The 121,533-nt window shown below is 54.9% G+C and overlaps 30 protein-coding genes across 30 annotated transcripts; 15 read left to right on the plus strand and 15 right to left on the minus strand.

Moving 5' to 3' along the window:
- Nucleotides 1–6,329: 6,329 nt before the first annotated feature.
- On the minus strand, nt 6,330–7,598 carry hmp-0 (Flavohemoprotein; the record flags this gene model as incomplete). Its single annotated transcript, XM_037330088.1, has 1 exon — nt 6,330–7,598. One exon carries the CDS (start codon nt 7,596–7,598, stop codon nt 6,330–6,332), a length of 1,269 nt encoding a protein of 422 aa, XP_037171804.1.
- A 2,786-nt stretch (nt 7,599–10,384) lies between these two features.
- Nucleotides 10,385–12,088, minus strand: CGCA056_v014847 (Uncharacterized protein; the record flags this gene model as incomplete). Its single annotated transcript, XM_037330089.1, has 1 exon — nt 10,385–12,088. The coding sequence occupies one exon, from the start codon at nt 12,086–12,088 to the stop codon at nt 10,385–10,387; it is 1,704 nt and encodes a 567-aa protein (XP_037171594.1).
- Nucleotides 12,089–13,061: 973 nt separating this feature from the next.
- TREPH (Trehalose phosphorylase) lies at nt 13,062–15,594 on the minus strand (the record flags this gene model as incomplete). Its single annotated transcript, XM_037330090.1, has 5 exons — nt 13,062–14,225; nt 14,419–14,621; nt 14,693–14,973; nt 15,045–15,430; nt 15,478–15,594. 5 exons carry the CDS (start codon nt 15,592–15,594, stop codon nt 13,062–13,064), a joined length of 2,151 nt encoding a protein of 716 aa, XP_037171801.1.
- Nucleotides 15,595–18,675: 3,081 nt separating this feature from the next.
- Nucleotides 18,676–19,944, plus strand: CGCA056_v014849 (uncharacterized protein; the record flags this gene model as incomplete). Its single annotated transcript, XM_037330091.1, has 1 exon — nt 18,676–19,944. The coding sequence occupies one exon, from the start codon at nt 18,676–18,678 to the stop codon at nt 19,942–19,944; it is 1,269 nt and encodes a 422-aa protein (XP_037171591.1).
- A 1,030-nt stretch (nt 19,945–20,974) lies between these two features.
- laeA-3 (Secondary metabolism regulator laeA) lies at nt 20,975–22,165 on the plus strand (the record flags this gene model as incomplete). Its single annotated transcript, XM_037330092.1, has 3 exons — nt 20,975–21,374; nt 21,445–21,649; nt 21,712–22,165. 3 exons carry the CDS (start codon nt 20,975–20,977, stop codon nt 22,163–22,165), a joined length of 1,059 nt encoding a protein of 352 aa, XP_037172358.1.
- A 4,079-nt stretch (nt 22,166–26,244) lies between these two features.
- CGCA056_v014851 (uncharacterized protein) lies at nt 26,245–27,526 on the plus strand (the record flags this gene model as incomplete). Its single annotated transcript, XM_037330093.1, has 5 exons — nt 26,245–26,262; nt 26,317–26,353; nt 26,405–26,472; nt 26,513–27,000; nt 27,061–27,526. The coding sequence occupies 5 exons, from the start codon at nt 26,245–26,247 to the stop codon at nt 27,524–27,526; spliced, it is 1,077 nt and encodes a 358-aa protein (XP_037172357.1).
- A 134-nt stretch (nt 27,527–27,660) lies between these two features.
- On the minus strand, nt 27,661–28,960 carry mlcH-0 (Acyltransferase mlcH; the record flags this gene model as incomplete). Its single annotated transcript, XM_037330094.1, has 3 exons — nt 27,661–28,477; nt 28,537–28,801; nt 28,855–28,960. The coding sequence occupies 3 exons, from the start codon at nt 28,958–28,960 to the stop codon at nt 27,661–27,663; spliced, it is 1,188 nt and encodes a 395-aa protein (XP_037172360.1).
- Nucleotides 28,961–30,259: 1,299 nt separating this feature from the next.
- PUG1-1 (Protoporphyrin uptake protein 1) lies at nt 30,260–30,892 on the plus strand (the record flags this gene model as incomplete). Its single annotated transcript, XM_037330095.1, has 1 exon — nt 30,260–30,892. The coding sequence occupies one exon, from the start codon at nt 30,260–30,262 to the stop codon at nt 30,890–30,892; it is 633 nt and encodes a 210-aa protein (XP_037172359.1).
- Nucleotides 30,893–31,807: 915 nt separating this feature from the next.
- On the minus strand, nt 31,808–32,458 carry CGCA056_v014854 (uncharacterized protein; the record flags this gene model as incomplete). Its single annotated transcript, XM_037330096.1, has 1 exon — nt 31,808–32,458. The coding sequence occupies one exon, from the start codon at nt 32,456–32,458 to the stop codon at nt 31,808–31,810; it is 651 nt and encodes a 216-aa protein (XP_037172355.1).
- Nucleotides 32,459–35,005: 2,547 nt separating this feature from the next.
- On the plus strand, nt 35,006–36,835 carry CGCA056_v014855 (uncharacterized protein; the record flags this gene model as incomplete). The annotated part of the gene is made up of 2 exons (XM_037330097.1): nt 35,006–35,162; nt 35,226–36,835. The coding sequence occupies 2 exons, from the start codon at nt 35,006–35,008 to the stop codon at nt 36,833–36,835; spliced, it is 1,767 nt and encodes a 588-aa protein (XP_037172354.1).
- A 1,858-nt stretch (nt 36,836–38,693) lies between these two features.
- isp4-2 (Sexual differentiation process protein isp4) lies at nt 38,694–41,517 on the minus strand (the record flags this gene model as incomplete). Its single annotated transcript, XM_037330098.1, has 5 exons — nt 38,694–38,897; nt 38,956–40,174; nt 40,227–40,657; nt 40,722–41,375; nt 41,449–41,517. The coding sequence occupies 5 exons, from the start codon at nt 41,515–41,517 to the stop codon at nt 38,694–38,696; spliced, it is 2,577 nt and encodes an 858-aa protein (XP_037171463.1).
- Nucleotides 41,518–45,863: 4,346 nt separating this feature from the next.
- CGCA056_v014857 (uncharacterized protein) lies at nt 45,864–46,093 on the plus strand (the record flags this gene model as incomplete). The annotated part of the gene is made up of 2 exons (XM_037330099.1): nt 45,864–45,937; nt 45,988–46,093. 2 exons carry the CDS (start codon nt 45,864–45,866, stop codon nt 46,091–46,093), a joined length of 180 nt encoding a protein of 59 aa, XP_037172356.1.
- A 534-nt stretch (nt 46,094–46,627) lies between these two features.
- Nucleotides 46,628–47,508, minus strand: tropG-2 (Short-chain dehydrogenase/reductase tropG; the record flags this gene model as incomplete). The annotated part of the gene is made up of 2 exons (XM_037330100.1): nt 46,628–46,757; nt 46,808–47,508. 2 exons carry the CDS (start codon nt 47,506–47,508, stop codon nt 46,628–46,630), a joined length of 831 nt encoding a protein of 276 aa, XP_037172353.1.
- A 133-nt stretch (nt 47,509–47,641) lies between these two features.
- Nucleotides 47,642–49,301, plus strand: CGCA056_v014859 (uncharacterized protein; the record flags this gene model as incomplete). The annotated part of the gene is made up of 3 exons (XM_037330101.1): nt 47,642–47,978; nt 48,036–48,444; nt 48,494–49,301. The coding sequence occupies 3 exons, from the start codon at nt 47,642–47,644 to the stop codon at nt 49,299–49,301; spliced, it is 1,554 nt and encodes a 517-aa protein (XP_037172352.1).
- A 699-nt stretch (nt 49,302–50,000) lies between these two features.
- aurO-0 (FAD-linked oxidoreductase aurO) lies at nt 50,001–51,495 on the plus strand (the record flags this gene model as incomplete). Its single annotated transcript, XM_037330102.1, has 2 exons — nt 50,001–50,958; nt 51,008–51,495. 2 exons carry the CDS (start codon nt 50,001–50,003, stop codon nt 51,493–51,495), a joined length of 1,446 nt encoding a protein of 481 aa, XP_037171758.1.
- Nucleotides 51,496–54,770: 3,275 nt separating this feature from the next.
- atf1-1 (Transcription factor atf1) lies at nt 54,771–55,889 on the plus strand (the record flags this gene model as incomplete). The annotated part of the gene is made up of 1 exon (XM_037330103.1): nt 54,771–55,889. The coding sequence occupies one exon, from the start codon at nt 54,771–54,773 to the stop codon at nt 55,887–55,889; it is 1,119 nt and encodes a 372-aa protein (XP_037171759.1).
- Nucleotides 55,890–58,626: 2,737 nt separating this feature from the next.
- CGCA056_v014862 (uncharacterized protein) lies at nt 58,627–59,822 on the plus strand (the record flags this gene model as incomplete). Its single annotated transcript, XM_037330104.1, has 3 exons — nt 58,627–58,878; nt 58,934–59,421; nt 59,480–59,822. 3 exons carry the CDS (start codon nt 58,627–58,629, stop codon nt 59,820–59,822), a joined length of 1,083 nt encoding a protein of 360 aa, XP_037172462.1.
- Nucleotides 59,823–60,422: 600 nt separating this feature from the next.
- CGCA056_v014863 (uncharacterized protein) lies at nt 60,423–61,709 on the minus strand (the record flags this gene model as incomplete). The annotated part of the gene is made up of 3 exons (XM_037330105.1): nt 60,423–61,033; nt 61,088–61,365; nt 61,417–61,709. 3 exons carry the CDS (start codon nt 61,707–61,709, stop codon nt 60,423–60,425), a joined length of 1,182 nt encoding a protein of 393 aa, XP_037171605.1.
- Nucleotides 61,710–62,061: 352 nt separating this feature from the next.
- CGCA056_v014864 (uncharacterized protein) lies at nt 62,062–63,581 on the minus strand (the record flags this gene model as incomplete). Its single annotated transcript, XM_037330106.1, has 2 exons — nt 62,062–62,064; nt 62,160–63,581. The coding sequence occupies 2 exons, from the start codon at nt 63,579–63,581 to the stop codon at nt 62,062–62,064; spliced, it is 1,425 nt and encodes a 474-aa protein (XP_037171760.1).
- A 2,277-nt stretch (nt 63,582–65,858) lies between these two features.
- On the minus strand, nt 65,859–67,755 carry inda1-1 (Amino-acid permease inda1; the record flags this gene model as incomplete). The annotated part of the gene is made up of 4 exons (XM_037330107.1): nt 65,859–66,116; nt 66,170–67,290; nt 67,349–67,406; nt 67,462–67,755. The coding sequence occupies 4 exons, from the start codon at nt 67,753–67,755 to the stop codon at nt 65,859–65,861; spliced, it is 1,731 nt and encodes a 576-aa protein (XP_037172331.1).
- Nucleotides 67,756–68,224: 469 nt separating this feature from the next.
- Nucleotides 68,225–68,491, plus strand: CGCA056_v014866 (uncharacterized protein; the record flags this gene model as incomplete). The annotated part of the gene is made up of 2 exons (XM_037330108.1): nt 68,225–68,326; nt 68,381–68,491. 2 exons carry the CDS (start codon nt 68,225–68,227, stop codon nt 68,489–68,491), a joined length of 213 nt encoding a protein of 70 aa, XP_037171761.1.
- A 12,939-nt stretch (nt 68,492–81,430) lies between these two features.
- Nucleotides 81,431–81,799, plus strand: CGCA056_v014867 (uncharacterized protein; the record flags this gene model as incomplete). The annotated part of the gene is made up of 1 exon (XM_037330109.1): nt 81,431–81,799. One exon carries the CDS (start codon nt 81,431–81,433, stop codon nt 81,797–81,799), a length of 369 nt encoding a protein of 122 aa, XP_037171762.1.
- A 552-nt stretch (nt 81,800–82,351) lies between these two features.
- On the minus strand, nt 82,352–85,366 carry alp14 (Spindle pole body component alp14; the record flags this gene model as incomplete). The annotated part of the gene is made up of 4 exons (XM_037330110.1): nt 82,352–82,378; nt 82,428–82,807; nt 82,860–85,068; nt 85,130–85,366. The coding sequence occupies 4 exons, from the start codon at nt 85,364–85,366 to the stop codon at nt 82,352–82,354; spliced, it is 2,853 nt and encodes a 950-aa protein (XP_037171763.1).
- A 2,912-nt stretch (nt 85,367–88,278) lies between these two features.
- Nucleotides 88,279–89,774, plus strand: CGCA056_v014869 (Nuclear distribution protein; the record flags this gene model as incomplete). Its single annotated transcript, XM_037330111.1, has 3 exons — nt 88,279–88,316; nt 88,370–88,517; nt 88,593–89,774. The coding sequence occupies 3 exons, from the start codon at nt 88,279–88,281 to the stop codon at nt 89,772–89,774; spliced, it is 1,368 nt and encodes a 455-aa protein (XP_037171708.1).
- Nucleotides 89,775–90,602: 828 nt separating this feature from the next.
- CGCA056_v014870 (uncharacterized protein) lies at nt 90,603–91,251 on the minus strand (the record flags this gene model as incomplete). The annotated part of the gene is made up of 2 exons (XM_037330112.1): nt 90,603–90,677; nt 90,766–91,251. 2 exons carry the CDS (start codon nt 91,249–91,251, stop codon nt 90,603–90,605), a joined length of 561 nt encoding a protein of 186 aa, XP_037172311.1.
- A 1,441-nt stretch (nt 91,252–92,692) lies between these two features.
- On the minus strand, nt 92,693–97,641 carry cysJ (Sulfite reductase [NADPH] flavoprotein alpha-component; the record flags this gene model as incomplete). The annotated part of the gene is made up of 3 exons (XM_037330113.1): nt 92,693–96,585; nt 96,638–97,436; nt 97,489–97,641. The coding sequence occupies 3 exons, from the start codon at nt 97,639–97,641 to the stop codon at nt 92,693–92,695; spliced, it is 4,845 nt and encodes a 1,614-aa protein (XP_037172310.1).
- Nucleotides 97,642–99,753: 2,112 nt separating this feature from the next.
- Nucleotides 99,754–102,120, minus strand: CGCA056_v014872 (G-patch domain-containing protein; the record flags this gene model as incomplete). Its single annotated transcript, XM_037330114.1, has 1 exon — nt 99,754–102,120. One exon carries the CDS (start codon nt 102,118–102,120, stop codon nt 99,754–99,756), a length of 2,367 nt encoding a protein of 788 aa, XP_037172309.1.
- A 1,122-nt stretch (nt 102,121–103,242) lies between these two features.
- On the minus strand, nt 103,243–104,411 carry ALD2-2 (Aldehyde reductase 2; the record flags this gene model as incomplete). The annotated part of the gene is made up of 4 exons (XM_037330115.1): nt 103,243–103,641; nt 103,698–103,861; nt 103,915–104,095; nt 104,148–104,411. The coding sequence occupies 4 exons, from the start codon at nt 104,409–104,411 to the stop codon at nt 103,243–103,245; spliced, it is 1,008 nt and encodes a 335-aa protein (XP_037172308.1).
- A 4,372-nt stretch (nt 104,412–108,783) lies between these two features.
- Nucleotides 108,784–113,221, plus strand: ekc1 (Extragenic suppressor of kinetochore protein 1; the record flags this gene model as incomplete). The annotated part of the gene is made up of 4 exons (XM_037330116.1): nt 108,784–109,467; nt 109,524–111,116; nt 111,167–111,835; nt 112,466–113,221. 4 exons carry the CDS (start codon nt 108,784–108,786, stop codon nt 113,219–113,221), a joined length of 3,702 nt encoding a protein of 1,233 aa, XP_037172315.1.
- A 1,669-nt stretch (nt 113,222–114,890) lies between these two features.
- On the plus strand, nt 114,891–116,152 carry cinB (Vegetative-specific protein H5; the record flags this gene model as incomplete). The annotated part of the gene is made up of 2 exons (XM_037330117.1): nt 114,891–115,144; nt 115,207–116,152. 2 exons carry the CDS (start codon nt 114,891–114,893, stop codon nt 116,150–116,152), a joined length of 1,200 nt encoding a protein of 399 aa, XP_037172314.1.
- Nucleotides 116,153–121,533: the final 5,381 nt, after the last annotated feature.

Raw genomic sequence — 121,533 nt, forward strand, 5'->3', positions numbered from 1 at the left:
TGAGCTAACCTCCCCGGGACCATGGACTGGTCTGTGAACGGGGTGTACTGCAAAGGGGGGGTCATCAAGTACGCTTGCTCTTGACGGACGGCCAATGGGCACCTCCCCGGAGGCCCAGCACACTGGTACAGGCCTTCGTGACTTTCTCCGATCGAACCCCATTGCCATGGGATGAAGGACGATGCCTGAAAGAAGAAAAAAACCACTAGCTCAGGAATACGTCGCGCTGCCCCCGAGTCTGTGCTTCAAGCATGCCCTGGGGTCTGAACTGAGAAGTTCAAGGGTAAGTTGCAAGGGGCCGGGAGATCCACCAGGGTCCTGGATGTGGAGCAGATGAAACCTCGAAAAACGAAGTTTGAACAGAGAGATTGGACTGCTGAGGCACAGCAAACGACAAAGAAAGGACGTCAGAAGAGAGAAAAGATGTGAAAGGCTTCTTCATCATGACGGCTCACATCCGCGAGGCGTGGCGTCTGTTTGACCCTCTAACCAACCCACTGCTTGGGGCCCCCCAAGCTCTTCCCCACCACCGTGCGGTATGGCCCTGGGGGGCAGTGGTCGACAGGGGGCCATCGGGTATGCAGAAGTGGCTGCAGAGAGCAGCAGCCACGGGTAAGGATTGAATGCCAAGACCCGGCTGGTAAAGCCAGGTTTGGTGATCATGCACGACGGCTTCTCGCTGGCCTCCGCGTCTACCGCTTGTCGTGGAGAAACGGTGCGATTTCGATGCCGTGCGACCCCGTCGATTCAAAGACTCAGCAACTAGCCTCGCGACCGAGGTATGAGAGGGACGTCTCGCGTCAGCGGACCCGGGATGGCAGAGATAACGGTGAAGGCCGGCCGCCTCTCCCACTGCCATTGAGCCATCCGCTGTCCTCCTAAGCAAAGTCTTTGGGACGTTGACCAGCCTGCCGTAGGGCCCCCAGATGGACCCTCTTAGTCCCCGCGGCCGCCGCTGGACTCGAATTGGAGCCAATAGAGATACAGTACCTGGAAGTAGAACAGTCCAGACTCGACAATATCTAGAAGTGATGATTCTAAGCTTGATGATGGGCCGGGCAAGCCTAACGGCGAAGGAGCCATGGATGTGGTCAACATTAGGTCGGATAATACGTGGTTGCGGACCTCACCCGTCCGCACAGCCACTTTTCAGGTTCGTGATGTTTGCTTGCCAGATTGCGAATGTGGGAGGCGGGAGACGTTGAAGGTGTTTGCTGGATGCTTCCTGGCGTTGTTTGCACAAATCTCTCCCGGGCCATGTTGGAACCGACAGGCCGGTCCTGCCAGGGTACCCTTACCCAGTATCATCTGCCCCAAGATGCGACAGTGATAAAATGTGATAAGTCTCGCTCTTCGATCCCTCCTGGGTTGGATAGATGGTCACATCTTGGAATGATCCCAAGTGAGACCCGCCTAAGGCGAGTGAGGGTGAGGAGGTTCCGACGAGGCGAATCTGCCTGCCCTGACCAGATCACCCGGCGAAGTCGGGAATAGCACGAGCAGAGCCGTCCCCGACGATGGCAAATCAGAGGCCTGGTGACAGCATCTTCATCGGAGGAAAAGCAATGCCGTGCACAATTAGGCGGTCATAGTGCTAGGTGGCCTTGAGCTAGGAGGGAACCATGCACCGAATGGCCGTTGGATAGGGCCCGTTGTGGGTTCGAGTAGGTTAGATCGATAAGGATACGGCCGAGAGTATGGCAGGAAGGCGCCGTCTCTTTGTCGCGCGGGAAGACCAAGCAAGCGCATCTGGCGAGCATTGGCGGGCGTGAAGGAGTGTCAAGAGGTGAGAGAAGTCGGTGATGGCTGCGCGAGAAAAGAGTCGGTTGAAACGCCGTCGAGATGAGTAACGTGCATTTCATTGACGTGATGCCGGATTGGGAAGCCTGCAGATCTAGCGCCATGTCTCGAGAAGCTGAGGACGCGATGTGGCTAAGAGCTAACAGGGGGGATTCACGCCGCTACCCCTCAAGGCAGACCCTGGCGGCCTGGCACCCGCGGGACCATCTTCAAATCCGGACGTCAGAGGGCTGCACGACCAGATGGCTTGAATAGCATGACGACAGGCTGAAGAGGTTGATGGCTAGGCTGTAGCAGGATTCGGTGTGTGTCGTTGAATCCTTGCAAGTTGGCTCGATGGGGGTAGGCAGACGATTCGGCGATGCTGGCTCTGGGAGTCGTCGTTTGACATTGGCTCTTACGGCTCCTGATGGAGAGACATTTTTGCGTGCGGTCTTTACTCGAAGGACTACCGAGAAAAGGTACGAGGACCTAGTCGCGTTGCACAAGATGGGACTGGCGGAAGTGTCCGCGTCGCCCAGACCCGGACTCGTGGCAGCCCCTGAAGGCCGTGCCGGAAGCTGGTCTCTGCACCGACCGACGCCGACCGCATCGCAGCGGGACCTCTTCATGTTCGGCGTCGTGTAACACCGGGTGACGTTGAGCTGGTGTGCCCATCTGGGGCATGACGCCTTTGATCGGTGCATCTCGTTCGACATCTCTTTGAACGAGGCAGAGCCTTTGTTTTGCGAGTCCCGAATTGCGAGCGACGATATGAAGAAGCGGCCGTATGCTAATGATGGGCCTGGCTGACCTGGGAATTCGGGAGCTGCACAATTGCTGCATAGATTATTGAAGGACCATAACAGAGCAGCGTCGCAGCCAAGCAGGGCGCAAATGCGGGCCGTCCCACGGAATGGCCACAGAGAGGCAACGGAATGAGCATCAGATCATGCGACCGGGTGCCGCTCAAACGCGACTCAGGGAAAATTAACATTTGACAGGTCCAGCTGGGCACCGCAGGATGATGTGCATGTGTGTGGCAATCCATCTAAGTGACAGTACAGTGACAGGAGGCAAGGTGGGCTGCGTGCGTGAGGTTGTGTTGCGTTGCAGTCGTGACAGCAGCCCTCCCTTTCGGACTTGGCTTTTGTCTATCGATTTTGCGACTCTTGATCCACGGCTCGATTCTTCAACCCCGGTACAGGCGGGAACTGCTGAAGTACTGCACTGCGATATGGAGGGAACTATATTGACGGCGACGGGCAATATCGACGGGGGATGCACCCAAACGAGCATCGCGGGCGGCGACTGACAGCGGCTCGGTGCATGCTAGCAACCAGTAGCCGGGATTGACAGGTGAATGGCTGCGTCCGTGGGGGAAGCTGGCGACTGTGCTGGGCTGGGCTGGGCTGGGCTGGACAGTCTCCAGCGTCGGGCTCGACGGCGGTTCGGCGATGTTGGGCAACGCCAGCCGCAAGAAGAGGAGAACGCGCCCGCCGGCCGGCCACGAAGCCGTGATTCCAGATATGACGAAAAACGCGAGGGGTCGGTTGGGAAGCCGGTCATGAGAGGGCATTCCCGGATCCACCATTCATCCACCAACCCTCCGACTGGCGTGTGAATATCAGCGCAGCACGATCCAGACCAATCCCAGTCTGGGTCGGTCGGCGAATTCCCCCCCGTGATGGAGGGTGATTAGATGATGGGCGGATAGAGTTTGAGTACCGGCATTCCATGATTGCCATTCAGAGCAGGTTGACAGGGGACGGCAGATGAGGGAGGGTACCGAGGAATGCTGGTGACTCTTCCAGAACTCTGGCCGTCTCGTCTATCTCTTGTGATTTCTGTCGTTTTCCTAGCCCCTGGAATGATGGTGATGGGCGAGGATCGTGGCCGAGCAAGACATGGCCGAGCACGAGCAGGGACTCAGTGTATTCCGGAGGTGTTCCGGCGACGCAGTGTCATTGCGTGGGTAATGCCTGGACGATGCTTGGACGAAGGTCCTCGGGGCAATCGACGGTTGGGGGGAGGATGGGAGATGTCAGATATGACGAAGCAGAAGGGCGGCGATGCCGTTGAGGCCGTAGCGTGCAAATCTCTGCGAGATGTGCGAGGGAGAAGGATGCAGGCGGCCAGGACTGCCATGTCGCGAAATGGGCCTTGACTGGATCGAAAGAGGAGTGTGAGGCCGACGAAGAAGCAAAGCATCGAGAAGAAAGTTTGGTGGTTCCAGATCGATGGGACTCGCAGCGCCCGGGTCGAAGGTCCCCTGTTCCGCAAGCCCTGCGGCCCTTGTTGCTGCAGCTGCTGGTACTGACGCTGGGTGCTGATGCTGGTCGAGCAGCTGCATGCATGTCGAGGCGACCCCTGTTTGCTGCAAGGAAAGAAAGCCCAAAGCGACCGGGATATGGGCGATGAAGAAACAACGGGAGGAATCGCTCGGTACCAAACAAACAAAAGAAGTGGAAAATATGACAAAGGGAGAGTACGAAGTATGTGGAGGAGACGATGCGACGACGACGAGGCAGGGCAGTTGAGCAGGAAGGAAGCAAGCAAACACGATTCATCAATGCGACAGACCGGGGAAGGAAGGGGAAGGGGAAGGAGCGGGCGGAACGGGATCGCGGATCCCCGCCTGCCTCACATCTCAGTGTTCACTTCGGCCGGGAAGGAAGGAAAGCGGGACACTGCACCGTACCTAGGTACCTGACCTTACCTTACCTTAGGTACCTGCCCAAGAAAATCAAGCAATTACTCACTCGCACCTGCCTCCCTGTGATGTGCTCCTTCTATTTGCGCGGGAGTGCACCTGCCCGGTGCTCCGTGCTCGCTCCTGCCTCCCCCCCGTCCGATCAACTTGATCCCGTCCCGGAAGGCGGTACGGTGGCGGCCTGGGATCCCATCGCCCTTTCCTCTTTCCGGGTAGCGCGAGGCCGGCACATCGGCGCTCCGGGTCCCCGGGCACGTGGTCTCACCAATCACGGCCGAAGCAGACCTCCTCGCATCAGACTGAATACCTAAGACAGGCAGGCACCTATGCCCACCCGTGACCTCCTTCGTGCCTTCCCGCCTGCCTCGGGCACATGATGAGCAGCAGCACAGGTGAACCCCTGAGCCGATCGAAGCAATTTATTGACCCAACAAACTCCCAAATTCCCGACTTCAACACCATCACCTCGGCCTTGGGTCCATCACAACTCACAACTCACCTCACGCCCTTGCCCTGCGACTGCCCTGGCTTTCGTCGCATCTCACATCTGACGGTCCAGCTCGATTGAGATGGCCTCTTTCCCGGAATCGCGGACGCCGCCCAACCGGATGGGGGGACCTGAATCTTGCATCCGCATCCGCATCTGCATCTGCATCTGCTTCTGCACCCTAAGGTACGCGTCGATGACGATCGAGCATCTGATCTGGAGCAGCCTCATCCTCCACGCCCTCCCTGCTTCTCCCTCCTCTGCCCTGCCGGAAACCCAACCGGATCCCCCGTCCGCCGGGGAAAGAGGCAACCTGAAGCCGTCCGCCGTACCTGATCGCCCGGTCCCAGAATCGTCGTCACAAAATACACGATTCGCTCTTCCCAAGCCAAGTCTCTCTCTGGCCGTTGGCTACTTTCGCCTAGCTCTGCGAATAAGCAACGTTCTTTTTGACGGGTGATACGATTTCTCCCCCTCGTGTCACCTTACCCAGTTTATTTTTGGCCACACTCCCGCCCTCGTTCCGTCTTCCTGAGCCAGCGCCCACCCCCATTCCTTTGCCTCGTCCTCCTCACCCGCCCTCGAGCGGCTGATACCCCGAGGCAGCCGTCCAACGGCCAGCTAACTGCCAAACACCATTAAGTGGCCGTTATTAAGACAGTTGGCACGAACGAGTATCTTGGCCGTCTTATACTGAGCCATACTAATTCTCAAGGATGGACGTTGCTCTCCATGTGGCGCCGTTTGATGAGACGAACGAAGAGCGTTGAGCCCGCCCGTCTTACGGTCTCGTCTCATCCCGCGCTCCCACTCGAACTTCAACTTCATTCTTCAGCCATCTCATCTACACGCAACACCACAAGGTTCGATCTCGCATCTAGAAGCCTCCGAGTCAAGCCTGAGCGCTCGATCGTGAAAATTTTTCCAACTTGAAAGAAATTTTTCAGCGCCCAAAGAACTCATCGCCCCGAAACAGCCAGGCTGGGGAAAAAGCAAACATCAACTCCAACACCGCGCTCAACCGAGGGAGAGCCAGGCACCCAAACCAAAACGACCACCACAAGACAAAAAAGTAACCAATGGTCGGTCAACCCTTTTCTTTCGTCACTTATACGACATCTCCAACAAGGGAAGCTCTCTAAAACCTGTCAACAATTAAAGTTCCAAAATTTGAGAGAGGTATCTGTCTATCTGTACATACATCCAAAGCAAGGCGCGCGCCAACATGGGAAAAACAAACAATGTTCGAACAAGACCACCGCCCCGCTAACGCTTCATCCCTCGCAAGATCCCCGTCGCGGAACTTTTCATCCTGTCTGACTCAATACTCAAATCATCGCAGCCTCAACTTCAGGCGACGTCACCGGTCGCAAACAGCTCCAGCTTGACTCTCTCCCTCTCGACACCCATGCCCTCGAGCGCATCTCTCACCTTGAGCATCCATTCCTTCGGCCCGCAGACAAAGTACTCGGTCCTCTTGTCCGCCAGGCCGAGCTCTGCGGTAGGCAGCTTTGCCAGATCGAGGTGCTCGTGGAAGTCGTAATGGTGACCCTTCCGATCCCCCTCCTTGACTTCGTTCAGGAAGATGTGAGCGCTGACATTCTCCCTTTGACGGGTCAGGTCCCTGACATGCTTTGCAAAGACCAAGCTGGAGCTGTTGCGCGCCGTGTGCACCCACTTGACGGGCCTGTTTGGCGTCTTGCTCTCCGGGCTGAGCACGGTGTCCATGATGGCCATCAGCGGGGTGGCGCCGACGCCGGCGGACAGGAGGACCAGCGGCACGTCTGCCTTGTCGGCCTGTGTCACGTCGAGGAAGAACTCACCCTGGGGATGCGACAGCTCAACCTCGTCGCCGACTTGGTACTCCTTGTGCAGGATGTTCGAGATCAAGCCCGTGACCAGACCCTTGCCCTTGTCCTCCGCGCTGCCGTCCAGAACCGTCGCCTCGCGCTTGACGCTGATGCGGTAGTAGTCGCCCGTATGCGCGTCGCTGAGTGAGTACTGCCGGGGCTGAGTAATACCTCCCAGCTCGGGCACGGGGACCTGGAGAGAGATGTACTGGCCAGGCTTGAATTTGGGCAGCGGCAGCTTGCCGTCGACGGGTGCAAGATAGAAGCTGGTGACAACGTCGGATTCGTCGATGCGCCGGATGATCTTGAACTTGCGCCAGCTTGTCCACGAGCCCGCCTCGCTGTACATCTCGGCCTCGCGACCGATGAAGACCTGCGCAAGCTGCGCATACGCCGCCGTCCACGCGTCGGCGATCTCTGGCGTGAGCGCATCCCCTAGTACCTCCCCGATTGCCTTCATCAAGTGGGTTCCGACGATGTCGTACTGCTCAGGGCGGATGTAAAGCGAGGCGTGCTTGTGGGCGATGCGCTCGACGGCGCCCTTGAGCTTCGGCAGGTCGTCAATGTACGTGGCGTAGGCCAGGACCGAATTCGCGAGGGCGCGCGGCTGCTCGCCGTTGGCCTGGTTGCGTAGGCTGAAGACGTTCTTGAGCTCTGGGTGGGTATCGATCATGTCCTTGTAGAACAGGGTCGTGATGGTCTCGCCGTGCACCTTGAGGACGGGTGCCGTCGACTTGACAATGTCGATTTGTTGTTGCGTGAGGCCCATCCTGGCAGACGAGGTTGCAAAGCTTCGATTGATGAATCGCTGGTGGCGGACCAGACGTGGCAGGAGACGAGATGTCTTGGAAAAGGCAGACATGTACCAGATGTGCGTTGTGAGGTAAGTGATGTATGATGATGAAGCCAGTGCTTCGGTCTGATGTTTCTTATCGTCCGTGTGTATGGAAGACGGCTGTCTGGATTCTGATGAGTGGTGGTAACACACTTTCCTTCCGTTTCATCGTTTCAAGCCGGGACACTGGCTTTATATCATGAGGCGGAAATCCCATCGGCTTGCACGACTCATCACCATCCATCTTACGCATCTTACGATGGTACCCCCGTGGCCCCGAATTGACAAATATCAGAGCGCTCAGTGGTCCCGATGGAAAGCTCCACCTGCCCGCTCCGGAGACTAAACCGCGGAGGGTAGAATGGGCCAAGGTGCCGCGAGGAAACAGGGACCAGAAAACTGGATATTCCGTAACATCCTCTTGCCGTGGCCTGACATCGGACCGTCGTAGAGTTTGTGCATCTCCGCGGCGGTCGGGGCCGGGCCCACCCTTGTTCAGGCACGCCTCGTGGCTGGTTGACTCTGCGGAACGGCCGCCTGGCGGGACGCTTAGTGGGCTTCCGCTGGTGGGACGGGTGGCCGTTGCATTCTAGAATTGGTGCCGTTGTTTGGTACTTTCATGAAGCGGTGATTTGTTCTGTACAGCGATGTTTATGCGCGGCAGTCTTGCAGACTTTGAGGTCTTGATGATCTGCTGTGGGGATTCTGCGACTTCACAAGCCATTCTGCAACGCTGCAATTCGTCATGCAAGATCTGACAGAACCCACGGCCTCTGCAGTCTGAGGTAAGAGCGCATGCACGATGAGAGACTAAACGTCAGCAGCCAAAAAGGTTTCACGGGAGAAATGGCGCCAGAATAATTTGAAGGAGTGGCGGCCACGGTCGTTGGAAGCTCTCACCAAAAGCTGCTGCATTGGCTAGCAGTCGATCTCGAGCGTTCTGTTACTCAAGGGGCGCGCGCCGGTGCGACGAAACCACCACATGGCACCCAGACACCCACGCGACCGAAGGATCACCAAGCTTCAGCTCCCTATTCAGCCCCAGCTTTCGCCTCCAAGACGTTGAACGAAATTGCCTTGTCTCTGACTCTCCCACAGTTTGTTTCAAAGTTCTAAAACAATACACAATTGTCGCACCGCCACTCCCGCCAGACACTTTCGAACAAGCCACCTTGTTGTGTATGTTCTCCCCTCATTATGTGTGCATGTGTGTCCATACCTACGTACGTGTGTGTTCCTGCAACGCCTGAAGGCAAAGACATTGATCACCCCCAATAAATTGAAACGGAATTTTCAAATGAAAACATCCGCCTCTTGTTCACCTGTGTGCCTGCCCCCAGGCTGTTGGGCCGCCATCCTCTCGCACGTAAAAAGGTTCCGTGTTACCGAGGCGGACGTGATATTCCCGCACAAAAAACAACAAACGAGGGCTGAACTGGAACAGCATGAAAAAGCCCTCCCCAAGGCAAAAAGGCACATGGCATCATTGCACATGTTCAACCATGGACAAGGTTCCCGGAGAAGCTTCATTCGTTTTCCTTCGGGAGTAAAAATGCGTCATTCCAAATCATCTTCATCATAGGACAATCCAAAAAGACGTGAAAACCTTTTGCAAGCAAGATGATTGAGATCTGGACCCGTCAGCCGGTGGGATAGGACGACATTCCGCGCGCGCCCATCGATGAGGTGCTTAATGACAGCACAGCACAGCGGCCAGTCCCGCGCCGTCAGCCCTGGAAGCCGATCGCTGGGTCCCGTCCCACGCCGCAGCAGCGCTGTTCCTGGATCGCCTCGGGAACCAAAACCCGTTTTCCGACCCCGCCTGCCACGCGCCCAACTGCGCCATTAACACGCACTGCTGCCGCTGACATAATGTCTCCGGCGGAAACGAGGAACTTTTCGGAACCAGCGTGAGCCACAGCGGTGCTCATCCGTAGAGGCTTACCTCACACAAACATGCAGTGTGGTCACGTTCCCCAGTTGAGAAAATGTCATCGCCCGGCCCGCCCCGGCTGGGAGACGTTCTCCGCGGAGGGAGGAATAGAAGGGAATCACGAGGCCTTTGATGGATTATGTGCGCATGTCATTAGTTGCGTGAGCCGCAATTGGACCCTGCGAGTTGTGAGAGGATGCAGTATGTACGCCGAGCTTTTGATGCACTCTGGTTAGTGTAGAGCGAAGCCAACCCGTCGACATGGACGTGCTCCGGAGGGCGCGGCGTTCGAGATCAAGACGTGGATCAGTAAACTTAACGCAAAAGAAGAATTTCCTATAGATATTTCTGATTATTAGAGATCTTACGGTTTGACATCCTCAGCTCCTTCACGCCCTCCGGCGTATCCGGGTGAGGATTGTGCGACCAACATGCAGAGAGTGCTCGGATTTTGCACTTGTTTCCTGGAGTACCTATTTGATATTGGATCGCATCAGCATTTTCCATAATATTAGGATACACGCGGAACCATTATTTTATTACAACTACGCTTCGTTTGGTTTGGATATGAGGGTCGCAATGTTGTTTCCACGACCATCAAGTAATTAAAATATCTTCCTCTTATTCAAAAGCCAAATCAAGCCTCTACGAAAATCTCCATGCAATTCAAAGCAGAAGCTGAGCTGAGTTCAAAAACGGCATCATCATATATTCCGCGAAGAAGTCCTGCAAACTCTATGGAAACAAACACACCACCCCATCCATCATCCAAACCCCCCCCAAACTCTCACGGCCTCGGCTCCCAATCCCAATACCCCTCCTCATCGCGCCCGGGCGCCCCCCTCCCGCGTCCCTCCATCGTCGTCCGATTCTGACAGCTCGGGCTGTAGTGATCCCCCCTCATACCAAATGGCCACATCGCAACGAAGCAGACCTCGTCCACCGCACAGCCAGGCCTGCACTTCTTCCACCCGCTCCAGTTGAGATACGCCTTCAGCCCCTTCATCACCCCACGCGCTCTCCCGACCGCCTCCCGGAGCTCGCCCCCGGTCCCATCGACGGCTTCGCTCATGGCCTCCGCCGAGAACGCAGCCGCAAGCTTCGGTGCAGCGTCAACTAACAACCTCCGAGCAGAGTAGAGATCTCCGCATATCCTCTCGAGAATAGTCTCGACAGCCGCGTGGATGAGGCCATCCTCAACCGTCCACTCGTCCCTCACAACCTCCGCGGGCGCGAGATACTGCCTCACGCACCTTTCCTTCGCGTCCCCAACCATCCCCTTCACGTCCACATCGTACTCATCTCTCGGGTACATCAGCCAGCTGTTCGTTACAACCAACACCTGGCTCACGAACCCCTCCTCATCAGCCCCATGCTCCCCCTCCTCCGCCAATGCCCCGATCCGGTCCGCGAATCTGCTCACCACCATATCAATCACACCCTGCCACTCAACCACTCCCCCCTCATCCCGCATCACATTCTGCCTCACCCGCTCCATCATCGCCTCCCTCACGCCCTCCTCCAACCTCCCCAACCGCGGCATATCCTCTCTTGCCGGATTGCTCACATTCACAGGATACCACAACCCGCTCACCATGCCCCCGAACCCCACCTTCACCCGCCCGCCCCCGATGCCATCATACCTCTGCCCGACCGCCCTCGCCCACTCAAACATCGGCATGCCCCCCGCGCTCACCCAGTCATCGCTCCACGGCCGCCGCAGCACGCTCACCAGGTCCAGCCCGTCGGTAAAGTCGCAGTAGATGCTCTCGAACCCAATCTCCATCCGTATCACCCCGTCCAGCCCCCACGACTTCACGAGCGCGCATATGTCCCCCGCGCGCTCAAACTCGCCAAACTTGGGCTGGTCCACCACCCCGCGCAGCAAAAAGTCCTGCGTGTCGAGCGTGCCCATGTCCGTCTTGCCCGCCGCCATCCCGTCGATGTACAGCAGCTTCAAATCCCGGTTCGCGCGGTAGGTGTGGAAGTACCCCCTCATATTCTCCATCGGCGGCGGCGGCGGTCTCTCCGGTTTCTCCCCATCCCCATCCCGCAACCTCCTCTGCCCCTCCCCTTCAACCCCCAAAAGCGTCGGCGGCTTCCCATTCCCAGGCTTCGAAGGCGGCCGTGGCGCAGGCCTCCCCCCGCCCCTCCAACTCCTCGCAAATCCCTCCGAATGCTCCATCTCGAAAGCAAGCCACTCAAACCCCTCGGGCGTCGAGTTCCCCCTCGCCCCGTGGAACAGCATCGTGCCCCGCGGCACCGTCGCGGGAATCACCGCCAGCCCATTATGATGGATCGAGCTGCCCCACTGCCTCATCGCAGAATGCACCGCGTTGAAGATATGCGCCGCGTTCTCGCGTGCGTGGTGCGCGCTCGGGCCAAACTCTGACGGCGCCGGAGGTTGCGCTGGTGCCGGCGCCGAGGCCGATGCCGATGTCACCGGCGATAGGGTGAGTGCCAGGATGGCAGTTGATGAAAGCCGCACCATCTTCGATGTCTTGTATCGCGCGATATGGTAATGAAGCGACGTTCGATAAACCTGTGCAATCGAAAGAACCAAAAGAAAAAGAGAGAGAGAGATAGGCAGTCGACAAACGTCAGATTACGTCCCTGGGCTTATCTATAACTCCGGGGGATCAGCCTAGCAAAAGACCCTGGACGCGTGGCGTCCCACGAGTGACTGATTCGCGGTGAGACTCGAGATGTTGCGCAATCCGAGGGCCGACCGGGGGCGCGAGTGGACTCGTCGGAAACCGGCCGGCGGGCTGTCACCTGCTGCAGCCTGGGATCACCCCGGCTGGATCCTGCAGACGGCCAGACCCTTTGTTTGCTCCTGCGAAGGTTCAGAACTTGTGGGAAATCATCGCTGGGAAGGATTAGCCGCAGCCTGAATAGGTACAGCCCAGCTTCCTGAACGGGCGCGGTGAGATTTGCGGCATGGTCAGCTTCAATCGGCCACTAGTCTTGTGCCGTTCAACGGCCAGAGCCACGCCATTACCAGCACCAACGTGACTCGAAACACCAACAAGTGATAGATAAAACAAAGTGGGGAAATCGATTGAGACTGCCTATTTTCCCTGTGCTAGAATGATTATGTTTACTGAGTTACTTGACCGAGGAGGGTGATAGAAGGAATGACAGGAATAGAGGTAACGCCGATGACGGACGACAATGATAGATGAGGATGATAATAGATAAGGATGATGGTAGATGAGGATGATGGATGAGAACGGTGGAAAGTGGACAAGGGTGATGGACGACGACAATGGACGACGATGGCGGACGACAGCAACGACGACAACGACTGCAATCAGGACGACGATAACGAATTGTTTCGGCACAGACAATGAAGCTACTCTAGAATCATCTCGCAGTCTAACACGTCCCAAACACTTTTTCCTTGACAAAACTCATCAACCGTTAAGCATTGCTTCGTCACACATGTTCCTAAAATACCCGCTTCACTGGCCGTTCTGACCGTTCTGACCATTCTGACCATTCTGGCCGTTCTCGCCGTTGCTCTTGCCAGAAACAACCGGGACGTCCTTCTTCTGCGTAAAGTGACGCGGCAGACGGTTCTCTCCCTCCCTGTAGGGCTTGCCGGCCTCCTCTCTGGCCATGTCGTTGACCCATTTCTCGCCGCCGCGCAGGCCGGGCTTAACACCGACCTCGGCCCACTTCGCAGCCAGGTAGAACCAACCCAAGGCATTGCCGACCGTGCCAACCTCGTCGCTGACACCGTTTTCGGCCTCGTAGCTCATCTTTCTGTGCAGCTCATCGTCTGTGAAGAGGTCCACGAGGTGGCCGGCGACTGCCTTGTAGTCACCAGGCTCGACCAGGTAGCCGTTGACCTTGTCCTTGACCTGCAGGGGAATGCCGCCAGCCAAAGTCGCAATGACGGGACGGCCCGCGTGAAGGGCCTCCGAGACCTTGACCTCGAAGCCCTCGCGGGTGGATAGCTGGAGAACAACGTGGGCATTAGCAAGAACTGTGTTGATCAGCTGGTCATTGGGTTCAAGACGCATGATGCTGCAGTCCTTGATGAGATGGGGGTAGTGCTTCTCGAGCTGAGCCATGGTCTGGTCGTAGATCAAGCTGGCATCGGGGTCATCAACTGAACCGTTGCCGCAGACAACGAGCTGAGGGACGTCAGTGACGCCCTTCTGCTCCATGATACGACGGAACTCGGCATAAGAGTCAATGACGGTAGGAATGCCCTTGGACGGGTCGAAGCGAGCAACCTGAACGATGTACTTGCGGGCAGGCCACTCGAGCTCTGTCATGCGCTGGTTGCGGCAGGCATTGTTGTAGATGTGGCCGTAGTAGCCAGTATCCCATTTATTGAGAGGCTTGTTCAGACCATCAAGCCAATCCGTGGTGGCTGGGAAGTAGACTACCTTCTCCCGCGGTACGTTGTGCGGGACGAAGATGGGAATCGGATGGCTGATGAACATGTCGGCATACTGGATGTTGCTCCACAAGAAGTTCCAGATGTCCTCCTGAGGTGAGCCAGCCTTGGAAGTCAGGTCGCTGCGGATCTGGATGTGGGATCGGTAGAGAACGGGTCGGTCTGGGGTAATCTTCTTGATAAGAGGAATCAAGCCGGGCATTTGCGGGTCATCAATCTGTTCGAGAACAGCAGTCAGTCAAGGTTCAGACCCGAAGCTTCGGTGCACTGTCAAGTCGCGGGGCAAACACCAACGCAAAGCTCCTGTGGGGATGATCCCACTTCCAATGCACCATGGAGGGGTAGCTCAGGGAGTGGGGGGCATGGAATTGGAGATGGGCGCGGGGGAGGGTATGATTTGGAGAACTCACCATGACAACGTCGGCACCGCCCTCTTCAGGAGGACGTAGGGGACCGCCCTCGGACAGCCAGTAGCGGTTGGCATTGTCCGTGATCCAGTCAATGATGGACTGCTTCTCTTCGTCCGAGATGCGCTGATCAGGATGGCTGACACCTTGGAGGATGTTGTGGATGTTCTTGGTGACCCTGAATACGCCGGGCCTCGGCTTGGGGACTGGGTATGATGTCAGTTTCATACGATTTTTGACAGCTCAACGGACTTGTCTCAAGACGGAAAAAACATACCATACCAAGTCAGGTCAACGCCAATGAGACGCGCAAACCGAACGAGGGCGTGCCGCATCAAGGCCACGCCACCTCCCTGGGGAGTGCTGCTGAAGAAGGCAACCTTGATCTTGTTCTCGCGAAGCTTCTTGGCATAGTGCATGGTGGCATCCCAGGTCGCCGGCCCGCACGTGTCCTTGTGGTTCTGGATGGTGTTGAGCTGGACGCGGAAGCCCGCATCAGTCTGGACGATACCCCGGAAGCCGACCTGGAGAAGGGGGACGAGAGAGGGGCCAAAGTTCCTGGGGGTGGGCTGTTAGTGACGGGATCCACTGGATGTGCGACCGGGGTAGATGCAGGATGGGCGACTTACATGATGCACTTGCGGGCCATGGAATCAGCCTGCTCATCGACTCGCTTGATGTCCCAGAAGCTCTGCTCTTTGTGTTCCTCGTCGGGGCGGAGGACAACGGGGACAATGTCGAGGTCGAGCCAAAGGCGGGAGCATAGGGTAGGGCTCATGTACTTGAGGGTGGTGGGTAGACCTGCACCGATGAACTTGGAGAAGTTCTCGTGCTCATAGCCCTCGAGGGTGTTGATCACGTAGTCGGCAATGGCATCGTTGCCCGTCTGGGTCTGGTCATCGAGGTTGATGTGCTTGACAGTGAAGTCAATGAGGTAGACGGTATCGTGGATGGCCAGAGCCACGACGGCCGTGTGAGAGTCGGAGAAGACGGCCGAGATACCACAGTAGAGGGTCTAGATCTGTCAGTGACATATTATGAGGTTGATTCATGGATTATTACCGTCAAAGCTGGGCCAAAGGCATTGCCCTGCTCGTGCATGGTGCTCATCTGCCTCTTGCGGTGGGCCGAGGTGCCCAGCGAGAACTGGCGACCCGGCTGCTTGTGGTCGGTTGGCATGATGGCGACGGTTGTATTGCTCTTTGTGTATTCAAATGAGGCCAATTGAAGTGGTGAGGAGGTGGATATATCAGCAGTGGCGTCTATAAAAGCCTCGTAGAGCTGATAGCAGTGGTGATGGAGAGAGAATGGAAGCAAGCTGGAGACCTGGAAGAGGAGCAAGCTGCATTTTGTGTTCGCAATGGGCTGCCACGTCAAGGACGACAGGACCAAGGACGACAGGGGAAGAGGAGACAGGGAAGCAGGAAGGCGAATACGGATGCCGATGTGAGGTCAGGAACATGCGAGGCCGCAGAGGAGGTGAGTGGCTGGCTGCCTCAGGAAGTGACGATGCATGGTAAGGAACGGGAAACCACCATGAGTCGATCCTGCCGTGTCTACGCCGCCGGAACAGAACCATAGCAGAAGAAAGTACCAGGCCAGGACATGATTATAGGGGAGGAGCTCCTCGCCCGGCCGGTGATGTAGCTACTACCGGGCAAGATACGTACCGGGGTACCGCCACGGACGGGTACCGGTAAAAGAGGGGCCGGCCGTGAACGGCGGGGTGGCATGGAAAGCCCCCCACTTCAGCTTAAACAGAATTGATACTGAACACCAAGCGAGGTCACACTGAGGTCAGACTACTTCCTACCAACGATATTTGGTCAATTCCTTGAGCTGGGAAACGATACGAGAAGGTAATACAGGCAGGCGGGAAGGACTAGAGCAATGGAGGAAAGTCCATCCATCCTGCCATCATGCCGTTGGGCTCTAAGCCCGAAGCCACGGTTGCACAGCGTGGCCCCTGGCCTAACGGTTCCCCAAACTACAGCCGTTAGTGTCTTGCCGTTTGGGGCTGCTCAAGATACATGCATCGTTAACATACCCAGCTCCTTCCAGATGTGCCAGGCTAAGCATGGTTTTGAAGGTTGGAACTCCCATTGGGGAACTTCAAACCGTTTCTTCGCCGTTCTCAGCTCTACTATGAGACATGGAAGCTGCCTCCCCCTCTCTTCCCCTCCATTAGATGCGTCGGTGTCACCACTTGCAACGGCCCCGCCAGCTTGCCTTAGTGCCCGCCACAGCGTAGCGTACCCTTCACTGTGCATCTGGGTGTTTCCCATCCTGCCTCATGCCAAATTCTTCTCCATCCGTCGTGAGCTTCAACTCCAGCCACGAACACCTTGAAATTTCTCAAGCATCATGTCCTACCAAGCGAGCATTACTCGATTCCAAATCTCCCCGCTTGTCTCACGACCTTGCATTCAACATGCGGTGTATCGGATACCCAACCTTACATCCGACGCACCCTGCCGGACTCGTTCCCCCAATGGCATCACTGCCCTAATATTGTCACCATGCCAGTCAAAGCACCACCCTTTCTTTATTTCAACATGAACGCCCTCGGTCACCCACAATGGAATTGTCGGTGAGCATGCAGTCTCTTTTGGATGCAATGCTACTCGATCCTTACAGCCGCGGGGGATGGTGGAAACGTCCTGGAAGCAGTCCCTACTGGCCCGTCTTTCATCGTCCACCCACCATCTCGAGGATGCGACTCTATGAGAACCAGGCGGTCGGTGACTACTGCTCGGATCCTTCACACCCATCTCAATCTGTGCCATGCTCAATCTAACCTGGACGGCGCAATGCGGCTGCTGGCAGCACTCTCGAGCCCACCATCTCTTATCCAGACCAGATTGATGACCACCACACGAGTATGTCAGGGCATGCGTGGCGGCACCGGCATCGGATGCTCCTCGAGCATACGATATCGCAAAATACGACAAGCAGCATCATGACTCCGGCCCCGCGCCTGATCTGCGGGTCGTCCGAGAGAGCTTCTTACCGACCGGGCAGGCCAACTACCAGTCAAGACTGTCCCAAGTTCTCTGGACACGCCGAGGTGGAGAATGAATTGACGTGCATGTCATGTTAAGGTCATACCGGAGCTGTACCCCAGGTCTAGCTTTGGTGCCTAGCCTCGCCAGCATCCATCTTCGTTCAAATTCCCCTGTGACGACACCAGCAGCTCTCGGGCTGCTGTGCAACGTGGTTCTCGGAAGCAGGCACTTGACTGTGGGGGGCCTGGGCTTACAGGGCCATGCAGGGCAAAACCTTGCTTGCTTCTGTTGGTCGCCCATCAACCTGCAAACATGATTACACGCAAGCTGCTGGGCATCTCGAGTGGCTGATCAACTGACATTAGCCCACTCGCCTAGTTGTCTCCCGCCTCTTGAATGAAGGATAGTTTCTCATGCCCACTTCCACCTTCCAGGCTCCTGAGCAGCTTTTTCTCTCCATCCCCAATTCTACCCCAATCTGTGGGTTCGTGCTACGGCTAACAGTGGACTTTGCAGTAAGAACCCCGCTGTAAGATTTGAACACAATCAACCCCGCAATGCTGCTACGATACCTGGTATTATGAACCACTGCGGCCCTCTTGCGGCGATGAGAGGCCTGATATGAGCATCTGCAATCAGCGATGGAACAATGCCTGACAGAGAATTCGCGAGAGTCGCCCGGAAAACCTCGACAAGAGGGCCGTTTTGAAAAGAGGATATGCCACTGTCAGCGCGGGACCTTCGTCACAGCATCATACGATGCCCGCGCATCAACACGACCGGTCACCTTTTTGCATGACCTTCCCCGGTTTTCTCGGATCATTTCGTACAACCGTATAATTCTTGGCTCCGTTCATCGGCTTTTGCTTCTTCAGTCCCATTGGCTCGTTAGGATACTGGCGTTGTCCAAACCGTCTCGCCGCAGTGTGGCGCATGCTGGTTGAAATGTAACGATGCGTCGTCTGTGAGATTGGGTTTTCGGTGTTTACGAAAATAGATGGTCTCTCAGTCAGGACAACGCAGCCCGCACCTTTCCATCTCACTCGGAAGAACAATGAGGCGCAACATTGATGCCTTGCACCGTGATGGAGTAGGAGCCACAAGAAAAAATAGAAGAAGAAAAAACGAAAATCCAGTGCTCTCATACATGAAAAGTTTATCTTCTGGCTGAACTTAGTCGAGGAACAGGTATATGAGGCGGATACAACCCGAGACCACGGACCGGACTTTGGAACTCACCTTCATCCACCGCCAAATGGTTCCTCGAGACGACCGACGTCCTAAACCTTCACACGCGTTCATCAAAGTCGGCATGATGAATTCGCTCCAACATGCCGTCATTCCAGACGGCAACGAGCGACCAAGTGTCGCTCCTGCACGCAAGACCCTTTTCACGCCCTTGCCTTCGGAAGTTCTTTTCGAAATGATCGATGCGATATTCAAATGCAACAGTCCCCTCTCCTGGAAGGATATCCTAGCATTCGTGACGTCGACACCGGAAATACAGCTCGTCTTTCGCGAATACCGAGCTATGTTCCTCCGCCGTCACCTTTCGGGAACACCCAAAACTCTCGGTAGTCTGTCCGACTTCGTCGCGCGCTATACGGATGGACGCGACACATTTCAATACTCCAAGGATCACGGGAGATGGTTTTGGAACATTTGCAAACCGTTGTCCCAAGTCTATGCTCTTCTTGATCTCCCAGGAGATATCAAAATTCTCCTGGGATTGGAAGATTGGCACTGCAGTCCCAGGAACAAAGATGACTTTGTCGCGTTATTTTCCACTACGCCCTCGTGGGACCCGAAGGCGCTCATTGACTACGACCACCACGCCGCCTTGTGGCGAAATCGTCCAGTCCCCTCCAGAAAGAATGCCGACGAAATTCCGTTTCTCAGGAGACTCACACTGCCAGAGCTCGAAGCACTGGAAGATGTTTGGCACTGGCTTGGGTTCTTCTACGTCCGCATCGTAGTAGACGAGGGCTTACACCATTTAGCAAGAGGCCATGACGGAACCTACACCGCTAAAGTTGTGAACTTCTATTTTGTCATTCACTGGCTGTGTGAGCGGGGACTAGAACTTTTGTGCAGAGTCATCGGCGCCTCGCCTGAGGGCCGGAGGGAGGCTTTGCGAGACGCCATAAACATGGCCAACCAGATGAAGTACGACTGGGGCTACCCATTCTATCGAAACTTCGTTTTGAACGAAGGAATATGGTCAGAGATATTTCATCGAATGCGTTTTACGGCAGGTGCAGAGGCTGAGGAAGAGTTGAAGGAACACAAAAGGTACCTCGAGCTTTGGCATCAGCAATGGCGTGCTGCTTACGAGACGGGCGAGCAGAGCCGTCATCTGAATGTGGCTCAGGCGCAAAGGTTGCTTGTTAGCCATGGTGTAAATGCAGCCCAGCTGAGTGAGGCTGAGCCGAGTGCGTTCCAGCTCAACCCGGCTGCGGCTGGGAGACAAAGGTCCATTGCCACTTACGCCAGTTGTAACGCGACAGCGGAAGAGGAGTCTTGAATTTATTCAACATGCTACTGACCATTACTTCCATGGGTAGGATAATATCTCTAGCCAGGCACTGTATCATGGATGGCGTGCCTCTCTTGTCTGTATTCCTTCTCTTCAGGCTGCCTTACCCTCTGCAGCCCGCCTACACCTAATGTGACTCGGCAGGAAGTGCGGAATCTCACGGCCATCTCAGTTGCCGGCGGCGGCACGGATCCAACGCGGACGGGCCCCACTTGTGCGGGGCTGTAGCTGGGGCCAGGCGCCGAAGCAACCGGGCTTACTCGGATTGAATGGTACGTAAAACAATGACAGCAGAATAAATCAAACTTCACAGTTTCTGGAGATTGAATAGAGATCTTGTCACAAGTTCCGTGGAGAAGCGGTCTCAATCCCCGCTTGACCACCCATGGTGGTCGAATGCTTGGGTGACAGAAGTGACAAAACGTTGGCCATGGAATTATCTATGTAGCCGAGCATTTGAGAGTGAGCCTCATATTAACTACGGCAAGTGAGCCGATTCAATTGCAGAGACGGCCTGCATCTCGATTTCTCAGCAGTGCATCTGACCTCGCTACAGATGCCGGGTTAGGTCTCCTGCAGCGGGATCGCAGCATCCGATGCCTGGGATGCCGACACATGCTCACTACCGACTTCTCGGGCCCAGATCCATCTTCATCGCTCACAATTTTCATTTGACAAATTTCTAGCCGTTGACCACAGCATTCGACTGAATCTCACAGCGACAGTCTCGTACCTAACCCATACATTTAGATGCACCTGACGGCTTACAGTCACATCTCACCCAAGCACTCAACACCAAGAGCGCCCGGGCGTCATCCCATGCTACCTCGACACCCCTGCGATAGCCAGGGTCCCGTCCCATGTGCCGCGGGTGGACAATGAAATACCGACGCCTTCCCACTCCCCACTTCCCACATCACCGACGTCAACCGGCTTCACACCGCCGCCATTCTCATTTTGACCACCCGCCACGGCGCGCGCAACTATTCATGCCCACGCGCAAGATCCGGCTTTTGCAATGGCGGCGCACCAGCACACCGCACCTGCCCCCGCATCCCCCGCACCCTCAAACTCAACCCATCAAGCCCCCATAACCTTCGACGATGAGACGATCGACGCATTCGAGATGGACGCCGACGACGGCTACGCCTCCGCGTCGCCGGCGCCGTCCCTCCACGCCGGGACGATGTCGCTTTCGCCGTCCGTCCGCGACTACGCGTTTGAAAACAACCGGCGGTATCATCGCTACCGCGAGGGGCGGTATCATTTTCCGAATGACGATAGTGAGCAGCAGAGGGAGTTTATGAAGCACCTTGTGATGGTGCACATGATGAGCGGCAAGTTGCATGAGGCGCCTTTGAGGAATCCGCAGAAGGTGCTGGATATTGGGACCGGGACGGGGGTCTGGGCTATTGATGGTGCGTGGCGTTGTTTCTCTTCCTCCAGGCCTGCAGTGAAGAGCTGAGTGAGTGAGCTGACGATGGGCAGTGGGCGATGAGTACCCCGAAGCAGCAGTTACAGGGATCGATCTGTCACCAATATGGCCAGACTGGGTTCCCCCGAACGTCAAGTTCGTAGTAGACGACGCCGAGGCAGAGTGGTTCCACGAGCCCGACTCGTTTGACTTCATCCGGCTGGGAAACATGGCGCCTTCAATACAAGAGTGGCCGAAGCTCTTCGAGTCAGCGTACAAGTAACCGTCTCCTCCGTCTCACTAATCACACACGCGAGTTCGTCAGCTGACGTACGCTCTAGAACGCTCAAACCGGGAGGCTGGATCGAGCTACAGGAAATGCGCTGGGTCTACGGCTGCGACGACGGGACCATGCCGGATGACTTTGCGCCCATTCAGATGGTGAATCTCATCAGCCAGGGCCTGGCGCGGTTCGGGGTTGATATGCACGCCGCGGAACGCAACCCGGCGCGTCTTGCGGCTGCGGGGTTCACGAACATCAGACACCAAATGCGTAAGGTGCCTGTAGGCGGGTGGACGAGGAGTAAGTCTCTGAGAACAGTGGGGTTGTATAATCTGAGCGTCATCTACGACGGACTACATGCTGTGACTATTGGGCCTCTGACGAGAGGGCTGGGGTGGACGGCGGATGAGGTTGAGAAATTGCTGGGGAGGGTGAGGACGGAATTGGTCGATCCCGGGGTTCATTCTTATGTGTATTTTCACGCGCTTAGTGGACAAAAACCATTACCATGACGGGTTGCGGTGTGAGTGCGACTGGTGTTGGAACGGCATGCGAGCGGTATTCGGGCTTCCCTGGTCATCAACTAAATAATACGGAGTATGGTAAGTACAGCGAGCTGAAGGTAGGGTAAGGATAAGTTCCCCATTGTCAAGAGAGAGACGAAAATCAATTAGTATCTGGACCTCCTAATAACTACAGACTTTTGCTATTTAGCTGGATACTACTAGCTGTACAGGCGGATAGTGCTAAGGGGACACAAGTAGTAGCAAGCACAATAATAGGGAAGCTAAAATGATAAGAGCAACAACAATAACAATAGAGCAGCAATGTTAACAAAGATAATAACAACAACAATAATATAACAGAACAGACGACGACGGACGATGATAATGAAGGATGACGACGGACGATGATAATGAAGGATGACGACGGACGATGATGATGAAGGACGACGACGACTAACGACGACGATGGATGACGACGATGGACGACGACGATAGATAATGATAACGGACGATGATGACGGATGATAATAACAACGGCAACAAGGATAACAACAACGATAAAGATAGTAATAGTAATAATAGAAATTATCTCTTAGTGAAGCTATTAGTATTTGTCTGCCCTGTTAGCTAGAAGTATTTGCCTAGATAGTAGAACTCTAACTATATAATAGTTGGAAGCTCTTCTCTTAAGTCTTTTCCTATGCAGATAGACCTCTAGCGTTCGTCTCCGCCAGTCTAGCTAGCAATACTTCCTAAGCCAAGTCTTTTTTAAGCTTAAAGATGAGGATATCCTAGAGAAATCCCTAGAAGAAGATACATAATAGGCCGAGTGATATCCGTCGATTTGCCTCTAAACGAAGTTCATTCCTAATAAGCAAGACATTAACAGGGGAGACTTTTGACAATATGTCGCCGTTGACTTCCCATTATACACGACCCCTGCTCATCGCCGTAGACGGCGTCGCGCATGGAGACAACGTTAAATGCCTCCTACCGGCTTCTGCGCCCGTAATTGAGAAGCAACACACAGCGTGGTCCGGGTCCAACATAAACAAGCTGAATCCACCTCTATCTTCGCCATAAAAGCCAGGCATTATAATGTCCGCTGAAGGAGGCTGATCTGACCACTTCTTCAGTCTCATCTCAGCTGAAAACGTGATACCCATCAAGGTGACCCATTCTCTTAGCCGGTTAAGGTCACGTCATTAAGAACATAGCGGTTTTCAGACCCGGAAAGTAAACGTCATCATGGGAAGGCGCCTCGGAAAAGCTAGAGATTGGACGATAGTCGTCTAGCGTGTACTTGTCCTACAAATGTACTTCAAACCGTTAGGAAAGATCTTGAATGATATTGTCTTTGTGGAAGGGAAGAATAGAGCCCCCCGTGAATAATTCTAGGGGTTGAGCCTTAACCAGCTGGAGATGGGTATGATGACCTGTCGGGGACCTTACATCTTGTTATCTGCATTGCGAGATGGCCGACAGGCGAATCACGGATAGGGACACTCTGACGTAAAGGACAAACCTCCAACTACACGCATGTCATGAGATATTTGAAATCTGATCCCTAAGGTTTAGAAGACTAACATGGCTCGGGACTAAAGAAAGAGGTGCATCATATCGCAAGTCAGCAGCGCAGCGATATTTGTAAAATACACACAAATAAGACTGTCAAGATCTTAGGTGTGACAAAAAGTACAGGGGTGATAATAGGGCTAGATCAATGAGGCGTTCTTTTGTCAATCTATCGGAGGTTTTCACAAGATCAACCAGATTCCCATGTCAAGTTCAAACCGTGCGTCTATAGCATTTCATCGGCAAAGCTTCGACCCCGGCGGCTTCTCTTGCGCCGCTTAATCAGCAACTAGGAGGGCAGATGAAGCATTCAAAAGCTTTCACGTATGCACAAGTCCACGAAACAAGTCACGGCAGAGCATGACTAATGAGACCCCTATTTTACGACGTCTTGGACCACATCTGCCTGGCACGAGGCAAGTCATACATGTCCGGATGGGGATCACCGGCTGAGATTTGAGTCATTTCTTTCAAAAGCACGCGGGTCTTGCGCATTGGCTTGATAGAAATGACTAGATGAAGGTCAGATGAGATCGTCTTGCACCAAATTCAGCTGTCTGAGACAGAACTAGCCTATTTTTCGTCTTCTCAAAGACTGTCATGATGATGGGGAAACGCTGCGTGACGCCTGGGCCTTTCCCAAAGAAATGTTCAAAACACTTGAAGGAGGCAGCGCAGGGCCAGCTTCTCATATCTGCCGATGATGGTTTTGTAACGAAGAACACCTGCCTCAGGTCCAAAGTCTCACCTTAGATCGGCAGTCGAGCCGGCCGGTGGGAGAATCACGGAGAAGGACGTTTGGCGCAAGACAAACCTCAACTGCGCAGATGTCATAACCAGAAGGACGGGCCGTTCTAGATAAACTCTCCACAGGCTACTGGGTTTTACCTGAACCAAGTTGACGAGAGCTAAGAAAGGATTCACTATAACTGGGAGTTACCGTGAGCTTCTCACGTTTTGCCGCATCCTGTCCGAAGGAAATGACCGAGAATATTACCGTAAATATCCCATTTCGACCGCCAAGCAACTACCTCGGTCTCGCGACCTCGCATTAGCCCCTATCAACGACTAATCTTACCTTGCCACGGCAATTTGGTCATAGCTTCCACAGTTTCAGCCTAATCTTTCCGATGGAACATTCTTCTTCGAATTATTCTAGAAGAACTCCAAGACAACGGCGTTGCCATTGGTTCGGCACATGGCACAGTAGCTCTTCACCACGAGGACCGCAAACGGCAGTTCCATCCCGATTTGAAGCTTCTACAGTGGGCATGTTTTGGCAACCGGTGAATCAGATTTCACCCTTGGTCTGCCCAGGCTGAATCAAGCAACCTCAAAGCTTCGGGAAACATGGCCACGAGTAGGCAATATGCTGTGCGTTGCAACCCCGCATCCAATCCCCATCGTCCGGCCGCTCGGTATGACTTTCCCCTCGCGACGAGTCAGAGTCGATACTCCAGACCACAAATGTCCTCAGTCGGAGTCTGATCCGGCACATGCCAACTCGAACCTCTAGACCGGTCTTTGATCAGCGCAGACCACCCATCCGAAAGAGCTCCTGCAACGAAATGAGTCGCGGACAGGCCACCCAACTACCCAACTGAGATATCAGGCTCGAACGCTCTCTGGGAAAGGGCATCTTTGCAGACTAGCTCTTGGGGTCCTGACTTGTGGTAAGCAAAATTCGCTTCTTAGACCACGCCAAAGTAATCTTCCATCTGCGCCTGAAACCCATGGTTGCGGTGCTTATTCCCGGTATCAAAACCCATCATTGCCATGACAATAGCCGATCTCCATCATCCCTTGTCATTGCTACAGATCCTGCCTTTCCCACGCGGGGCCCTCCAAGCTGAGTGAAGTACCCTGCCACGATCCGGGCGTCGACGACGGGCGTCGCCCCCGCTCAGAAAGCTTGTCCCGAAGCCGGCCGCATCCCCCGTGATTAGCGTTTTAAGTTGTCTTTAAGGTTTATTATCACTAGCTGACTTCTAAATGGCTGCTCGCTCATATCTCCCAGTCCAAGGTTTAGTTGGGGCCTCCCTCCAACTCGTTCCAGGTTGTCTAAATAAATGCGACGCCCACACCTTCATACTGCTGTCAACACGACGTCCACAACCCGATTTCGACCGCGAAGCTCAATTTCTCGACCGTACTCGGTGGCTCGACAGCAAAATCCCAACTGATTCACATTCGCTTTTGCTAGCATGCCTTGCTCCGTCATACCTCCTCGACCCCGACGAGTTCCAGTCACGCCCATACCCGATGCGCAATGTCTAGCCAAGTGGGGGCGGCCCCCCCGCCGGAAGGCGTAGTGCCCAACTTCGAAAACCCAACGGATGTCTTGCACACCATCAATCTCGTGTCACAGATACTGTCTATCATATCTGTCAGCCTTTTTATGATGATTCGCTGCTATGTGAAATGGGCCTTGACACCGCCATTTCAGATTGACGACTGCAAGTAGACCCTAGCACTTCTTGAGTTTTGGCTGGCGCTGACATGTTCCAGGGATGGCCCTCGTGGCGTGGGTATGAAGCTCCCTATCAAGCATGTTTGAAGACACATCACCTGATTTTGAACAGGTTCTATCCATCGCCTACAGTGCCACAGCCCTCGTGAGTGAGTACTACCAAATGGTCAACATCGAGTATCTCACTGACAAGACAACAGTGCAACACTTTGGTGGAGGATATCACGTTTACGAAATATCGAAGGAGAACCTCGTCGGATTCAAGAAGGTAATCATGAATCGAACCCCCTCAGGTCTGATCGTAGTAGCTGAACTCCTCTCTGGGGCTGTACGCCGACACCCTCGTGTACGGCCCAAACTCCTTCTTCACCAAGCTCACCCTACTTCTCATCGTTACGAGGGTTTTCAGAACCTACAAGAAGACTGTGATAGCTACCTACGCCGTCATCGTATTCATGATTGGATATTACGCGCCTGTCCTCGTAATAAAGACACTAATCTGCCGTCCCATCGCCGGCTTCTGGGATCCGGACTTACCGGCGGACTGCTTCAACCAGCGTGCCGTATTCGTCGCGGATACGGCCGTCAGCGCCGTGACCGACCTCGCAGTTCTGACTATCCCGATACCCGTAGCCGTAACGCTCAGAATGTCCTGGTCGAAGAGACTGAAGGTACTCGCCATGCTTAGTGCGGGAGGGTTAGCCACGGCGGCGAGCATTGTCCGCATGATTCTCGTGGTACAGCTGCAAAAGTCGAACGATGAGCCGGTGGATTTCATCCGTTTCAATCTTCTCGGGTTAGTTACCCTAAATACTAGCTCGGATTCCTCTGGAGATCCAGCTAACCGTAATATCAGAACAGCCGAAGTAAGTATCGGCATGATCTGCGCGTGCCTCCCAGCTGTCAACATTCTGGTAATGCGCCGGTGCGACTTTACACCGAACTCAAGCCGGGCCACGAGAAATTTCTTTGCGCCCATTGAGTTGAAGTTTTTGAAAGGAAGCAAGCTTCAAACGCAGCACCTGACAGGCGTCTTGAGGACTAGTGAGCTGGGCATGGAGTCTTCGTCGGTGAACCCCTCCGAGCAGGTTTCACAAGGAACACAGGTGATGCATGAGCCGAGAGACTTCGTCTTTCCGTTTGAAAGGCTGAGCCGGATTGAGTCGATACCACTGCGAAACCCAGAATCGGGGAGACCTGATAGTTGGTACACCAAGGTTACTTCGCCGACGTTTTCGGGTCCTTCGTCACCGGAATGGGCTCGGAAGGGTGCTGATGAGAACATACGGCAATTAGAGTCAGGTGATAGACGGGACACTTAGCATAGCATTATGATAATGGACGACGAGCTTAATGAGATACCCTACTTGAATACAGCGCAGGTTCTGGTAGGGTCGATGTAGGAAACATTTCAGGATCTAAAAGAGAATGGCAACGTCGCCAACTCAACTCCAAGCTAAGCCGTTGCAAGCAAATCACTGTAGACTGCTCGCTCCAGCTCATCGAATAATCTGACGAAGGTTGGATCACCAAACGGCATGAGCTGTACGACCAGTACCGCTGCGATACCCGACTCCCTGTCCATCCACCAATGGCTATTGCACATGCCGCTCCACGCCATGCTGCCTTTCTTGCGCTTTCCTTCGGCATCTTCCATGTTGATGAATCCACTAAGGCCGTAGTTGAGCTTGAGTTCAGGGTCAAACTCTACCGCGGTCAACCACTTATTCGCAAATTCCCGCGAATCTCGCGCAGTTTTCTCGTTTAGCTGCGGACGGAACATCTCATCCATTGTCTCCTTCTTCACAATCTGGTTTGTCAACAGCGCGTGGAGGAACTTGCTGTAGTCCTGAGCGGTGGTCAGGAGACCTGCGCCGCCGCTCTCGACCGGGTGTTCCTTGGCATACATCTGCGGACCGGGGGCGATACTGGATCCATCCTCGCCTCGGTAGGACCATGTGGCGGTCCGGTCGGCGGTGTGGGGCAACTTCTCCGGCCAGAAGCCCGTGTCTTTCATGCCGAGCGGGTCGAATATGTTCTCGGACATGTACTCGCCGAGCGTTTTGCCGGTAATTTTCTCCAACGCTTGACCAGCCCAGTCAATCGCTGTTCCATAGTAAAAGCTTTCGCCAGGCTTAAAAAGCACAGGCGTATGGAAGCCATCCAGGCTCCAGTCCAGATTTGTCGCCTTGCGGCCCACAGCATTGTGCCATCTCATCAGGTCTGGCTCGATAACGTCATAGCTCAAACCAATGGTGTGAGTGAGGAGCATTCTGTCATATGTCTTAGGTTATCATTCAGGATGTAGGATAGAAGAGATGCTGCTGAATACCTCAGAGTGATTGGTACGTCGTGATCTTCGAGGATAGGCTTCTCATCTTCGGTGAAGCCTCTCAAGATGGGCATTTGTCCCAATCGCGGAACGAGTTCCCTCATGTCGGCGTCGAGATCTACTAAGCCACGTTCCACGAGCTGCATAATGCTAGTAGCGGTGATAATCTTCGTCAAAGATGCCACGTGGGTAAAAGTGTCGGCGCTCCACGGGCGAGACCCAAGGGCAGGGTCGATGCGACCCGCTGAACCATTGTAAAGGACGCCTAGACTTTGGGTCAGGAACGGCATATGAATCAAAGGTAGGTGAAATGGATACCATCTTTGTTCACGACGATAAATGCGGCACCGGGAACCTTTCCATCTGCATCTTGATCGGGAGCAGGCGTGTTCCTCGCAAGGATTGCGTCGAGAGAGGCGGCCATGTTGAGTAAGCTGTAGAAGTCTGAACCGAGGAAGGGTGGGATGATGGTGTATTGATAACTACGCGACGGCACGATTTTATAAGTTTCTGAGGGATATCGTAGACTCCGGGCGCGGAGGACACGGTGGCGGACACGGCGACAGGCCACATTGCTCCGGGAGGTTGGTGAACGGGATGAAGTTGATTGGCGGTCCGGGTGGAGAATGACGATTATGCCTGCCCGCTCCAACTCCGGCGGCTGCCTGAAGACGCGGAACTTCGCTTACGCCGAGTAGAAAGAGAACCCCGCACCTGCTGTGAATTGTGTGATGTTTTATGTCTGGTCGATTAGCAACACAGAAGGGGCGCCCGCTAGCTAAGGTACTAGGTAATGTCAGCATCGGAAATGGCCCAATTGAACGCCACAGGAGTCCGAGAGGTGCACCTATTCAGGCAAGTTTACTCGTCGCGTCAACACAATCCGAATACGCCAGTGTCTGTCCCAGGATTATTCGCATGAACGTAGTGAGCTCACCCGGAATCCAGGATCACCCAACTATTCCGTTGAGGTTAGCATTTGCTAGTTGAATTATCACCGTGTGACAACTTTGGGATGACTAGACAGAACGCACAAAGTCTGTCATCCTCGTCGTCCTGTCATTTCTTTGTAATTTATGCTCGATGTCTAAAGCACATGGGCCAGCTCAATTGTCAAGATTGTGTTGGCGTGTAAAGTCTACCTGATCTATATAACAAATGCATCGTTGGCGCATCCCGACTCCATAATTAAGAACTTTTCTCTGTCTAAAATCATTCTAAAGGTCTACGTCCTCCGGCCACGAGAGCCATGGTTGCCACGCTTGTCCCAAATGGTTATTAATTGAACGAAGGAGGTATGATCCAGCGTCCCCGATCTGCCAAAAGTTCTGCCCGAAATGCAAAAAGATCGCATAACGAGCCAATACAACCAAAGCCTCTGGAGCCTGTCGTTCAAGCAAACGAACGTAATGATCTGAGAGCATAATGGACCAAGTGAACATCATCCGCCGACCATAATCAACCCTGTCTGGATGCCAACATGATGCTGTTTTAGACTTTAGGCTGAGTTGGCTATGGCGGAAAGGAGTGCATTTGAGTCCACCATTGATTATTGAAGCCGGCGATGTCTGGACATTATCTGTGGTGCATGTGGTAAGAAATATTTCTATTGTAAAAGACTAGTGAGATAAAAAACCTAAGACGCAACATTTTTAGCTTGTTGGATCAATCACCAGAAACAAACTTGTATACCTCATTCACACTCTGGTTCGATTGAACTACCATGGCATCAACACTTCACCGACGCGACAGCGAGGTTATGGCATCTCTCTATCTATACGGCCCATCGATGGCTGCAGCCTGCGTTTTCATCGTCCTATTCTCTTTCACCCTCGCCGCGCACATGATCTTATGTTACAAGAAACAAACTCGTTACTTCGTCCCATTCATAGTCGGCATCGTCTGCGAGATCCTGGGTTATGTGCCTCTTGCTATATCGGTAGCCCAAACACCAAACTGGCAGGTTACGCCTTACGCGCTGCAGTCCTTGATGCTACTCATCGCCCCTTCGCTGTTGGCAGCATCCATCTACGGTATGCTAGGTCGGCTGACCATCCTAGCAAATGGACGCGACTATAGTCCCGTTAGGCCTGAGATTCTTACAAAGGTGTTCATCACGAGCGATATTTTGTCATTCTTGGTGCAAAGCGGAGGTGGAGGTATTCTCACAAATGCCAAGTCGCCGAGCAAGATTCAACTGGGCGAAAATGTCATCATCGTTGGCCTTTTCATTCAGCTCATTGGTTTTGCTCTTTTCATCGCCGTCACTGGAGTCTTTCACCGGCGCATTTCTCAAGAGTCTAGAATCCGAGGGCAACGTCTGAGACACGCCGTCTCTTGGGACAAGTTGTTTTAGATCTTGTACGGCGTCAGCGTACTAGTCCTTGTTCGTTCGCTATTTCGCGTCATTGAGTATATCCAAGGTTATGATGGATATTGAGTTTCTTCTAGCTCGGACTTGTCATTTTCGATTACTGATAGTGTCTTACCTTATTTTGCAAACAACTGAGGTGTTTCTCTACATCTTTGATGCTACTCTCATCTTCCTGGTTACATTCATCCTAGCCGCGTTTCACCCTAGCAAGGTTATGACCGTGGACGACGACGGCAACATTGTCTCCCCCGATGGCTCACATGAATTGAGGAGCTTTATATCGTTGGGAACTTACAGCGCCCAAGACCTGAGTGTCAGCCTGGCCCCGAAGGACAATGCCTGAGGAGGCTATGGGCACTGACTCGAGACACGGTTCTTCTATTCTTGAGGATACGGCATCATAGTTGACAACAATGGGGAGGCTTTTTTGTCTTCTCTAAAACCTAATTATGACTTTGGCTATCCTCCCGGAAGGGGCCGGTAGACAACAAGAGGGACGGCCACAGAGATCAGAGATGGACGAGGACGAACAGGGACGGTAGCAGGGACGGCAACAGGGACGACTGCGGGGACGACGACGGGGACGACGACGGGGACGACGACGGGGACGAGAAAGAGGATAACGTCAAGGATAAAAGGGATGATGGCGGGTGATAATAATTTTGAATTACGTACACGGCCCGGATAGCAAAGCTACTGTTTGTTCATGTCCCATATCCATGATGGAGTTCAGATACGTTGAACCCAAAGTCTCATTATAATTCACATTCGCTCACTTCATAAGCTCTGTTATGCGAGCCTGTAATTCTACCATGGTAGAAGAATTTGCCAAAGCATCACGTCAACCCCACCATACCTCTGTGTGATCGCTATCGTCCTCGTCGTCGCTATGCTTCCTCAAGGTATGGGTATGAAGCCCATATCCGTCCACGAACTGCCATCAAAGCGGACATGTTTCAACTTGCGTCCGGATTGAAAGAAGCAATGGCTCAAATCGTGTGCCGCCTCCAATGGGACCTCGGGGATCGTGGATGATGCAGCCGTGATGCATGCGAGGTGGGTTGGGCTATCAGCTCCTTCGAATACCGGATCCGTTTCTGGGCCTTTCCACCCCTCAGAGTCTTTCTCATAAACGTATGAGATCTTTCCAGTTTTGGAATCCTGATACAAGATCCATGTGTTGACGGCCGTTGACTTCTGCCCGCCTACTTCGCCCCTCGCGACTGCGAAGGCAGCCATCGTAAAGTTTGAATCGACCGTAACGGGAATCTCGCCCGAAGACGTGAGAGACTGGCCGCCTGAGGATCGGTCAAAGTTCTTCAGGCGTCCAGTGGTATCGCGGTAGACAATACGCGCACTAGACGCTGCGGTTTGATCGCCAGCGGAGTGGGTAGTTTCTCGGGGTAGAATGGCCAGCGCGGAGCCAGGGGAAGCTGTGATACCGACTCTCTTGGGCTCTTGAAATCCGGGTGACTTGTAGTTGAAAAAGACTTCCATAACATCCCCGTTTGAAGCTTGAAGAATGGTCGAGGGCCAGTAAGCAGCCATCTGGGTACCGGTGTTGCCGACTGTCCATCCTCCATTGTTGACGCTGTCACTTAGGCCTCCACGTGTGAACCCCTCTCGCCAGTTCACGCCCAATATCTTTTCCCCTGATCCAACGTAAAACAGCTCGGCTTGGGGGATGACCGGAAGTTGCTTCGTTGATTAGCACCTATAACTTGGCGTGACGTGAAGAGGCACATACTTCATCTGGCTTCGTCCAGAACTGACTAGCCCCAAAGGGCGAGCCCACCTTGGGCGCTGCGTCGACTTCCAATGGTGCAGTCCAGTTTTGGTAGATGCTTATATACTACAACCGTCTCAACAAAGAGTCCGGTCCTTGAAACCAGACGTATAGGGTGATATCAGTTCCATAACGATAACCAACAGCTGCAAGCCCTGAATTCAGTACTATCTTGGTTGCGCTCGTTGATGGCGTGCTATCGTCAGAGCCTGGGAAAGTTAGGGCTGGCTCTTAGTTCTGGTTGGATGTGATCTTCCAGCCTGCTATACCGCCTACAACACCTGCAAGAACGAACGTCACCACTCCGCCGAGTACGATGAGCAGCCAAGGCCTTCTGCGCTTTACCTTATCTTAAGCTGTGCTTCCTGCTTCGTTCTGGTAGTATGCGCCCGCATATCCGTTGCTGTGTGCCGTTGACTCGTACCCATAACCCACTAGTATCTTTTGCTCGTGAGATGTGTCGTGACTTGGAGCCGAACCGTTCTGTGATGGTGATGTCCAGTGGTGGGCCTCGAGAGTTACTGGAGTGGTGTCATAGTGTGACGTGACCTCGAGTCCTGGTTGGGCAGACTGTCGTGGTTGATCCATGGCAAATCCTTCTGACTATGCGACGGGTGGGAATGGGCAAGAAACCAGAATCCGAAAGACCGTATGTGACATCGACAAACTTGAAGTCAGAAATTTACCTTTCAAGCCCCTGGGGGTAAGAGATGAATAGGTCTCCATACCTTAAGTGTCGGCTGCATCTCTCCGGCTCCCACTCGCTAGGTTCAGTACGGAGCACCACGCCGTCTGGCTTATTTGATGGATGGTCGTGCAAGGAGACATCGCATGTCTTGGCAATCCAGCATGAAGATCCTTTTTACTCTTGCAAAACGATCGAATCCCTAAAAATTCCGCCGACACGGCAACGATGACAGGAGCTAAACAACCCTTCCGGTTGCTCAAGACCAAGGAAATTGGTAACTGTGCCGCAGGAACACGGTATTTAAGAACGTGGGGTCCAGAAAGCCCTTGCAACGGGCGCTAGATCAGGCTAGATGCATCCATGGTTTAATTAAAGCTTGTTTGCGCCCACCAGTCGTAAGTCTCGGCGCTCATGATGTCGACTCCAGTGTATTGGTAAGACGTGAGGTTATGGCAAGGCTCCGGGGTATGAGACAAGTTAATTGGTACATGACCACCCAGGGGGCGATAGTGGTACTTGGCCTTCGAGAATGTACAAGAACGTTCAATATGAAGAGCAGACTGAATTCAGGAGACGTAGCCGCCATAACCCATGGCTGTGTGTGCACTGCCAAATGACACGTTGAGAAACCAAAGTCCCTTTCCTCTAGTTCGCCTACTGTCTGTCAGCATTTAGGCATGATGGCACCAGCGATCAACCCTGCACTGCCCAATTGCAGGCAGCAAAACGGCAACCTGGCGCACAGGGTGTCTTCAGCTCTTTCCTTGGCGCGCAAATAAGCGGCCGCCTGGCTGCCTTTCTGCCTGTTCTGTCGGTGTCTGGCTTTTTCCCCGTCCATCCTGGTATTTTCAAGTTCCGGTTTCTCGGTAGAGTCTTGCCGTTCGGACGGAGAGTTGCAAGGACGACTCGGAAACAGGGACAACAGAGTTGGCGGAGACGAGAGAAATGATAACAAACATCATAATTCAACTTGTTTAGCGATGCGCTCTCGGCATAGTGTCTCTTCATAGCCAGCGCAGTAAAGGGGAGCACACATAAGTAGGTATGCGAAGAAGAATGGTCTTCCACACTTTTGCGTCGATCTTTGGAGGTTGAAGCCGCCGAGGCAGATATGCAGGCAGCAGGCGTAGCCTGTAAGCATCCACGGCGCCCTCACGTTAGCCAAGTGAATAGTGGACACTGCTGACGGCACGAGACAGGAATGATCCGCGTGTCTATCGCCACTAGAGCTGGACAACTAGATGCTATTTCAACTGTAGTAGTTCCGTGATCTAAATACTCTTATTTGTGTCTTCTCTCGACTTTGATTCCATCTCACATCGTTCGCAGGGTTTTAAGCATCATGATTCTCTGCAGCCTCTGCCAGTCTCTTCCATTGGAAGATCTGCCCCCCTTCCCTGACGACAAGACCACGAGAACTCTAAGCGGGAAACCAAGATTCCACCACATTGTTTTGGACGATCATGAGAAAGGTAAACCGATTCCGTGTTTGGGCGTTCCATACCACCCCGATCTTGCTTCGCTTCGTCAAGCAGCCAGCAATGGATGCGTGCTTTGTCAAGCAATTGAGAAGGAGGCAGATGCGCTGTTGGAGGAGATTAAGACACTAGAATATCCAAACATGGGGATGTACAAGCAGCTCCCTGACTGGAACATGTGGTTGACTCAACGTGGCGAGTCCGGCGGCGATGGATTCTGGGTTGTTTGCGGCAGCGTTGGAGACCAGGATCGCCATTACTTGGTGCCTGTGGCATCAATTGGCTTTGCTTCTGATGAAGGTGAGTATCTGGACTCCCAGGACGCTCTGGTCGCGTCTCGTGACTAACAGAAGTAACTGATAGATGATCCTCACTCCGTCGGCTCTAGCGATCGTGTTTTGGCAGAGGTTCCAAACCAAACTACATTGAATCTCATTCACAAGTGGCTCAAAGCCTGCGATGAGCACCCGCACTGCAAAGCGCAGCACGCTCCAATGCCAACTCGCCTGTTAGATGTCGGCACATCGGACTCTGGGTCAATTATTAAACTAGTTCAGCCGGACCCTAACCTCTGTGACCGCTATGTTACCCTCAGTTACTGTTGGGGAAAAGGGGAGAAACACTTTGTTACTACCAGTGAGACCATTCAGGCTCGAAGAAACGGCATTGAAATCGATCAACTCCCGCAAACTCTCCGAGACGCTGTAACTCTGACTCGGATGGTCGGAGTGAGGTACCTTTGGATCGACAGTCTGTGTATCTGCCAGGATGACCTGAATGATTGGGAACGGGAGTCGGCGCAAATGGCCGCCGTTTACTCGAACTCTTATCTCACCCTTGCTGCTGTAAAGTCTCCCGATACGAACGGAGGTTTGCTGTCGGCGCGGACGCCGCGAGAATATTTCAAACTTCTACGGAAAGGTTCTTCTCCGGATCACTATATCTTGGCAACGGCGTTGGCCCTCGATCTGGACACTATCCACTATTTTCACCTCCGGATGAGAAAGGAGCCTCTCATGAAGAGAGCTTGGGGGTTTCAGGAACGCATCCTGGCCCGCAGAATCTTGCACTTCGCAAGCGAGCAGATGTATTGGGAATGTCTTGAAGGGTTTGAAGCAGAGCAAGGACTGAAGCTGAAATACCGTTTACCCTTCGTCAGCGATAACACTCAGCTTGTGGAGTACCGAGACCAGCGTCACAAAATGGCCCAACCCATAAAGCCTAAATATGAAGGGTACGAACAAAACTCCAAACTGATAGGAAATTGGCACGAACTCCTCCGCGAGTACGGTCCGAGAGAGTTGACAAATCCTTTGGACAAGCTTCCAGCATTCTCTGGCATTGCCAAGTCCTTAAGCAAGAGCTTCAAGGATGAATACTTGGCTGGACTTTGGCGTGGGTCCTTGATCGAATGCTTATGCTGGCAGGCTCTGCGTTGCAAGCCAGTCGGTCAATACCGTGCACCCTCATGGTCCTGGGCCGCAGTCGACGGAATACCGGCGACCGGCTTACTTGGAGTGACGGAGGAAGTAGCAAACATTCTGGAAGTCAAGGTTGAAATCGACGGGGACAACCCCTTTGGCCGTGTAAAGGACGGCTGGATCACGCTCGAGGCGCCCCTGGTCAAAATGTCACTCTCCGAGGCCAAGGGGCCCACAGGTCACATGCTGTTCCGAAGCGAGAAGGGAGGCGATGATTGCTTCGGCATGCTTGATACCATCGACCGAAACTATGAGGCCAGCGCAGATCTCATCAGATCAATGGAAGTTTACGCATTGATATTAGCTTACGCGTATGGCGTACCGGGAGACCCGGATCCTGAGCGGAAGAACCCCTGCGCTCACGGGATTTATGTCACTCCAGCAATGGACCGGCCAGGCTGTATGAGAAGAATCGGCGCAATCATTCAGGACGTGAAGGAGTTTGGCGCTGATGAGCTTGCATCTTCCAGAACTACCGTAACAATAGTTTGAGCCAGTACGAATGTACCTTCCAGCTAAATTTGGTTCTTTACATCATTGCAGACCAACTCAGGCTTCTTAGAGGTACTGTAAAATACAAGGAGCGGAGTACCTTGCTAAGCTGCAGGTTCTTGTGATGTTTCCTGGGCTGTGGGCCTGCTGGTCTAACTACGCTGCGTCGCGCGGCCTAGGTTCTTCTCGACGGCTTTTGCTTGAAAGCTTCCTGGTAATGGCCTTTCAGGCTCTCTCATTACAGGTGATGGGCGTTTGTCTCTTTTACTGGCGTAAATTCCAAGGTTTCTACAGCTCCCCAAGCAGCGATAGCCCGCTATGTGGCACATTGAAAATGCCACTTAAAGCAAGAGACGGAAGACGAGAAACTTTTCATCTTGAGCATAATCTCAAGAAGACCACCTGAATTATAGGCGTCATAGCTGAAGCTCACGACTGGCTGGTCGAGGTGGCCACAGTGCGTTAGTTGCAGGCTATGCTACCCAACATTTTCTAATCAGACCCCGTACTTTGCTTATGTTGAAACGACTACTTTTTTTATGTGCGCGCCATTATTCTTGCCGTTGTAGTCATCGTCTATTATTATCGTCCTCGTCCATATAAAAGTCACGAAGTCCACAGGTAATGTAGCCGCCCAGACACAAGAAAATTAGGCGGTCTCTTTCTAATCAGGGAGAAAAAGGATGGATGTTAATAAAGACAGTCTAGTCTGGCGAGCATTTGTTTCTCAAACGGGAAATGTTCCTAGCCAAGAAATGGTTTTGTTTCGGTGACTGGCAGGCAGATTCGAGTACGCTTTCCGTGCCGTAAGCCGGGCGAACTTCAGACCTGTCAGCTGTGCCGTCAGAGCCGGTCGAAATTGCGGTATTGATAAGACTAGACTGTTCTGGAAATATTACTTGATCGAGGAAAAACTTTGTTTCTATATTCATCTTACCGCCGGGTCTCTATAACTCGGAGGCTGCCATCTTGAAAGGCTGCTCCGCACATCTCACGTTACACAAGCGTTGGCTCCATCGGTGGTCACCACACCACAGCCCGCTCAGCAACTTCATTTCCCGACTCAAACACAACCTATCCTCACGCCTGCTGGCGCCAAGGTGGACTTGTCTGAAAAGGCGAGGATTCCCCCAAAACGATGTTCAGGTATCTTGAATACTCCACAACCTAATCTCTAGGCCTCTCTTGCAGCCAGTCACCAACCACCCGTACTACCCCCAGTATGCATGGCTCATACCAGATCGCCGAGCTATCAGGCACAGCCACGCCGGTGCGGCACCGAGCCGGCAACCGTTGCGGGGACGATGTTGGTTCGAAGATGATATTAATACACACCGCCAACCTTCAGCTTCGTGACGGCATGGCTAGGTTTTACTGCTTTCCGCCTTAAGAAGTCCGACAATCAAAGAAATCAGCCCGGCCTGTAAACGAGATCTCAATCCTGACAGGGTTTGCGGGAACCAACTTGCCCAATCGCGCCCTTCAGATCACGACGAGACAAGCAACGTCGCCATGCCAGGCGTCGCTTCCATGAAAGTCACTGGTCACGATCAAAGCACGGTCACCTCACATCATACCTAGCCGAATGATCAGTCGCACCTTTGATTTCAAAAGAGAGTTATGAGGTTCAGATCGGAAGAGAAAAATTACTCTTTGAAATCTTCCGGTAGATGCAAAAGAGTGTTTAGGGGGTATTCATCTTCATACTTTGTCTCATTACATTCACCAAATTACGCCAATCCCACCACGCTCCTTCTGGTCTTCAAAGTCTTTGTCATCACATCTTACATGCGCTGAAAACACACGAAAAGCACAACCGCGACGGCCAGGCCGCGAGATTCGCAAACGACGGGGTTCCTTAGTGGAAGTCGCCGATGCGAGGGCCGAAGTACTCGCCGTCCGCGAGGGTCTTGAGACGGCAAGCCAGGCCTTCGCAGCCTTCTGACACAACGCTGTTACCCCACCAGTCAACCTCAATATCTTGCCACTGAAGGCCGAAGAACATGATGATGCCGGAGATGGCAATGCCGCAAGAGAAGGCAGCGGAGAGAACGAAGTTGTACTGTGGAGAGGGTCAGTGACTGCAAGCGTGATACTTAAGAGGGGGTAAGGAAACTCACCTTGGACCAGAACCCAAGGAAGCGGCTCTTGAGGTACACCCAAGAGAAGTACGCAATGGGCACGGAGGGCCAGACAAAGGACATGTTGTAGGGAGCCCAGACGAGGGCACCGTACATCATGGCGACGGGGTGAATCTGGCGGATCCACTTCCAGCGGGGGAAGGCCTTGCCAAGACCCCAGAAGATGAGGACGACGGCGACACCGAGAGGGAATCCGAGGAGGGTCTCGGTGTACTGGCCACCGGCACCCCAAATCTTCTTGGGACCGACAGTACCCCAAAGGACAGAGGCGGTAAAGAAGGTGTTGATGCCAGGGCAGGTCATCTTGAACTTGGCATCGGCAGTGCAGATTCCCGGAATGCTAGTCATCTGGAACTTCAAGACGCCGAGACACACGAGGGTAGACACGAGCGTCGCGACCATCTGAGCCCAGAAAGTATGACGAGGGGGAATCTTCACGTAGTGCGCAAGCTTAAGGTCGTTGGAGAACCAAACAGCGTGGGCGCAGGTGACGTATCCGAAGGACTTGAAGTAGTTCATGGCCAGGGCGTTGCCCTCAACCCAGGAACCACCGATGAACTCAGCAAGCACGTTGAGGGTGACCTCGATACCAGTCATGGCCTTGATGATACCGACAGGGACGACGAAAATCAAGCAGAGAATGATACCGTAGAAGACGACACCGACAGTGGTGTACGTGGGCCAGGCAGCAATACCGGCGCAGCCGAGAGCAATGGCGACGATGAGGGTGAGGAGGTACCACCACTCAGGGACCTCGGGGTAGACCTTCATGAGACGGTTGTGGACGTCGAGGACCTGGTCCTTCTCGATGTCGCTGTTCTTGCGGAAGCTGCCGATCAGAGCCTTGAAGCCGAGGGCGATCTCATGTCGGTGGTAGAGGATGGCGTAGGTAATGGTGGCGGTGTAGATGGCGAAGAAGAACATGTAGATCATAGTGTTGGCGGCGCCCAGGAACGGGGGAGAGTAGGCCTCGTAGGCCTCCTTGTCGAAGAGGCCGTGCTCGTTAACAGCGCGCGACACGTTGTACAGCTTGCCGAAGTGGTCGTAGACCTTGTTGGAGTTGATGGGGAGGTATCCGGTGTTGTAGGTGTTGGTGTACCAGACGGCGATGATGACGAAGCCGGAAATGAGAGTTCCGAGGAACTTGTTGAAGGTGGAAAAGAAGGGAACCATCAAGGGGTCCGTGTTGTCGAAGAGACTGCGCCCGTTAGTAAGTGTTCTCGTGAATCAATCCCAATGGCAGTACTCACAGGATGTTCCAGTCGAAAGTGGGCCAGGGGTTGAATCCAAGACCGCTATTGAAGCCGGTGATGGTGGCCAGGTTGCGGTTATTGGGCGCGATCCAGGTCATCCAGCTGAAGGTGCTGAGAGCCGTGAAGATGTAGTTGGGGAACCAGAACCACACAAACATAGCAGCGAAAGCGATGTAAAAGAACTTCTGTCTGCTAAGGTTCCAGACACTGCGGAAAGGACCGTCGACGGTGCTGTTCTTGTCGCTGTGGAAGGCGGCGTTCAGGGCGATGGTCACCAGAGACGCGGGCCAGACACAGTACGAAGGGTACACGAGGAAACGACGGCAGAGACCGGCCAGACCGTAGCCGATGAAGTTGGTCGACAGCGAGATGAGGAGCTGGTAGCCGAAGTTGGCGGCGTACGGCATGTTGAAGAACTGGGGGAGCCACTGGAGAGTGCTGTTAGTTGAGGTTCATCGTCAAGGTGCAAAGTTGCACTGGGGAGAAGCCTACCTGAGTCCAGATGATGTAGTTGGTGTACGGGATGTTGTACGCAACGTTGGCCATGATTGTGATGAGCATGTGCTCCTTGCGGTTGAACGGGCCAGGGTTGAGCGAGATGCGGGAGCCAAAGACAGTGAAGCCGACGTCGGGAAGAGCCTTCTCCCACAACTTGCCCAAGGGGTAAGCGAGCAGCTGGGCAACGTTGGCCAAAATCGTGATGGATGGGTAGCGGACGGAGAAGAGCTGGTTCACGAAGGCGAGCAGGGCGGAGAAGAGCAGACCGATAACCCACGCACGAATGGTCGATGAAGGCATGGTGGGGTCGTCGTGGTTGTCGACGACGGCGCGCACCTCAGAGTAGGGCGAGTTGCCCGTGATGAGGGCGGCCTCAAGCTTCATCTCCTGGATCAGAGTCTCGTGCTTCTCGGGGTTCTCGAAGACGTCGTCGTTCTGGAGGAAAGCCTCAATCTTCTCGATAATGACGAGCGGGAAGTTGGGGTCCTTCTCGTGGATCTTGTGGACGTTGAACATCATGTCGCGAACCTCCTCCAGAGACAACTGCGAAGCGAGCTCCTTGGCCTCAAGCAGATCGTCCTCGGTGACGTTGAGCTCCTTCTCGACGTGCTCGTTGTAGTCGGTGCCCTCGGGATGAGCGTCGACGAACTAGGTCAAGCGACTTAGTACACCGTCCTGTGAGTTGAGGCTCAAGTGAGCCTCCTAGAGACATTGTACTTACGGGCTCGGCCTTCTCGTTGGAGACCACGCCGCCCTGGGCGGCGGGCCGTTGTTCACGGATTTCGGACATGGTTGCGCTGGGTCAGGACTCTTCACCTTGAGTAAGGTACGGAGGGGCTGATCTGCAGGACCCGTTGACTTCTGGGCTGGAAATATGCCAGTGACCGAGAAACGAGAAGAAACGGGGATAGAGGGGACGAGGACATCAAGACCTTTTAATATCCAGTGCCACGAGGGCGACCGACCCAAGCTCGCCATCCATATGCTTATCGACAAGTGGGACCCGGGGGTTCCAACCGCCTGGCAACGAACGGGCAGGACGATGGTGACAGTCGGGGTTGCCACAAGACGATCCTCAGGAAAGGACCCCTTGCCCCCCAAGATGGGACTCGACGCTGCGACGGCATAGGCTGGGATGGACAGAGCTTCCTCTTTAGAAGGCAGGGGTGATGTGGCATGGGTGATCATGTTCAGGGCTGGACTTCCAGCCGCCCCCCTCGTCTGGACGTGCAGCCGGAGGGTGCAGTGCAACCCTGGCGGCAGACATCTCTACCTTCTGCATTCGACATGGCCGATATCAAAGGTTCCCAGGCGTTGAGGGATCGATGTGCGTCTTTACTTGCCAGCATTGGGTGGCTTACCCAGCCGAACGTGAGACAGGAAGGATGAGAGACATGATGACGAAGAGCAGAATGAACAAGAAGGAACATGAGAAGGATCGAGGCAAGATACCCCGGCCACATCAGTACAGAGAATGTTCGGATACATGAGCTTTCCATGAACAAACATGGACGGCAAGATGCCTATCTGCGGCCCTCTTGTGGTTCATCCTCACTTCTTTTCCTGTATTGGGGGGAACGGACGGAAACGAATGCCACCTCCACCTCCCGGCTACCCACCGGGATCAGTCCCAGTCACTGCGAACCTGCAGACGGGGCATCAAGTTCAACGCAGAGGGATCCCTGGTGCATTGCATGGGTGGTACGGAACCTTTTCTCAAGGCGCAAGAGCTTCCGCCATTGTCGCCGTTGGCATCTTTCAAGCCTGAGATGGCGCATATCTCTTTCCTTAGATTCGCGGGTCTCCGCCGGCCTTCAGTCATCCCATGCAGTCGGGACCTCGGACGACCTTGATCTGGTAAGGCAAAGTAAGACAGCTCTCGGCCGAGGAACTTTTGAGAGCAACTACTGTACGACGAGTACAGGCAACCTATCCTCCCAATCAAACCAGGCCGTTGGTTCTTGGGACTGGGCGCAACTCAAGTCGCAATCACGATGGCTTCATCGTGGTGCGACGTTTTCGCCCGCAGACAAGGTGCAGCCCTGTCTCATTCAGTGTCGATCGGGCTGAAGACAGGTTGTCGGTCGGCGAACCAACTCTTCTATTCGTAAATCCTGCCTTCTCATCAACCGGCATGGGGATGATTTGCTGCTACGGCTCCCACACCTTCTGCAATCTCCCCCGGCAAAAGCAGTGGCGGGGGGATGCTGGTGGCAAGGTGGCTATCCGTCGTTGCGTGCCATCTGTGCTCATCTCGGGGTCTCTTTCCGCACTGACCGTAACGGCGCTGCTTGTGTGCGTTGTGTCGCGCGTGGGCTTGCGGGTGCACGCAGTACCGTACTGTACACTCAACGCCCTGCGTCTGGCAAGTCGTAACTCTTGTGGGACTGACGCGGTGATTGTTCAGTGTAAGGGAACCTCCGCGGAAGAAGTCCTGAAGTCCGTTTCTTTCTGCAAGTCAAGTCCCAGCTTGGGGGCCGGCGGGGAGCGCGCGATAAGATGGGGGGATGGTGAGGTGAACCCTTGTTGGGTCGCGGAGCGGACTGGGAGGGCGCCCGGGCGCGGTGCTCTGAGCCCTTGAACGCATTCCTAAGACCCTACTCGTTGAAGATCTGCGAGTCTTATTCGCTGTGCCGCTTCGCTTCTACACGTACAACATGAAGAGACTTGACTAGACCGAAAAGCGCTGGTTCAGCTCTTGACACACCACGTTGCAATGCAACATTCTAGACATCGTGGCCGCCGAGAGACATGACCGGGAGGCACTGTCAGGCTGACATCGAAGAAGCATAGAAGGATACTGGAAAACGGTTCTTCATCCTCTTGGTGTGGTGGCTGGATCCAACGCATGGCTGAGCCCTACCAACGAATCAAACGTCGGCATCTGTTTTCCGTCTTCAGGGTTGTGCACTAGTCGACGGCATAGGCGACTAACATCTTGGCAAATTTGGCCAGAACACCAAGACGGATATGATCAAAGATGGGCGTTGAACCCGCTGAACCCTGCGAGGGAGAGGGAGTGGCGCCGTCCCCGAAGCCTCCCAAGCCTCCCAAGACAGACCAAGACTCACAAGCTTTCCAAGGCGATTTCCAAGAGCTCCAAGACCATCGCGATATGCTTCCAAGATGCCCAAGACTTGCCATCCGTGCAGTGTCAAGAGATCTTGCCCGAAAAAAGCTTGTCCGCCATGTGTTCCCGCTGCACACCATCGCCGCCTCACCAGGCCTGAGACGAACAGCTGAAAAGCCGAGTCGTTACGTTCGTGGGACGGAAAGCACGTTCATCCAGAGACAACGGCCAGCCCCGGCTGTCTTTCCTTTCCCCTCTCACAAGCACCAGCTCCGTCTCCCCGTCTCTTATCGGCCAGACTCCGGGAATTCGCATGCCCCATTGGCCATTCACATGCGTCAGGCCTCCTCCAGTGGTATCATCCGGCCAGACAGAAGGTGGCAAGTTGATTAACCTGTGCTCGTCTGCCGCAGGAGAGTTCTTCTGGAGGAACTTTTTGACGGTCGGCGAGGGGCCACCAATGTCGACCCTGGCTAGCCCCCTCACGAGCTCCTAGTATCGGCAGCTTATTAGATGGGTCGACAACGCGTCCTATCAATCGCCCCGGCTGATTTTCTGTCCCGACATTGGCTGGATTTTCTCATTGCTTTGGCAAGAATCCTACTCTCTCAAAACCGAGCACCTCGGTTTCCCCCACGCTAACAATGATCCCTAAAGCATCCTCTCCTTACCAAAGGAAATCATGTTCTCACGTTCATCAAGCAACGCGGGGTTCGTATTCTCTAGGCGGGATTTCCTCTGAGACATCTGCCAGCAGGGAGAAGAAAAGGGACTCATTCCATGTTCACGACGTACACCAGCCATTTGCAACGAGTTCCCTGCGACGGCTGGCCAGTCGTACGAGCAGACTTTCGCTTCGTCTAAACCATACTGGGTGGTTGCTTCTCCAGATTTCTTCTTTGGGCAGGTCGATTCCGTCCCCAACACCAACTGGAGGCACGCGTCCCTCAATCTTATCCCCTCCCCTCCCCGGTCCGTCGTCGCATGGCGTAATCCTCTCCACCGTTATCGCAACCGCAACAGCGCGCGTGATCGTTATCTCTCCGCGCAATTTGCTCGACAAAGTGCTTAAAGTCAGGCCCATCCGCCAAGACCTTTCTCTCGCGCCAAGCTATCGTCAGGAACGTTTGTGCGGCGCGACTCAATCGATGCCTTCGGTAGGGCGCTCGTGGTGCAGCTGCCGCGCCGCAGGTTTGGCCGTGAAAGGCAGGCTCGTAACCATGGATCCTCTCATTCGACACTTTTCTACTGTCCCGAACACCGAACCAACTGGTAGGAACCTTCAGTCATGTGGCTATTCCGGCCAAAGGAAGCTTCCGTATTCGAACCGATTCACCGCGGTGGCGCGCTTGGCAGCGAGATACACTGACTCGCCCGGGGCATACTTTCAGCACTTCTCCGGCTCTGTAGAAGGGGCCTTCTTCATTCGGAGCTTGTGATGGGAACTTTCTACAGCATCTCAGTTTTCTGGATTCAAAGTACCATCAAAGACTCTATTGAGTCGTAGTTCAGACCCAGGGTCGCGCACAACATTTCAGACGCCGCCTCGGTTGGCGGCTTCTAGGTCTTGACTTGGCGATGCCAATGCTCCGTCTGGGCACATGTTGCCGTCTTGGAAGTCTTGGTAGTCTGTCTTTTCCAAGAAACCTCAGCTCCCCAGCTGAGTCCACCATGTTCCTCAAATGCCTCTGAGCAGAATTGCTATCGCAGCTTAAATGATTGGTCGGGGACTGCCCCCTTCATTATCCCTGACTGATAATGATTCTTGGCATGCATTGACAGGCTGTTGGGAGTCTGGAGTGCACCCGACCGCTTGGCATCGGTTGCATGGCTGGAATCGGCCATCGTACCGGGTCGTCAGTTTGCGGAAGGTCCTTGAGAGACTAATGGAGCGAGTGCGAGACTTTTGTTGGTTGATTGTCTCCCTCCGCGATGTCATTGCTATTTCCAGATCTTCGGGTAGTATCGTGAAGTTGCGAGCTGAGAGGGAACTCTGCGTGTGGAATTCGAGCCGGTGATAGCCTATCGGGTGCCCTCCAAATTGCTTCAAGGTCTCAATCAGCTGCATGAGTGCATTCAGGCCCCTGTTATCACAAACTGGTCGTATGGCCACCAGGTCGATTAGCGTCAAGATCACCATGTAAGCCAACTCGGTGCGGACTTGATGCGTCTCGCCTAGAACATTGCCAGAACCTCGGAGACAGCGAACAGACGCCGTGCTGATCTGTTCCTCGGAGATGTAAATTGCTTGTTGGTCCCACTGTTTATGGCTGAGAACATCCCCCAACATTCGTAGCCTGTGTGATCATCTCATCCGGACTCTGGCCAAGAGCTGTGAAGACGAACCGAAAACACTCCACGCCTGCCATCTGGGAGGTTGGCCCAGGACTATCAGGCTAGCGCAGTGATTCCGTAGTATACAACCGCCAACAACTGTGTTGTTTGAGACTTCCCATTCTTCTTTCAAGTGAGAAGGATCAAGAACTTTTGACGCCGCCAAGGAAGACCTTTCGAAGAACTTTCGTCGGACTCGCAGGGTATGATGGAGGCATGCATGGAATGGTTCGAGAGAGAATATCATTTCTATTCTGGAAGCGAAGCTAGCGACGAAGCTAGCGACGAAGTACCAACGAGATCTATTTGCTCACATGCCCGAACATGAGAGGACCGTCTATTCCCATTCTCTCCAAACCCGTGGCCAACATCCAACAGAGCTATCGCCTCGATACGATCGATCAACGCCCAAACGCCATGCATACCACCCAACTGCAGCATCCCAAAGAGCGATCCAGACTGGCGGGTCAAAAGTTCCCTGAGAATCGCCCGGTTCTTATCGCGAACTTGCCTGCATGGACCGAAGGATCGAACGGACCCCGGCAAACTCGAGCTCTTCCATGGTCTCCTCCCAAAGGCGCTCAGTGGCTGCCTTTCCCTTTGTTTCGTAAAGCATGGAGGCGAATCTTGACAGTCATGTTAGCTAAGTTCTTACTTACTTGAATGGTAAACTTACGGAGAGATCTCCCAGTCCATGAGAAAGCTGCCATGCGTCTCTTCCCCTCTCACCACAGCGGCATTGACATAGGTCGATGCGGCTTGCTCGAGTGATCTTCCGGTGAGGACCTTGGCCGCTCCCATGAAAGCCTTCAATATGCCGCTCAGGTTGGTGTGCAGATTTGTTCCCTTAGTCAAGCCTGGATCGACGAGATTGACGACGACGTCCTCTTTTCTTACGTACTCGGCGAGCTTGATAATGAAGCAATGGCCCAGAATTTTCGAGTTTGGATACCGCTCGAGGTTATTGAAAGTCTTCTCGTCGTCAAAGGCAGGCAGAAGAGGTGCTTTGTCGGCTTCCTTGAAGTTGGCCATCAAGGATGTACCCGAGTTGACGATGGACAGAGTCCGGGCCTTGCCATCAACCTTCTTTGCTTTCAGGACTGGAAGCAAAAGAATAGCTAGGAGTGCTGTTGACAGGTAGTTGACCTGAACTGACTCCTCATGCCCGTATTGCGACAGCTGGAAATGCTCTTTCACGATACCGGCGTTGAGGATGACGAAGTCGATGCGTGGAAGCGCGGAGCACCGGTCGACGAATTGTTGGATGGAATCGTACGATATCATGTCCAGAGGCCAAACTTCAGTTTTGGCAGATGGATGCGCCTGGCGCAACTTTGAGGCGGCTTCCTCTCCCTTCTTCTGAGATCGAACGGCCATGATGAGGTGGGTCAGTTTATGATCCAGCAACATCTCCGCGCAAGTCAACCCGATCCCGACGTTGGAGCCTGTGATAATTGCAGTCTGTCCGGAGAGCGAGAGGTCCTTCGGAGGCATTTGAGGTTTGGCGCACATGGCCTTCATTGTTAAACCCACTGTGCCAAACTCGGGTGACCGCAAGTTGATCCGGAGCCATGTCATGCGAGGAAAGAACACTCGCCCAACGCGGACGCGGGTCGTGCCGAACCGTCACAGCCCCCCCACAACGACAGACAGTGTGCAGACGTCAGATCCCGCGCCAACGGTGCCTCAATCGACATGGAGCCCCCTGATGATAGAAGACCCTGCCTGGTCGAGTGGTGAAGACGAGCCAGAGGGTCTTCTGAGGCTGTTGCGTACCCCCTTCGACGTCTTTGCGTGCCCATTTGCAGATGAGATTGACTCGAGCTCGAGAGAGATGTTGTTTGAATGTAGGTTGCCTTCCACCATCTCGCAAATCGAGTCCGTTTATCCTCATTTTGCACTAGTCTATGCCGTTATCAAGGAAGCCATGTACCCTGTTGAGTGGTGCGTTCGATTCGACGCAAGCAAGACCCCGTGGTTCCATTGGCTGCTGGTGGATCCAGCCTATCTACACTCCGTCCTCTTCACTGTCGCGATGTTGCATGACTGGCTTCTGGGAAGTAAGCGAAGCAAGAAAACCAACTACCATATCTGCAAGTCATTGAACTATTTGAACGAGAACATCGCATCCAAAGAAATGGCAATCGCCGACTCAACAGTAGCCACAATCGTGACGATGAGCATGGTGGCGGAGATGTTCGGAGATCATGCGGCATCAGCTGCGCATGTTGCTGGTCTCCGGCAAATAGTCAAGCTAAGAGGCGGGATTGAGAGCTTTAGGCATAACTTACAGCTCTTTGCAAAGATATGTCGGTGAGTCTACCGTGGCGATGTCTCTATTCAGAAAGCTTACCCAGATCAGCGTTGATATCGGCTGGTCGCTCATCACAGGAGAGAGACCGGTGTACTTTAGCGATAACCTTTCCTACGAGCCGGCATTCGCCTCTACTCTAGGTCCTTCACCCGGGGGAGTTACACCCTCACAAGGGTCCTCTCCTATACGAAACTTTGTTGAGTCTCTTGATCTCCGACTGGGTTACATATTCCAAGACCTACAAGACTTTTCTGCCATGGTGAAAATCTTGTTCCGAACACAGAAGATAGACCCTATCAAGTTTCAACAACTGATGACTTCTATCCAGTATCGGCTGCTCTACCTAGAGCTGGATGACGATACCGTGGCGGAATCTTTGCGTCTGGCCATGCTCGGCTTCATTGCGACACTCTATCTCCACATTCTAGGTGCCAGATTGCGGTTCGTCTGGTTGTCAAACAGGCTTCGGGAGACGCTACAGGCAGTCGACCTGTCGCGAGCGGAAACACCTTCATCGGGACTCCTACTAGTTTGGATACTAGTCATCGGGTCTACGGCCGTGTTCGATGACAACGACGATGTATGGCTGTTACCAAAGCTGGCTTCACTGCGCAATTCACTCGGAAAAACCTGGCCAAAAGCAAAGGAGAATCTCGCAAAAGTCCTGTGGATTGATAAAATCCACGACGCGAAGGGTGTGAAAGTCTTCGAAAAGTTGGTGCTGCACGTGGCTCAGATCTCTTCTGCCAATGAGGGAGCCGAGTCGGAAGACGTCGACGTTCTTTTCGAACTTTCCGATCAATCCTATCAAGTCCTCCATCGCATGACTGGCGAAAAAGAACGCGTGTTAACATGATGGGTCGTACATCGGCGGTGCAGGTACGGCGCGCCACATTCGGAGACCCTGCAGCATTTCTGCAGCTTGCCGTTGCAATATCGACTCTTCAGCGGCACTGATAGCCCACTTGAGAAAAGACCTCACAGAATGGGTACCATTTGACTACCAAAGTCCCTTTTCAGAGTGCATCTCCGGCATGATATGTTGGACCAACGGGAGAGCGGGGCTGCATGGCGGGTAAACTGGTGTCTGGTTAGAACGGGCTTTTGCTTTCAACTGAGATGCTTTTTTCTTTCGGTCGCAAACACATCGAGCGTTTAGAATATGCCTGATAAAGCCTAGTCCAATATAATACACTGAGTTCCAATAACTCGCGGCATCTAGCGCCTTGTCAATGGAATCTCTCAACTCGAGCAACATCCGAAGCTGACGTGAGCGGCATTAGCCCCTCGGCAACCTGCAAGTGTCGCGATCCACTTCTCAACGACAGCGATTGGGCGTCTCGGTTCTTCAAGAGGAGCATCCGTCACACTTTACATTCAAGGGTCCGGAAGACCCCTGTTCCAACACGTCGTGATCTGGGCCGACCTGCGTTGGAGTGAGGGGTCTGTTGGATTGATTAAGAGTGCAGGCTGTAAATAAAAGCAGGCTACCCTCTCGTTGAAGGAATCTGCAACAGAAACTTGGCGCACACAGATACCGACGAGACCAATCACGATGGCATCACTTGAAGCAACCGGCGAATTCCGCATCTCCAACCCCGAGGGGTCAACACCAGAACAGATCGTCAAAGATGCGCCCCAGCTTCAAGGCTTCGCCGAGAAACATCCCGATTTGCCCATATACACACCCTCGTCAGAATCCTACGTGATCGTGAGACCGTTTTACAACGGTGCAGCGACAAAGCAGCCTCTGGCGATCCTCAGACCAAGAACAGACGCCGAGGTCGCTGCCGTGGTTCAAGAAGCAAAGGCGCAGAACCTGCCCTTCGGTATCAGAGCTGGTGGACACGACCTAAGCTTCACCCAAAACCAAGGGAAAGATGGCATCATGATCGATCTCCGCGCCCTTGACAGCGCTGTCGTCGCTGAGGACAGGAAGTCGGTCCATGTCGGCGGCGGTATCATAGGCCTCGCCCTGTCAAAATTCCTTCATGAACACAAACTCCTGACGCCTCACGGGTGGTGCTCGGGCGTTGGAATCGCGGGCTGGGCTACGGGTGGAGGTTACGGGTACTCCAGCGCCTTCTATGGCCTCGGTGTAGACCAGATCCTGGGAGCCCGATTGGTGCTCGCGAGCGGCGAAGTGGTCGACACTGACCAGCACCCTGACGGAAAGGAGTTGCTTTGGGCGCTTCGCGGTGCCGGCAATGGCAACTTCGGTATCGTGGTCGAGCTTCGACTCAAGGTGTATCCTGAGACGGCCTGCTTGGGTGGTCTCGTAGGATTCCCGAACTCTGAGACCGGCCAGGTCTTGAACAAATTTAGCGAGATGGAGAAAGATTTGCCTATCAATACCGCGGCAGAGATCACTCACATGGCGATGCCTGGCGTCGGGCCCGTCCTGAGTTTCTTCCTCGTATGGACGCCTACTGATGGTAACCTGGACGAGGGCTGGGAGTTTCATCGTAAGATCAAGTCTCTCGGAACGGTACTCTTAGACACCGTAGCAGAAAGTAGGTTGCATCCTGGCCTGTCGTATACAACAAGCGCTGACACCCACAGCTACCGATTACGGATTCTTCAGCTCCTTTCCCAACCCGTCAGGCACTCATTATTACCCTCGAGTGTGTACTATTGAGTACATGACACCAGAAATCAACAACATCATCGCCGCCAACCCTCCTCCCGGTCCGTGGTGTGCGAACGTCATTCACAGCGCTCACGGCAGGGTCCTAGAGCCGAACCCGGAGGCGTGCTACCCGCTGCGGAAGCGCCACCGTATCTTCAACCCGAATGCCGGCGTTCAGGATGCTCAGGGTGAAACCACGGAATTCGAAGGCTACAAAGAGTGGAATGACGGTCTTATAGCCAAGTTGAAGGAGAAGGGTCTGACCCTGCCCTACGGCTACCGCAACTTGTCTCCTGAATCGGATATAGATTGGGTGGCTACTTACGGAGAGGAGACGCTGGAGAGGTTGAAGGGGGTTAAGAACAAGTTCGACCCTGAGAACGTCTTCAGGACGGGATATCCGCGGTTGGACCTGTTGTGATATCGGGCGTTCAGCCGCCGACGGGACGACTGCTTTGAGGCCTCCTCGGGCCGGGGAATGGCTTGAAAATGGTTCCGATCAAGACATTTACATTCCACTCGTGATAACAAACTTCTAGCTCACCAAGATTCGATCGACGCTATTGGCAGTTGATGGGAAGATCATCTGACGAACTGACGCGATGCCACATCTTATCTGTCTTCAATGCTGCGTTCGACGTGAGCCAAGTTTCAAAGACCATTGATTCAACACCCCTGCAAGGTTGTTGGGTGCATCTCAAAGGCATAAATACCCAACCCGGCAACCCTGGTGAGTGGAATGTCCCTGGATGTCTCGGAAGGAGATCTGGTTGATCTGGGCCGAGACCGCGTTCGGCAGTCGTCTGAACGTTGTCCTGCAGTGATGAGCTTGTAACTCTATGATGAGTTGGCGTTCAACGAGTAATTGGGGGCCGGAAAGGGACTCTCAGGAGCCGCAAACGGCCAACAACCGTTGTGGTCCGCTCCTCCTATAACTCTGATTGGTTTCAGGGATTTTCTCCGTGAAGCCTCACCTTGCGGGGAAATCTCGAATGTTTTACACGCGCCCGTCGACGACCCCCTGAATCTAGCACGAAGTGGCCTCCCGTGAAAGCATTGTGAAGACTCGTGCCGATTTGTTGCCCCAGATTCTCAGCCGAACTACTACGTCCTAGACATGCTCTGGGAGCGGTGATTGGGTTCGACTGGCCTGAGAAGAGCTGCAATCTGGGCAACCTGGCGATCGTCATGGATCTCAAGGTCAACCCGCACGCTGCCACTCCCGCCAGCAAGCTGCACGGCTTCACAAGTGTTCTTTCCGATAAGCTTCATCTGTTAGAAGCCCGGATGATAGTGTGTGCTTGGGTCGAGGGCCGAAGAGTGCGGAGCTTTCGGGCCCGCAATTGGGCTTGCATCGATGCACCGTCCCGGCACACAAACGGCGCAAAGAACGGCAGCCGGACCGATTTCTGGCAATCGACCCGGAGAGCATCCATCGACGGGTTTGGGCGCGCAAGGTCGGCAAGTGGGACACAAGGTTCAAGACCACGATGCAGCATAAGCAACAAGCGCCTCTCGGTTTCCTCTTCCAGCCTGTCTCTGGTAAGTCTCAGCTTAGTTGGAAAAATGGTCTCAACGCCGGCGACGGGAGATGCGGCCGGCCTAGGTTGAATCTGGCATTGGCATGCTCGCGATTGACGATTTGGGCAGGTGAGTTGGTGCGCTAGACAAGAATTCACCGCCCGTTCGAGCCCAGACCGTCAATTGAAGCTTCAAATGCCGACAGACCGATCGCGTCGGACCCTTCGGTCGCGTGTTGAATGACGTTGTTGGCCCTTTGCATTGGGCCGACCGATTCAGTGACCACCAGCACTAGGCGGTGGGTGAGTTGAAAACAACAAATGTTGGTCTTCATCACGATCTTCAATCGTGGAAGCCGAAAGAAAACGCGCTCAGACCCGAAATGTCGGCATTGATTGTTTCCAATATGTTCCGGTAGACGGAACACGATTGAAGGGTGGGGGGCAAGGGAGAATAGAAAACAAGAAAGCTCTGGAAACCAACATTCAAGTCAGTTGCGGCAGGCAATTGCAGGAATTTTCAGGAGGTTCTTCTCCGGACAACCTGACGATCCCCGCGGCATGATACACCGGGTGGATAGCATGGGATTTCTTCAGATCGAGATTTGAAAAGTCCATCGGAGTTTGCCCCGCCCACTAAGAGAACCCCGAAGGTTGTGCGCGGCCTAGCACTAGTAAACCAAGATGATAGGTTGCGATAGTGCGGCTCCCGACGGGGTCGAGGAGATAGTTCCGTCGCCCAATGATGGCGCGTGTGACGTTGTGCTGGAAGATCTTCACGGGGGCGATAAAGCTCATGTGCTTGTTTGTTGAGTTTTCGAGACAGTACGTGTGCGATGGAAAGCTCTCCGAGAGACCTTCATTGGCAGGATATGTGGCTCGGGGGTGCTGGATGTGCCACATAGACCAGGGTATTCGCCACTCAAAGCCACAATTCTTGACTAACAGGGTGGAAAGCTCCAATCATTTGGCACGTTCGGGAACTCGGGAAACGTGGACAGTCGCTTTCTGTGGAGGGTGGCAGAAAACAGGCGAGTTGCACAACTTGCGTGGGATGATGGGAGCAAGAGGTGGGGATGCCACGGGAATGGGAAACACCTCGTGGAGCGGTGTCTTGTGAGGGGTGTCTAATGTGCCTGGGAACACTGGAAACACCGGGAATACTAGGAAGACTGGGCACACGATTCCATTCTAGTGGCATGTTAGTGTGTGAACTGGTGCCGCCAGAGCTGGGCCATTAAGAAGTTCCCGGCCGATCAACCACGGGCTCCCCATTCCATCCATTGCTTGGTCAATGTCCAACAATGTGTGGGGAAGAGACTGACCGTTGAGAGAGGCCGACGGTCCAGATGGATTTCCGGGCGGTGGCGGCCCAATGAGTTGCGTCATGTTGTCCGGAGGTTGTCTCCGGGGCCCCTCCCTTGGCACGACGAAAGCAGGACGTCGAGATGGCGTTGGAGGGACATCAGTCGTCATTGTACAGTGTTAGCTGACAAGCTGCTGCCCCTCTTTCAATTTCTGCCTCTGGAACTGTTCCATGTGCTTTTGGACCGTCCTAGTGGCCTGGAAGTGGCTTGGTCCTGCACGGGTACGCGGTCTTTTCAAGCGCGACACGGCATGTCTAGTATCTCGATGAGGGATGCCCATCCACAAGCCCCCTCGGCATTGTGGCTGCTCATGCTCCTCGACCTTGTTGAGATTCAATTGTGCTACCTGATTGGTCCCATCCCTTGTACAGTATCACTCCTCAAGCCCAGATTCGATCTAGTTGGCAAAGGCCTGCCTGTCCACCACCTGTTGAGCTACTGTCCTGCCTGTTCTTGTTTGTCGCTTTCGTCCCAGGCAAAAGACCGGACTTGGAGTCCGGATCCTGCTCCCCGCGAAAGATTTGTATAAAGTACCCAGGACCTCCTCTTCTCGCCCCCTTCGCAATGCCATATACATATGTTCGCCAATCTACAGACACACTAGCCTCGGGATTGAATACTGTTTGATTTACATTTACAATTCCTCAGTACTCCGTTCCATATCCTTGGCAAGAAATAGAGCACGGTCACACTGAGAGCGACGCTATTCCGAGCCCCGAACCTAGCCAACCATATCCTGACAGGCCAAGATACCCTGGTAAACCTTGTCTGCCCCGGCGCAACATCACAAGCCACAGAGCTCAGCAACCATGAATTCAAGCTCAGCAGGTGTGAGTGTACTTCAAAGTGGGTTGTCGAGCAGCGCACTTGACGATCTACTCTCTGACTGTTTCGCCATCCCGACAGACGAATATACCACGCAACAACAAATACGACAACATCAACCGGACCAGCAACAAGCGGATTGTTACTTCCAGCGACAATTGAATATCAAGAGAGAGAATGAGGCTGCCAACACTGCACCTCAGTTCTTCGTCGCGCCCTTGGCCCTGACTTCAGCACCCGACGCGGCGTCAATCATTTCCGACAGCACATCGTCCCCCTCAACACGGAGCTCTCATGTGTGGCAGGACTCGTCCGCGACAAACTCTTTGTTGTCTCCAGTGAGCTCCGTACTATCGCCGCCGAATTCGAACATCAAGTCTCCTCCAGTCGACCCCTTGATCATAAGCCCCGAGCACGAGACGAAACCCTTGCCGGGAGAAGCACTCGATTCGCCAAAGAGGCGGCGCGGCAGACCTCGTCTCGCAGAGCCCAAGACACGAGCGGCAGACGCGCCAGCGACGGCCACATCATCGACGGTAGCGAAGGTGCAGAAGAAGTCCGCAGCCGCGCGACGCGCTTCGACGGCATCCGCGAGCGGCGCCGACGATGCCAAGGCTCCAAAAACCACCGAAGACAAAAAGAATCGCATCCGCGCCCGCAACAGAGAGGCTGCGTACAAGTGCCGGCAAAAGAAGCAGAAGGGGATCGATGAGCTGCAGTCGCAGGAGGTGGTTGTGGAAAATGTCAACAAGAGCCTACACGCTGAGGCGTCTCTGCTGCGGAGCGAGATCTTGATGCTGAAGAATATGGTTCTTCAGCATGGTGGATGCGGATTTTCTTTCATCGAAGAATACATCTCGGGCGCTGCGCAGAACTTGGTCTCGTCAAGCATGGCGGCGAATGCGACAACGGCCAATGCGGGAGCAGCGATGAGCAACACAGCAGTCGGAGGAGACTCATCAATGGACTGGGACATGTTCGACAATGATAAGCGCAAATCCGAAATATCAGCACTAGGTTCCGACGATGGGTTCTCGATGCTCGACGATGCCTCCATCGCTCATGGCGGCAGAGCTCAATCGCAGGAGTTCATGATGGCTTAGGATGACGAACGGAGGAGAGGTATTATCGACCTGCGCCAGCTTATCTCATTAGCTTGGCAGGTCTTCTGGGATTCTTGAGGACAAAAAGCAGCGAAGTCCGGAAGGCCGGCAAGAAAAGTTTGCTACCAAAATTATATCTGTAGCTAGGGCGTTTGGAATTGCGACATTCAGCGTGGGCGTCTTGGAGAGGATTATTTCTACACAGGTCCAGGGCCTCATGGCTTAGCACTGGGATATGAATTAATGAGATCAATGACTTGAATTCTGCGACCTTCCATCAATTTTGCTTAGCTGGCAATCGACCAGTTGGTGTTAACTATCTTCAAATCTTCGGCGGTGCTTGCGGCCGCCGCACCGGACGACGGACCATGGAGACCCGATCGACTCAATTGACAACAACCGTGAACGACGGCTAAGCGGCGCAGACGCTATGGATACACTCAACGAGCAAGGTGTGTCCTGGGACCGCATCCATCTCTGTCAGCCAAGTGCAGACGCGCTACGCGAATCATTCGAGAGTTTTCGATGGCAGGTCGCCGCGGGGAGTGGGATAACGAATACTGCCTCATCTCTCGTGCGGCACTTGGGGCGCGCGGGGCGCGCGGAGGTATAGGATAGACCCGACAGGTTTCTGTTTCGGATAGGTTCCCATCGCGAACACCATTTCGCAATAGCCCTATGAAGACGCACGTGCTGAGTCGTCGTTCACGAAAGGGCGTTCGATCGTGTCAGTTGGACTGGTGTGTCTTGAGGGACTTGAAACCTCGAGTAGCTCCGATGCCCGAGCAGATAACACCGAGGCCTCGCTCATACGAAGGGCTACTGAGTTCATCGTCAAGGGTTTTTTTTTTTGGTTTCTGTCTAGACGTGATTTCTTCGCTGTTCACGACTATTTCAAAGCATACTATTCGGTCCAAACCGGGCATCTCGCTCGGAAGTAGGTCGAGTACGGCTTTCATTGCCGCCACACCAGTAAAATAGACTCAAATGTTTGTTTTCTTATCCAACCTATGTTCTTTCCTGTTCGTTCGGACAGCGGAATCATAGTCCGATGTCCAGCCGGCTGTTTGACGGGATGCGAGCTTTTCTGAGTCGACGGGTCGGCATCGTCGTTCTTTGGGCCGGCATTTGTGTGTTCTTTCAGATGGCCCAGGCGATCAGACGAAGCCGTGAAAATGCGGAACAGGCACGACTCGCGATCCAATTACATGCTGTTCACTTGGCATCAAGGTGTTGCCAGTGGGATACATCCAATGAAAGGGCGTCTGAGCCCGTGTTCCAACCCGCCCAGGAGCTCGGCCTTCTGATGTGTGCCTTTCAGACGTGCGCGTAGTCGAAACCCGGCCACTACCCGGGCCAACAGTTAGGTAATGGATGCAGAACCAACAGGTTTTCGAGTGTTAGAGATGGAGGCAGCCATCAGAATTACGAGTTGGTGTGATAATACGAAGTACACTAACACCATGACTCCGCCAAGAGCTTGCTAAGCATGTCAACACAGATCATCTCATAATCGCACATGTTGTCGTTAACATTACGGCCACCGGTCGTCTCAGTCGCATACAGGAGGGTCCATCTCCACATTTCACCTGCAGCATCTCAGCATGTGTTCGACAAAATGGTGGTTCCATCCTACATCTAGACCCCGCCCCGAAGGTCTTTGGATTCGCCACCATGGCGTCCCCCTAGACCAACAATCCCACGTTTTGAGTGGGTACCGAGTAGCACATCATTCTGCAAGGACCTTTCCATGTCAGTTCTTTGAGCAGCGGGAGGAGTAGGGTCGCTTTAAGCTTTTTGGAAACTCGCAAGTGCCGCGCCACGAAACTCTGACAGCTGGATATGGAATCGTAAGGTGAGACGCGGGCTACCGCTCAGCGGCAGCTTAAAGTTCACGAAGCTGTCATTGGTTGCTTTATTGTTTGCTCTAGTACGATGGAAGTATGCTGCCGTTAGTGGAACTTCTATCCGCCCTCAGTCGGTATACAGTGGTGTAGTTGATGGAGGGCATCCATCCTCACATGTTCGGCGAATCATCCCATCTGACTGTGCCATGTGCCCTCCCATCATCTTAGGGCCGCTAAGCGGCATCGATATGCTATGGGACTATGCGACCAAAAGCCTCGCTGGACCTAGGTGTTTATGAACAGTTGGCTTTTCCAATTCCATGCAACAGATTTGCTGACTTTTGATAAGCGCTCTGTGATACATCCCTATCCTATGCAAGACACATGGCATCGTCTACTACATATTTCCGGACGTTGATCATTCCCGTATTCTCCGCTCAATCCGAGCTTCTCGGAAGGTACATCCCAGCACCCGAAGAGCAACCTCTAGCGAGACAGCCCGGCAAACTGTGCCATACCTGCGGCCAAAGGTTTTGAAGGTTTCTATGTGCGTGCCAGAGGCAAGGAGTGGCCGAGGCGGACAGCTCCTCATCAGGCAACATCCTTCACCAGGCGTAGTTTGTGTCCGCCCCATGGAGCTCCGTCTGTTTCTCCCCTCCCAGTCGCTAAAGTCTAAGCTCGAGGCATCATGGACGGCTCTCAGAGGGAATAGACGCGCCTAGTGGATCCAACCTGTTCATGATTAAGGTGCAGTTGCAAGGTTTGGGTGGCCTATAAGCCTGTGATCAGCCGCTTTCTCACTAGTCTTGCAGTTCCCAATGCCACCCATTCCGCTCCGCGTACGCCATGCGCCAGCCCGGCAGCCACGCAGTAGTTCCATCGGCGGCATCATGTCGACGCCAATACTACCAGTCTACTTCGAGTTGAGCTGGTCGATTCTCAGCACCATCGGCGCTGCGAACGTCTTCTTTGGACTCCTCATCGTCGGGATCACGACTTTTTCTCAGATCACTGTGGTACCGATCATCTCATCGGCGGCGGGAGCCATCGCAAACGGTCTCTGCTACTACGCATATTATGACGAAGGGTACGGGTTGAAGAACAAGGCCGCCGCTTCAGCGTTCGGGGATCTCTTCTGGCTGGTTCGTCTGCGGAGAAACTGAGCAGCACCGGGGACCAGACTGACAAACGCGGCAGATACAGGAGGTCGGGCTATCGTTTTATAGCTACGTGCTCCTGCGCAGGATACTGAAGGATCGGGGATGGAGGATCTTCAACAGCCTGTTTTGGATCATTGTCGCTGCCCTCGTCGCGCTTCGGATCATGATCGCCACCTCGCGCGTCAAGTTTATTCTGCGTGGAAACACGAATCTGCAGAGCACGGTAAACAATCTTCACATCGCCTACTTCGTGCTCATCGCAGCGCTGGAATGCGTAAGCGCGTTCTTTCTACTGAAGACATTTGCCGAGGTCAAATCTACGTCGATCCGAGCGGCATTGAAAGGTGGTCTATTCAAGTACCTCATGAGGAGTACGGAGGTCCGGCTTGCGACGCTTGCTATCCTTGGAACGATGAGGGCCATCACGTACTCATTTCAGACGACGGCTCAGAGCGCAACAAATGCCGCGAGCCAATTGGATAGGTTTGCGTACACATTGGAGTGTCTTTTCCCCGTCGTTATGTTGTAAGTCAAATGCATCTCTACCATGCGTGAGACATGTCCACTAATGAGAGGCATCCAGCATCGACGTACTGGCATCCAAGTTGGTCTTCACAACTCAGGTGTACGATCCGACTTGTCCAAGCCGCCCGGTTTTCCGAGGGTTCACCACGGGCAGGAAGCCAGACGACTGGGATCCGGCGACGCAGCAAAGCGAGAGAGTGGTGGAGGTCCGAGGCGGCAAGCGGACGAGTTCGCAGGTGAACATCCTCAGCAGCAGTGGACATTCGAGATCCGACGTCGATCTTGAGCGGATCGAAACACCAAAACCTCTGGGAGGAATCAGCAAGACGGTCGAGTTTAGTGTATGGCGCTCTGATCCGGTAAATCAGCAACGGCCGATTCATATTATGACATCGCCATGACAGGAGTCTAGGGTTTTAGGAGCAGTTCAATGATACCACGAGTCTAATGAGAAAACTCTTCATACGACTGCAGTGACCCTCGTAGCCCGTCGTGCTGAATCTAAAGCAGGTTTTGACGTCGCACTCTGCAGTCTGATGCGAACACTCGGCTGTAATAATACCAGCTGAATGGTACGCGCTAGGAAGCGCCCGAAGGGCCAAATCAGACGACATGTAGACCATTCGGTTGGTGCTGGCATCTAGAAGGGATCCATTCAGCCAAGACTAGCGGGAGAAAGATCTGGCTTCTTCAGCGGAAGATGGCCGTAGGAATGAGTGAAGGGTGTTTGGAAACGGCGCCAGCTGTGCCAAGCGCTACAATTGTTTCACGAGGTCGAACGGGCCTGTTCCGGGGCAGAATAATACATCAGACTGCACACCCTACCGGGTTTAAGAGGTTTGGCTAGAACCAACAGCCCGGTTCCCGTCAGCAGCCCGCATCCGACGGGTGTTCAAGCACTTGGCATCGTATTGGTAATTGAAACAAAAACCCGCTATGGGAATCTCGTGCTGATATTGAAGGGTATCTCAAAATACTAGTCATTACTCATTGCCTGAATCTCAGGGCGCATAGCTGAGCACACTCATGTCTCGGACTGTGCCCTGCCTTTCATCGTAGCCCTCCACATCGTAATATGGCATACCGAACTGCTGACCTCCGAACATCTCCATGCCCGGTTGAATCGTGGGTGGTCCCGACGTAGCATATGGGTCTATCCCAAACGCCGGATCAGACGATTTCTCGTGCCCTTGTGACTGAGCAGACGGATCCTGGGATAAGAAATCAAAGTTGAAATCCGGGATCGCGGGGTCACCGCCGAAAATCTCCAACGGGTCTGGCATCTCCGGTGTCGTGCCGGCAGTGGTCATCGTCGACGGCGACGTATCCGTCGCAGTGAACGAGACGAAGTCAGAACTCGAAATGTAGCCGGCGCTCGGTGGGGGCCCTTCGGTGTCTCTCTCTTGAGTCTCAATCTGCTGGTAGCTCTTGAACAGTGAGAGTTGCAAGTTGCGCGCGATCTCAATGACCTTTTGCTTCATCCCTTCCTCGACGAAGCTTAGCTGCTGCTCGACTTCCTTCTCGAGCTGTCGGCGGACCTGAGTGGGGAGTTCGCGACGGAGGTAGTCCTCATATCCGCCTGGATTCGTCTGGGCGTCCTCTGTGTTGTAGTCTGAAGCTCGTCAGTTGGTGCGTTCCGTCGGTAAGGAGGAGATATTTGACTTACATGGGGACGGAATCTCTCGCTCTCTGACGTCTGGGAAGAGAATGCCGTAGACCTGAGTCCACTTCTCGGCTTCGGTGAGCTCTTTACCGCTGGTCTTCTTCCGCGACCGAAGCTTCTTTTCTTGGTCTTGGGTGATGCCGTCCAAAACCTCCGGTTCCTTGACTTGGCATGGAGTAGGCAAGCGAGCGTGGGCTTGCAGGTCTGCTTGAGTCTCAAAGGGTTGAGAGCAACGGGGGCAGGAGAACTTGGGAAGTGAGTGCTTGCGGTATATGTGCTCCCTGTACCGTGTATTAGCATCCCGTCTGAATGTTGCGATGGCGACGACTTACTTGATGCGATGAACGTGATCCCACCCCGGGCCACAGCAGGGACGCTGGTTCTTATACTTGCGCGGATTGTGCTTGAAGAAAGGACAAGCCAGCTTCGCACCGCTGACTTCGTCCTCCTGAACCTTGGGAAGCTTGGCGCGAGGCGGACGATTCCCATCTCCATCCCCATCCTTTCCTTCTTCGTCTTCGTTTCCGATGTCCTTGTCATCCAATCTGCTGCGCTTTGATGCCAAAGGTCTCCTCTTGCGACTCTTTGGATCTTGTGTCTGGCTGGTCGCAGCTGCCCCCAACATTGCGGGCAATCTTCTTCTTGCTGAATGATCCACCGCGCACGAGCGACTGTAGTGGCGACCGGGAGATGGTCTTTGTGCTACATTGCCATCGACTGGAATGTTTTCGGTCAACTGATGAAATACCGCATCGTCCTCGGATTGCATGTCACTATAAGGCATGGCTAATGGATGGTGCATTTGTGCCGATGCTCGTAGTGCAGCTCCACCTGGAGGCTCTTGGGCCGATGATTCCCTCCTCCTCGATGAAGCCCCAGATCTTCTCCCTGAACCCGGCGACGATGCCGAACCTCCGCGCTCGAACCTTGTACGTAACCGCTCACGTATCCGCTCATCCTCTTCTTCGGCTGCCACCTTACTGGCTGGCGCCGGTGAGTCGACATCAGAGACCAGCGAGGGCAATTTGAGCCGTCTCTCATTCCTGAGCCTCGCAGAGCTTCTCCTATGATGTACTGGTGCCTTTGGGGACTTATTTGAAGTAGGTAGATCCTCTTCTGCTACCTCGTAGCTTGTTGAAGCAGCAGGCATGGGGGGTGGCCCCCCTGCAGACGGCGGACTTTCACTGGGTTCAAAGTCGAGGTCCAATACCGTCGGCGGGTATGTCATGAGCTCTTCCACGGCTTCACCCCCTCGGCTAGTTGCCGCCTCGGATGCGGCGGCTTCTCCAGACAGGACCTCCTCATCGTCGTCGTCCTCGTCTTCCTCTTCCGCTTTTTCGAGACCTGATCCTCTCTTCTCTTCCTCACTTTCTTCCATACCCTTCTTCTTCTTGCTTCTCTTCAACAAATTTGAGAACGAGAAAGACTTCGCCTTGGGAGCGGGTGGTGGAGGGGGCGATGCCAGCATTGGCATCGTGCTGTCCCGCTCATCTTCAGCAGGCTCCTCCGACAAAGAAAGGGTTCTCAGTGCAGACTGTGTGTCCACTGGTCTTGACGAACGTCTGAGTCTCCTGGGCTCGTCCCGGGATGAAGCTGAGTTCGATGCTGCAGTCGACGAGGTACCGACCAGAGACTGGACGAGAGACTCTTTGTGGGTTTCTCTGTCACTTCTCAGGCCTTCTCTGGTCGCTCTGAGCCCTCCCAGCTTCGCTCTTTTCCTCTCGACGTCTTCTGCTCTTTCTTCCTTTTTCGAAAGCCCCGGACGTTCAATACTGCTTTGCTTCTCATGTATGATAGTGTAGCTTTCTGCTGCCTTATCCGTGCCTGAAGTTTGACCAGAGCCAAAGGCACCAGTCAAGGGTTTTAATGGAGCGAATCCCGTTGGGACTGGCATTGGAGCTGTGAATCGAGGACTTAGGGTTGGTTTCAGGCCCTCGGTCATGGGTTGAGGTGCCCCCAGTAAAGGAAGACTCGAAAGATTTTTCTTCTCCTCCTCTCCTTTCACCTTCAGCTTGACATCAAGCCAGTCCATGAAGGAAGTCATGACACTGTCGACCATCATTCGCTGTACAGTCTTTGGAGGGTCTTTGTTTCCGTCAGGGTCTTCATCGTGAGTGCTGGATGAGCCCTCTTCATTGGAAGAATCCTCGTCCTTGACGGCTGTTTCACTAGGTGTGCTGGCATTGGATGCTTGAGATGTGGCTATAGTTCCGTTGTCGGAACAGTGAGGAACAATGTCCTCAAAGCGTGGTCTTCGATATTGCTCTTCGAGTTTTGTCTTCGGACTTTGGGCCGACTCGGATGGGTCAATTTCCGGATGCTGTGGTTCAACGCTCACGAATTCTGGGTCGAAAACAGAGAGGTCCGGGCCAGCATCTTCAGCTTCAGGGCTGATATCTGTCGCATCGGGTGAGCCATTGCGGTCACTTTCGTCGTTGCCTTTCGATTGTTCGTCGTGAGGGACCTGGGCCTTGCCCTCTTCTGGCGGGGGGCTCATGATTGTCGTTGCGTCCCTGGAACGGGGTCAATGGCGGGGTAAGCAAGCAAAAGTGGCGCCAAGTATGACGGCTGTGAGCCCAGTATGAGCATCTAGTATCGGAAACCAAACGATGCTACGCTTCGGTTCGTGAAAGGTTGTTAACAGCTGGGGTGCAGATGTGAGTGAAGAGAGGTTGACAATGTCAGGGGCAAGCGGCTTATGAGTGAGGATTGAGCGGCGCGAGTTTTACGCCGCTGCGCAAAACTCGGGGGCGCATTGCGGCTGAGGGGACCCACTTGGCCGAGTGCGGTGCCTCCACTTAATTTCCACGCCGTTGCCCGGCCGTGCGGTGCAGCTCGTTGGTCCGAAGGGATGGCACCGGTCCGTCTCGGTGAGATTGCTTGCGCTGTTTCGCAAAACATGGAGACATGAGGTTTCTGAAATATTGTGAGAGTTCAACGAATGTTTCAACATCCGAGGCCTGTATAATTAGCTCGCTTCAAGGCCCTTATGAAGCTTCTCGGCTCATCCCAAATCACTCGTTCACCATCATGGCCAGCAACACAAGCACTGCGTCATCGTCATCCACTCTTGAAGGCTACGAGTAGGTAGCTTCTCTGACGCTTCATGATTTTCCGAGGCCTGAACTGACTGTAGCAAGCGGCCGAGTTCTCAGCGACGCAGAGCATTCCATCAGAATAAACATGTTCCTGGACGAATCAGATGATGGAAGCCTCGGAGTGTTGAAGATGTCTTGTCCAATAAAGCCGGATGAAGCACCAACGCCCAATCCGGAACCATGCCATCGCTTGACGCAGCATTTGAATGGCTGGGAAGAAAGATGGAGAGACGCAATATCTCAATAGTTAATAAGAGGAAAATGCGAGGTTTTGATGGCGAATACGCGGATGATTTACATACCTATGTCACAAGAAGCAGAACCTAAGCTTCCCCGAGGGTCGAAAGGGGAAATTTTACAGAGGGACCGGTGGGGTTCAGCCTTGACGTTAGCGGGTCGTTGTGGAGGACATGTCCCCAAAGGGCGCCATAATGACAGCAAGTTATGGGGCAATTTGACTCTGGGGACGCTGAAGGGCGTCCCCTCTAAGGCGTCTTTGACACCCTGCGGCGCTAGCAGGAAACGCCTTTTAAGCTGGAGGGAGCCACCGACCACGCGACGGCTGGGAACAGAAGGAACAAACGGGAGGTGATGCTCTTTCCTCGACACAAAGCGCAGTTGCTACTTTTCATTCGCACTTTCCAACAATGAAATTTATTTAGATAGACCCGGAAGAACTTGATCCGATTCCAGTCGTTCGAATGGTCGGGGACGTCCAAGAAGCACCTCCATCTTGGAAGAAACAACACCTCACCGACTTCGGCCTCCCACGTACACCGCGACACAACACCAAATCGCTATCGTCGGAACCTCACCCGTCATTTCGGCCTTGACAGCCGATATCTTCGTCACGCCCGACACGCCAGACACTACCCCCGCGATCAAGCAGACGAGCGGCATTGATATGGCTCTACAGCTATCTCGACCCCTTGGCCCTGCACCTTCGAAGAGGAGGAGGCACTGGATCCGGCTAGAACCTCCAGCAAGCTCCCCCGAAGGCTTCGCCAACGAGTCCTCGACAGCAGATATCGATTGAACCGGCCCGACCAACACTGGCGACAACCCCCGAAGATACCCTGCGACCTGCTCTTCTGGGTGGTCTGGCGTTATCTCCTTGCCAATGACCCAAGACGAACCCCCAAACACCCCAAGACCTCCCCGCGCCATCTCATTCGACAGGGCCCTTGTCTCCCAAGATTGATTGCCATTTAGCCTATCCGGCCACTGCTTCTGGAGTGGGAGATGGCTGAGCTGGCACCTTCCAAAGAGATAAGACACCACCACCGCTTGGCTGTCTTGGCCCTTCCGTCGCGGTATATAAGAACTCCAAGCCACCACATCAGCCCCCACGAAGACGCCAGCGGCTTCTTTCATCGCCCTCGAATGTTTCTTCCAGGTGCAACCAACGGCATCTTCTGCAATCCAGCTGGAGACATTCACAACATCATAGAGACGGGCCAACTAGCATGAGGTAGGTGAAAACACTCGTGGTATCTTGATTTTGCTAAGAAATGACTAGACGGGAACGTGTATGTTCCAGCAGGTACCCCTCTAATCGATGGTGGGCGGTCCTGCATTACAATGTACATGGAATGGCAAGTTGCCATGGCCCCGGACACTGAGCTAGTGCAACCCGGGAGCCGTTCTTTTTCTCGTTCAAACAATCATTCTCCCGTTTACCAAACGTGGTTGATAGCACGTCTCCATGCAGGCATCGCAGCAATCTTGGCACGGTACGCGTGGATCTCGTCCCAGTCAAGCTCACGACGGCCAGTGTCGACGTCCATCTGGGAGGTGCGTAGCCAACCGGTACGCTTCCAGGCGAAGCCACCAACCCAGAAAAGGATAACGACAGGGAGAGCGAGGTATGACTTGAAGAAGCCTTCGACGCCGTTGAGCTCGCTCGTGCCGGGAGGGGCGATGGCAGTGTAGAACTGTTCCTCGGTTAGCATTTTGCATTCATTAACAATAGTCGATAACACCATACCTGAGCAGCAAGCACAACGAAGCAGAGGAAGAGACCGATCCAGGAGCCGGTGACACCACCAATAGCTCTGAAAGGGATCTCGTCAACGGTGTGGCCGTGGTAGGCCCACGCCTTGCGGAAACGGATGTGAGCGAGGCAAATGGAGCCCCAGGTGAAGACGGCGGCGAGACCCGAGAGCGCCAACAGCCAATCAAACACGACGGGGCCGGAAGCGTTGAGGTTGACGTAAGCCAGCGGGCCAAAGATGAGGATAGCGATAACAGAGGGCATAGGCCGGCCAGACTTGTCGATGTAGGTGAAAATCTTGGGCGCATAGCCTTGCTGAGCCAAGGCAGTGAGGGTACGCGATCCACCGTAAACACCAGACACACCAATCGACAGAACAGACACAAGGATGACAACGTTCATGAAGTGATCGAAGCCCACAAGGCCAGCGTACTTGCCGACAAGCACGAAAGGAGACGCCTTGACATCAGAGTACGAGGACTCGGACAGCAGGGAAGGGTCGTCAGAGGGAATCAGCAGACCGACGAAGAAGAGGCCAAGAATGTAGAAGACGGTAATACGCCAGAAGACCTGCTTGATAGCACCGGGCAGCGACTTGACGGGATTCTTAGCCTCAGCAGCGGCGAGACCAACCAATTCGGTTCCGGAGAAGGAGAAGGCGGCAGTGACGAAGACGGAGCAGAAGCCCTTGAAACCGTTGCGGAAGGCACCGGGGTCATACCACAGCTTCGCGCCTTGGTAGGTGTTGTAACGACCGCTGCTGGGGCCACCGCCGAGGACGAGGACGAAGCAGATGATCATGAAGATGACGGTGGCACCCAGCTTAATGCAAGCTGACCAGAATTCCTCCTCAGCATATCCGAGAGAACCGAAGACGTTGATGATGATGATGGCGACCAAGAAGACAGTGATCCAGACGGCGACGCTGGTTTCGCTATCCCAATATCCGATGACGAGACCGCAAACTGTCAATTCGAGAGGAAGAACGGCAGCCCACTGGAAGACGTAGTTCCAGCCCATGGCGAAACCCCAGGAAGGATCAATGAAGCGAGTCGAGTACGTGTAGAAACCACCAGAGACAGGGTACATGACGGCGAGTTCACCGAGGGCGTACACTGTTGCGGCGCGTTAGCTTTCGTTGCGCGATGCGAAAGGTCCTTCTCCAACACTTACCGACGTTGAACATCATGATACCAACAAGCAAGAAATCAATGAAGAGAGAACCAGGACCCTAGAAAGTTCGTCAGCGAAAGAGCGCAATATCATCTGTCACAACAAATACTCACGCCCTTGCTCAGAGCGCCACCGGAACCGACGAAGAAACCAGCACCGATGGATCCACCGATGGCAATCATGTGCAGATGGCGAGTGCTCATGGCACGGTCGAGCTCGACGACACCGCGGCCATATTCCTTCTTCTTGAAGGACTCGGCGTTCAGGCCGTTACGGGTGGCCCAGCTCTCCTCGTGGATGTCGCCGCGGATGGCGTTTCCGCTGCCACTGTCGTATCCGGGAAGGCTGCCAGAGGCCTTCTCATCGGCCTCGAGCACCTTGGTGGGGGTGACCCCGTCTGAGGACATGGTGATGATGTGTCGACAAGGCTTGTATCACTCAAGGCTTGTGAGGGGTGAACAGACTCGGTTGTCTGTTGCAAAAACAAAGATTACGGGAGCGAGACCCGAGGGGGATGAGAAAAGGAAGGAGAGGGATACCGCACGATCTCAGGGAAGATGGGACGGGGGAGGCCAGGTCCTTTTGAAGGAAAACAGAACGAGACAACCACCGGCGCGCAACGACTAAGGGTTCTTGTCAAGGGCGGCAAGCGGATCAGTCATGCATAGAAGGCCGCTAGGTTGTGGTCCGTTGACGATGGAGAATTACACATGGGACAGAAGAGGCGAGGGTCTGGGGCCGGTCTTCTGATGAGGCCTGTGTCTTGCCGGGCCTGCCCCCTCTCTCTTTCGACGGGCGAGAGACGCAGATCTTGGCGTGGACGGGCATATGGCAGGCCATCCTAGACAACGACCCCGTTACTTGTCGCATAGTATCATGTGGGATGGGGGCGATTTGGCTTTCGGACGTGCTCAGGATACGTACCCCGCGCTGCGGGAACCAGCGAAAGCTACACCGGGTGTCGAATCTAGAGCTGAGGTGAGTTAGGCGGACAACTATCCGAGGTGCATGGCGCGCTAACGAGGGATCCAGGCGCGGGTACGAAGCTCTTTTCGGCTGCCAGGAGAGGTACCAGAAGCCCTGCCTACGCGACAGCCACAGTCAAAGTCGCAGCAGATAGGGGGGGGGGGAGGGGGGGGTTGAGACGACGAGACAGTCAGACAGACAGACGCACGCCTCCGGGTGACAGGAGGGGGAACATGAACGAGGGACTCGGGAGAATGAGGACCATGCAACTGGATTGGCAATCTGCTCTCCAGACTCTCTCCACCGGCAGCGCCCCATCCGGGCGATTGAATATTTGGAGCGTGCAGATAGCGCTGGCGGTGCTGGTTGGCCAATGGGCAGGGCGTCACTTGAAGCCGTTAGCAAATGGCTCCGAAAAAGTGGCCGCCCCTCCCTTCACCCACTGGCGCTGCCTCCTCAACGTTATCTGAGGATCCAGTCGGCCCTCATTCCCTCGAACTTGGATGTGGAAATGGAGCAAGAGGAGAAGCGAGCACGAGTCTCTGGGACTGTCCGACTGGGTTTGGGCAGCGAGAGGGGGCCAGCCAGAGGTCCAGGTCCAAGAAGTCTAGGTCCGGGTCCAGCACGCTGGGGACGAATCTGAACCGCTACCCTCTGGCTGGGATGGAATTTGCTGATTTGTCGACCGTCATGCGCAACATCGCTGGACAACACAGACGTCGAGAAGGAGGAGGCTCACTAGGCGGAAATCTCTGTCGACAAGCCACAAGCTTCTGTGCGGCTGTTATCCAAGGTTGCAGCGGCTCTTCGGAGCTGGGCACGGCACCTATGGATAATGGCAACTCCCTCTCGCGACCTTGCATCGCCAAGCACAGCTGGCTTGTTGGCTCAACCTGCTGCAGACAGCTGGCTGGCCCGGGTATGCATCGATGCATGCGTGGGTGGGCCATGGCCGATCTTGGCCGCCCCAGGTTTCCCTCACCCTTGCATCACCCCCGACGTCGTGCAGGAGACGGAGAACAGGGTCAACATCGAGGTCGTGGAAGTGCTAGCGTCGGCTTGACGCTAGCTGTCACGACCACTCACGCTCGCGCTCACAGCCATTTGTGCCATTGCCTAGCTCTCCCGCGCAGCGTCATTCTTGTTGATCCTGGCCGGCGCGGTTCCGTGTCTTTTCCAATTCACACGGCAGGTCAGGCGACGGCCACAAGGTCTTTTTACACTAGGTGGTGCAGTGCGTTTCGTTTCGAAGACGGTGCACTCTTCGAAGCCTGGCGTCTGGGAAGCAAGTTCTGCAGTAAAATGCAAGGGAGGGTGGGAGATTGGGTCCCACCCCCTAGTTGATGTCTCTCAGTTGCAACGCGGTGTACACGACAGCACCACGTCTTCGCCGGTGTATGCCCTATCGCAGCTATATCTGTCGCATTCATCACCAATTGCTGACCATTTGACATCAAAGATCCATTCCGGTAGTGATCTTACCAGTTCGTCGGGTACCGCGGCGTGGGATGCAATTTTCTGGCTGACTGGTCGTACGGGCACCTCTCCATCGCGATAGGGCAATGACAGAATTTCGGTATGACGTCTGGCGATGAGCTGATGCTTTCCGATAGGACAGAGACACAGCCGGAACCATCGTGGACCGACCTGACAGGTGGCAATGCGATTTGGGATTGGTGGTGTTGGTACGACCCGGCTCATCCCATTTGCAGACTTGTTTCGAACATGCCATCAATGCGGCTGCTCAGCGTTCTCGGTGTGGCAGACACATGAGCCATGGTGGGTTGGGGGATTGTCTGCCCCCTCATTCTCGGCGCCACCAACCTGCTGTTCGTTTGCTCACCACACCAACCACACCACATTATGGCGCTATTCTTGGTTTAGCGGCAGGTATCTAGGTGCCGTCGCGAGCTAACAGATGGATGGCACGCAAATCCCAGCCATCATTGCTTCATGGGCAGATTAGAGCGTTCGATTCAAGCTTCTAGCGCTCTTCTATCGGCCCTGTGTCCAATCTCGTGTCGCTGCATCTCGATTCGTTAATCTGAGGGTGATCAGAGCTGCCCTGAGACTCCCACGAGTCGCACCCTTCAAGGTATATGTGTGAAGTCATCCAGCAGCTTGCAGCTGCAGCTTGTTGGTCTTATCTATGGTTCCGATATCAAACAAACGGAAGTTCGAGACGGAAACGCTTATCTGCGCCGGAGACCCAGGGACCAGAACCACTGAACCACAATTCATGCGGAGCCGTCTCGACTTTGGGCTGCCAGACGAGACCCCAGTCCGATGCCCACCGTTCTGGAGTGCTCCCTGGAAGAAGTCCACAATAATTGGGGCGAACTCGGGGAAACCCCCCCAAGAGTGTTAGGCGCCAGGCAGTTCTTGGACATGTCGGTCAGCCTGGTCAGGGGAGACTTTCCGAGGATGAGGCCGCGAGCGGGCAACTCAATGGCTATGGCCAGTGAGGAGCTGTACATTTGGTGCGCAGCGCGTCACACGACTCAGTTGCCACGGAGCGCGATGCCAATGAACAGGGGCGTCGGACGGACTGGAAGCTCCTGGGAAGCACTCAGTGGAAGCCGGCGTCGATGATTTTGGCTCATTCAAGCTTCGCGGGACAGCCACGTTTTCGCTGATGACCGTGTCTCGTCTTGATATCTCTCGGGTTTCCAACTGAAAAGGCGGTGTTTCCGACTTACTTTGTGTCGAAACGCAAAAGCTACCAACAATGGTCCATGTGAAAGGGGATTGAGGCGTTCTGAGCTCAACGCCGGGCTGCAGCGCCAACGCAGCTAGATTGTCGCCGTGCCGGCAGGCAGTCGGACCAACCCACACTGGCGCGGCGGCAGTCCTGCGAGACCCGTATTCAAGATTGGCTCGACCAAAAGACACTCGAAACGGCAGTGAGCTCCTTGATGGCATCTTGGCCACAAACGCGCACGACTCTGTCGTCAGTCATGCGAAATCAGCGACGACAGGGCCGACGTAGCATCACAACGGCATCTACCCAGCGGAAGGATTCGCATCCCGTCAACGTGAAGAGGCTGAGGAATGGGCGCTATTGCGACCCCTACATACGCGCAAGTTGAGTTGCACGCCAGAGCCCCGAAAATCGCGAGTTGCTCGTCAAAAACCCCTCATCGCATGTGAAGAACGAAGCTATCCCGCGCCGCCGTGTCATGATTCGCGTTAGCGGCGCATGCCTCTCAAACGAACAGGTAGCGGACACTTTTCCCCTCACATTGCTCCAATCCACGGTGGTGGATTAGCATCCTCTGGGGAAGCGTCGCGAGGTGCTCATTCGTGCGCAAAGAATTTCTCGTACGTAACAGCTTGCGTTAGGCGTTGGCCTCTGCTTCCTCGGCTCTTATCTCCCCAAACTGTGGACACCTGGGATGGGACGAGGGTCGCTTGCGTTCGGACTGACCGAAGTAAGTGACAGGACCCGCTAAGATGTGTCTGCAATCTTATGTCGACCGCGCGACCCCTGGGGTCCATGATGCTGATATCGGAGGTTTCTGGTGAAGCAGGCGCTTTCGACCACTGCATCCTATCATGAGGTGATCTACATCCGATTCCGAAGACATCGCGAGGATGACGGCTAAGGCGTAGAAGACGTTTTCAACGGGGGCCAATGAATCGCCTGGCTGGACGATTTAAGTTTGACGCGGCCGCTGATATCTCGGCCGCGCCGTCATGAATCTCTTCAATTGTTTTGGATATACAGAACAGAAGACATGTCGTTAACATGCGCCGCCTCCAGAATCTCCAGCTGAGAGATAGGCGCCGCCGTAGGGCTGCCCAGAACTTCCATGCGTCGAGAAAGAACATTCCGACATCTTGGCCCTGCAGTCGAAGCTGAAATGCGAGGCGACCGTGGTCCTTGACCATGACGCCGCTCTGCTTTACCCTATCACCCTGCCTTGCCGCCGCCGCTAGACTCTAGGCAGAGGAATGCACACCCAGTCTGCCGAGGGCTTGGGGCCGTCGATGATCACCCGCCACGCAGCGCCTGGCATGGCCAAGGGCTGCTGCGCTGATAAGGCACGATCGGGGGTTCGGGAGGTTTTTTCTTTGGCGTCTTCGCCCTCAAACTCCAGGGCTGAACGCCCGCAAGACAGGCGGCAAGGCCGTCTCGGGAATCGGACAGGACGGCTTGGCCGTTGGCTCCTGGCCCCTGGGTTGGCTTCGACGCGATGATACAGCGGCTTCTTATCTCTGGATGGGCGGCCCGCGGAGTGCCTACATTCCAAGCTTGGCTCCTATCGGCGGCGGCGTCGGTTTGCCGTGCTCAAAGACAGCTTAGTCACCCGCCGAGACTGGGAAAAGTTGACCTGTTGCCGCACATTGGTCAGTCGCCAGCTCTGAGATGGGAAGATTGTGTTGTCTTGCGAGTGACTGTGCCGCAAGATACCTGCGCGCAACTTGGTCACTGGCGAACGAGAGGCCTCTGTGGCAGCAACCGTCAAAGGGTCGCGTGAATCTGCGAGCAGTCGTCAGCCAATCTGCCAGCGTTCGATATCACGCCAATGACATTCCACACGTGTGCAGAAAAGGCGTTTGGCTGCAAGCCACTTACCTGAGAGCTGAAGTACCTAGCCACACGACATGTCCCTAACGGGCAAGGCCTCGTCGCTAATACGATGAAGCTTGCGAGTCCTCTCTGCAGACTGCGACGACTTTTGGCATGTTTTTGGCGACCTCTGAGAGCTGGCGTCCTCCGTGCCCCCGATGCATATGAACTCATCGACGTCCGTTTCCCCAGACTCTGCGCTCTTGGCATCAGTTCAATTGACACATCGCTTCAAAGAAAGAGCCCATTTTACCCCGCGTAATCCACGTCTCATATACGTAGCACGTTCTTCCCCAGAGGCGGCCGGGAGCTCCATCAATTACAATTATTACTTGAGAGAATCCTCTCGTTGGCATTTCATTACGTACGGCCGCCGCAACCCGTCTCCACCGGCCTCGTGCGTCGTGCGCCGTGCGTGCGGTGCTCCATTTCTCCAGTTTTTCTCCCCCGCGATCTGTGAGAGCCGAGCCTGGCCGCCGGCCGCACCCTACCACGCCAAAAACAGATCTTTTAATAACAGAAAAGAAATATTATGGATCCGGGGAAGGGGAATGGGATCGGCATGACGAAGGTGCCGGATTTCGAGCAGAGGCAGAACGTGCCTGTTGGGGGAGAGGACCAGGACCGGCTCGACCTTCCTCCCCCGTACGAGGCGACCGCGTCCACACCCGCATCCACCGCGGCGCCTGCCGTCACGCCGCCGGGGTCCAGCAGCCCGGCGGGCTCGGTCAGAGGGGAGGACGCGGCGTTCCTCCCGCAGGAGCGCGGGTACCAGAGGACGAGCCCGATGAGCGTCGCGGGGAGCAAGGACGAGGAGAGGTGGGAGGCGATGAGGGGGGAACCTGGGTGCTGTTTCTCAGACCGCGGGGGCTGTTGTTTTTCGGATCGCAGCGGTTGCTGTTTTTCTGATCGCGGTGGGTGCTGTTTCTCGGATACCGAGGGGTGTTGTTTTTCGGATAGTAAGGGGTGTTGTTTCTCGAGCGGGGAGGCGGCGTGTTGTAGTTCTGGGCCGAGGCGTTGAGGAGTGGTTTGGGGTTTGGGTATGGCATTTGGATGTTACGAGGGTTGGATACCCTATTGCATGGGCGTTTCTACATGAGGACATAGGCTCAGAGGAATGGGTTAGGGGCATGGGTTTCGTATACAAGGGATCAGATTCTTTCAATAGCAGTATTGTCAAGAATCAGGGCCTCGTAAAAGTTGCGTTCGAAAGAGACAAACCATCTTAACCGGTGACTGGTTGTGAGCTGTGTCAGACCTCGCGCAATGAGGTTTATCGCTTGGAGAAGTTGTAGGTATTCTGCAGTACTGTCCGGTGCTCCCTTCTAGCGTTTATTCGCATGCCCGCATGCGGTATTCGCTGGCGGGCAGAGATACAATCCATGGTTGAGGTCCTCGTTCCCGGCTAACGATATGACAACGAGAACGATGGTGTCTTCAATCAGCCAAGACAAGCTTGCGATTACTTTCTCATTTGCTGCTTGCAATATCATAATTATTTCGTCGCTTCTACGTTATATAGCTACTGAATTACATGAGTACCTTATGAGACTGCCGGGCTGGGTGGCCTTCTTGAGGCACGATATGCGTGCTATGGGTTGCGGGCAAAGCACTCGGGCAAGACTTTGAATATTTAAGCACCGAGGGAACCCTCGTCGGACAGATGTGGGTTCGATGGGAGCGATCGAAGGTAATCGAAGTTGTACACCCACTTCGTCTTTGAATGCCTTGCCGCGCTGAGGTTGATTACCGAGCGTCGAGTATTGACACCTGAGACTCCCTTCAAGCAGTGGTGTTTGTCGGCAAGTCTTTCCTCGGCGTATCCAAGTCTTGCGGAGGAGTATTCAGTGCCTAAGAAGCAATGACAGCATAACAGCGCCTCAAGACCGCATCTTAGCTGCTGAGTATGTTCACTCGTCCAGGGTGCTCTCCAAAAAAAAAAAAAACATCATCGGTCTCGTCTGCCTTCAGAGAAGAGCTCAAGCTGACCAGTACCCTTATAAAGATCTAGTCACAACACCCATCAGTGGATTGTTTCTGCTGCCTGTCATTCCCTGTGTGCTGACAACACGGCCTCTGGGGAGGCTAAAAGGTCTCAGGGGGCAGTTCCATCCTCGATTCATTTTGCCGTCAACCCCAACAACATGAACACGGCGTTTCCTAAGTTCTATTGCAGAGTAGGAAGTTGCAGGCCTCGAAATAACGAAATATCGTTGATTTCATCCCACTGGAACAGTGCCTGATTAAACTTGTCAAGTTCAATCAATCAATCAATTAATTATGAAGCTAATGCTAGTCAATCAAGTCAATGATGGAGCTCAAACTTGATCGGCTCCGAAGGACCCAAAAGCTTAGCCCCGGAAGCCCCGAAGGCTCCTCTCCTGGGCCCTGCCCTCTAGAGCCCTCCTCCCGAGGCCCCAGAGTAACTGGCAATCAATCAAGTATGGTATCGCGATGTAGCAATCAAGTCAAGTTTGGGCCTCAAACTTGATTGATTGACTCTAGGTGGGCGCTGAACGGGCTGTGGAATAAAGCCCGACTTTCGCTTTTGGCGTGTAATTTTGGCTGACTGTATCTGGCCTTCATTATCCATTAGTCTTCTGATCTTTTATTTCAATTTCAGATGTTCTACAGGAAATTCCCTTCTATATCACCAGATTACTTTCGCTAAGTAGTTTCATTTTGCCTAGACCTCAACTTCCTGGCCTCACATATATGTATGGAGCGCAAGCCATGCCGAAGAAGACAGTCTTGATGCGTCCACTATTTACAGGTTACGTCATGAGAAGCCCAAACCATGACGCTCTCACAACGCAGATGATGGCCACGATAAGCCTCAAGCGCGAGATCATCTTCAAGAAACCCCTTTAAGATACAAGAAATATTCATAGAATGTTTAGACAAGGCTGCGGGGTTTCCTTCTAAATAACCAGGTAGTCGCTGATACCCCAGCTTGCAGATCCTGCCCAGTGTTGGCTGCGTGGTACACAAATATCACCCAATACACACGCACGACCGCCCACCATATTCATCGAAGCGAAGTAAGCTGCATATGACACGCTGGTCAAAAGTAAGACCGTCCAATCAGTGCATCTTCCTCCAATTTGATCCTATTGGTCTTGAGTGAGGGGTTGATTCAGCTTCCAAGAGATCATCCCCAGTATATATGTGAGAAGTAAGTATGCTTATGGAGCGTCATTTCTGTGCAGCGATGCCAAAACTTTCTGTCACGCGGAAGAAGCTGCTTGAGGCTGGTGCGACACCTGGAAGTGGTTGAAGAAAGTTCTCAAGCAAAGTACCACTCTCGCTTTTCTAGCTCTACGGCTTGCCCAAACACAGCATGGAATCCATCGATGTTACGGTCACTTTTATTCTCGCCGAGGTCGAAACGATATCTTCGACGCATAGAAAGCTTGAACGCATCAAGGGACTCCCGGAAGCTTTCGTCGCAGTCGGAAATGTTATCCCGCTGGCTGAAGAGACTTTGCGCCTCCTTCAACAGGCCCTTGAGAGTCAATCTTTCGACTGGAAAAATGAGGATGAAATCATCGAATCACTCAATAATGGGCTTAATAAGTGCCTCGAGCTCGTTAATTATATGGAAAGCATCCTACGTCAGGTCATGATTGTCGATATGCTAGGCTCAGGCAGTTGGCCAGGAATCATTGGTTCTTACCGCCAGATACTGAAGTCAACCGGCAAAGGCCAAAGCATCGAGAGTCTGATACTGAGCTTGTTGTTTGAACTGAGAATGTTACTTACCAACCACAGCATTACAGAGGATGTCGCGTTGTCCGCGCAGGACAGGAAGCTGGAGACTGCCTGTGAAATACTCACTGAGGCTTTGTCATCTCTACCAGCCTCAGACTCTAGCCCGCAACCGTCAAACAAGTATCTAGCCAAGAACCAGTACGGAACGAGGCTTTTTTGGTCCGCAAAGAGCGGAAAAGAAGAGATAGTCTGGAATCTCCTTAGCAACAACGACATCAACTTGGACCAGAAAGACAAAAAAGGTCGTACGCCGCTGTCATTGGCGGCTGAGAAAGGGCACAAGACCATCACTCTCTTACTTCTACAAACAGAAAGTGATATAGAATCCAAGGACGACACAGGCCGGACACCACTGTCATGGGCCGCAGGAGCAGGACAACACGCCGTCGTTCAAGCTTTGCTGGACAATGGAAGCGATCCAGAATCTTTTGATAACATGCTCCAGACACCACTGTTGTGGGCTGCAAGAGAAGGACACACCATGGTCGTCAGGGATTTGCTGGACTTCGGCAGCAACATCGAAAGTTGGGACTATGCTGGCCGGACGCCACTATCATGGGCAGCAGGAGAAGGACACCTCGCAATTGTCAGAGATTTGCTGGACTGTGGCAGCGATATCGAATCTTGGGACAATACTGGTCGGACACCATTATCGTGGGCCATAGGGCAAGGACAACTCGAAGTCGTCAGACTTTTACTGAACCATCGTAGCGATGTGAAACTCTTGGACAATGTTGGTCGGACACCAAGATCACGAGCTGCAATGAAGGGGCACAAGAGCATCGTGTCACACCTGATTCACGCCGGGGCCAGTATGGACTCAGTAGACAACAACGGTCGCACCCTGATGTCATGGGCGGCAGAGAAAGGTCAAGAAGCTGTCGTCATACTACTACTCGACGCGGGCGCTGACGCGAACTCCAAAGACAACGATGGCTACACACCATTGTCAAGAGCCGCAGACAAGGGACACTTGGGAGTCGTGCTGCAACTGCTAATGGTGGAAGATCACAAGGCCTCTGGTGGGATTTCTGAAGAGGTTGGCTGGCTTCCCCAGTACGAAGACGGAAGTTTTGTGGTGGCAGATTCGCCGTCTCCCTCCAGTAAACTGGGGGTCAATTTGCACCAGCTCTGTTGTGCGCACAAGCTTCAGCAGACAGACGGAAGCGACCCTTTTGTGCATCAAAATTTGGATTTGCGACCTCAGCATCTCAGTCGAGTCGATATGCAGAACCAGCTTTCCCTCCTCTGTGGGCTGGCTGGCGTGTTCCCTCCAGGAAGCCAGCCATCCAGTGCCTTCGGATGGGCCAGTTTCTTGATTCAAGAAGCATCGATATTCTTCACCAGCAAACCGGATGATTTGATAGAGCCAGGAGGTCCGGTTGAGTTGATTCTGCAACTTCATCAAGCGGTTAGCGGACTGGTCTCTGGAGCAATTTACCTGCAACAATCGGGGTTCTGCTGCAACCAATTTACTGCACTAACGACATCTCAAAATGATTCAGCCCAGTCAGTAATCCGCATGAACACCATTTCGTTTCATCATCGTGTACTGGAATTGGCTGAAAATATAATGGCATTGAGAGATGGAGGGTTCAACGATTCTGTCATATCCCGATGTGCTTCGACAAGTACGGACATCCTTAAGAGCTTTTTCGACACCGCTTTACCTGTGCCATCAACAATCGATCTCAAATTGCACTATTGCTCTCTGGCAGTGCAGCTTCTGAGCCTGAGTCTGGTGCTCTATTCGCGAGCTCACATAGGGGGTTTTCATCCTGTCTACTTGACAAAGCCCCTCAACAGAGTCGTCCTTCGTGGTAGCTCACTAAATCGTCTCCAGATAGCTGCAGAGCAGCACAAACTTTCTTGCATGGGAAATATGGTTGGCGATGATGTTTTCGCTTTCAGATTGATCTCCAAAACTGCCCCAATTGAAGAGATCAAGTCCCCACTTCATCTTAGTGCTACGTGCGAAGAGATTGTGGACTCTTGGGGCCCGGGATCTTTGCTTTTCATAGATTCAAAGGAGCCCTCCGAGGACAAGTTATTTGGCTTGGTCATTCGTGGAGGTATCATCCAGCAACATGGAAGGCTAGGCAATGGTGATACACTGTTTCATTGGGGAGAAGAACTCATCAGCACCGATCCAGTCTCAGCTGCGGTCTTCAGCTACAGGGACAAAATCATCATTGGCGCTGCTCTAGACCCTGATCTAGAGCCTTCGATATCTTTTGTCCCAAATAGGGAGCCCGAAAAGCAGATGAACGCGCCACAAGTTCAACATCAGGAATCAGACATATCTGTACTCGGAACTCTCAGCAATAAGCAACGTCAATCTCCTAAAACTTACAGGTCAGTCTGCATTAATGAGTCTTGCAAGAGAGATACCCTTGAGACGTGGCAAGCCTCCCAGGGACACCGAGCAATGCTAGGAACAGTATCAGGAACCTGGAAGTTTGTTGAGAGAAGCTTTGTGTTGCAGTTCGGTGACAACGTGCTGGGCCAGATCGGGGGAAATCAAGTAAAACAACCTGGTGTCTCAGCGAAACGAGCTGTCCTGGATCGATGGACAAACGAAGGCAACCTTCTAATTCTCGAGGAGCTGTACGGGCTTCAAGTTAGCCTTTGCACAGGGGTTGCCCGCAGGGTTTCTTTGAGGGACCTTATCTGCCATGATCTCATGGAATACATTCACGGCCTTATGCTGCCCGGATGGGAGCAGTTGGAGGAACAAGCGAAGAGGGCAATGGCCTCGAAAGAAGCATTCCGAGAATGGAATGCAAGGTTGAGCCCAGGATCAGAGTCGAGGAAATGCATGGTCAAGGTAGTTGACACGCTTCTTCAACTCTTGAAAGGTACAGGATTCGACAAGAACGGAGATCGCTTTGCATTGCTATGGCCCAATGGGTCAGAGGCTCGTCACTGTGTCAAGATGGAACCAGAAGGCGATCAGGCGTGGTGCAGAATGCTCAAAGATAAAGAGTGGTCCACCACATTTGCGGTGGGCACTGATCTGTGCTTGGAAGTACCACCTTACAAGTGTAGAGACAAACAAATTGCCTGGGGTGGTATGAAGACATTTTCGACTTTTATGTTTTACAGCGAATCCAGAGGTGACCCAACCAAATATGAGAAAGACTGGCAGATTACTCACGACAAATGGTACTGGAATGGCGAAGCAGGTGGTAAGGTCATATTTCTGGCTCGTAAAGACCCGGCCAAAGTTACTGAACTCGACTTCCACCGAAATTTTGTCCCAAAACGGCTGTGTTCTTTCGTTACAGCGGTTGAGGTTTTGGTAGAGATTACCAGCATGGAGGATTTAGGCGAGGAAGTGTTAATAGCATGCAGATCGTAGCTCGGTATTTCCTACTGCACATTTGCTGGGCCTAAGAATCCTATGTATCTGACTAAGCTGCCTAATTCTGGTGTGGGATGGGAAAGGGAAGTTGATCTCAAGATGTGAAACGACGGTTGCTCTCAGTCTTGGAATCTTTTTCAGGATTCACGCCGAACTTCACCTGTTGTTCAACCAACTAGACTTGCATCTACTATGAGCTTTGATGCCTGGGCGGATTCTTCTGGCTATGGAACTGGGCGGTGTGCTCTCTGTACTCTGTCAAAGAATTGGGATTCCGTTCCATTTTACCTGTCATCATATTTGTCGTTATCCCTATCGTTCTTGCTGCCCGTTCCCAACCGCCGGCATGGAAAAAAACCTCTGTGTCGGGTCTATTATTGTTATCGCCCGCGTCTTTATGTCTGTATTCTCCGTCTCCTCCCTTGATAGCTATCCAAGTTAGTCCACAAACTTGACGACAACAGGCATCGTTCGGATGCCCACGAGAAAATACAAGCACCCTCACTCTTACGGCGGAAACTTCGTCTCAAGGTCTCAGATGTACCACGTGTAATTCCACTGTTTGCTAGATATGAGTGAGATAATTTGATCATAATGCGGTACTTTCACAGAGGTCATAAAAGTTTGTGTCACAAATTAATATATCGTATTTCAAGTTTGGAAGACGAGCCGCTAGAAATCATAGCAAGCGTGGAAACTGAAGTCTATATTGAGTCCGCACTAGAAGCTAGTGCACCTCAACGGCACGAGCCTATTCGCCGTTGCAACCTCAGGAAGGGATCCAGGATCATTCGTCAAGATGGCTAACGCCTTTACAACGCCATCAACCTGCCATCTCGATGCCAAAACGTTGTCGAGAAACAAAGTCTTTGAGTCTTAAGCCACGAAAGCTTGCTTATCAATGTTGACGTCCAATCGTCCTTTTATTCCCTCCAACCTCGGACCGCGAACCTCTTCGTCCCCCCTCTCGTCCCCCCTCCCCCAAAACCTTCCACCACGGTGCCCAAAGCTTGCACCATACAAACTTCGTCTCAAATCCCCATCAATGACCTCACCTCAAACGCCTTGCAACACCAGGACCAACCCTTTTGCCTCCAGAACCCCGCGCCTCACGATAAGCTTTACCTTTCATGCCGTTGCGCCGTTCACACAAGCTCCTCCCTCCCCAGCGGCGCCGCGACGCGCGCGCTCTCGCATTTCTTTTCCCCCTCATCTCCGATCGAATAGAACCGCAGAGAACCAGAAGCTTCTCATGCAAACTATAAGACAAATCTCTCAGATACCTCTCCATCCCCTCTTCATCTACCCTCGCCAAGACCTCCATCATGTCCACAGACATTCTCAGCTCAACCCATAGCTAAACCTCATCAACCAAAAGCGACTTTCATCTAAAGAGAGATACAAAACGATGCGCGCAACGACAACAACCCTCGTCCTCCTCCTCAGCACACTCGCCCTCGCGGCCCCGACCCCTCTCCCAAAAGACAACAAGCTCCTCCTCCCGCCCACGGACCTGGGCCAGCACACGGGCAAAATCGGCGTCGACAACGTCGACCTGAACACCAAGCTGCGCGTCGACCCCGTTCGCATCGACCTGCACAACCGCCAAGATGCCGGCCAAGGCTCGCCCGTGACGGACCCCAACGCGATGCGCCCGTCGCCCTACTCCGACAAGCCCGTGGAGAAGCGGGTCCAGCGGGAGAAGAACGCGCCTGAGGACGTGCCGCGGTGGAAGAAGAAGTACAATGCCGAGTACGATTGGATGAGCCCGGCCTGATGCCGTGGCGGGTTATTGGCGGTCGGCGTGATGGGTAACGACGGAGTGCTTTCGCAAAACAAAACGGAGATAATGTAGAATGTTGGATGGGATGGCGTGGGTGCTCCGAACGCAAGACTTCGAATGACGGCGCAAGCGTATGAGAACATGAGAGAGGGTGAAGAGAGTTCAGAATGGACTTCGCACTCAAATGGGAAATGATTAGTCGAAATGAGATACCATAATTTACACCATCCACTCACCATTGCAATGATTAACTAAAAGCTCCTGTGAAAGGTGTTCGTAATCTTCATGAATTAAAAGTACACTCGTGCCCGTGGGCTATACAGACGAGGCCGAAAAGGAACTAGAGAAATCCATAACTTCATTCAGACACAAACATGTCTGCCCCCAACTGCAGGCCAGACTGAGGTATGGGTATGCATCCGACGCCAATGTTATGCAACCAAAAACTAGTACACCTCCGACCGTGACCATCATGACCCCCTACCAAACCACCTTCATGTTCACATGATATCTGACAATGCCTCCTTTTCCGGTTTTAGAGCCAGCTTATGGGCGAGCGAATCCTTGCTTTGCCTTGATGTTGTCAGTGATGACTTCAGAAATGACTTTGGGGGATACTAACCTTCATCTGTTCGATCCTCGCCTTCAGCTGGCTGGTCACCTCAGCCGCACGCTTCCAACTCTCCACCCCACCATTGTTGTTGTTCGAACCGTGACCGCCGCCTGCGGAGTAGTGAGGTGCCGGTGGTGGTGGTGCTTCGTCAACAGGAGTGGCCCCGGAGCTGCGGTAGCCTCTAGCCGGGCTGCCACGACCTGACGAAGCGCTGCCGGTATACCTGAGCTCGGGGCTGAGAGCCTTTGAGCGCGGGTAGTGGTGGTCTCCATTCTCCTTCTCCTCAGACATGTTGCTGGCGTAACTAGCGCGGTTGTGTCTAGAGGACGATGTGCCGTATGAGTTGTCGCGGTAAATGCCTGCGTCGTCATGAGTGGGCGATGTGATGCCTGTTTCTGTTAGCTTTGGAACCCCCTGGAAAGATCACGAGGGCATGCTTACCTGGGCTGACCATGCCTTGTCTTGAGTTGAGGCCTTCGGCGTGGTTGAGCGCCCTCTTAAGTCGGTCGAGCTCGCGTCTCAGGCGGTCGTTGGTCTGCTCCGTCGCTTCAGCATCGCTTCTCGCACGGACGAGCTGAGTCTCCTTGGCCTTGATGCTGAGAACATCACGGGTGTGATCCTCAATCAGGTTGGCGTTCTGGTTCTTGAGTTCCTGGATCTCGGACATGTGCTTGCTCCTCTCATGGCGCATCTCCTCGACTTGACGAGTCAGGCGCTCGTTGGCCGCTCGGAGCTCCTCCAACTCAGCACGCTCCATCGCCGTGAGGCCGCTTGATGGCGGGGGCGATGCAGGGGGCATTTGAACGGGGGCTGCGGCCGGCTTGGCGAGGGATCGGCCAGCGAGACCGCCGCGGCCGAGGCCGATGCGGGGTTGAGGCGGGGGAGGGGCGGGTTCGTCGTCTTCGGGCATGACGGGACGGCGAGGAGAAGCAGCAGGGGCAGCAGCCGCCGGAGCGCCCAGAGGCCGCTTCGACTTGAGCCCCGCAAGACCAGACGGCTTCGCCATTCCGAGCTTGCTGGCGGGCTTCGGGCGAGATGTTGGCGGAGGAGAAAGCGGTTCGGGCTCGGCGGGTGGGGCTGCAGCAGGCATCACGGGTTTCTTGACGCCTGCGGGCTTCTTGCCTCCAACAAGTCTCTTGGGCGGGCCTGTAGCAGCCTTCGGCGCTGGCGGAGGTGCCTTGGGCTTCTCCTTGGCCTTGACTTCGGCGGTCTCGTAGAACTCCTTGACCTTGGTCTTTCTGATGTCGTCGAGACCCTCCATATGCGGGTTCATGGCTCGCTCACCAATAATCTTCATGACGGTACCCAGAATCTCGGCACCTCCTGAACGCAGACCTTCGCTCGATTCGGACAAAAGCTTCTTGCCGGACTCGACGATAGAGGCGATTTCGGGTTTGCTGGGAACGTCGCGCGTTGTTCTGAGGCAGCGAATCAAAAACTTCATCGTACCCTCCTTGACCTGAGGGTTCTTGTGAACGAGGTAAGCGCCGATGTCTTCGAGACAGTCGGTCAGACTCGTGGCGAGGAAAACCTGATCAAGAGCAGCGCCGAGAGCATCCGAAACCGTGGCCTTCTTTTCCTTCAACCTCTCCATGATGGGCTGCATCACGACTGTGCGGTATTTGGCGTAGCCCGACCTCAGTCCTTTGGCGAGGACCTCGATACACTGAGCTGCCTGGGTGACGACAGCAACGTTTGCATCCTTCATAGACTTGGCGAGGCCGCGGTTGATCTCGTTGAAGTCGCCGTCCTTGATACGGGGAACGTTAATCGCCGCATACAGTGCCTCCAAGGCTTCCTTCCTTTCCTTCCATTTGGACGAAGCCAGAGCCTCGGAAAAGTTGCCTGGGATCTTGCCAAAGACGTCCTGCGGTTCCGCCAGGTCAAACGCGTCCACCTCGGCCGGCTCTTCGACATCATCGCCCCCGTACTCCTCTTCTCCTTCGGCACCGGGAGGTGGCGCGCGGGCCATCGCAGCCTGTTGTGAGCGCAAGAATCGCTCTTGCTTGGGGGCGGGCTCGGCCTTGATTTTCTCAAACTGGGCCTCGAGATCGGTCTGCTGGGTGGGCTTGAGATCGCCCCAGAACATGGGCTTCATGGCTTCGCGCAGCCATCGGTAGAACTCGACGGCGAGGTTCGTCGCGGCGGCACGGACGTTCTTGTCGGCATGACCGAAAGCCTTGGGGAGCAGCTTCAAAACGGGCTTGGGATCAACGGTCTTGCAGCCATAGTTGTGGTAGATGGCGGTGAGGGCGGTGATTGCGGCGGCGACAACCTTGGGCTGCTTGTTGGAGAGGGCGGGGATGATTTCCTCAATGACGGGAGCGGCAACGTCCAGCTCAACGAGCAGCAGCAGGGCCTCTAGTGAAGACTCTTTAGCGGCGGCACGTGTTGATGGCAGACCCTTTTCGCAAATGGGACCGACAGTCACACCGCGTGTCCTCGTGCTGTGTTCCTTGCCTCCGAACTTGAGGAAGGCGCAGTATGCGGCGAGACCTTCTTGTTGAGCGGCGACGTTGGAGTCTGCTACGGCGCCCTTCCACAAGCCGGTATCTGAGAGGAACGGTCTGAAGGCATTGTCGTACTCGTCGGCGGTAGCAGCGAAAGCCTTGGCGGCATCTTCGTAGCCCTGCTTGCGCACTTTCCACACCTGGCTCGCGTCAGCATACGTCGTCGTCCTCAAGGAGCGCGCGGCTCCAGCAAGTTCCTACCTTGTGGGCAAATCTGTCCTGGAGGGGGAGGGAGCTAAAGTCCTCCTCTTCGGCCATCGGAACGGAGGGCTGCTGGCGTGTTTGTAACGGTAGTCGTTGGGGTGTCGGGGGCAGAGGCGGCGGAGGACTCGGGTCGGTATGTCGGTTCTCCTTGTCGAAGAGGTCTGGCTTCCCGAGACTGGCTACTCTTCGAATTAGCTTGGAGAGGGAACGGGTGTGTTTGACTCGGCGATCCATATTGGGAGCGGCGGAGAGCTGGAGGGAGGCATGCAGGCTGCCGGCAGCTGCGACCGGATTGGGGAAGTGGTGATCCGGAGAGGGAGGGCATGACTTACAATAGAAGACCCTGGGCAGGTATGGGAGTCAAACCAGGCTGGACCAGATCAGGCCAAATCAGGTGGTGAGGTTGTCGCGGCAGCGCAAGCAAGAAGAGGTGCTGGGGTCGGCCAAGTCAATGGGGGATACCTGGCGGTACAGCAGAGAGGGTACCGTACTGTGGAAGATGTCTCCTGTTCTGTGTAGAAGGAGGAGGTCGGCAGCAGCAGTGACTTGCCCGAGTGACAAGAGAGGAAGTCGTGTAGGGGTGTGGTGAGGTATGTAGGTAGTTGGAGGTGGAAGCACACAAGTTTGAAGGTATGTGCGATGAACAAAGGTATGTGCGGGTTGTTCGCGTGGAAACAAGAGGGGGTCAAAGTTCAAAAGGGCTAACGCAAAAGCGACGACGCGCCAGAGGATTTGCAGCGGCAGAGGGAGTTCCCGTGTTGGAGGAAGACGGGAGATGGTAGTGGTGGGAGAATTAGGTAGATCAGGTATGTAGTGTGAAAAAAAGCAACTAACTACCTTACCTCTAGCGGTGGTGGTGGTTTGTTGTTGCAGCGGGTGGGAAGTGGAATGCAAAAATCGACGTCAGTCCGATTGTTCACTTTCTCACCTCAGGCTTCTTTCTTGAGGAATGGGGCCGGGGGTGCTGTCTGTTTTCTTTTGTTTTTTACCCTGCAGCAGCAGCAGCCAGCAAGGAGGGGAGCACAGGGAATTCTGGTTGTCAGGACAAGGACAGGAGCAGCTGCCGTCCTTTGCTGTGCAGCTGTGAGCCGTGTGCTTGGATGGGGTTTTGGGGGTTCACCACCACCACTCACTGACTGGACTGGACTGCTTGTGAGTGTGGTCCAGTGCAAGGAGCAGCCGGCAGACTCAGCACTGGGGGGCATTGGGCTGGTCAGTGCAGTGGGTCTGGGCTGAGCTGAGCCTCTTGATTCGCTTGTGATGCTGGAGGTGGGGGCACACTAGATGATTGGGCATGATTGGGTATCTCTCAGAAGAGGTAAACAACATCACATGACTCATCCAGACTGAAGCCAATGGATAAGAGCTGATAACATTGACAAGACTCCACTTGGGCTTCACCTGGCTCTCACCTTGGCTCACCTTTGATGGCCTGTTCTCTCACCTCGGCCTTACCTTGGGCCTTTTTCAGCAGCCCTGTGAAGCCTACCCGGCCTCCGTTCCAAGTCCTTCCTTGCGTGGACCTGGCCAGGCTAGTGTAGCCCTGAGATTGGATTGATTAATTTTTTCTTCTTTCCCAGCAGACATGCACTTGTCCATTTAATGCATTAATGGCCGTTGTAAGCCACTCCCCAGAGCCTGTCTGCTATGCACTTCCAAATACCCACTCTTGATGATCATAAATCATGGCATAATGCAATGACCTCAGATGCAGTGGCTGAGTGACAAATGTCCATCGCCATCCCAACTTGACGTTTGGTCCATCTCAACTTGCAGCTCTGAGAGACAAGCCAAAGTCATCTTTCTGCCCGAGATGCTGTGACCCTCCAGATTTTCTTCCCGACCCAGCCCAATGGCTGCGGCGCAGGTACCACCACTTGTCGACGCAGGACCGCCGCCAATTGGCAACCATCATTTGGGTGATTGCCATAGAAACAGCCAGCTGTGGGTGATGTCACTGGGGAAAGCCACGGCCGCCAGCTGGCAGGGTCTGACTTCTTCAACTGCAGGGACCAAGTGCATCAGCCACACTGATCATCGAGGGAAGGACTCCAGCCACAGTCACTCTCCAACAGGGCTGAGGCGGTGCACATCAAATTAATTCCCCGTGGAGGGGTCCGTTCACGTCTCCCGTCTCTCTCCAGTCATTTCCAGCTGGAAATTGGGGTCGCTGCTCATCTACCGCCTGCCGCCTGCCGTCTGCCACCAGCCGGCCACTGTGAACACTGAACTGCCATTTCGTAGCAGCAGCCAACAGCCTCCACCAAACTTCTTCAAGTGAGGTCGGGACTTGTGTTGGAGGCGGAAGCACATGAAACATTTGGCCGCCCACCTTCAGCGTCACAATCCCGCCGCCGCCCACCGAGCCTCACCCCTCGCTCCAAACCCAGGAGTCTTTATTCTTTATTTCTCCAAACCCTGCATTCTGCGCTGCTGTCCATCTTCATCGCCTCGAATGCAACTGCGTGTTGGTTGCAAAGTTGACTGTCCATTGACGCTCTTATAGCATATTAGAGACAACTACTACTACAGACATGCTTCCCACCGCCTGGGCGCCCAACCCCTAAACTTCCAGATTAAACACGGCCGCCTCCAGCAGCACTGACACCCAACCCAACAATACGAGCCGGAACCTCTCAACCAAACCCCCGAACCGTCACCGACTCGTGGTTAGGTCTCCTCCTCCTCCTCCTCCTCCTCCTCCGACACCGCCTTTCGCTCTCTCGCAACTGCCACTTGGCCCGGTCGGCCCTGACTCTGCATTTCATTTTTCGCTGCCCGCAGTCCCGTCCAGTCCAAAATTCCCCGGCCCACGAGGCTGTCATCCCCAAGACACCCCGGGACCCCTTGGCCCATCAATTCATAGCAGCCTTGCAGATTCTACCTTACCTACCCACCGACAGCCAGTCGCCTGTCGACTTTGGTCTCAGTCGCGCATCGCCATCGCAGGTTGCCGCGACACCGCCCCCCCCGCAGTCCCGAGCACTTTCCACGCGCTTTAGAAAACGACGCCCTCGTCAGCGAGAGCCTGAGGTGCATTCTTGTTTGTCATTGTGCGCATTACTGCTGCTGTTGCTGCCGCTGCTGCTACTCGCCATACACCGCGATTTCGAGTTCTGCTGCAACCAACGACAACCTCCGCCGCAATGAGCCAAATCCTTACCTCTCGGCAAGCCGAGGAGCTGTTCGTCAACCCGCCAAACTCCTTGCGGGGCACTACTGACCAGCATCACGCAGGCACAAGGCCATCATCGCCTACCTCTCCTCGAGCAACCTGCCCAACGCCGCCAATGCCCTGCGGGAGGAGCTGCAGATCGGCGAGGCCTTTGACGCGGCCACCTCCAAAAAGTATGAAGGTCTCCTCGAGAAGAAGTGGACCAGCGTAGTGAGGTTACAGAAAAAGGTCCATCATCCCGATTATCGCGGTACGCTTGGCTGCACGAGACTGACCTCGGCCTAGATCATGGAGCTCGAGTCCCGAACTGCCTCGCTACAATCAGAGATCGACAACGCGACACCGACCTCGCTTTCCCGACGAAACCAGGATCCCACCAGCTGGCTGCCCCGTTCCCCCGCCCGCCACACCCTCCAATCCCACCGAGACCCCATTACCTGCGTCGCCTTCCACCCCGTCTTTTCGTCTCTGGCCTCGGGGTCCGAGGACTATACCATCAAGATCTGGGACTGGGAGCTGGGCGAGCTCGAAAGAACAATCAAGGGCCACACCAAGGCCGTCCTGGACGTCGATTTTGGAGGGCCGCGAGGTGCTACCCTGCTGGCCTCTTGCTCGAGTGATTTGACAATCAAGCTTTGGGACCCTTCAGACGAGTACAAAAACATCCGAACGCTGCCCGGCCACGATCACAGCGTCAGTGCGGTGCGGTTCATACCATCGGGCGCTGCAGGTGCGGGGAGCTCAGGAAACCTACTCGTTTCAGCCAGTCGAGACAAGACTCTGCGCATTTGGGATGTTTCCACGGGGTACTGCGTCAAGACCCTGCGGGGGCATGCGGACTGGGTCCGAGACGTCTGTCCGTCCCCGGACGGCCGCTTCCTCCTCTCGGCCGGAAACGATCAGACAGGTCGCCTTTGGGACATCAGCGCTGCGAATCCCGAGGTGAAGCTCACGCTGGTCGGCCACGAGCATGTGGTCGAGTGCTGCACACTTGCGCCAGCGACGGCATACCCGCACTTGGCCACGTTGGCAGGCCTCAAGAAGCCGCCACCAGCAACGAGCACGGTGGAGTTTATGGCGACGGGCAGTCGTGACAAGGTGATCCGTCTGTGGGATGCCCGGGGCAACTGCATAAAGACCCTGACGGGCCACGACAACTGGGTGCGCGCTCTTGTCTTCCACCCCGGAGGCAAGTACCTCCTCAGTGTATCCGACGATAAGACATTACGATGCTGGGATCTCGCTCAGGAGGGCAAGTGCGTCAAGGTGTTGGACGACGTGCATGGCCACTTTGTCTCATGCCTGCGATGGGCACCGGGTATTGTTCGCGAGGCGGCAACGAACGGCGACGGGCAGAACGGCGCCAACGGGACCCCGAGCAAGGCGGCAAAGCCGGCCGAGGTTTCGATCCGGTGCGTGATCGCGACAGGAAGCGTCGACCTGAACGTCCGCATCTTTGCCAACTAGAGCGTCACCATCGTGGATAAAGTATAGTACAGTGCAAGCAAGTACGGAAAACAGACGCCGAATGAGGCGACACCGCGCCGCGGTCGAAGAGCAGGAGGGTACGAGGCCGAGGCGCCGAGAGAGAGAGGGGTGCCGGCAGCAAACTTGAAGGCGTAACGATTCACACGAGGCAATGGGTCATACGGGAGGCAGGCGTCAACAGGGGTCAAAAGTACGGCGTACCATCTGACGATTACGTGATGCCCTTCGCTGATTGATATAGATTTTAGGGGAGCTGTACATAATCGAATAGATACCCGCAACATGTCCTCGCTGGGCTTCAACAGACGCTTTTGGTTTCCGAGCGGTGATGTGAGCATGGGACGACGCTTGTGGTGTCGTGATGGTCGGGCTGTGTGCACCAGCTGCAAGCAATTTGCGGCTGAGACGTCGGCGTCGATTTGTCTGGGGAACGCGGCGAACGGTCTCCGGGGTGTGGAGATGATGACCGGCAGCCGGAGAATTGTGGCTGCTGACGTTGTTCGGCACGGCTGGTTAAGAGTGAGACAAGAGTCATGGCAATTTGGTTTCTGCATCTATAACTCGACCACCATATGAAGCTCACGAAATTGAAAGAAGGCGCATGCTTGAACGAATCGTGTTGATGGAAAAAAAAAGAAGGGTATCCTGGTGACCTCGCGAAATATGAATAATCCTGATGCAGTTTTCCTCCTGCTCTCCGCCACGAATGACCTGCTACAACGCCATCCACGAACTCGCTCCCCATGTGCTCGAAATGAACCTCCAGTTCGGGAAACACATCTACACAACCCCGGTCAATCCCAGACCTCAGCCGTTGTAGGCACCGTGCCAATGGACCTCCGTGCGACCGCTGCGATGGTACGTCGCGAGCGGGATCCCACACTGCCATGTCAAAGTTAGAGTCAGCCCCCATGTTCGTCTCAGGATACACGGAACAACAAAAGCGAAAGCGAAGTGAAGACAAACGTACCTTTGCGCACTTGTGCCTCGCGTCCTTGAGAGAGGTAAAGAAGTACGGGATGCAGCCCAGACAGCTCACGAAACACACGATGGCGGCGAGGGCGTGGGTGAAGCCGCCCGAGGTGTACTCGACGGCGGTGACGCCGCGGGCGTGGCAGTCGGGGCACTCGATGGGCGCCGGGTGCGGGCCGAGGGCGGGGAGGGGCGTGCCGTACGGAGCGAAGTTTTGGGGGCCGCCGCCGCCTTGGGGGAAGGATTGCTGCGCGTGTGGTTGTTGGGGGTTGTAGTAGCCTCCGCCGGCGTTTGGGTCTGGAGGGCTGCCGTATTTGGGCATCTCGTAGCCTTGGGATTGAGGGCCCGGGGTGTGCTGGTGGTGATGTGGCGGCGCGTAGCCTGGCGGAGGGCTGGCGGGGGAGATGTAGTTGTTGTCTGACGGGTTCGTGTCTGACGTCGTGGCGGGGTGAGGGCCCGGAGGCGGCTGTGCTGGTTTGTCCATTGTGAAGATTGGATGGGTGTGTCTCGCTTTGAAGGATGCGAGGTGGTGATGTGTTGACGATGGTTGGAGACAGAGAGGTGAGTGGTGAGAAGTAAGAACGTACGTGGAAGTTGGAGGTAGAGTTCGGGGCGTCACTTATATCTCAAGTTCAAGAGTCAGATGGGTGTGGCACTGCCCAACGGGCAAGGCAAGCGATTGGAGACGGTGCCGATTTAACCTTGATTTGGGGGTTCGGAGAGTGTCACTTGTACCGAGGCGGCCGGAGGTTGCTTTCCATCCTTTGGCGGCGGCTGCAGGTTGGTTCGAGGCAGATCAGATGAAAGAAGAGGCAGAGCAGGCAGGGTCACGTCTGAAGTGTCGGTGGCACATGTGCATGTGCATGTAGTACTACTACGGCTACGTAGGTACTCACTTGGTTGGGGGCAAGGCAACGAAGAACAAACGCTTCATCCGTCTCAGTGGCCGGGCGCAGTCCGTCGCGCAGTCGAGGGTCTTGGTGAGCGAGACCGAACGAGAGCAGAGCTCAGCTCAGCCTGGGATGTTTCTGACGGTGCCCACTGACAATGACACCAACACCACAGAGCTCGGATGCGATGCCGGGGCGGTGGGTAGCCAGACCAGAAAGATTGGCAATGACATGGCTTTCCTGGGGTGGTCCCTGTCTGGGCGATCATGCTGAGACGGCAAGGACGGGCGGAGCGGTGGCTACGTCGGGACACCCGCCAAGGGGACGGATGATATCATGGGACCGGCGGTGGAGGAATGGGTAGCTTGATTTGTTGGACTTTGGTGTACGCGCCGAGAGAGAGGAAGATGCGCTTGGGATGTGGCGATGCTGCATTTGTAGGATGGGGGGAGTTGGGCGCTGATTGGACGTGGAGCTGCGATGGCGCTTCTGGGCGGGAGACTGCGCCACAGTGAGGTGGTCAGCCACGTTGCTCACTCGCCACACACAACCGGGGTGCTTCACCTGTGGCTGGTGGTGGTGAGTTGGAGTTCGTCTCTTCGTCTCTTGCTCAGTAAGGGTTGGACACAGTTCCATCAGATGCGATCTGGCTTGATCTTTTTGCTGAGTCCAGGAAGTTCCGAGGAGGCTCAAACAATGCATTAGAAAAGGTGATCTGAGAGCATCTTGCTGCCTTTACTGATTCCCACGGGGTGATCATCGACACTGCCTACGAGATGTCGCAGTCAGGCAAGACAGGCACCATTGAACAGCTTCGAAGTACTTCTGTCGATCAAAGAACCAAGGCCACACGTCGTTGGTTGAAGACGTACTAGGTAGTGGAGGAACAAACCATCACGATGTCGAAAACAATGGACCTCGTTTTCACTCACAGTCAAGACTCCAAAAACGGCTGACTTCAGAAATAGACAATAATTGATACAATGAAATCCTATTTTACTGCGGCCTGTCCGCCGCACACAAATCTACCACCCCTCAAAACGTGGGCGCAATCCTCGCCTGCTCCTGGCTCGCAACCAACTTGAACGTCCTCAGCGTGCTCGTCGACCTCGCACGCGGGTTGTGCATCGACCCCGCCGATAACCGCGTCATCCGCCCCTTCTCGTCCAGCGACAAGGCCGGCGACGCGGGCTGAGACCCCGCCACGCTCCGCGACTTGAGATTCAACCGGCTCACCATGCTCTGTATCGCCGTATTCGGATCCAGCGGCGGAGGGGGCGTCGCGATCGGCGTCGGGATCCCGTGGTGCACCATCATCATCTGGTGATGGTGGTGCTGCTGCGACGACAGCGAGGAGATGGACCGCCCGCCGTCGGACCCGTGTGTGCCCCGCCGGTTCAGCGGGATCCGGGCCATCGACTCCTCGGCCCGCGACGGCGCGCGCCCGTGGGGGAACCCTTGGATGTGCAGCGCGTTCGCGGGGCCCGGAGCCCGTCCCCTCGTAGGCGAACGACTCGAGCCGCGGCTCGACGGCGGGGTGGTTACGCCGTGCGAGGGGAACTGCGGCTGGTTCGCGGCGACCATCTGCTCGAAGGACATGTTGAGCGGCATCGGCGGCATCTTGCTCAGCCGCCGGATCGCGCGCATGTTCTTGTCGATGAAGGTCGACATGCGGTTCAGCGCGTTGCTGTTCTGGTGCGACTCGAACGCCGACGCGCCATTGACAGGGGCTTCGGTCCGCACCCTGTGCCGCTCGTTGAGCTGCATCGTCTGCGTCGTCGGCGGCAGTGGCGCGGCCACCTGCGGCGCGTTGCGGATCGTCTGCTGGATCTGCGAGAGGACGTTGTCGAACTCGACCGTCTCCTGGACGGGCTTGTACCCCGGCGCGGCGCCGACGACGGCGTTCTGAGACAAGACAAAGAAGGACCCGTCGCGGATGCGCCGCCGGACGAGATTCCACCGCGTGCGCGCTGGGTTGCGCTCGATCTCGGGCTGGTAGATGGAGCACTGCGCCAGCTTGGAGTAGAACACCTCGAGCCGCTTCGCCATGCGCTCGAGGATCTGCATGAGGAACTGGCAGAGGGCGGTGACGCGCTGGGCGTCCGAGGCCGCGTCGAGGTTCATGATGGTGTCGAAGGCGTCCATGCCGTGGCACGCCTCTTCGCGAATGTCCTCGAGCAGCTCGATGTCGAGCTGCACGGACTTGTTGGCGTAGTCCATGATGCCGCGCTCCATGAAGCGCGCGGGCTCCGAGTCGCAGATGAACTGCCCGATGCGGGAGACTTCCTTGGAGGTGGCGACCGCGTCGGACGACGTCTTGGCGCGGGCGATGATGCCGAGGATGTCGGGGAGCTTGGTGTCTGCGCCCGGGGACGCGGCGTCGTTGGCCATGGCGAAGGAGAGCTTCAGCACGAGTTCCTGGAACTTGGGGCCGAAGAGCGCCGAGAAGCCACCCTGGAGGAGGCGGGATTGGTACTGGTAGAAGATGCGCACGCCGAGCATGTTGATGAGGCTGCCCTGGAACCAGAGCTTCGAGGAGCCGAGGATGTCGTCCATCTCGAATTGCTGCGAGACGAGCGTCTCGACGGTCGTCCGGAGGTAGGCGGACCACATGTCGTAGAGGCCGCTGAGCTCCTCAGCGTCGTGGTACTCCGGCTTGGGCGTCAGATGTCCCACGAAGTATTTTGTGAGCAGGCTGGCGACTTCGGGGTTGTTGGTGTGCGCCAGGTTGTCAAAGGACTTGGTGCAGTCCACGCCGGCGTTCGACTTGATAATCAGCGTGCCGCCGGGGTGCATCGGGCAAAAGTCCGTCACGTCGTAGACGGACCCGTGGACGCTGATCCACATCCGTCCCCCGGGCCGGTGGCCGGTGTGGGAGGCCAGCTGGGAGAGCGGGATCGTGGGGCGGTTGCAGGGCAGCGGCTTGGGCGTCATGAAGACGTCCAGCATGATCCGGCGCTCGGCGAAGGCCGTGTTGATGATGAGGTCCGTCGACTCCATCGTCGCCGTGCGGTGGTTGTAGATGGCCTTGCGCAGGCCGCTCATGACGGAGTCGAAGACGGCCACCGAGCCGCAGATGTACAGGTATCCGCCCAGCCCGCCCTGCTTCTTGGACATGACCAGATCACACACGCTGGCGCCCTGCTCCGCGATGAGCGAGTCAATGTACCGCGGCTCGGTGCGGCGCTCGACCAGGTCCCGCATGTAGGGGTCGTACGCCAGGCCGCGGCTGTCGCGGGAGAAGGCGAGGTGGACCTCCATGAAGCCGGCGTTGACGTACTGCCGCAGCTCGTCCTCGTAGCAGAACTTTTCGCGGTTCTGCACGCCGAGGAAGAGCATGTTGCGTCCGACGGAGCGGCCGCAGCGGGCCTGCCAGAAGCTTCGGAACGGCGCGATGCCGCTGCCGCCGGCGAAGAAGGCACAGGGCGCGGAGGCGTCAAGGGGAAGTTGGAAGGCGATGGGGCGCGAGATGCCGACCAGGAGCTCGTCTTCGTCAGACACAAAGTCGTCCGGGGAGCCGACGGCGGGGTTGAGATAGCCACTGCTGACGCCGGAGCGGGTGATGGTGGACTTTCCGGCAAATGTGGCACAGAGGTTGTATTCTGCGCGGGAAATGGTGAGGTCCAGCGTGCTAGGGAGGAGTTCCTCGGGATAGTTGGAGATGGAGTATGTCCTGGGCACTTCGACGGGGATGAGATCGCTCAGCCAAGGGATGTCATTGGAGAGGTCAAACGCCTGGTCCCAGATGTGCGTCGGCGTGTCCATCACGGCGGCTTGGAGGAGGTCGCCGAGGGAGCCGCGAACGGGCCACTCGTCTGTTGCCAGCACTTGAAGGACAGTGTTGGATGACGCCCTCAGCATGGCATGGATCTTGAGGACGAGTTCTTGGGTCAAGGGGGCAAGGTGGCCGCGACGCAGAATATCCTTGACCATCAACTTCTTCACTTGCGACACAGGGCCGGCGACTCCATGGTTCGAGACGGTATCGAGATGCTCGGCGAAACGGGACCACTTGCGGTCGAGGAGGACAGGTGCGTCGAGCATCGAGTCGAGGCCGAGAGCCGCGGCGACCTTGGCGCACTCCTCCCAGCTGTTGAGTGGCATGATGGCGAGGCGGTCGCCAGGCTGGAAGGTGATGCCCGTGTTGTGCAGGTCGAGGGTGACCATGGCGATGGACCGCTCGTGGTCTGAGTCGACGAAGGAACGCGTGAGGATGCGTGACTTGTAGCGGCACTCCTCAAACGTCCCGCGCATCTCATGGGGTTCGACGGGGATGTTCCCGCGGTATGGCTCCAAGCGTTCCTTCATGGCATCCGAGAACTGGCGATGGACCTCCTCCCATGGTCTTCCCGAGTCGTCAGAGGCACCCGACGCGCCGTTTGTTTCCGTGCGGCCCGTTTTGGACGCCACTTCCAGGATACCAAACACTTTATACCGATGCGTTCCCATGAACCCACGTTCGCCCGTGTAAGCCTCAATGATGCCGTCCAACACGCCCATGAGACGGGGATCCCCAGACTGTTTGACGTATTCGGGGATGCGGTAATGGTACTCTACAGAGGCGATGAACGCTCGCAGGTTGGAGGGAAGCCAGGCTCTCAGGTGCAGGCCTTCGTTTCCCAGGAATGAATCGTACTTCTTGCGACCGAGGAGGGCGTCCATGAGGAGGTAAGGGGGAAACTGGAGGCCCGAAGCGGCCGGACATCTCTTGGATAGGGGCGCGGAGAACTTGCCCCATCGCACCCACTCGGCGGCAGACACGTAGTTGTCGCCCGAATTCGGGTTGGTCGAGATGGAGTGAAAGGCGTTGGGCATTCGTTCGAGGATCTCCTTGAGTCTGATCATCTCTCGCAAGAGGCCTTCGTTGTTTCGGTTCATGACGTGTTCCTGGCAGGCTGCGATGGCATCAGGGCCATGCTGGAAGGATGCTATCGAAGTGTCAGCCTGTGTATGTCTTCCAAAACGCGATTTCCTACTAACCCGACGTGTCAGCGCATCCTTTCAAAAAGGCAATCTCGGTCCGCTCTCCAAACATGGGCCATCGCAAGTCTGTATTATCGAAGCGGCCGATGTAGGGGTAGATCGAAGTCGGATCCCGCACTTTGATATTGTACGAGGCCTGGTCGAAGAAGGTCAAGTGCGGGATGGCGCGTCCCATGCGTCTCGAAACCTGCCAGTACGGAAGCCCAATCGTCCTCGGGATCCCAACCAGCTCAGGCCCCAGGTCGTCGCTCATCTCGACGCGGGGCTTTGTTGAAATGGAGTTGATGCTGACCCCGTCGTATCCGTCATTCTTGTCTTCGTACCGGTAGATGGAGCACAGCATGCCCAGGGCAACGATGGCCGCCCACAAGGCCTGGTCAGGGATGTTGTCCTCGGTTCCTTCGACGAGAGGCAGCGCGGCGACGGACTCGCGGACGCGTCCTCTGGAAACGCAACCGGGCATGCGCTCGCAGAGGTCGGACCAGACCCGTCCCGGGCTGTTGGCGAGAGCACCGGCGGCCTCGTTGGAGTCGGGAGGCTGGAAGCCGTACTCGGCGCTGAGGTAGCCGTCCTTCCACCCGGTTTGATGCCCGATTCCCTCGGCTCGGAGGATGACTTGACGGGCTGGCGCGCCCAGGGCCACGGCCAAGAGGTCTCTGTCGTCGGCTACCAGCGTGTCGACGTTCTTGACTTGTGTAATTGTCTCCGCCGAGGGGATGTCTGCGTAAATAATCTCGTTGATGGCCTTGCGCTCCCTGGCACGAAGCCACTCGTCCACATCAACGCCTCGAGGGATCTGCCAGAGTCAGCTCGATGTGGCCTTGCACCACCTATTACTCCTCACTCACATCGAAAGCTGCATGTAGGTCACCAGGCTGCGTGTATCCCGAAAATGAGCAACCCCTTGGACCAACTCTCCTGCTCGCAGACTGGCCGTGATTTCCTGCAGGACATCTTCCACCACCACTGGACCCCGAAACGGGACACGATCGTTCAGACATGATTATTAGAATAAGACGCCAGGGACCTGTCTCTGGAATAGAGAGCAAGATTAGACAGTAAAGCCACCTGGGCAAAGAGAGTGAAAAGGTGCCGTCAAGGCTAGAAAGAAGAGAAACGAAAATACACACAAAACACACAAACACGAAGGTGGTTGTAGAACACTATCGAGATGATAGTCCTAGAAGACCAACTTCATCCGACCGGCTACCGGAGACGCGCGGGAGACGGGATGACATTGATATGTACTAATATGTATGCAAAGCATCTCAGCTGTTCACGACCGGGGATGTAGGGGAGCTAGCGCCAACTTGGCGGTGCAGGCCCAAACATGGCATCCTTGACAGCGTGCAGCGACAGCCTCACGCTAGTGATTAACCGTATTTGAGACGTTGATGAGGTGGTTCTAGACCGGGGGGGGGGGGGGGGGGGGGGGGGATGAAGGCGGCTCCTGGCCGGTGTCAAGAGTCGAGGGAGCCCATGTGGCCGCCCGAGGAGGGGTGTGGTGGGAAGTGCCGTGGCGGTCTGCGGAAAGCCACAAGCGCAACCACAGCGCCAGGCGTGACGTGACGTTGGAAGAGAAGCAAGCGGAATTGTGAGTGTAAAGACGCCCGTGAGGCTATTCGGGGTGGTTAGTCCGTCCCTGGTTGGCGGTGGCCCTGCTCCCCTGTTTTGGGAACGTTATGAGACGATGCCAAGTGCCGCACAAGGTTGTAGGGGCCTGTGCTGGTGGAGCCGTGAAGATGGTCTGAACTACAGATGACAGGTCCGCGGCGTTAGAGAAACGTCCACCGGACATCATCAGTCAGATCATATCACGGTCCGATCGCCAGGCATTCCACTTGAACGCCACACAAGTGACCCAGAAATAACTTCATGGCATCGAAGAATCGGCTTGTTTCCTTGTGTCTCTGTTCCAGGTCACCGCAGTGGACCCTCCGCATTGCGAAGAAGCCTTCTCGATGTTATCATCACGGCCCCCAAATCCCGCGGGAATGTATCCCAAAGCACAGCTCTCCACCGTCTTCGTCGTGGCAGGCGGATCCAATGGGGCCACAACGAGCCCGGAGCATCGTGGTGCCGTGCGCAGAGAGATCTCGTAGGGGGCCATAACAGTCGGAAATCGGACGTTGGTAGGCGGTGTCTATGACAGCTACGCTAAACTGAGCATTGTGATTGGGGAGGGCGCGCTCTGGGGCTCGTCCGAATATTCTCTTCTTCCTCTTCAACTTTGGCCCCCCAGGTTTCACGGCTGTGGTTGTTTCAAAGTGGTGACGTGGGCTCGAAAGGCACAGGAGCACGAAGGAAGAGCTGAAGACATGGTGAGAAACAGGGGTGAAGAGAAGAAGACTGGAGGGCAGGGGTCGTAAAAGGGATGAGGCTCCCACTTCCCGAACCTTTTTTGCTTTAAACTTCTTTGGCACTTCTTCTTGGTGTTTACATAAGCGCATTTCATTGGTTGGCAAGATCTACGTTGACGGGGGAGGTGTTCGTCCAGTTTCAGGGGCTCAAACTGCCACTTTGCGCCATTGCTTCAGACGAGACGATGGCATCTTGGCTGCCTTCAACGGTGTCACGGTCAATATGGGAGAGAAGAGCGGCCACTCGGCCATGTGGAAGCAAGCCCATAGGCTCGCGCGTCTTTTGCTCGTCTTCTCGAATGCTTATTGAACGGCCCAGGTTAAGCTTAGAATTATCCTTGAATAACCTAATGCAACAGGCTGCTCCAGGAATACACCTCCATCATCCAATGATCGCGAACTCCTCCTCGCCGTCACGGTGTTTCTGCCCCCTTTCTGGCGATCACGCTCGCGTGTCACACCGCCAAGGAGCCTCCCGAACCTCAACTGCCGCAGGGAACTTCCCGTCAAGCAACCCAAGAAATCTCTTCTTCCGTCAAACCCCAGCAAGCGCTCGGATTGTCGTGTGTGTGCCTGTCTCTCCAATCTCCATGTTTTATGCTCCGCTGCTTATTGCGGCTTGGCTTTGCAACGGCAGTGAATCCAGCTTTGCTTATGAAGCCTACCATTGAACAGCTTCGACCTGATACCAGGGAAGGGTATGGGGTAATTAAATATCTAAATCTTGACATGCTCCTAGTCTCCGAATCCCGCTTAAAGCATACCCTCCAACGCCTTCTCGATGGTGGCGAAGCCCTTATTGAACTCTGCCTGAACCGACTTGAGGTTCTTAATGTTCTCGGGGAACACACTGTCCCTCCACCACTCAAGCCACGCAGCAATCTCTTCGAAGCTGGCCTCCTCCAGCCCGAGCCACTCACTCAACTTGTCGTGCCACAAAGGAAGTACCTCAGCGACAATCACCTCGCCCAGCACCTTTGGCGTCAGGATGTCAGACCACTTGAGCACGCCCTCGAGCATGGGCAGGTAGGGCTCCTGGTCGCTAGGGTCGATCCTGAAGTTCTTGCGTAGGTACCGTCCCATCGCCGGCAGCACATGGCCCATGATGAGCGGCCGCCATTGGTCGCCGAGGACCTCGCGCCATTTTTCCAGGCCCGGGATCACGCCGCGATCAAACTCCCACACGTCAATGAGCTGCCTGTACTTTCTCCGAACCTCCGCGACCAGCCCGGTGCCCTTGGGGTCCAGGTGGTACGAGGGGAGGTACTGGAGCCAGGGGAACAGCCAGAGGTGCGGGAGCTTGTGGCTCTGTCGCTTCTTCCTCGGGTTCCATTCCGCCACGGCTGTTTCCAGTTTGCGGACGACGCCGTCGAGGAACTGGGCGCGCACAAAGGGGGGCAGCAGGTCGTTCCATGCCTCTAGGACGGCCAGTAGAGGTGTCGGGTTGAAGACGTCCCAGTCGCGGATGGCTGACATGACTCTCGTGTACCACAGCTTGTACATCATGCTCTCGTACGGCGTCGTCGCCTTTTGGTGTTGGCGGTAGAGGTCAGTGTTGCTCAGACCCGTCGAGTCCCATTTGTCCACGCTCTTGTCGCCCTCGCCCGACTTTTTGAGTAGCGATTCCAGGCCCTTTAGCTCTGTAGCAAACCGCGTGGGCTCCTCGAGCAAGTCCCAATCGGGGTCGCGGAGGAAGGGATGTATGGCGGCCACGGCGAGATCTGCAATCTCTCCTGTCGTCGACCCAATTTGCTCAACTGCCTTGTTGAGGCACCGGATGACATCCGACCATTCCGTGGCTGCTGGAAGTTCGTTGGTAACAATGTTTGAGAATAGCTGAAGCCTGCCCAAGTCTGAAGCGAGGTCGGCCATTTCCTGTTCCCGCTCCCGCAGTTCCAAGTCCACCCATGTTTTTCGTTCTTCAAGGTTCCTCCATTCTTCGGAAAAGGCCGCTAGGTCTGCGTGTGCCCGCTTGACCAGCTTCCGTGCTGCCGCCACCTCGGGAGATTCCACCACAGCCGCAGACGTCGGCGTCAAGAGTCCAGATGACGTGGTAAGCAGTTTGTTGCCAGGTCCCGTCATGTCCAATATGGGCGCAAAGGCCTCAGGGATATGCAGTCCTGGGGCGGATTTCCTGAGCTCCTCGGCTGTCATGTACTTTGGCTTCTGCCGCTTCGGCGTGCTGGCACTGCTGTCGCCTGCACCTGCAACCTTCTTCTTCCTCTCCCGCTTCCTCTTCTTTTCCTCCTCGTCCGAGTCGATGACGGTCTCTCCACGAAGCTTCGCTTGCCGCTTCTCCTCCTTGCGTTCGTGTTCTGATTTTTCCTTGACTGCACCCAGACCAACACCCTGCGGTCGGAGGTGCGCCTCGATAATAACGCTGCGACCTTTGCCGTCCGCTCCGAGACCTTCGCCCTCCTTGTAACCCATCTTGGCCATCATCCTGGCGCCAAAGGACTTGGGATTCGGTTTGCCCTTGGCCCCGTTCGCGCCGAAAGCGCTTGGCCGAGCCATCTTGGGCATCGAGGGTGTATCGGCGACGTCGGGGTTCAAGGCTGGTACGTTTGCAGATGATGGCACAAAGCCTCTGCCGAGTGGGTTCTTGCCGTCGAATTTCGTTTTTGCAAAGGAACGTGCCGGTGCTGTATCCTCGTCGTCGCTGTCTTTTTTCGAGGCAGACATGAAGCCCAAGCCTCGCTGTGCTCCACCGAATCCGAGGCCAACACCTCCAGTTCCCTCATCGTCATCATCCTCGTTGTCGTCTTCGTCATCGTCGGAGTACTCCTTGGCATTCGCATCGTTCGCGTCGTCGTCGCCTTCGTCGAGTGTTGTCGCGCCTGTCGAGACAAAGCTCATGCCCTTATCCCTCAGGCTCTTCTTCTTCCATCTCCGACCAGGTCCATCGTCTTCGCTGTCTGACGCGAAGATGCCTAGCGCAGCGCGCTCTTTCGTATTGCCAACGCGCCGGCGCTTGCGCGGGTTGAGGTCGCTGAAGTCATCTTGCGACGGATCGGCGACCGGCGCGAGGAAGTCATCGTCGTCCTCTTCTGATTCGGACGAGTAGTGCGCAGCGGCCTTCCTCGTCAAGCGGGAGGGGTCGAATGTTGGAAAACTGGCCATGCTGTGTAGATGCGCAGGCGGCGGCGCGAAGTCGAGGAGGCCAATTGTTTGGATTCAAGCCAGGGTACTTTTTTGGAAGTGCATCATTCAAAGGCACCGACATTGGAGCTACTACTTGGTGGGTCTTCTTATCTAATCTCCACGTGACGTGTAAGGAACGTATCTTTCCGCGACTACCCTGATAGTTCAACTCAACAAGCAACTGGTGATGATGACCTGAGATTTCATCACTCCAAGACCTTCTCCTCAATCGAAGAAATATTGAGGACTCTCCATCCTGTCAAACATGCCCAGATTTTCCTTCTTAGACTTGTGAGCCATTGTCCTAGGTCACCGACAATGACTCTGAGAAGCACTAAGAAGCCAAAGACCATCAGAGCTTGCCAGTCGGCATCTACTCTGTCGAAGCCCGCGATCATCATAACGTTCCAGGCGAGCAGCGAAAGCGGGACGGTATGGTTGAAACTGAAAATTGTCAGCGATGCCCTTGGCCGTGTCTCATGTCGACGTACTCTCTCAAAGCTTGGTTGACTCGATTGGCAAAGCGCTGGTCCTCATCGTGACTTTCGAGTGCTTCTGGGCCCAGACTCTTGTTTTGCGCTGACTCGGCCATTTCATACTGGGTAATGAGAAGAAAAGCGGCTCTCGTAGGAAAAGAGCTCTTGTATATTTGATGCTAGGCTTGTGGATATTGTTTCAATGAATATTTGGGCGAGTACGTCGAAGATCAAAGCTTGAATGTCACTTGCCGTATCAGATTCAGCGCCACAGACGCCATGATGTGTGGAAACTGGGGGACCTTGCCGGTTGCCACAAACCGCGGAGGATTGTGCCTCGGTACGTAATAGTGATACATATCATGACGAGACTACGATTGATGAATCCGAATGCCGGGGCAGGTCCGCTCAGGTTTGCTCATGGAAATCTTACCTAAGGTGTTCCGATGAATGTGTCGGGCATTATTTTGATCACAATGCTTTACAGAAAACAATACTGGATTACAATTCAAAGAGCACTTTGTTCTGAGCTCAAATATCATCCTTTAAGCGCGCTAATTTGCCAACACAATAAACTTGCAGTATGTACAACATTCTCATGCCCGTCGCACATCGCAAGATTCATCTAGACCCCCCTGATTCCAGCTTCCAAACTCTCCTTGTACCCAGTCCACCCCCGTCCGTAATAATCCTTCAACAGCTGCTCCGCCTTCTTCGCCGGCACGACCTCCGTCAGATCGTGCCCCTCGTTCTCGTCCGGCTCCGGGATGTTCTCATTATCCGGTCTCAGTTCACGCAGCGTCTTGAAGACGTCGGACCTGTTCACCTCCTCCGCGAAGCCGAATATCCTCTGCGACTCGATGTCGTCGCCGAGGAGCGCGATGGCATGAAGGCGAGCCGTGTCGACGACGTCGACGAAGTACTGCGGGACATACAGCGAAAAGGCCTCGTGGTCGCCCTTCAAGATGTCGCGGACCCAGCCCATTGTCGAGCCGTAGATCTCGGGGTGGAGGATCTCGCCCCACTGGAGTTTGTCAGTGTGCGGGCTTCATTGAGACCAGGGGGGTGGGGGGTTCTTACATTGCAGTTGGGCAGGACAGTGCTGAAGACGTAGCCGGGCTTATTCTTCTCTACCCACTTCCACGCCGCCCGCTCGCCCTCGGTCTTGGAGGCGGCGTAGATATAAAATGGCTTGCTGAGATTGGGGTCCCAGGCTGACTTGACGGCAGAGTCGTTCCAAGTGTCTACGGCATGTTAGCATAGCGGACATTGGTAGGTGTGTCTTGTAACGACGTACTCTCATCGACGCGGACACCAGCCTTGTTAGTCTCCGGGATGATCACTGCCGAGGAAGACGAGGTGAGGACGACGCGCTTGATAGCGGGGAACTTGGCTGCGGCTGCGAGAACGGTCTCGGTGGCCCTGACGACCCAGGGGATGACTGCGTTGGGGTCTTTGCTGAAGCTCACATCAGATGCCTTGGTTACTTGTCAGACTTGTCTACGTAGCTGAAGACCTGTCTAGACTTACGACATGAGCAACGGCGGAGACGCCGTCGAAAGCCTTGGCGAGGGCCTCCTCATCCTCGAAGTTGGAGAGGGTGATGGACTCGTACTTGTCCTTGCCGTATTTGCTCTGGAAGAGCTCGTCGAGCCACGGCTTGGGGGAGCGAACGGTGCCGCGGACGCGGTAGCCCTGTTCGAGGATGGTGTTGGCGATGTGAGAGCCGATGTAGCCGTTGGCACCAGTGACGAGCACCGTAGAGCCTTGCGGGAGAGCGTTGAGCTTGGCCATTGTGATTGAAGTTAAGGTTGAGACAACTTGATGCCAGCAAGGTTGAAGGTAGCTGGTATCAAGTATGTAAATGCTGGATTTGTTGGTGTGATGATAACATGGTATTCAAAGACAGCTACTAACGCAGGACGAAGTCAACTATTTATCTGTTTCAACCCATGGCTCCAAGCCGAACCCAAAACTCAATGGAGCAGGCCGAACGGACGGTCGATGAACCGCACATCAGACTGGCAGAGCAGCCTGGTGCCCACGGCGGAGCTTTGAAATCAATCCAACGCGCCGAAATGGGGTCAAAAGAATGGGCGAGAGGTTTCATTTAGCCCGACTGGATTACAAACAATAGCTTTCCTGTGTAGACGGCGCTTCTGAAAGGGGGGAAAGAAATCCATATGCCGGCTATGACGTATTGGGGCATGACACCAGGCCGTCCGAAGTTGGCGCGATCTCCTGAACAAGCACATCTCTTCGCGAGGAGGTTGAAATGTGCCGTTGCCATGGTTTGCTTACTGCATAGAGTGTGCGTTTCGATTTTACGACTATCTTCTTCAAAGAATAATTGGCCACAGGTGGGCTTGTGTTACCTTGGACTATCATGCACCGTGGAAGTCCATGGCAAATGCGAGCTGACAAATGGGATGTCGCTTGTATTGATTTTAGGAGTTAGGCCAAACCCCGAGTGAGGTCGAGGATGCCGGAACTCCATATATATTCGAGGGCCGAACGTCTCTGAACTTCTGTATTCCCCACTAACAAAACCCGAGACAACTCATGTCGTAGCTATGCCATGAGTTGGGTGAGAGCTCAGGTCGGATTACATGCGAGGGTAACTTGCAGAGCAATCTTACACCTACCCACGTCAAAGGACGTGGTCGGGTAAATAGGCCAAGACCCAAGGTATTGTGATATTGCTGCATGTTCGGGCAGTGCTATGCTTCCGAGTATCGACAAATTACCTTTCTAGTATCCTGATCGTCGAACTTTACGCATATCTGCATCTCGTTACGACGGCGAGCTTATCTGCAGCAAAGCAGGCTGAGGCGCCGTGGGCCAGTGGTCATGACGGAAGAAGCACATCGATCGAGATGTCAAAAAATCGCACTCTTCACAACTTGCGGCCGCGCCTCAGTGAATTTGAACAGCAGAGGCCTATCCTGATTCTCCCAAAACGCGAGGTGGTGAATGTCGCTTTTATGGCCTCCGCGAGCGCTTGCACGTTATTTTTAGAGGCGGGCGGACAGCCAGGGTATGGCGGACCACGGGTCGCTTGGGCCACCACCCGTCGGAGGAAATATTAGGCGGGTGACGTGCGGCATGGGGGGGAAACTTTGTTTGGGGGAGGCCACGGGGGGAAGATCTGACTTGAACGGTCCAGGCCAGGCGCTGGATCGCTGGATCGGGGGGTAGGTAGCCGACCAGCCGTCTCCAAGCTGGCTTGTGACCAGACAACGTGGGAGTGGGAGGTGTGTTCTGCAGGGAGGTTGAGCAACGTGGCAAGCCGGGGGCTGCAGAAGAGACGACGGCCGGCAGACTGCTGATTTGGTCCTGATGTGGGATGAGAGGCGTGACGGTGGACGACGGGACGAGCAGCGCAGTGGGAAGACGCGGTTGGCTGTCTCTGTTTTCCTACGTGTTCAAGGTGTTGTGCATGTCGAGGGGGAAGTCAAAATGGGGAAATGGCTCACATGCCAGCGGCAGCAAGGCAGCATGGCTTGTGAACACATGATGATGGCGGGTTGGAATGATGGAGGACTCGGACAGGGGGATAAGATTCAGGGAGAGACATGAGATGAACAAGCAGCCCCTGAGATGGTGCCGGGGGAGGGTGGTACAGCTCGGAATAAGAAACGCTGACGGATTCTTAATTCTCTTTGATGTCCCTTTTCCCCAAGGGTCGTGTGCAGGCTTGATTGAGGATGCAGGCAGACGACGTTGGTGATGGGGGCGACATTATGTCGTTGTGTTAGTGAGTTTGTACCATGACCCGAATGCTGCACAACAGCAATGGTGTTTTGTTGGGAAAGGTACTTGCGGGAGCATCGGTCTGGCAGCATTAGCGGGAAGTGGCCCAAAACACCATAGAAGATGCCTGGGTACCCAAGTAAGATACAATGTAGAGAGAGTTGAACACAGTACTATGTAAGAACAATTGCCGTTAGAGGGGCCCTATCCTCGTCTGGACTCGCTCAACAAAACCCTTGCTCAACAGACGCACACAACGAGGATGGGACTGGACTGGAGCAGGCAGATGGCGAAAATGGGCATCCAGGCCAGGGCACCAATTGAGTTGCAAGTGGACGTGGATCTCGGGCGCCCACTTGTCCCAGTTTTTTCCCTCGGGCACCTCAGTCTGGAGGGGTCAGCAGTGGGAGAAGGAGGGCAAGGAGGGGCACTTTGAAAATCTCGACCGTGGCCATGGATGGGAAATGGGACTGGACGGCATTGGACAGATTTGCAGCCGAGGGCATTCACATGGATTTTGGGGGGACTCTTAGTCTGTGAGGCCCTCATCCACCAGAACGGGTCGAGGACGCAGTTGAATGTGACAGAAGCAGAAGAAGACGCAGAGAAGACAGCGTCCAAAACAAGGCAGTCAGGTCAGACCTAGAGCAGGCCGAAGCAGCCGTCTGGTCTCACCATTGCCTTTGTTATATTTCTTTTGTTGTCTGCGATCGGGGCTTCTCTCTCGACCTTATCTGAGTCCTCGACGATTAGCCAGGTGCAGGTGCTGGTGCTTTGCGTGTGCTTACCTCAGCTGTGGATGTATCTACACACGCAAAAGTGGCTTGGGAGTACTTGTGGCCGCTATCGCGTTCTCGCTTAAGGGCTACAGCGGCCTGACAAGAGGGAGGCTAGAAGGCGGCGGGAAGCAACCCAACCACACCACCACACCATTCTTCCACGGGCGGTGCACCAACCCAATCTGCACCCGATGGATGCCCCTCACTCAGGTCCTTAAGGTACGGTACGGTACCTAAGGTAAATCAAGGTCCAGTGCTGCACATGCCGTCGGGAAAACTGACGGGAGGAGGAAAGGTAAGGTACTTTGCGCACTGAACGCTCCAAGGCCTAGGTCTCGTCCCTCCTTCAAAGCGACAGCGCTGGACTCGCCTGACCCAGCGACTCGAACCCCTAAGAGCAGCACATCGGACATCAGCAAATGGTGGAAGGGCCTTCTTACCTTACCTAAGAAGGTACCTAAGGTAAGCCTTAAGGTACCTCCCTCAAATCCGCCGCTGCGCAAGTTCAGGTCAATCTGGACCTCGACGACATCGGGTTCCCACTTAACCCTAGGTACCCAGCCTGGTACCTACCTTACCTACGGATACGGCGATTTCCCAATCCACCTCTTCCTCCCGAACACCACCACCACCTCTACCTCTTCCACGCACCCGACGACGACCACGACGACGACAACGTCGACAACAACGACCGCAATCGCAGCACGAAACGGTCGCCTCCAACCTCAAGAGCGACGACGGCTCCGGCATCAGCCCGTCCTCTCCATATCACTCTCTCCTTTATCGAACTCCGTGGTCCGCCGCCGCCCGCTGTACAACACCCGACTGGACTGGACGCCTTTTCCACTTTTGTACGTGCGAACCCTTGTCCCGTCCCGTCTTCTGCCTCTCCCCGACCACTCGCTGCCTCTCTGCTTCGCCTCGCTCGCTCGCTCGCTGCCCTGCTTGCTTCCTGCTGCAGCTGCGAAGAGGCAGTGTGCGCGCGTACTCTCTCTCGCTTCCTCCGTCTGTCTCTCTCTCCTGCACTCGCACTATCGTGGGCGACACCTTGGACGAGCATCACCATCTTCCCCATCATCATCTCCCCGGAAAAAAAAAAGACGACTGCACCCAGCTGTGGCTGCTGTGCCGCCGTACTGTTGCTGCTCTGTGCTGCACCCTCAATTTTCCCGCACCTTTTCTTCCCCCTCCATTATCAATCAATCAGCTCCTCTTTTTCCGACCCCGATGCGCCGGCCCCTCCACTCCGCCGGCGACATCACAATTCACCACCTCAGTTCCTCACCTCAGCCCTCGTCCTTGCTGCATCCGGCTGACACCACACCTTCCGCTTGACCACGTCGCTAATCTCGCTGCCGCCCTCAGCTTACCAGTTATTCCAAGCGACCGATATACCCTGACGAGCTTCGCATGCATTGAAAGACTGGCATAGACTGCATCTGTCCCTCCTTCGATTCGAGTCACCCCTTCAACGACCCACCTACGAACCAGCCTTTGCCTGCCCGGACAGTCGACCGACTTTCGTATGCACAACCGCCGCATTGCCCGCCACCTAACTCTGCTTCCGCTCCGTGTCCATCGTCGCCGCGATCCCTCCGGCGCCGTGACATAGACCGTCTACAAAATCCGCCAAAATGTTCTGGCGATTTGGCGGCTACGCCAACATCTCCACCATCGATACCATCCTCGAGAAGCCCGACTTCACCGTCGAAGACCTGCTCGACGAGAGCGATCTCATCCAGGAGCTTAAGCAGCACAACACAAAGCTTATCGAATACCTCCGAGAGGACAACGTCCTCAAGACCCTGCTCGAATATGTCGTTGCCCCGAAACTAGAGCCCGTCGCCACCCCGGCCGACACCGAAGAACCCAAAGAAGCCCCCGCCGATGAGTCCAAAGGCAAGGGCCGCCTGCTCCCCTTCTCAAGACCCCGCGCCTCCTCGCGCGCCACAGACACCGACAATGAAGAAGAGGAGCAAGAGAAGAAGCGCAATCGCTATGCCTACGTCGCTGCCGAGGTGCTTTCCTCCGACACCTGGTCCATCTACGAGGCCTTGATGGAAAACCAGCCCTTGATTCGCGAGTTCTGGCAATTCTTGAAGCGCCCTACCCCGCTGGACCCTCTCCAGGCCAGCTATTTCACAAAGGTCAACGAGGCCCTGTTCGACAAGAAGACGGAAGAAATGGTCATTTTGCTCAAGTCCCTTCCGGATGCCGTGCCAGATCTGCTGCGCCACGTCGAATGCCCCATGATTATGGACCTACTGTTGAAGATTATTGCCCTGGACCGCACCGAAGGCGGCCAGGGTGTTGTCGAGGTGAGTGTTTCTGGCGGCCACCAGAAGCGACCTGACGCTAACGATGCTCCGAACAGTGGCTGTACTCCCAGGACGTCGTGCCTACCCTGCTTACCTGCCTGAGCCCCGAACACAGCTGGGTTGTTCAGACAGCGGCCGGCGATTTCATCAAGGCAATCATCACCATTTCCGCCAACGCGTCACAAAACGAGCAGCAGTGCATCGGCCCCAACGAGCTTACGCGGCAGCTGGTGTCGCAGCCTTGCGTCGAGCAACTCATAAAGTACATGCTAGGAGGCGGAAACCCGTTGACGGTTGGTGTGGGCATCGTCATTGAGGTGATCCGCAAGAACAACTCGGATTACGACCCCGATGTCGGCACCGAATCCAGCTCCATGCCTTCGAGCAGAGATCCCATCTACCTGGGAACTCTCCTGCGCCTGTTTGCGCAACACGTTCCCGACTTTGTCAACCTGATCATGAACGCACCCGCTCACAGGGATCGCTTGGAATCCACCTTTGGCGAGAAGATAGAGCCTCTCGGCTTCGACCGATTCAAGACCTGCGAGTTGATGGCCGAGTTGCTGCACTGCAGTAACATGGGCTTGCTCAATGAGGTTGGCTCCGAGGACGTCATCGCGATACGGGACGCCGAGCGTCAGCGACTGAGGACGGAAGGCAAGCTCTCCCCTAACCGGGGCGAGGAGGCCCAGTCCACCGACGACCTCACCATGCGCATCGGCCACTCATCTCCCGAGGAGGGTCGCCGACTGGAAGTGACCAACATCTCAGACGACGACGGCTTCGAGGAGGTCGAACCTAGCCGCGAAATGAACGAGGATACTTCCCACGAATTCGTCAAGGCCGAGGAGGAGATTCCTGTTGCTGCTCCGCCGTCATCTTTCTTGGACAGAGACGAGGACGATTTCGTGGACGAACCCCTGAGCTCCCCTAGGCTTAACGTGGCAGACGACAAGATTAAGGAGCAGAGATTCGATGACCCCGACCTGGTTGTTGCGCCGCTCTCGCCCAGCAAGAACAAGGCACCTCTCGGCGAGGAGAGCCCTGCTGCCACGGAAACCAAGACCGAGGGAGAGAAGCCGACGGAGACCGAAGTCAAGGCTGAGGAACCCGCCGCCGAGGAGCAAAAGCCAGTGGAGACCAAGGATGAGCCCAAGGACGACGTTTCGGAAAAGACTGCGGAAGACGTGACGATCTCCAAGGTTGGAGAAATGTCTTTGGATGAGAAGGCCAACCAAAGCGCTGTCTCGGAAGATTCTAGCCAGAAGGGTGACGAGTCTGACTCCTCTGTCGTCTACACCCCCAGCGCGACCGAGTCGGAGGCCAAGACCGAGCCGGCGGAGACTGCGCCGGCCGCACCCGAACCCCCGATCTCTCCTCGACCGGAAGACATGCCTGCGCCGCTCTTTGCCAAGTCCTCTCCTGCCGAGGCGGAGGATAAGGAGGCCGAGTCGGAAGCTGCGCCCGCCCCGGAAGTCCCAATGGCTCCTCCGGCCCCAGAGGTACCCGCAGCGCCAGCACCCCCTGGAGCGGACTCGGTCCAGCCGCCTGCCGTCCCTGAGCGGCCCGACCCCAGCACTGTGAAGCCGGTAGTCGGCGACTACCTCAAGCAACAATTTGTAGAGTATCGCGTTGTGCCCACCATTCTAGTGAGTCAAAGAGCCCCAGAAACGCATCAGAATCGAGCTAACGGAAGCAGTCATTTTTCTTCGCCTACCCGTGGAACAACTTTCTCCACAACGTGGTATATGATATCGTTCAACAGGTCTTCAATGGCCCGATGGACAGGGGCTTCAACCCTACGCTGGCCGTATCATTATTCGAGGCCGCAGACATCACTTCTGCCATAATCCAAGGCCAGCTCGCTAGCGACGAGTCCCAGGCCAAGATCAAGACCCGCATGGGCTACATGGGTCACCTGACTCTGATCGCTGAAGAGGTGGTCAAGTTTACGGAACGACACCCTCCTGAGCTGCTGTCGGAGACGGTTCTCGAGCGGGTGATGGACCCTAGATGGATCAACTACGTGGAGGGAGCCCTCGCGGAGACCAGAGAGCGTGATAACGCCATTCTTGGTGGTGTCCGACCAGAGGTGGCCCTTGGCAACCGCGCCGGCATGTCTGGCAACGGACTGGCCGCAGTTGGCCTTTCTGGCCTCGGCTCATCCTTCTCCAACTCTGGAGGAAACACCGGGTCAAGCGCCCTGGCCGATGCCGGACTCAACGGCAACATGGACCTGCAGGAGAACAGCGGCAACGGAATCGGACCCTTTGCCATTAGTTCGGGTACTCTCATGTCTGGTTTCGGCAGCTCTAGCGACGAGGAAGACGAAGGTGAAGAAGAGAACGAGGACGACGTCAACAATGAGGTGAGTAATATGCTCTCTGAGCTCCGTGAGATGGAAACTCCCGCGTTGGACCCCTGGACGCAGTCACTCTTGGACAACAACCCCGACTCGGACGAGGAGAAAGACAGTAAAGATGCGTAGTACGCAGATGAAGTTAGAAGGTCCCCTCGCGGTCACATTTTCCATGAGGATCACGCCTACGCTGGCCATGGCATTGGACTTGGGCTTTTGGGCAATGAGGACGATGATGATGACGAACCGGTTATTGTGTATCGAGATGGCGAGACGAGCGGCGGAGAGGAACCAGATGAGGAAATGAGTATGGTTCGGCCCTCGCTGGATGTCGTGGCTTGGTTTAGACGGAGACTGAACAGAAGCGATATGGATGAGACACTGGAGGAATAGGCAGGACATGTCAGAGCCCGGGTGGTGTTGGGGGCGCGTTTTCATGATGGACAGGGAGGGCGGCGAGTAGTGTATAAGCTTTACATGTTCCCCGTCCGTACCGGCGTCGATTCCTTGGGATACCAGGCACAACTGTTGGACTTTTATCCACTCGACCTTTTGGGGCTCACGACAATGACTTGCATCCGGGGAATCATTTCGCGTGCGCCTTTTTGCCAGGACCGCCCAGCTAATGTCGCTCAATAGTTCCGGGCTTATACCGACCCATTGAACAACTCATCATCATCTCTTAACCCGCCATCCATCCCGCCACCGCCGCCTCCTCCGCCGCCGCTGAACATTCCTCCTTCCAGAGCCCGCCTCCAGCTGGCGGCCCGGCTCGCCATGCACCAGAAGAACAACGCCGCTGCAGCGACATCTCGCGAGGATGGCGACGAGGACGCCAAGGACGACAAAGGCGAGGATGAAGGGGAACGACTCAAGAACCCGTTCGCGGACGACGAGGAAGATGAAGATGCCGACAGCGATGATGACGATAACGACGGGAATCACGGCTCTGGAGCAGCTGGGGCGTTGACTGGCGCGTGGGGTGCGTCAGGCCGGGGATCGTGGTGGCGCGGAGTATCGCGACGGGGCGGCAATCAACGATTTGACGGGCAAGACGACTCGGACGACGAGGTGGACGACGACGACGAGGAGTTTGGGGACTTCGCCATGCCTGAAGTCGACCCGGCGCCGGGATCCGACGGAGACGACAACGTCATCCTGAAGCCTCTTGCGGTGCACCCGCCTGTGTCCGGAGGCAAGGCGTTTGGGAGCTTGTGGCCGTTCGGCAGCGCCAAGGACGGCAAGGAGGAGAAGAGCGAGAAGGAAGGCGAGGGGGCGGTGGCTGGAGAGGATGAGAAGCCTGTGCAGGCGGCCGTGGAGGCGGCGCGGCGGACGAGCATTGAGGAGGCGGATGACGATGAGGAGGTTGTCGTGCAGAAGCCGTCGAGCCTGTGAGATGAATAGATGCCTTTATTCATGTGGGTAGACGGGTCTGCTTGTACTATATGTGTTTTGTTTACGCTGCATGGTTGTAGAATATGATTGAATGGCGAACACGTTGGAAACGAATCAAGGGAGAGCTGTGAGGGGGGCTATCTTATTGGTAGACTGTCTCTTTTGCCTCTATACCAATCCGCTTGAAATCGCTCATTAGTTCATTTACAGAGCATGCCTGAATGCTCTTGTTGTGAATCATTGCATGCTGGTTTTTCATCATATCTCCTGGGGAAAAACTCCACTCGGCCGTCATGTCTTGCATTCATACGTTTGTCTCGATCGGCTTGTTCTTAGTTCTTGCCCCGCCGGAGCTGGGCCCGAGGCCAGACCGGAGCTCCGGACTGTGCCGGAGCAAACGCAAAGTCCGGGATGCCCGTCGTAGCTATTCAAAGTCGGGCAAAACTTCACGACACCAAACGAACTGGTTCTCCAGCTGAGTCTTTCCACATTATACTCCAATTGAGGGGTTCCAGACATCTTCAACGTAAATATGGATGGGGAGAGTGAGCATTGAATGCCGTGTTTGATCCTCTCGGAGCGCTTGAAGGGTCCAATCAGGGGAGCTTTGACACCATAGGACCCCTGGACTAAACACTTTGTAGCTGCTAGCTGAGTTATGGAAGTCAACCTAGTTCCCCGACTCCGATAAGCGATAAGCCGGGGATGCTGCCGGCCGAGGGGCAACCTCGCTCAGGCGCAACTGAAGAGTATGTACTAAGTGGAGGAGTAGGAGGAGGAGGAAGAGGCACATGCATCCAACAAGATGCGCACGTCTGGTGTTTTGACAGCAGCAGCATGAACGTGGCCATCCCGCCCAGCCCCCTTCCCTGTCCATAACACGCCGCTGCGGGAAAAAAAAGAAAGCAAACGGGGAACGAGGATGAATCAGGCACGGGAGGGTGCGGGAGCCGTCCGCTCGTCTTCTCTGCTGTCGTGGATGTCGCGCAACCTGGCCGACATCATCCTCCGCCTCGTCTCTGTCATCGCCTTGGGCTTCTACGCCGGCATCTATCTTCGCGTGAGTCAACCGTCTCTTCTCCTTCGCTGTCTGCCTGTTTTACTGCGAAAGAACTGCGTCCCGGGCCCGTCATCGATGGCGATTCGGTCCGGAAATTCGGTCTCTTGCCTCTGACCGCGTCCCTGAGCTTCACTCGTGAAACCAGACGAGACGACCTGCAGAGAAAACGCCCCCTTTCGCCTGCTTCAACGCACGATGACGCGGACAGCCTCGCGTGGGCTGACTCTTCTCGTTCGTGTCGTCTTTGGCCTTACGTCTACGTCTGAAGGTTTCGGCATCAATAGCTAACCTCCGTCCCTTCGAGCAGCTTCTCTCTCGGGAGCGTCCACCTCCCCGAGTCCGCACGTAGACTGCCTTACATAGGTAGCTGCAAACCCCTTTCGTTCCTGTTCCTGGATCCTGAATGCCCAGAATCGTCCGAGTACCATCCTGTCACCGCATTCTGCATGCAACATACACATACACAGGAAGCTGCCCTCCCCTCCTTGTCCCAGAACCTATTCGCATTGCAGCACACGGTCTCGTCGCCATCTGCGACCACCACCTCGCGCCAAAACACCTGGGGAAAGGCCGTTGCCGAGCAGCTGAAGCAGCGCAACCTATAAAACCATGGCGGAAGGCGAAATGATCGCGCAGACGAACGGGGACGTCGACGACGACTCCCGCCATCCCCGGCAAGTCTACCGCCAAGCGCCATCCCTCATGAACCGCATCGTGTACGGGACGAAGCTGTCCTGGCTGCAGTCCTGGTTCTACCAGCGGGCCAGCTTCGAGTTCTGGAAGACGTACTGGTTTCCAAAGTCGGCCGCGCAGAGGCCGGACCTGATGAAGCAGTACCCCTGCAGACCGAACCTCCTCATCCGGTACGCTTCCTTTGTTTCTGCCGTGTACTCGCGCAGCCCACTAACATGACCACGACGGATAGCATCTTCTTCCCCTCAGACTACGACCAGACATCCCCGCAGACCCTGCCGACGCTCTTCTCCATCCACGGCGGCGGCTTCTCCATCGGCGTGCCCGACGACGACGATGCCTGGAACCGCACCTTCGCCGACCTCAACGGCGCCCTCGTCGTCGCGCTCAACTACTGGAAAGCCCCCTGGGCGCCCTGGCCCAATGGCCTCCACGACCTCGAGGCGCTCTACCTCGCTGCCGTGCAGGATGACTCCCTCCCCATCGACAAATCCCGCATCGCCATCGGCGGCTTCAGCGCCGGCGGCAACCTCTCTCTATGCCTGAGCCAGCTCAAGAGCGTGCGGCAGCACCCCACGGCCGCGCCCAAGGCCGTGATGCCGATCTACCCGCCCGTGGACTTCGTCACGCCCTGCGAGAAGAAGCGCCACCGCCGTCCGTACAAGATTGGCATGTTACCCGGGATCCGCGGGCAGCAGCGGGATTTCGTGCTCGAGTTCGCGCCCGTGTTCGACTGGGCGTACGTCCCGTACGGCGCGAACCTGAAGGACCCGCTGCTGTCGCCCAAGTACGCGGACAGGGCGGACTTCCCGGACAATGTGTGCGTGGTGGGCGCGGAGCTGGATTACCTTGCCTGGGAGGGGTGGGAGTTTGCGTGCAAGCTGGGCGGGAAGAGCGTGACGGCGGCGGTGGTGGGGAGGAAGGAGGTGGCCAAGACGCAGGAGCTGGAGACGGAGGACGAGCGGTTCGGGTGGGAGGTGAGGGATCAGAGGGGGAGTGTGAAGTGGTTGCTTGTGCCGGACGTGATTCACGCGTTTGATATGCATGAGATGGGGGCCATGGTGTCGGATGAGGAGACTATCCGGGACGGGAACGCGAAGGCGGTGAAGGTGATTAAGGTGCTTGGGGAGTGGTTGAGGGGGAGCGCGTGGAAGATTGAGGGGAAGGTTGAGCAGTAGATGTGCAGGGTGAGGTTGGTTGGGATTTCTCGACTTTCGTTTAGGACATTATTCTTCAGGGGAGTTGGTTGGGATGTGTAGACTTGGCGTTTGAATAGCATGATCGTCTTGGATTAATACAATGAATCTTCATCGTATGCTAGAGTGTGCCTTGCAGGGTGAGATGTCGTTAACCGCCTAAGCCTGTTGGTTGGTCTTGGTAACGCCCCCAATGTGACCCTGGACCAACGAGCTGTACAGATGGTCCGTATGTCGAGGCGCATGGCGAGCGGGCCGTTCCTGGGGGCCGCAGCGCATGCTCAGCCGCGTAGTTCGTGTTGGTGAAGATTGTGGGCTGTCTCTGTTGGATGTTGGTTCAGGGGTTGGTGGTGTGCCTTGCCTGACGCCCCCTGAGATAACGAACCTGATATCTAGCTGTTTGATGTGGGGGTGCTTTCGTGCATGAACCAGACCGATGGCGATACTCCGCCGTATGCGCCGTTACATGACCGAGAATGTTCGTACAATCCGCCTCGAAGAACGATGGCGACGGGCTGGAGACCTTGTATGGCACCCTCCTACGTGCATAGATCCATCCTTGTGCTGTGATGTTGGTTCCATGCTCAACTTGCTAATCCCGTTCGCATAAGGTGCATTCGATGATTTTATTTAATGAACTTAGAGGTCATTGACATGGAGAAAGCCGCCTTGCTGAGCTGGCTCATCTTGATATGGATGGGCTATGTGGGTGTCATGGGCACGCAAGCGCCGAATCCAGCCCAATCTCAAGGAGTACATCTGGTCAGGCTCAGTTCTCTGAAGCTTCAGTCTATCTGGAGTGGTTCGGCGGGACTAGGTACGGTCACTAAGTAATGTATCTTGGAAAGTACTGTCTTAAATACATGGAGTAGTCATGTTTTGAGGGTGTTCCTAGGCTCTCACGATGAGCTCGAAAATTGGTCTAACTTTGATGGACATCAAAAGACGTAGCGATTCAAGAGGCAACCTAGCATATCTGTTATAATAGAGGGGTATGATTCATCCTACAGAGAATAAATGGACAACTGTTCTTCATGTAGGTTGTACGTGGTAAATGGGGGCAGCTCATAATAGCACATACTTGTAGAACTCGATCCTGAAAGGATGAAGCAAGATCTACTAGAACCCTTCCAATTACCCAGAGCATGCCGGAACAAAACTCACCTCGGGCCCCGTTGCGACCCGATGAGTCTCTGCTTCACTAACTCGTGGATGATATACCAATAATTACAATGCGAACGATGACAGGAAACAGCAGAGTAGCTTCATGGTCTGAAGGGCCCCTAGAGACTCTCAACCTCTACTCTATAGGCCTGTATAAACATGGCAGAAGAGTAATCATGATGAAGCTGGGAATCTCAGTGCTCAACTGGGACCATTCACGTCAAAGTGCCTGCGACGATCCACTACTTACACATGGCTTTGAGATACCAAAACAGCATTGAATAGCATAAGGTACATTTCCGATCACTTGCGACGCTACTACAAAGGGACAGGGTATCTGAGTAAGGCCAAATGACTAAACAATTCAGAAAGTGCCAGTGGAACTGCAATTGGACGACTCCTGAACCTTTCCACTACCATGTAAGTAAGGGGACATCTTGGGCATGCCAGACAACCGCGCAAGGAGACTGAGAAGGTGGTCTACATCAAAATGATGCCTGCTACTGGAATAGAACCAAGCAACAGACATTCGCGTTGCCAAGGGCGAGCAGATACACAGAATGCAGACGCTACTCTGGACTCGCGTTCCGCGTCCAGGCGGCTATCGCGCCCACTCCAGGTAGATGGCAACGTTGCTTTGCCAAACATGATCAATAGCTTTAATTATGCGCGTGAATACAGACTTTTGGACCTTCTAAGGCGGGTGTTTCTGTGTGTGTGGTCGTACAGCAAGTCCGTCTCTGGTAGGATACGCCGGGCGAGCGTCATGCCAAGTCGTTACTATCTCAAACGCTTCAATTGGGGATCAAGAGGCTGAAAACGAACCCAGGAGATGTCTGGTCGTTCTTTGTTTACGTAGAAATATTCATGCAGTTGGACAGAACTGCTGGTAAAGACCTCCTGGAACTTATCAAGCCAAGCTTCCTTCCGCCCGACCCGGTCAAGGTCTTCAATCACCAGCACATCGAGTCTGAACAGGCATCGAATTGGGTGACATCCCGTGATGTCTGTTTGTACCCTCGACTTCTCTATTCCTAAACGCATCAAAGGAGATCTCGATTCCGACAAATATGACACCGCCATGCCTCGATCCATGTCAAAAACCTGCTTCGCCGTTAGCCCTATGTGCGTGACCAGCGACTGACGACATGCAACCTCGATAACCAATGGCATCGCTCAAGTCAAGCAACAGGCGATGGAGATCCCCCATCGACCCCCAAAGTAGATCCCCTGGAGGAACACAACCCGATTGAAGAATGTCAATCAGAACCAGCGAATGCGACGCCGTCTGACTGCATCCTAGCGGGCCCTTGGGCAACCGCTGTAGCCGTCATCAAGACTAGCCAGCAAACAAATACCTTCCCGTGCGGTTGATCAAGATACCAATAGGTAGTATGCCGTGTGTCACTGCCGCTCAGATTAGGCGCACTCGACTGCGGCAACCTAGCCAATGCTCATCTCGGCTGCCGTCCGCCTCCCGCCGCCATGATCTGCCACAGATATTGACAGCTTATCCTGCCGCCTGTAGCTGAAGCACCTCACTACCCGTTTCGTCCTCAGGGCTGACGTCGAGTGGGGATAAGCCGTAATTACAGCCTAGCCCCCCTGCCCAGCGTCACCAGCGTCTGCCCCCAAGAGAAGCGGCAAGATTGGCGCCGCGGGTGACGCTAGGCAGCTCTTTTAGACGCATCACAGCGTCCCTTGCGGGTGGGCGGAGCTCTTTTCCACAAAGAAACACACAGCGCGTGCGACCAAGAAGCGTGTGAAACGGGCTCTTTTTCTGTTCGCTTACCGCTCTTGCAGAGAAGTGGTCTGGTACTACGCCGCACCATCACTGCCTCGAAAAAGGCTTGCCGCAGGGGTTTGTTGGGACTTCAGGTCGCACGCGGGTGAACAGACTCGACTCGAACTGGAGCGCGTCCCCGGAGTTCCGGACGGGGAGCGGGCGCCGGCTTGGGTTTGCTGGCACGGGGAACAGGACATTGGGAAGCGAGTGGAAGATTTACGGTGACATGATTTACACTGGAAGGATTTTGGGGCGTGCGGTGACGGTTTTCGAGGCGGAACTTGTGATTCTGTACTCTGTACAAGTTTGGGGTCTTGCTGCGTTGTTTGGCAGAGGTTTGCCATGAGTGATGGGGGCCGTGGGCAGTTTCTCAAGGTGGACAGATGCGCTCCGCCAAAGAGGATCGATACGATTTCATAGTGGTGCTGATTCCGACTCTGGCGAGGGTGAAGCGCTCATGAACCGAAATTTGGGGGTAACCATTGGCCGCCTTGAATTTCTCACATGTTTCTCACATGTTCGTGACAGCGTGGGCATGCAAAATTCAGCGGTGCTGAGGCCGCACTGAGAGAAGGAAGTGGACATGTCACATCATCACTTACACGCTGGCAAAAGAGGATGAAATGGGTTTTGTTGGAAGAGGACAGTGTTTTCATCAGTGGGATTCTGGATGGGAATCTGGGCCAGGTCGATTTCTGGCAGATGATCAGACGAAGATTGAGTCTTGCCGTGCCTTTTTGACAGGCAGGAGCAATCCGTGAGCTTGGCAGTGCTACGGTTTGTGTCGGCGGTGAATTTATTCTGTTCCTCCGAGTACGTGCGGCTTACCTTTTAAGGTTGGCCGACCGTGACCGAGACGGCCCCGAGCGTAGTTTTTTGGGAGCGAAGCCACCCCTTACAGCTTGAATGATTGCCAGATACGGTCGACAGTTGTTGGGACGGTTCTTCCTGATCACCTGGACCCTTCGTCTGCTCGTCTCCGCGGGAAAAGAGCGAGGGGAGGGAGGCGATGAGGAGGCGACGGGCTTTTGGCGGGGTCGGGTCCCGATGCCGTCGCCTCTGGTCCGTGAGCCTACGCTTTGTCGGAACCTCGTGTGCAGAAGACGCAGCTCAGTCACAGTCACTCCCCCAGTCTCCGTGTCCATGTTCGTGAAACTTTTTGGTCAGACGGAGTGGATTATGGTGTTTCGTGGCCGAGTCTCTTTGTCATCTCCGCCACTTGGCAGTCAGTTCGGCCCAAGGAAGCATTACCAAGGGCCCGTTGGTTGGACCTCGCTGGCATGGGCATCACTGTAGACCGTTTCCCGCTGCGGGGCGGGGCTTTGTAAGTGTTTATGTACCGGGGAGATGAAACCAACGAACAGCATAATCATGACGATAACCATGTTGGACCCTGATGGTGGCTCAGGGTCGCGGTCCAGTGGCCGGTGAGCGGAGGGGTTGCTGCCGGCCGCGTACACCGCGTACGTGACCGAGGGCCGTGGTGGTGGGACAGAGAGAATTGGAGAATGGGAGACTGCAAAACATGGGAATCAGCAACTCCCCAAGGTGTGGAATGGTGGGTGCGAAATTGTCGGGAGCTTCGTGGACATTGCCTCGGGGCACAAGGTTGGACCTGATAGAGAGGTGCTGGTTGTGGAAGGGGTTGGCATGAGAGGGATGCTGACTGCGCGGTGTAAGCTTGAAGGCGAGTCTTCGTCCGAGCATGTGCAGAGGGGTAAATGGAAATATACGCAGTAGAGTCTGTTATTTAGGTGTAGGAAGATGGTGGTTACGAGAGTTAATTCTTATGTGAGGGGACGGAATATCTCGCAATCTCACCGTCCCGGGGGTAAAAGGTGCTCAGCCCTTGCGAGTCCAGACCGAGGGTGGAACGAGGAGAAAGACCTGTGATTAAGTAACATCCTTGGAAAGACAAACACGCTGCAAAAGCAATAATACGCTTCACCGCAAGCGAGTGACAGACACCCTGGAGGTGCAGTATCAGAAAGAGTGCGATATTTTGGGTTTCGGTGAGCTGAATACGCAGTGGTCTCTGCTTGGCAGGAGCCGGTGTTGGAGATTTGAGTTTCGCTGCCAGTCGCGTCGGACAGCTGATCCGGATTCGTGGACACAGGCGTTAATGTTCATGCTGATGAAGCTTGCTTACTACTCAAGAGGCAGACGAGAAACTCGGCTGCCATTTTTGGGGTGTTGGAGGGACGGGAAGAGCGTTGAAGCTTCTGTCGTGCCGTTGTCCAGCCCGCCGCCCGCCCCCGTCCTACCGGGAAGACCCTCGCCGGGAGACGGTGCTTCCTGGAAACTGTCTGTTTGCCCGGGGCGGAAGAGTCGAAGAGGACTGCAATACAAAGAGGATGATGCTGGAGAGTTGTGTGTGCAGGGACTGGCGATCTCGAGTGGCTGTTGGATGGCT

Source organism: Colletotrichum aenigma (assembly GCF_013390185.1).
Source record: "Colletotrichum aenigma strain Cg56 chromosome Unknown KSG_Cg56_contig10, whole genome shotgun sequence".
NCBI classification, from domain to species: domain Eukaryota; kingdom Fungi; phylum Ascomycota; class Sordariomycetes; order Glomerellales; family Glomerellaceae; genus Colletotrichum; species Colletotrichum aenigma.